Genomic DNA, 144,179 nt, shown 5'->3' with positions numbered 1-144,179 from the left:
AGGGCAGATATTGAGGCAGATTACCGCTAGTGCCCGGACTGGGATCTACCAAGCAACTACTGTCTGGGGCTAGTGTTGAATCAATGGAGTTATTCTCAGCACCTTGGGCCAATGCTCATCCCAATCAAGCCATTGGCCAGAGAAGGGGAAGAGGGAGAGAAAGGGGAGGGGGAAAAGAAGCAGATGATTACTTCTCATGTGTGCCCTGACTAAGGACCAAACCCAGGACATCCACATGCCAGGTCGCCATTCTATCTACTGCCAACCAGCTAGTGCCTAATTATTATTATTAATATTTATTTGTAGTACTCTTTTATTCTTTAGAGGCATTATTTTCATGGATTTTTTACTCAAATTTATGGTTCAAATGACAACTGGATCAAAATTATTTCTCTCCCATTCCCCATTCTAGAGCTCTCAATACAGAAAGTGAGTATAGGTCAATCTCAGGATGAACTGGAGCTGAAAAAAATGAATTTATTGACCAACTGTCCTTATTTCAGAAAAAAAAAACTACAGTGTTAATTATGTTGTGTTGGGCAGAAAGCAACAAATCATGCACAAACTGGCTTAAGCTAGAGCAAACAAATTCATTCAAACAGCAGATGTCCAACAGTAGGGTGGGCTTCAGGGTCAGTTGATTCCGAGATTTAATGATGCCATGTTCCTAGATTCTTTCCATCTCTCCCCTCTGTGCTCCATAACATTAGCCTCATTCTAAGTCTGGTTCCTCTTGTGTTCATATGGTGGCTGCCAATGGCAATCAGGACACATGTCTTCTTTCCCAGCCAGTAAGGGAGAGAAAGAGGCCAGATACCCATGAAAGATTCCTTATCGGTATTTCCAGTAGCCTCTCCTTCTGACTCAGGGGCCTCGTTATGTACACCTGTAAAGGAGGATAATGTTACCATAGTTTGCTTAGACCCATCAGCTGGTGAGGAATGGATGTTGGAGTCAGTCACTATGGCAACTATAAGGATTATATGAAGAGGCTTTCAGATGGTGCCGGGACTTTCCTACTTGGATGTTCCTTGAATGTTAACAAATGGGGCTGTTCTGTTGTATTGCTATACAACAAAGGCTCCAAACGTAGTGGCTTGAAGACACAATTATTTTATGATAGCTCACAATTTATAGGTCATGAACTCCTGCAGAGCTCAGTTAAGAGCTACTTCAGCTTCACATGGCTTTGCGTGGGATCACTCAGTGGTTTTCAGCTGGCAGCTAGGCTGGTCTGAAGGTCCCTAGGATGTCCTCTTTCACATGATTGGCACTGTGGAGACAGCTGGGGCTGGGCTCAGCTGGGCACCTCTTCCTCTCTGTGTAGTGCCAGGGCCTCTCCATATGGTCTCCCCAACAGAGGAGCTGAACCTCTCACATGGTGGGTCAGTTTGCTGTTCGGCTGTAAGGGATAGAGAAATTGTGAAATAAAAGATGGTTGCAAATTATTTAAAGTGTTATCTTCAGTATGTGTAATAAACATAAAGAATTGGCAGGCAACTCTTTTTATAATTTTTTTTTTGTATCTTTCCGAAGTTGGAAACGGGGAGGCAAACAGATTCCCGCATGCGCCTGACCGGGATCCACCTGGCATGCCCACCAGGAGGCGATGCTCTGCCGATCTGGGGGGTTGCTGTGTTGCAACCAGGGCCATTCTAGCGCCTGAGGCAGAGGCCACAGAGCCATCCTCAGTGCCCGGGCCAACCTTGCTCTAATGGAGCCTTGGCTGAGGGAGGGGAAGAGAGAGACAGAGAGGAAGGAGAGGGGGAGGGGTGGAGAAGCAGATGGGCACTTCTCCTGTGTGCCCTGGCTGGGAATCAAACCTGGGACTTATGCACACCAGGCTGATGCTCTACCACTGAGCCAACCGCCCAGGGCTTTCTTTTTATAATTTAAGAGTACTGTATTTCCTTACAAGCAAAGAATTTTAGCAAATTTTACAGGTGTCAACCATTCCTTGTTTAAGTAGGACACATCAAATCTAGCATTATGGGAGTTTTATTTGGAAACAAACTTTTGACTATTAATACAAATGTCAAGATACCATACAAATCATCCACAGGAACTTTTTCATCTTTTTATAAAATTGTTCACAAACATTTCTATATAATCCAACATACAACAAAGAAATGGTATTTCTTTTTTCTTCAATTTGTATACAATGGAAAAATAAGTATATATATTATAAATTTTAACTAATAGACACTAGGTAGGCTGACAGTTTAAGTCTATAGGTAAGAAGTTGTCTAATAAAATAATCAAAATTTATTTAGCATCAGTCATTTTCATAACCAAGTACAGTTATTATTCTGATTAATAAAGTTGCTGCCATCAGGCTTCTGGCATGTACTCACACCACTGCTCAGTTGTAGTGCTGCTTCCCATCTTGGCTCTTCACAGTTATGAACATAGAAAACTATTGCAAAGTAGGGGCAAACATTTGCAAAAAACAAAATCACCAGCTTTTTATAAGCATGAATGTGTATGATGGAATTTCCTTCCTAGTAACACATTTTTAAACCACCAAGAAATCACCAGAGGCCCTAGTCAGGTAGTTCGGTTGGCAGAGCGTCATCCTGATACACCAAGGTTGCAGGTTTGATCCCTGGTTGGGGCACATATGGGAAGCAACCAGCAAATGCACAACTAAGTGGAACAACAAATAACTGCTTCTCTCTCTCTCTCTCTCTCTCTCTCTCTCTCTCTCTCTTCCCCTCCTCTCAATCTCTCTAAAATCAATTTAAAAAAACAAACAAAAAAGAGCATTACATTCTGCACACTGCTCTGAATAGATGCCAGGGACTGTTGTTACCTTTCCTCCCTGTCTCACAGTCCTCTGATATTAAATGACCACAAAGCAAAGGGTTCATAATACTTACATGGAGGAATTTCCCTTTCGAATTGCTCACAATGAACAAAAATTCAAATTCCCTCACGCTGTTGCAGTTTCAAAGTTTCAGTGTTAGTTTTTTTTTTTTTTTTTTTTGGTTTTTTTTTCAGTGTTGGTTTTTACACACCTTCCTCCTGACCCTGTTTGTAAGGAACTAAAACATTACATCTGGTGAACAGCAGAGATTTCACTACACCTCAAATGCAGAACACATATAAAGCAGAGGCATGTTGGCTTTTAAAACAAAAACAGATTTTTAATAAAAGATGCAGTACTCTTCCAGTTCTTCTCTAGTCTTAGAAAAACTTCCCAGAGTACTGTTTCCCACTGTTCCACGGCAAACACTACGCATTCTGCACCTGGTCCTGTGTTCCTATAATGGTACTGATCTGATCTTTGAACCTCCTAAAAGCTCATCAGTTTGGAGGGCTCCTCGTATCTATTGCAGAGTCCCAAGTTATATCAGCACTGACACCAACCACTGACCATACAGCTTTTAATAATAGATATGTTTTTCTCTCCATGCCCACTAAATAGATGCATCCGTTTTGTTTGAAGCGGTGCTGCTTTGTCACTAGCGGCAGTGCCTGTGTCACTGGCTAGTCCTGTATGGTGTGAGCCGTGGGGCTCTCTTTCCTTCTCATCACCCCTGCTTGGTCTAGCATCACACCACCCGCTGTATTCCAGTAGCCTCTGCTCTGACTTTCCCGCCTTCAGTCTCACCCCCTTCCACTCGTTCTCAGTATGGTTTTCCAGTGTGATTTTTCTGAAACCGCTCAGACCATTCCTTGCCTAAAGTCAGTATTAGGTTTGCTTTCAACAACCAGATAAAATTCATACTCTTCAGTAAGACTTACGAGTTTTTCCTATCCTGGACCAAATTCCCAAATTATCACTGGAATAGAAGTTCCAAGAGGGCAGGGATTTTATCTCTTGTTCACTGCCTTGTCCCTAGCACAGAGAGCAGGCCTGGCACAGAGTAGGTGCCTAATAAGTACTTGTGGAAGGAAGGGAAGAAGGAGGAAGAGAGGGATGGAGGAGGGAAGGAAGAAAAGAAAGAAGTTCGTTTCTACAGCACCCTGTACTTCACCTATCATAATTTCCTTTCTAGTTTAATGTCAGTCTTTCTCAGTCGATGATAAGGCCCAGGGGAGCAATGAACACACCATATTCGCTATCCTAGCACAGTGCCTGGAGCAACGTAGGCGCCCCCAAATTTTTCTAAAGTAAATGAATTAATAATGTGGTAAGTGCTTAAGGCACATACACAGAAGGGTGAAAGACTCAAGGAAACGGCAGTTGACTCTCCAGAGTTTAGGGTGGCAACGGGAAGGGGGCAGGATGGATCCGAGTCCTCGGCGGTGATGCCCATGGCTTGTGCCTCTGGGCGCAGCCTCATGGGAGTCTGGGAGACTCATTCCCTTTTGGATGTGTATGGCTCTAGAAGTCAAGTCTTTTTCTTGGCCTTGATATCCCTTTTGTTTAACCAGTTTTCTTATTTGACTCAGGTAACCAACCCTGCTGGGTTTTTTCCAAGAGAGGGAGTCTTTTGAAGTGATGCATGAACTGCCTTGTCTCAGCCTTCTGGAATGTGACCTCATTCCTTCCCCAGGTCGGTCCCCTTGTTAAACAGCCTGCCCAGTCTTGCTCTATCAGGCAGCCTGCCAGGCATGCCCTTAGCATAGGAGTCCCAGTTCAGGGGCCAGGGCAGCCTTTACTGCTTAAGAGCGTGGACTTCAGAGTCCATAGACCAGGGTTTGGATTCTGAATCCATCACTGACTGCTGTGTGATTTCAGGCAAGTTAGTTACTAATCTGTCTGAGCCTTGACTTTACCATCTCTAAAGTAGACATAGTAATAATGCCTAATTCATTACATATTTGTGAGGATTAAATTAGATTATCCATGAGCCGTACCACAGAAAGTTCAGTAAATGCTGAGTGTTATTTATTTACTCAAGGACTTCTCTTGTCCTTCAGCAGGTCATGAATTCCTCTGGGATGGAGCAGGGGTGGCGGGAGGAGGGGAACTAGCATGTGTCGAGCACCTGCAATAACCAAGCACTGTGCTAGCATTTCTGAGTTACCTCTCCCAACCCGCACGACCACCTCATGCTGTCATGTGTAACATTAGCCTCATTTTCCAGTGGAAGGAATGCAGATTGTATTGTAGACAAATCTGGATTGGAATCCAGGATCTGAAACTCACTTTCTTAGCCAAGTGATGCTTAGTAAATATGAGCTTCTTCATTCCCAAGGGGACCAGTGATTGAGTGCAGGGCTTGGCTGCAGTAAGGGAGAACATGGGGACACGCCAGGCTCCCGAGGGCACCGGGATTCTGGAGGACCACACTCCTCTACCTTACCAGAGGATGGGCTTGCTATAAACAGCTGAGTGGACTTCCCCGTAGGAATGGCAAAAAGACGCAAATGGCTGGCAGCTTTCATTCCTGGCCTTTCTGGCCGCAGGGAATGGGCGGGGATGGTGACACAGCAAGATAAAGTTCACCCAGCAGTTCGGAAGGTTTGCACACCTGGGTTTAGCTCTGGCTCTGCCACCTACCAGCCATGTGACTTTGACAAGTCTTCCAATTCTCTCTGGGTCTCAATTCTCTATTCAAAATGGGGATAATATCACATGCTCTGGTTATCTATTGTTGCATGACAAACCGTCCCAACACAGTGGCTTACAATAGTGGTTACCTCTCAGGGTTCTGTGCTGACAGGGCTCAGTGGGGTGGCTCCTGCTTGGGGTGTCTTGTAGCTACTGTCAGGTGGTGGCTGGGGCTGGAGTCATCTGAAGGCTCAATAAGGCTGCACGTCCAAAGTGGCTTTTTCATTCACAAGTCAGGTACCTGGATTGGAAGGCCTGGAAGAGCGGGGGCTGGTTAGGTGCCTCCGTCACCACTTGGCCCATCCACTTGACTAGCTCGAACTTCACAGCATGATTGATAGTCTTAGGGTAGTCTCACACCTTCCCCCAGAGAAAGCTGCCATGTGACCAAAGTGGAAACAGACAGATTGCTTCTGACCTGGCCTTAGAAGTTCTTCTGTGTCCCTTCTGCTGCATTCCATTGGTTATAAGTGAGACACATAGCCAGCCCAGGTTCAAGGAAAAGAGACTGGAGGAGCATCAAAGATTTGCAGCCATCTTCAACCCACCACGCCACACTCCCCTGTATCACAGAGGACTGCTGGGAAGATGGAGAAAGGTGCAATGCACAAAAGCCTTAGTATGAATCATTAAAGGGACAGGAGGCTACTGTTCCAAATTCATCCCTTCCTCTCTGCCCTAAATCCGGCCCTCATCCTTTCTACCCTACTCTCGCCTCCAGACCATCATTCCTATACCTCTCTGTCAAATAGATCCTTCACAAATGCCTGCCTCAGTGAGCTTCCTAAATCAAAAATGTATCTATATCTGTTCCTAGTGAAAAACTATCATTAGTGCCCAAAGCCCTTCATGATGTGACTCTCACTTACTGTGCAGCCCTGGCTGGCCTCATACTGCCGACACCCCAGCTATATGATTCTGTTCTACCTTTTATTCTACACCAGTGGTGGTCAACCTGGTCCCTACTGCCCACTAGTGGGCGTTCCAGCTTTCATGGTGGGCGGTAGTAGAGCAACCAAAGTAGAAATAAAAAGATAGATTTAACTATAGTACGTTGTTTTATAAAGATTTATTCTGAAACTTAGCAAAAATCAGACATAAAGTACTTGGTACGTAATTATTATTATATGCTTTAACTTGCTGTAACTCTGCTTTATAAATTTTATAAAGTAAAGTTACTTCTCTACTTTATAAATCACCATTACTGTGGAACCGGTGGGTGGTTAGAAAATTTTACTACTAACAGAGATACAAAAGTGGGCGGTAGGTATAAAAAGGTTGACTACCCCTGGTCTACACCATTCTTTTTCCACTCTTCACTTCTGCCCCAAACTCCCACCTTTCTGGTAACCCATCCTCATACTATATTTCTAGATTTCCTTCAAACATCACCTTCTCTAGGAAGCCTGTCCCAACTCTTCCCTCCCACTACTGCATCACATACCTGCTGAATTCAAGTGCCCCTTCTGTATGCTCACTGCAAAATTGTCTCCTTGCCATTCCCCCAGCAGGCCAAACACATTTCTGACTCAGGGTCTTTGCACATACTGTGCCCTCTGCCTGGGATGCTCATTTTCTAAATATTCACTAAGTAACTGGTTTTCTTAGTTCATTCAGATCTCTGTTCAAGTCTCATTTCCTCAGAAAAGCCTGCCATGACCAGCCTATCTGAAGTAGCACTCCTCTGCACTGTCCATCCCTGTCACTTGCTTTTCCCCTCTCAAAGCTCTTATTATCTGTCACAGGGTCTTGGCACCACTGTGCTAAGGCCAGTACACAGTAGTTTGCAAGAGCCAACTGTGAGTATCATTCCCAAATCAATGTTCAGTGATGCTACATGTTGATAGCTTGAGATTAGCCATGGGGAGAATACTTACATCAATGTAGTAGTAAATTATGGTATTCTCTCTCTCTCTTTCTTTTTTTCCTGAAGAACCTGTTGTTAAACGCTTACCTGCACACTACTGTGTACGTGTATTTGTGCATTATCTTCCCCACTAGATTGTAATTTCCATAAAGGCAGGGAAATTAATAATACTGTATTCCCAGTATCTAGTGCATGCCTGACACCAAGAGCATGCTCAATAATATTTGTTGAATGAATGAACCAATGTCCAAAGCAACCAATGAATAACAATCATACAAAAGTGTCAGTTGAGGCTTTTGAAAGTAAAAATTGAATCTTTTGTTTTTCAACTCTCTCATCCACCACAGAGCCTGGCCCATAGAAGCTCAGGGAATGTTGATAAACCAATTTAATGCAGTCTGTAAAAGCTTGTATCCAGTTCAAATCCAGATGCACCCTGATGAGCATAAAGAAACAAACAACAAAAGAAAACTGGACTGGACTAGATGACTCCCCCGGTAGTTTTCATTACGTGCTGTAGGGCCAGTGGCCGCTGCAGTCGTGGCCATGCAGGTTCTCCTTGGATTTGGGCAGATGGTAAAGAAACAGTGGGGCCAAAAAATGGTGAACCATTCCGTTTATTAAAGTCATGCACCAGTGGTCGAGCAAACAGGCAGGGAAGACCATTCCCCTCTCACTCAGGGCTCCCAAAACCCTGACACACTCTCTGGTTCCTCCTGGAATCAAAGGCCCCCACAAACCTCAGTGGGCTCCCAAAGCCCCCTCATCTCCGGTTCCACATTCGCACTCCTTCTTCTCCCTCTTCTCTGCAAACATGGCTTCTTTTTGCCTCTTCTCCTTCTTCTCTGAGAAACAGGCTGGGGGCAATCAAAATCCCTCCCCCAGCAAACATTAGCAAAAACGATGGCCCCTCCCGAGCAGGAATGCAATGCGCAATTTGCAATCAACTGCCCTGCTCTGAGGACAAATTCATTTGCCCAACACGTGCCAAAGACAGAAACTTGCAGTAGCACAGGCAAGAGCCCAGATTTGTAAACCTAGTGCATCTAGGCTTGCTATTTGATCTTAGGGAAGTCAATTCCCTTCCCCAACCTGGCCCTTAGTTTTCCATTGACACAATGAAGCAACTGGGAATAGACAATGGGGTCCCTTCTAACTCAGTGACTGTGGTTGAGTTTGCGTCTGGAGCTGCCCAAAGCAGGACTGCTCTAAAGTAGGGTAGGTGTGGGCAGAAGGTAACTCATCAGGCAGAACCAGCCTCCTGTAGGTGCAAGAGTCAGGGTGTTCCCAGTGCCCCAAAGCTGAGAGATGGCTGAGAGCTCCGGAGCCCAGAACACAGCCAGCTGTGGGAAAGGCCCTTTTCTCCTTCTCATGTCCCTGCCCCTGCCTAGAAACCAAGGCCTGTGGTCTCCATCCTAGCCCCTCCCATCTGCGTCTGCCCATGGTGCTGGCGCCTGACTTAAGGCTTCCTGAAAATCACTAGTGCTTTGGCTGCTTTGCCTGCATGAGCTGGACGTGGATGGGAAGGTGCCTTCCACAGGGCGGAGCAGGGGGACTCCGGACACCTTAGTAACCTCGGCTTGCCAGTAACAAACAGGTCTGCTGAGTTGGTCAGCCAGCACCTTGTTTCCTGTTGTTATTTTGCTACATGGAGGTGTTCCTGGCATTTGAAGGAAGCCTGTCTGGCTAGCAGAAGCTAGCACTTCCTTACTGAGTACCAAGTACTGCTCTAAGCTAAGGGTCAGCAAACTACAAACCGGTGGGCCAAATCCTGTTTTTATAATGGTCTGTGAGCTAAGAATGCTTTTTACACTTTAAAATAATTCTAATGCTATAAGTACCTCTATAATATCCTTGAATTTTGCTCCTTAGTCCACAAGGCCAAAAATAATTCCTATCTAGCCTTTTACATAATGTTTGCTAATCTCTGTGCAAAGATTTCTAACATGAATGGACTAATCCTCACTTATGAAATAGGTTACTATTATTATTCCCTTTTTACAGATGAGAAAAACGTAGACACAGAGAAGTTATTGAAGGTCAAGTAGTTGGTAAATGGTGAAGTCAGAATTTGAACCCAGGCACCTGGTTTTTTGGGTTTCTTCTTAAAACCAAACTGCTTAATGTTTTCACTAACTGGCTGTGTGATCCTGAAGAAGTCATTGTACTTCTCCATTAAATGAGGTGAAGACATTGACCTGCATCAGATATTCTAAATTGGGGGCGGGAGTGCCCTTGAAAGAGTAAACTTCAGGGAATCAGGCTATCTCCACTGGAAACTGTACAGAGTCTGGTGTTTGTTCACGGCTGCACTTATGTGAGGAGAGACGCTATCACTTTCCTCTGAAAGGGATTCCATGACTCAAAACAGACGAGAACTACTGGACGAGTTTCCTGGGAAGGTCATCGTCTTCAGCTTTAACATTCTTTGGTGTTATCGATTTGGGTTGCCATTTTGTCCCTTAAATGTTCTCTCTTTAGGATGTCTTTTCTGTCCAACTGTTATTTTAGTTGTCTTTTTTATGCAAATACTATTCATTGGGTTGTGTTGTTTCTCACCAATACCTGTCGACACCCCTCCCCAAGTTTGACAGACTCTTTGAAAAAAAATGAGAAAAAAGAGAAATGTTTCAGAGCAAGTTAGCAGGTTTTTCTAAGGATGCATTCTGGAACTGTAGGTGAATAATCCATGTTAGTGAAAGGAACAAGAATTCTGGTTTAGAATTCTTTATTGTAATTATTTATATTTTTCTATGTTATTTATTTAACAAATATGTATTGAGCCCCTACTAGGTGACCATTGTTATGTGGACTGGGAGCTCCTTGGAGTCAGAGGTTAGGGACTATTAGCCTTTCATGCCCTCAACCTAGTATGGGGCACGCACATGGTCGGCCCTCAGTAAGGGTTCAGAATGAATGACATCGGGCTGGCTGAATAGATGGTGGATGATGTACAAGAAATCAGCAGTGTGGGTGGGAAAGGAAGGGCAGGGTGCTGAGCAGGTTAGTTTTGTTGGTTCCTAGTTGATTTTTTCTTCAGTTTTTAAATTTATTGGGTTGACATGGTTTGCCAAACCATACATGCAGGTTTCAAGTATGCCACTCAATGTAACACCAGCGCCCCATTCTTGGAGGGGCTCTGGAGGGCAGTCCTAATTTGCCCATTAGTCATGGTTTGAAAGGGTAAAACTGAACTTCAGCTGACAGGGCCAGGACTTCCTACATGAATCCAAAGAAATGAGTCCAATTTCTTGCATCCCACTTAAGCCAAAGGAACAATAGGGGCTTTCTGGCCCTTTGTCTTAGACCCCAACATCCCAGAATTAGGAACAATGAAACTCTTCTCTTGTGCCCACTCATTCTCCTTGGACTTCCGGACTTTTCCTCTCCCCCCACTCCTCGTTGCTCCTACTCCCATCCCCACTGAGAGTCTAGTGACTCACCACTGCTGAGAGTAGGAGTGGAGTCCAAGCCCCCAAGCACAATGGGCACCTGGCCCGACGGGACCGAAGACATCTCAAGATGAACAGCTGCAGAGGCAGGGAGAAACTAAAGGCAATCCACAGCAAAGGGCAGGCCCGGGGTACTTGTGCCCCTGGGCAGGGCAGCACCAGAGCTAAGAAAAGCATCTGCTACTGGGAAAACTGGGAGTTTCAGTCCTGCTCTCCAGCTTTGGACAAGCCACTAACCTACACTAGGCAGGCTGGCCTTTCTTCATCCGCACTGTATTGGTCATCCTTTGTCTGTTCCTCTAAAAGAGTGGGCTCCACCAAGGCATCACACAGAAAAACTGTAAGTTGTTACATAAAACTGAATCCCTGTCATTACTTGTATTCAGATGAGAGATGATTCCGATGCTCTGATTCAGCAGATAGAAAAGAAAAAAAAGCTGGGAATAGTTTGAACGTGTACTCTAGTGAACTTGGACAAAAGCGTGGTGGAGCTGAAAACATTTGGGCTCAGGAAATTAATATGCTCTGTGGCCACGTGGTGCACCAGAAAGAGCATGATCTCAGCACGAGACAAAAACAACAACAACATAAATTCTGGCTCTCCCATTTACTGTCTGTGTTTTCTTGGGAAAGTGCCCTTTTGCCTGAGTTTCCTTATTTATAAAGTGAGAATAACAGAACCTACTTCATTTAGATGCTGCAAGAATGGAGATAACACATATTGAGCAACTGGCCCATGATGGGCTCTCAATAAATGGTACATATCATAAATATTACCCAGAAATCATCTGTTCCTCAAAAAGAGAAAATTAGTGGCCGGTAAGGGACGGATTGGGTTACACCTCCCTTTTTGGCAAGAGAGCAGATTGGCGAGGGAACAAACTCATGTTTCACAACTTCCGGGGATCCTTTTCTGGCATCTCCCAGGACTGCCTGGTCACATAACGTCATTTGTTGAACTGAGCCACTGGTGGAAACAATGCCCAACCCAGGGTGTGAGGTTGGCACTGAAGGAAGAATGAAGAGGAAGGACGTTTCACCCTAAGAAAGGCAAAGGAAGAGGCAGGAAGGGAGAGGAGGAGAAATGCCAAACCAGAGAACTTGCTTCAAATAAATGCTGGAGGAACCATGGAGGGCAGGTGGAAATCACTTCCTCTTTTTTAAAATTCAATTATTGATTTTAGAGAGAGAAGAAGGGAGAGAGAGAAAGACAGAAACATTGATCTATTCCTGTCTGTGCCCTAACGGGGGATCGAACCCATAACCTTTATGTATTGGGATGACGTTCTTTTTCTTTTCTTTTCTTTTCTTTTTTTTCTGAAGCTGGAAACGGGAAGAGACAGACAGACTCCCGCATGCGCCCGACTGGGATCCACCCGGCACGCCCACCAGGGGGCGTTGCTCTGCCGAGACCAGAGCCACTCTAGCGCCTGGGGCAGAGGCCAAGGAACCATCCCCAGCGCCCGGGCCATCTTTGCTCCAAAGGAGCCCTGGCTGCGGGAGGGGAAGAGAGAGACAGAGAGGAAGGGGGGGGGGGGGTGGAGAAGCAAATGGGCGCTTCTCCTATGTGCCCTGGCCGGGAATCGAACCTGGTTCTCCCGCATGCCAGGCCGACGCTCTACCGCTGAGCCAACCGGCCAGGGCCAGGGATGACGTTCTAACGGCGCTGTCTGGCCAGCGGAAAAAAAATCACTTACTCTTGATCACTCCAAGAATGGCTACTCAGATCATTCTGTGGAAATTACAGGACACAGAATTTTACTAAATATTATGATGACTGTCTCACAAAGCTGCTTGTGGCCAATCAGGTTGTCATGTGGGGAAGGACGAATGTTTCATCATTCTAGGTACCAAGTCTGGATTGGAAAAGGGATTCTTCTATCTGGTGGGAAACTGAAATTAGGGTCCTCTAAGATCCTTTTCAATATTTTTAAGGAGCATGACTTGAACCACCAGGACTGCCCAGAAAGGCAGGCTAGTTTAGAGGTGGTAGTGGCACAACTGAGACTTCTCACAACCTGCCTCACCTCCAGAACAGCTGGAAGTGCTTAGAAACGGCAAACACCTCCACACCCCTCCACAGGCATCACATGTCACCGGGCCAGCTCTGGGAAAGAAAGAGCCATCACTCACAAAGGTGGGGTTCGAGAACTATGGCTGCCTGCAGTGTGTTGTAACAAGATTCCCCGGTCTCTCCTCATTTGTTGCCAAATCTCTCCCAGAAACTGATGGGCTCAAGAGCCAGTGAGATTAACAACAAGGTAACTACAAAGTTATTAGGTGTTTTATTGGCTTTTCCCTAAGCATAAAGCCCTTGGGAAAGAAGCCACCTACCCCTACAGGAAGGGACCAAAGCGAGAGGGTGCAGTTCCTGACAAGGAAATCAAGACAAGAAGATCATGAACAGGAGACACAGAAGTGAAACCATGACACACACTTTTCAGGTGATATTGCTGTCACTTTTCAAATCCTGAGGAACTACAAAAACCAAGTGGAGCCAAAGACGTCATAGCCAACCTCTGCTGAAAACCTGAGTCGGCCCCACCCAGATAAGTAAGCACAAACAGAAAAACTGTTGTCTTCCCCAAAAGTGAAAAGATCAGAGATTCCATTTCCTTAGGCAGCCTGGACTCAAGCCACGTCTGGTTTACCATCCCAACGTCTTCGACCTACTCTGGTTATTTAAGACTCTTCAGCAAGAGACTGACCAACCTGTTATGGAAAACTGTAAATGTTTATGTCATCACAACATGGTTTCAAATACCCCCTCCACTGACTCTTAGCTGTGTGTGTGACATTAAGCCTCAGCTTCCCCATCAGGTGAAGGGGGACACGCGGAATTATTCTGTAGAGTTGCTGGGAAGTTATACGGAATTTATTAAGTGCCTGGCAGTGTTGCTAATCAATAAGTGGCAGTTTATGTTAAGAACAGAAACTATAGAAATGGAAAAAGAAAGACAAGTAGAAGCAAAAACAGAAACTTGACCCAAGCACTTCCTGCAAAACTTAATTGGAAAGATGGACTTGATTAAAATTTTTTATCATAAATATTTTAATAATAGCAAATAAGAAAATACACAGAGTGTACCCAACACCTGGCTCTCTTGAGTTTTAATATTTTACAATACTTGCATCACATTTTAAAAGAAATAAAACATGGAAAATAGAGTTGTGTACCCCTTATCTCTTCTATTCTCCATACCCTGTTCCCTAGACCTGTGCTGACTTCTCATTCTTTCTGTGGTCTGTTTCTTGGGGCCTCCATCCTCCACCCTGAGTTCACAATTATGGCAGCCTACTTCTCTGCATTTTCTGCATTCTAGCTGAAGGATCACCTGCTTCCTCCAGGGCCTCCACCTCCCTGTGAGGAGAGAGACCCTGACTGCCCACTGTCTCAGCGGTTGCTCCTTATAGAGGCTGACGCTAACCACGGTCAATCCAGACAACAGAGTGGAGGCTCTTCCCACATGGTCCAGGCAACTTCATGGACATTCCACCATTGAATCCCCACAATGTCTCTAAGAGGTAACCATTGCCTCTGTTCTCCAAAAAAGGAAAAAAGTAAAGGACCTGCCCACAGCCTGGCAGCACATAATTCAAACTGTTTCATTGTTGCAGGAAAGCAGACAACCGGCACCACTTTCACTCCAATGCAGTGAGAACTGGTGGCTTATGGCATAAATCCTACGGCAGAAGTGAGGTGTGTGATCACTCCTGTGCCCTACACATGAGGTGAGGCACTAACCTCTTCACCCCTTCAATCCTCTTCCATTTGTGTTAGTTTACATGTACATTTGCAGTCAGGAGACCTGGATTCTAGACCTGGCCTCACTAGTCATAAACATGTGACCATGAGCAAGTCCTTCCCTTCTTCTCTCAAGGCCTCTGTTTCCACATCTGTAGAATAGAAATAATAATATCTTCCCTGCCTATTGCCCAGGGGTGTTGTAGGGATTTCAGCAGATAATAGGAGTAGAAATATTAAAGCACTATCTGCATCTAGATATTCCTACATCTTGGGGGTCGGGGTGTTGAGGGCTCTCGGGCAGCTCCCCTCCCAAATGCCCAGAGCCTTGGACCTGAACTTTAGCAAGACCCGCAGTCACCAGCATTGTGCAGTAATCTTTCATGATCTCAAAGCATCCTCACATTCCTGAGATCGCTGATAATAATAGCTAATATTAATTCTAACTTAGTATATGCCAAACACTGTGTCAAGTGTTTTCTATTCGTTATCGTGAACCATTAAAATAATTATGGGTGGCATTTTTTTTTTACTAATCAAACACAGTTTTATTTTTGTTTTTCGTTTTTGTAAATAACACCCTTAAATATAAAGTGATGTGTTGCTATCAGTCTTATACCAAAGGAAATCAAATCAGATAATCACCAGTTCAGAAAACAGAGCACAAAAATAGATGAAGTATAAAGTTCAATGGGGGAAAAGCATATTCTTAACAACAAGATGGAATGTCACCCCTTTTACAGACGTTAGGGAAATGTAGTCATCACTGCCCCCATTTTATAATTAAGCAAACTGAGAAAGGTGAAGTAACATGCTCAAACCCACACAGCCAATGAATGAATGAATGAATGATATAAAACCAGAACCTAAGGCAAAGTCCCATTGGATCCAATGTCAATTTTCCTTCAACCACACTACACTGCTTCTCTCCAGAATCCCCACCTGCTCTTAGCCTCATCAGACCACATCCTTCCTCCCCTGCAGCCACAGGCTGATAAAACTTTTAGGTTATGCAGAAAAGCAAAAATAACTCTCAGGGTATGATTATCCAGGCTCCCTTGAAATTAGGTGTTTGGAGGGAGGTGGAGTGGGGATAGAGGTTTGTGGGTGGGGTGAGAGATGAGAATCAGACAAGAAGTATTGAAAAGGTCAACAAGAACACTCCTAGGAAAAGTATATTGATACTGCAACATTCTGGGCATAACTCAATGTTAATTAACCCAATAAACATTACTGAGTGCCTAATATGTGCTGGTGTTAGTGCTCAGATGGGGTTCCTGCCCTTGACATACACTTGATAAGTCCGAGTTCATGGAATGCTTTCATCAAATATGTAAAAATTAAAATTAAAAAAATAAAAGGACATAAAGCTAACAGTGATATTTTGCACACGTAGGCAGGAACCAAATGAAGGGGGAGAGAGAATCAGAGCTGAGACTGTTCTTATTTAATAAACTCATTCTGGTGTCTGTGTACCCATCTGGGAAAGCCTGGCAGAACTACAGAACTTAAGAAAGTGATGGGGTGGGGTGGTCACCTTTGGTTCACTCCATCTTCCACAGAGCTTACTGAGGACAGTATCCTCTTATCCGCTTCCTCCAATCACTTGACATGAATGGAAAAAGGCAGAGGTCTGGAGAACTCAAGAGGACTAGCCCGAGAAGGCGCAGCCATTGGGGGCTGTCTAAGTAATGGAGAGACGACATTGTGTATATGCTTCAGTCCTGAGAATCCTTCCCTATCAGCTTTCCTCTTGTTAGTCTGGGACCCAATGGAATATCAAGCAGGTAGCTTTCCCAGTTATAGCGGATTGCAGCTACCTAGTCAATAGCTGGAAAAGTGAGAAAATAGGATAGATATTTTAAAAAATAAAAATGCAACCTAACATTTTTACAGTGTTTTACAGTTTACAAAACTTTTGACCTCTACTATCTCATCTATTTAGATTTGATTCTTAGAGTGACCTATGACATAGAGAGAAGCTATTATTTCAATTTTAGATGAGAAGACAGAAGTCCAGATAAGTTCGTGTTGCCATCCTGGTATGTTATAGGAATTAGGGAAGTATAGAAAAGGAACATGCCCCTGAGTGCAATAGGGAGGACATATCAGAGAAGGCTTTCTGGAGGTGGCCCAAGGGCTGAGAAGAATAATACATACAGTTATGTACTAAATAGATAATGAAGGGGAGAATCCAGGTAGACAATTTTACAAAGGCTTGAAAACATGAGGAAGACTGGAGAAGCTGGCAGAAGAAAGATGAAGATGATGATGATTATGATGGTGACCATGACAGCAGTTAACACTTACCTATGCTTACTCAATGCAGACACTGTTAGAGCAGATACTCTTCTAAGCAGGTTCTGCATTAATTCTCGCACCTACATTGTTAGGTCGGTTCTTTTATGTGAAGCCAGTGGCCGAGGCCACCATCACAGCTGCCTGGCCCATGCAGGTTCGCATTGGATTCGGACAGTCGGTAATGACGAAGCCAAGAACTGGTGGGTCATCATCTTTAATCCTAACTTGTACCCAGCGGGCAAGTAAAAACACACACTGGGCTCCAAAACCCACTCATTCAGTGCTCACAAAGCCACTGACTTATCTGAGTTTCCTAGAATCAAAGGTTTCTAGCTCACCAGACTTATTCACCTCTGTTCCCCATCTCCTTCCTTCTCCCTGCACAAACTGCACAAACTTCTCACTCAGCACTCCACCATCTTACCTACTTCTCCTGGCCTCCTCCATGTGGCCTTTCTAAGCTCCCTGCTCTAATATTAATCTCAGGAACCAAGAGCACAAGCTCCCAGTCTGCCTCCATTTTATAGTGCAGAAATCAAAACCTTTAATCAATATACAGATAAAGAAGTCTCTGACACAAAGTCACTTATCTGAAGCATAATGGGATTGTACCACCCCACATCAAAAAGGGTGGGAAACAGTCCTAAAATCAAGCCCCAGGCTACAAGGATCCTGCCTGCCCACAGCCTGCCCCTAACACACATTAATATCACCTGGGCTACGGGCTTCCATGTAGGCAGCACCATCTTTAACAAAGTGAGCATAATATATTTTATCTGCCCAACATTTTATCATCCCGTTTTTACAGATGAGGCAACTAAAGCACAGAGAAGTTAAGTAGCTTGTGCAAGGTCATACATGATTTCATGTGCTAGCTTGAGAAATAGGAAGTTTATTCTAGAAGCCAAGAGCACTTTCCACTCTGTGACTGTAGGGTTCTCAGCAGAGGAGATAGGGACAGATCTGAGATCTAGAAAGCATGCTCTGGGAGTTGGAAAAGGAAAAAAAAATTGGAACCTGACGAGGCTAAGAACCTGAACAGAGACAGTAGAAGTAGAGAGTAGAGAAGTATTCTCTAGAACACCTGATGCTTGTTGGTAAGAAATTAACTCCCCGCATCCCATGCCTTTGCTTTCTCTACCTGCAAAGGAAGAATAATATATTTTTGCCTACCTGCTTCAGGAATTGCTTGAAAATTAATGGGGTAGAGAGACCTGGCTGGCTTTCATGTGCTAAACAACACCCTTGTACCACTGCTGGTGTTCTTTAAATTCTGAACATATAAATTGTGCTTTGAGAGAGGAGCTGGAAATAATTATAGCTTGTTAATTATTGTTAATCATACCCAAGCTTTCAAAAAAGAGAGGGCAACCCCTCCATCCCTGAAAGCAGCTGCCCAGTGTCAGACAAGCTCTTTCCCACAGGCTCCATTCTTTTATTATTTGCAGCGGTTCAGTTACTTACGTGGGTCACACAAAAAGAAAAGCAACGACTTGCTATTTTAGAATCAAATGTACAAAGAACTCTTATAAATCTTGCTGGTTCTTTTTAAGAATTTGTTCCTTTTCATCTCCCTATATTAAGTACATGCATAAATATTGTGTTTGTCTGTGAAGAAGGTGGGGGGAGGGTTAAGAGAACTTTTTATACATTGGACACCAGGACACCTGGGTTTTAACCATGATCCGAGGATAACAGAACTGCTCCCTACCCGTTCTCCAGATCTGCGCAACTCCATTTCCTAAACACTTAAGATTTCCTAACAGCCAGGCAGAGTACCAAAGACCCCTTCCAGGAATCTGAGAAAATTAGTGGCTGGGCCACTTTAAATTTCCAAGCCTTAACTGCATCACCTAATGGGTCTGATACATGGTCCATACCTGTCAGGGCTGAGGTGAGGATGAGATAGTATTTGTGAACGGTACACTATATAAATGCGTGCGATTAGAGAATGCACTGCTAGGAGTTGGGAAAGGGAGAGAGAGAGAGCGGGAGAGAGATAAAAGTGGGACAGTCCTGCGATACTTTTCAATGAAATTCCTGAGAATTCCAGCTCAGGAGAGGAGCCAGGACGCCCAAGGTGCTCGGGTAGAAGCCGCGCCAAGGGCGGGCCCCGGCCCAGGTGGGGCGGGACAGACCAGGGGCGGGTCCCGGGCAGCCCTCAGGTGAGTATCGGTTTTCCTCTGTCCGGCTTTCGGTCCCGAAAAGGCGGGGGCAGCCTCCGCTCCTCTGATCCTATCGCGGGCGGCGCAGGTCGGGCTGTGCCTTCTGTAGGACGGGGACCGGGGGGTGCAGGATGTGTCATCCAAATACCAGCGGGTGAGTTGGCGGCGGAACCAGCCCGGCAGGTCCGGCGAACTATAAGAGCAGGAGGGAGCGGCCGGCAGCAGACGCTCGGAGACTGACCCAGACCTCGGAGCCGGAGTCCCGCAGAGCCCCAGCGCCCCGTCCGCCCGCGTCCGGTCCGCGTCCCGTCCGCGCACCTCGGCCCCACCATGGCTCGGGGCCCGGGCCTCGCGCTGCCGTCGCTGCCAAGGCCTCTGCTTCTGCTGCTGCTGCTCCTGGCGGCGGCGACCCGCCAGGCGGCCTCACAGGGCAACTGTACGTGCCCCACCAATAAGATGACCGTGTGCAGCCGGGATGGCCCGGGCGGCCGCTGCCAGTGCCGCGCCCTCGGCTCCGGCGTCGAGGTCGACTGTTCCACGCTGACCTCCAAGTGCCTGCTGCTCAAGGCGCGCATGACCGCCACCAAAAGCGGCCGCAAGCTGGTGCGCCCCAGCGAGCACGCGCTCGTGGACAACGACGGCCTCTACGACCCCGACTGCGACCGCGAGGGCCGCTTCAAGGCGCGCCAGTGCAACCAGACGGCGGAGTGCTGGTGCGTCAACTCGGTGGGCGTGCGCCGCACCGACAAGGGCGACCGCAGCCTGCGCTGCGGCGAGCTGGTGCGCACCCGCCACATCCTCATCGACCTGCGCCACCGCCCGGCCGCCCGCGCCTTCAACCACTCGGACCTGGACGCCGAGCTGCGGCGGCTCTTCCTCGAGCGCTACCGGCTGCCCCCCCGGTTCGTGGAGGCGGTGCACTACGAGCGGCCCACCATCCAGATCGAGCTGCGGCAGGACGCGGCGCAGAAGGCCCCCGGCGACGTGGACATCGCCGACGCCGCCTACTACTTCGAGAGGGACGTCAAGGGCGAGTCGCTGTTCCTCGGCCGCAGCGGCCTCGACGTGAACGTGCGCGGCGAGCCCCTGCAGGTGGAGCGGACGCTCATCTACTACCTGGACGAGAAGCCGCCCGAGTTCTCCATGAAGCGCCTCACGGGCGGCCTCATCGCCGTCATCGTGGTGGTTGTGCTGGCCCTGGTCGCTGGCGTGACCGTCCTGGTGATCACTAACCGGAGGAGGTCCGGGAAGTACAGGAAGGTGGAGATCAAGGAACTGGGGGAGTTGAGAAAGGCGCCGAGCTTGTAGGTACAGGCGGGGTAGGGACGGGGTGGGGGACGGGGTTCTAGCAAGTTTCCCAGACCAAAGGGACTCATGCCTCTTGATTCCGGGTCTCTCCACACCCCACCAGTTTAATAGATCTTGATCTCAGTCACTTTTCTTTGTGACTTTCTGCCTTGCAGGAAGCATTTCTAAAATTCCTTCCCGTTCGGTCCAACAAGAAACCTGACTCGAAGAGTTAACAAAAGTCTGGCACAGGGTTATGTATGCGAGTCCTGTGTCTGTATGACTACCCAGCATCTTGACAAGTGACGCCATTGATACTGAAGACTTAAATGCGTTTAGATGGGAAACAGCGCTTTTACTGGCTTGGGTCTCAGTTACTCGGTTCACTCCACTTGGCTCGTGGCCTTCCTAATGAGGAGCTCACTAACGCGGCGGGTATCTATCCGCATTTACCGCCGTTTGCATTACCAGCCGCAGAGGCGCGGCTGTTTCAGCTGCCTGAACACATTTTAGATGTCTATCTGTGAGGGCGGACTCGGCCGCCAAACTGAGCGTCTAGCCTTCAGCTCGCCCTTGTTACAGCTGGTATTAGTAATGTTTCTTTTTGTAAAATGTGTGTACATATATTATCTTTGATAATCTGTTGTGATTTTTTTTAAAAATACGAATTTAATAAAATATTGAAAAGGCACAAAAGATGGAGTTGGTGGAAACTTGCCCCAGATTTACATCATCGATTTGGTCTCTGTCTAATTTCCCACGACTCAGTTTTCTTATTTTAAATTCTGAAACAAGTGGGTATTTTATATTGCCACTCTGGTAAACAGCAGAGATACGCGAACAGGCTGGTGCCATTACTGGTTTTTCTAAATAAGATTATTTGGAAACGTACATCAGACTGCAGGAGGATGGGTCTGAGGGAGGAGGCTGGAACTAGATGCTGTTATTGGGAAAGGAAACCAGCCTTAATTTATTTCTAAACAAGAATTCTTAAGTGGAGAAGGAAACCTGTTTTGTTTCAGGAGCTGTATCTCTTTTGAACTCTTGCCCTATTCGTAAGTAGGTGGTACTATTCCCATTTAGCCCTTGGTAATTTACCTAATCCCAAAGTTTTGTGGCTCAGAGAGGTTAAATGACTTTCCTACATGGTTATTGCCAGTCTGTAGAGAGCCCAATACCAGGGGGCGCTGTGTGTGTGTGTGTGTGTGTGTGTGTGTGTGTGTGTGTGTGTGCGCGCGCGCGCGCATGCATGTACGCTGTGGCTGTTTTCCTATTTTGCCAGTTATGTGCTTTAAAAATGTTTACTTCCTATTAGCTGTAAAAACTAGCAATTTGTCTCCTTTTACTTTCCTCCTTGTTTTCAGTCTTTCACATTCATTTATGTGAAGCTAAGCCTGCTAGGTCTCTGTGGGTTAGCCTACATGTAAACAAGTTCCCACAATTACTGGGCAATTACTGCAACTCTGGGCATGTAACAAAGGAGGGAGGGGTTGATATGTCCAAAAGCAAATTGCTAGATCCAGGACTTGAGTTTCTTGTCCTGGAATTGGTCTTATGTTTCTCCTCTCACCGCTGTTTGTGTCTGTGGTCTCTGTTTACCCCTCAAGACTGAAATACCAGTTAAGTATTTGGGGGGGGGGGGGGGGGAGTGGCTCTTGGCCACTGCCTTCACAGCTTGGGGCTGTGTGGGCTGGTGGAGTGGATACTTTATTGCCAGAGATCTCTAAGTCTTGTAGGTTTGTAGCCTCCAAACGTTCTCTCAGGCTTCAATAGGACTTAACAAGGGGTGAGGGTGGAGGTGGACTGGCTTCCCCCCAGTGGGAAGGATGGCTGAAGGACCCAAGGTTAGAATGGGAACTGTAACAGTGACAGTGAAGACTCACTCTCGCTCAGTTGGTGCTTTCTGCTCCTCTGAGTCACTGAAGTGCCTTAGCTGAAGGGATCTTGGCAATCACCTCTAACCAAACCCCTCATTTTGCAAAGGAAAGGCTGAGTGACTTCTCAAGTTTCCTGTTTCTCTGGCACAGCTGGAACTAGAGAGTCCCCGATTCCCAGTCCAGTACTCCTTTCACTGAATCAGGTGGCCATTGTTTCAAGAGCCACTTCAAAATATCTCTTGACTGCCTAGAAAATAAACAGATTAAGGTTTGAGTGAGAGGTTGAACAAAGGAAAAACCCTGAAGAAAAAGCCCATTCCTTCATCAGAATGTTGCTTCTGGATAAGTTCTAAATTTCTGGGTATGTTTGGGACTGTAAGTCCTTGCACTTGATTGCGTTTAATAGCACAAAGCTGCCTGACCTGTGGTGGCGCAGTGGATAAAGCATCGACCTGGAAATGCTGAGATCGCCGGTTCGAAATCCTGGGCTTGCCTGGTCAAGGCACATATGGGAGTTGATGCTTCCAGCTCCTCCCCCTTCTCTCTCTCTGTCTCTCTCTCCTCTCTCTCCCTCCTTTTCTTCTCTCTAAAAATAAATAAATAAATAAAAATTTAAAAAAAGAAAATAAAATTTTAAAAAAAGAAAAAAAAATAGCACAAAGCTCTCTCACAGTTGTCATCTTTGAGACATTGGCTTACTGGAAATAACCCAAGTGTTGATGAACTTGGGTTCAAATTCTGCTTCACTGGGCAAGTAAGTCACTTAACTCTCCTCAGTTTCCTCCCACACTGACTGAAACTGCAGGTCTCTTTCATTATTGCAAAGATCAAATGAGGTCATGAATGAGAATGCCTAGAACAATCTTTATCTTTGGTTTCCTAGCCCAGGTTGCTATCCCATGCACCAAGCAGGTTGAGACACCTTTCTTAGTCCCTTCTTCCAAGTTTCTGTTTGGAAACTCAGCTTGCTTCTTCTGGGGACAGGACTACCCAGAACTAACTATCTTCATGGGCTTAGCCTCCACCTCCAAGTTCTCCCATCAGAACTTTCATTCACTTCCTTGTGCTCCGGGTTAAGGCTGCCCTCAGAAGGAATGTGAGGAGCAGGTGTGACTGGCCAGCTGGTTACAGCTTGTCTTTTGAGCCCTGAGGCTCATCAGGTTTCCTTGTTTTGGTCACCCGGGCTTTCTCCACTCTAGCTATTTCCTGCTTATGTATTTTTGGCTTCACTATTTTCCAAATAGAATCACAGAATGTCAGATCTGGAAAAAGAATCATTTTAATCCAAGAATCTACCCTACAGATGAAGAATATAGAAAGAATGATTTACCCAAGTCAGGCAGCTAGGGGCAGAGCAACCCTAGAGCTCCAATTCCCTGTGTAGGGCCAGGAGCCGCAGTCGTGGCCATTCACATGCAGATTCTTATTGAATTTGGACAGAAGGTAAAGAAACAGCGAAGCCTAAAAATGGTGGGCCATTCCTTTATTAAAAGTCTGGCACTGGCCGAGGAGCAAACAGGCAGGGAAAACACTTCCCTTTCACTCAGGGCTCCCAAGGCCACTGACACATTCTCCGGTTCCTCCTAGAATCAAAGGCCTCACCAGTTCCAGTGGAGCTCACAAAGCCCCTTACCTCTGGTTCCCCATCTGCACACCTTCTCTTTCCCTGCCACATTTCTCCTTCAGCTCTCTGCATCCCCACCCACTCTCTGCAAACCTGGCTTCTTTCTGCCCCCTCTGCTCTCTTTTCAAAACTTTCTGGCAAAAACCTCTCCAGCAAACATTAGCAAAACAATGACCACACAGGAAGGCAATTTGCATTTCACAGACCACAATTATCAAGCACTGCCCAGCCAGCCCCCAATGCAAACTATAAGTGAGCAAACACAAAAATCATATTTTAGAAACTTACTTGACCAATAACCTGGTTTCTATTTTGTCTGATCTTTGTTATGCTTGTCTCCCTAGTTAGTCATTTGTTTAATTTTTTTTGGATCATTTCTGTTCTTAAATGTGGTTGTTCTTTAGCTTTTTTTATTTTTTATTTTAGAGAGGAGAGGAGAGGGGAAGAGAGAGAGAGAGAGAGAGAGAAGGGGGAGGAGCTGGGAGCATCAACTCCCATATGTGCCTTGACCAGGCAAGCCCAGGGTTTTTGAACCAGCAACCTCAGTGTTTCCAGGTTGACGCTTTATCCACTGCGCCACCACAGGTCAGGCATTCTTTAGCTTTTTAATATCACTTAAATGGGAGACATATGTTGGTTGAATGTAAATGTATGGGCTTTGGAGTTACCTGGCCTTTAGACTCCTGTTTTCTTATTTGTAAAATAGATAGAGGCTTAGCTAATATGCTTGACTTTGACTTTTAAAAATTAGATATAAGATATAAAAAAGATGAGTAGTATTTCTTAAATGATCACTCGTGTTAAGATGACAGGAAAGCCCCAAGAACCTTGGGGGAAAAATAACTACTAATAGTTGAACTCTTCCTTACAATATGAATAGTTCTACTCCACTTTTTAAAAAAAAAATTTTTTTAATTTTATTTATTTATTTTTTACAGAGACACAGAGTGAGTCAGAGAGAGGGATAGACAGGGACAGACAGACAGGAACGGAGAGAGATGAGAAGCATCAATCATTAGTTTTTCATTGCGTGTTGCAACACCTTAGTTGTTCATTGATTACTTTCTCAAATGTGCCTTGACCGTGGGCCTTCAGCAGACCGAGTAACCCCCTGCTGGAGCCAGGGACCTTGGGTCCAAGCTGGTGAGCTTTTGCTCAAACCAGATGAGCCCACGCTCAAGCTGGCGACCGCGGGGTTTCGAACCTGGGTCCTCTGCATCCCAGTCCGACGCTCTATCCACTGCGCCACCACCTGGTCAGGCTCTACTCCACTTTCTTTTTTTTTTTTAATTTTATTTTATTCATTTTTAGAGAGGAGAGAGAAAGGGAGAGAGAGAAGGTGGGGAGGAGCTGGAAGCATCAACTCCCATATGTGCCTTGACCAGGCAAGCCCAGGGTTTCGAACCGGCGACCTCAGCATTTCCAGGTCGACGCTTTATCCACTGCGCCACCACAGGTCAGGCCCTCTACTCCACTTTCTTAAGGAGACACTGCTTTACCTAGACTTCTTTTATGGGGACTGGAACAACAGTGGAAGCCACTATTTACAAAGGTGGAGCCACGGCCCACCTGGGACACTCACCTTTAACTGCAATGTGAGAAAGAAATAAATGTCTTTGTTTTCAAATTACATTATTATTGCATCTCTGTACTAGTCTTTTATTTTAGCATCCTCTTTTACCCTAACTAGGATGAGTGGCTATAGTATCCTTCTTATAACAGATGAAAAAAATTAAGACACTGAAAGTTAAATTACTTGCCTATAGCCACACATCTAATAAATAACACATTTGGGGTTAGAACCCAGGCAAACTGGCCCTCAAATCCATGTTTTTAACCAATGTGCTATACTGCCTCTTATCATTTGTAAATTTGTAAGCCAGAGTATGTTAGTTTTTACTTATTATAATAATACATATTTATTATCTGACAGTTCCCTGGGTCAGAAGTCCCGCACAAGTTTCATTGTCTGCAGGCTGCATTCCTTTCTGCAAGTGCAGACAATTGTATTTCCTGTTCATTCAGGTTGTCAGCAGAACTCAATTCCTTTTTAGCTGTGGGTCCAAGATCTCTAGTTTCTTACTGGCTGTAACTCAGGGCTTTCCCCAGTTTGTGGAGGTGGCCGACGTCCCTCTGTGGCATCACCCCTTTCTTTTACCTTTGAAGCTAGCAGTGGCGCATCAGGCCCTCATGTTGTATCTCTCTGACTGTTCTTCCATTGTCCCCTCTCCTTCTGGCCCCAGTTATGAGGACTCATGATTAGGAGGGGTTAATCTACGTAATACAGGAAAAGACGATCCTCTCTCAAGGCCTTTAACCTTAATCATATCTGCAAAACCCCTTCTGCCCTGTAAAGTAACATAGTCACAAATTTGGGGGATTAGGATGTGGGCATCTTTGGCAGGGAAGGGCGTGATTCTGTTTGCCACGCAGAAAATGCCCCCCCCCCCCCCATCCAGTCCAGGCTCTTAACCAGTTTGCTGTCCTGCCTCTGTAGAATTGTATGCTGGCATTAATTTTTGTGTGTAGTTACAGAAGAACGCTTTCTCCCATGGCCCTCTCTTCTATCCCTTTTGAATAAAGCCTTCCTAAGCAGGAAGATAGGCTCCTGGAAGAATTATTTCTGTATTGTATATAGGATTGAATAGGGTATCTGGTAACTAATAAGCTCTCAGGAAAGTGTATCAACTTGAACTAATACCAATGGCTGTCATCTATTAAGCCAGCGATTTTGAATTGGTGTGCTACAAGAATTTTTAAACATACAATACCTGACTATTTAGTCAGAGGCACAGAGCTCTTTCTCCTTAAATTGTCAAATAAAAAAAATCACACCCGCTAACACAACTATAGCCATCCAGTGTGACTACATCAAAATTATACCTATTTTTTTTGTCATATTGGCCAAAAATGTGTTTTCTTGGTGTACAGCAGAATTTTAGTAATTAGCTTATATGTGTCATAAGATGGAAAAGGTTGAAAATCACTGTATTAAGCATATAAGCTGGGCCAAACAATGTCCTACAAGTTTTATCCTGGTTACCTCATTGATTTCACCACAATCCCATGGACATGAAGCAGCATGTTCTGCTATTCTTGTACTGACGAGGAAACCAAGGCAGAAATAAATGACTTGCCAGAAATCACATAGCTAGCTGGTCAGGAGTACTGCTAGAATTGAAATCAGGACTGCCCTCCTCAGTCTGAGGTTTGACAGCTGCACTCCCGACACGGCAGGGCAAAGAGCCAGTGTCCACGCCACATAGTGATGCCGTAGGTGGGAGCCTTCTTCTCAGGAACCCGGATGGAATCCCTGAAAGGGCTGTGTGGGAAGCTAATGGATTTCTTTTACAATCAGTAGTGAATCCTGGTGGGCATCTTCTGGTTGTAATTTTCCTCCTGGGACCATTCTCTCTTACTGCTGCTAAATGCCATCAGAGGTTTCATTATTGCTTTTTATGAAAATCTAGGAAAGAATTGTTGGGAGGGTGGGGGCAGGTAGGAAATGACACTGAAAACAGGAGGGCTGTGTCTGCTGACACCTCAGGAAGCCATACATCCTTAATTTCAGTGGAAATTTTTTGCTGTGCAAGGAGGCCGAATCAAGATGGGTAAGAAGGAAACAAACAGTCCAGAATGACAGTTGGGCAGTGGTTTAACAAGAGACAGCTAAACTTACCAACACAGCATATCTGCTCTCTTTGGAAGAACAAAGACAGGAATCACTTTATAGATCATTTAACCCTTTAGAAGTCTGTGTCCTCATGGCCCTCACACTGGGTGCAGCTCGGTCACATTGGCAGTCCCTACTACGCTCAGTTCCCTGGGTAGCTGCTACTGTTGGAGGACTTATTTTGGCCAACCACATATTTTGATGAGAAGGACATTATTATATGCTATTGAAACACAATGTGCTATAAAAGGTACCAACTCAAGGTCAGCAAATGAAGCTTGCTGTCCCGGTTCTCTTTTGTTAGCTGTGTGAAATGGCAGTTCACATCCCTGATCCTCACATTTACATCATAAAATGGATCTATTACTACCTACTCACTCTCGTTCATAGCCCTTTTGTCTTCTGATCTCACCTGAGTAGGACTGACATAAGCTTGACCAAATGGCCAATTTGACCAGTGCTGGGTATAGCTGGAGTACAAATGTCCTGAAGGACTGTGGGTGGTTGCCCTGAACCAGTCACAAGCTGGATAACCTGTGTCCTTAAGGATGCTGAGGTTGATTATTCAGTCGATCTGTCAAATATTTTTTATCTTATTACATGCCAGATGTTGTGCTAGTTTGAGGAACATACTGCTCACAAAAATTAGGGGATATTTTATAGCTTCATATTCATTTTTAAATATCCCCTAATTTTTGTGAGCAATATATATATATATGTATATATATATGATGAATTAAATAGACATGATTTCTCAGGTGTTCATTTATCTTTATTTTCTTCTCTTGCTTGCCTGGCTGCTCAACAACCTTCTCAAAGAGAGAAATACTCTACTATGTGAGTTGTGGTGAGAGGCTACATGGTTCTGCTCCTGGATGGTGGGACATGAGCACGTGACCTGCTTCAGCCAATTGAACTGCCCTGCCTGGGACAGTGATCTAGAGTTCGTGAAGCCATACATCAGGCCACTTGATAAATTAGCCACAGCAGCATCAGCTTTGCCAATAGTGCAATGGCTAAGTGTCCAGTGGCAGCACCCCCAGAGGGGGCATTTTCATTAGTCTGTCCCATAGTTGGAGCTTGTCCATGTTCCTACTGCCCAGCCAGCCTTAATTCCTGATCATTTTCTGTATCTGGTTCTTTTACCTTCCCACTGATTCTGTGAGCTTATGCCAAATTCTCCAGTAAATTTCATTTATGCTGAGTTTAGCCAGAAACAGTTTCTGTTGCTTACAATTAGGAACCATCTGATAGAGTCCCTGCCTTTGAGGAACTAAAAGGCCAGGTGCCGAGACAGCTATTAAGTACATAATCATATAAGTAAGGACACAATTTAAAAATGAGGTAAGTATTCTAAAGAAAAAGAATATATCTGGGAGTTCTGACCTAGTCTTAGGGGAAGTCACATCCATAAGGAATTGATGCATGGTCTGGGATTCAAGGTATGAGTAGATGTTATTTATGCACAAAGAGAAGCACTTTAGTAAGAGGGAACAGCATGTGCAAAGGTCCTGAAGCAGAGTGAGTGTGGCTCATCTGAGGACTTGAGAGGAGAACAGTATGGCTGCAATGTGGATAGCCAGTTCAAGGGTGGTGCTGCATGAGGCATGAGAGATGGGCTGAGCAGGGACTATGGAAGGCCTTTCAAGCTTATTAAATATTTTGACCTTTGTGCAAATTAGCAAAGGGTGCAGACAAGCAGAAAAAGGCATCCTATCTGGTTGAACTTAACCCTGCAGTGTAGGGTTTGGCAAATGGGCTGGTGGGTACCTGTATGTGAAGAAGGGGGCCCCTTCCTCCCTGCTGGCTAAGCCTCACCCCATCCCAGTCAAGAGTATAGGGAAATCACTGAAAAAAGAATTTTTTTTCCTTTTTTGTTTTTTTAAACGAAATGACATAATCAGATTGTGTTTCAAAAGGATCACCCTGAATAGAGTGTGGAGAACAGACTGAAAAGGAGCAAGAGCGGAGGCAAGGGAACAGTAGAACCAGAAGGAGAATCTCCGGTGAGAGATAAAGGTGGTTTGGACTGAGGGCAGATGTGGAGGATAGCGACGGTGATGGAGAGAATCAGCTGCACTGGGGGATACTGAGGATACCAATCAATAGGACTTAGGTTGGATTCTATCTGGGGTGGGAAGGAAGAGGGAGCCGTTTCTTTTTATTCACCTTTTCATTCCCAAAGTCTAACACAATTCATGGAACACAGCAGGTGCCCAATTATTAATGCTGATTGACTGGTTGGATAGATGAATTGGGTATTGATGTCCCCCAGAACGGCTAGATCTGGCCTGGTTACTTAAAAAGGGCCAACTATGCCCCTTGCACATCTGGGATTAACTGTTCAAGAAGGTAGATACCATGTTGTTGTTTTTTTTAAATTCATTTTAGAGAGGAGAGGGAGAGACAGTGAGAGAGAGAGAGAGGAGAGCCAGAGAGGGAGAAGGGGGGGAGGAGCTGGAAGCATCAACTCCCATATGTGCCTTGACCAGGCAAGCCCAGGGTTTTGAACTGGCGACCTCAGCACTTCCAGGTCGACACTTTATCCCACTGCACCACCACAGGTCAGGCCAATGCCATGTTTTTTACCCATATCTCAGCACTTAAAATAATATTTGGGAATAAAGGAAGAAAAAGAAAGCTACTTAAAACTCCATGGAGGTTTCTTAAGGAAAAGCAGTATGTAACATATTTTGAATACTCTATGAGTGGAACTAACGCAAAAAAATAAGCAAGGAAAACACAGTGCAATATAATGTGCAAAAAGCACCTGAGCTGTGGTGGCGCGGTGGATAAAGCGTCTACTTGGAACGCTGAGGTTGCTGGTTCAGAACCCCAGGTTTGTGGGGTCAAGGCACCTACAGGAAGCAACTACTATGAGTTGCTGCTTCCCACTCCCCCATACCATCTCTCTCTAATTAAAATCAATAAAATAAAATCTTTAAATATATATACAAAAAGTTAATGGCTTTACTATATAAAGAACTGGACAAATTGATTAGAAAAACAATTATCGACTCTAAGCCTCAGCTAGGTATGTTTGTGTAAATTAGAAAGGACTCCCCACTCTGGGCAGATAAATTAGAAAAAGACCCTCCATTAGTTGGACCCAGTCTTACAGCACATACTTGGCAAGTACACAGGTAGGTGGGTAGGTACTTTTATAAGAAGAAACATGTCCTTCCTCTGGTGGGGTGCACGGGTAAATGACCGAAGTCAGGCTTGCTTTTGGTCACTGCACCCTCGGGACTTGGTGCACCACATACACCAAACAACCTCGTGAGGCAGCCCTGACTTCTGTGGAAAATGGACAAAAGTCACAGTAGGCAATTCCAGAAGAGGACCTAGAAATGATAGTAAACATCTTTTAAAAACATATATATTTAACATCACCATTAATCAAGTCAGTGCAAAGCAAAACAGGTGAAAACTTTTCCTCTGTGAAATGAATAAAATGTATTACTCAGGGCTGGTGAGGGGGGTGTTCATTGGTATAACCTTTCTGGAAAACCTGTTGACAATATCTTACAAGAACCTTAGAAGTATTTGTTTTCTTTGACTTTCTAATTCCATGTCAAGAAATTTATGTTAAGGAAATAAACAGTGATGCAAACAAAGGTTCAACTATAGCACATGCTTTCTGCAGCAATTTTATTATAGCAGAAGCTAGAAGTAATCTAAATATCTGAAAACAGGGGGATGGTTATACAGGCCCACAACTACCTGAGACATGGTGTGTTTTGGAATTCAGAACTTTCAGGTTTTAGAAGGATAATTTGGTACATATATTTTTTAGCCCCCTCAATAGGGTTTGTGGCAGCATCATCGAGACATCCAGTTTTCTAAGCATGAAACCTATTAACTGTCACATTGTTGCAGAACAGAAAGAGCTAACAGAGCCAAACACTACACAGAGAGAATTGCAGTGGAGAGATACTGGCTATTTTATTATGAAGGCGCCATCCTGGAGAACAGAAAGTTAGTGCTCAGAAGTGCAACACCCCAATGGTGTGTAGGTTACAGATTATATAGGGCAAAATCATAAGTCACCAATGATTAGGGATTCAGGGTCGTGCTGGGAGCTGATTTGTCGGAGGTGAAGTAAGGGTAATCAATCATTTCTTCAAGTTTTTTTTTTTTTAATTTTTATTAATTTTAATGGGGTGACATCAATAAATCAGGGTACATATATTCAAAGAAAACATGTCCAGGTTATCTTATCATTCAATTATGTTGCATACCCAGCACCCAAAGTCAGATTGTCCTCTGTCACCTTCTATCTAGTTTTCTTTGTGCCCCTTCCCCCTCCCCCTACCCCCCCTCCCCGTTACCACCACACTCTTGTCCATGTCTCTTGGTCTTCAAGTTTTGATGACAGCTCTGAGTCTGTCCCATTGTCCCTCTGTTGGGTCTCATGTCAAGGGGGTGGTTCCACCATAGGGCTCAGTAACTGAAACATAACTTAGGTCAAGATGTTATTTTAGCCTACCAGAGGTCCAGACAGTGTGACTGTTAGTCAGATCCAGCCACTGTTTTCTGCTGCCTTGGGGGTTGCTGATTATCTGGGGGAAAGGAGAAGTCTTTGAGGAATATATATAGAAAGATGATTTTGAGAGCTAAGAATTAAAACTAAATTTAATCAAAATCATAAAGACCCTTTGGTTTCAACACTGATTGGTTGACTAGACACAAATAGCCCTACGTCCCATTACGTCAGCTTTGCCATCAAATGAGTTAGCACCAGACTTTCAAAACAGCTTTTGGTTTTCAAAACATTTTGGATTTGTGCACAAGGGATTGCAGCTCTGTTATCAAAGATGGTGTAATACTTGAGGACTTTTTAATATGAGATAATGCTCACAATATACTGTTAGGTAAGGGGAATTAACAAAAATATGTAATGACCCACTCCGTTTCAAAAAAGAAAAATGAGAACAAATTTGTTATGTTAAGTATAAACTCTGCTGTTTTTAAATTCAAACTAATTACAACTGCTTTGATTTTCCTCTCTTCTTTGCTTTTTTTTTAATCTTCAGGTGGGATGGAATGACATTTATCAGTGTGGAAACCAATCATTACCACACTCAGTTCTTTTTTTTGTAACAGAGACAGAGTCAGAGAGAGGAATAGATAGGGACAGACAGACAGGAACGGAGAGAGATGAGAAGCATCAATCATCGGTTTTTCATTGCGACACCTTAGTTGTTCATTGATTGCTTTCTCATATGTGCCTTGAATGTGGGGCTACTGCAGACCAAGTAACCCCTTGCTTGAGCCAGCAACCTTGGGTCCAAGCTGGTGAGCCTTGCTCAAACCAGATGAGCCCTGTTCAAGCTGGCGACCTCGGGGTCTCGAACCTGGGTCCTCCACATCCCAGTCCAATGCTCTATCCACTGCGCCACCGCTTGGTCAGGCTAAATTGCTTTTTGAAGTGAGGTGGAAGCTGAGAAGTTGGGGAAAGGAAGAGGAGTGGGCAGGAAACAGTATTAGTTTCTGGGGCTGACATAACAAAGCACAACACATGTAGAGGCTTATAATAACAGAAAAGAATGTCTAGGTGTTCTGGAGACTAGACGTCCAAAATCAAGGTGTCTGCAGGGCCATGTTCCCTCTGAAGCCCCGGGGAAGAACCCTTCCTCACATCTTCTAGCAATCCTTGCCGTTTCTTGACCTGTTCAGCACAACTCCAGTCCATCTCCCCCACATGGCTCTTCCGTTTGTGTGTGTCTGTGTCCAAATTTCCCTCTTTTTATAAGGACACCAGTCATTGTGTTAGGACCCATGCTTAACTTTATTATATTTGCAAAGTCACTATTTCCAAATAAGGTCATGTTTATAGGTTCCGAGTGGACATGAGTTTTTTTTGGGGGGGAGGATCTATTCAACCTGTAAAAACCCCTAGTGTGACTTCAATAAGAAAAGGGAATTTTAATATCAAATTTATATTAAAGGCTATGTCTGCTGAATAAATGAATAAATGATGAATATGGAACTGTGATGTAAATTTCCTCCTTGCCTTTACCTTCAAATTTTCAATATAAATCGGCTATGCAAATGTGTTGTGTAGGTTGTATTGTTTGGTACAAATCAAGGGAAAGGCATTTTTACGTGTCTGTGGGATATAAAAGGGATCACCTGTGAGAAGTGAAGTCAAGAATCCCATCAGAGGAACCCTGAGAAGGTAAGGCCAGGAAATAAAGGAAATAAAGGTTGGGGTGTCCCGAGGGGGGGGGCAAGAGCCAGGATCTGAGTTGACACAAGGTTACAAACAGAGATAAAAGTCAAAGCTCCACCAGGGGGTGCACTGGGGCTTCCCATCGTCTCCAGCTGTGCTTTTTAGTATTTCCCAAATTTCCCAAATGACCATAATTTTCTTCAATAACAAGAGAAAAACAAGCTTAGTTAAAAAAGAAAAAGACAGTTCAAGGTGATGTATTCTTTAAACGTTAAGACCTTCAGAAAATACTTAAAGAACTAGCAAGTTGGGTTCTCTCTTTCTTAGTTTAATCATACTGCTAAATACTATTAAAGCAATAATCTTAATGCTCCATGAGTATAATTATCTACTTCAAATTATTTCCTTGAATTAGCCTGGGGAGTTTAAAAAGTTATTATAATTTCATCAAGAAATTCCTAGGTTAAAGCAATTACTAGCTTTTACGCTGAAAATTAATCATGACAGATGACCGTTGTCTATTGGCTGCACAAAAACACTGAAATTTGATCATAATTTATTTCTCACTATACCTTTGAAAAAAGATACAAAGCTGTGAATGAATGAACATCAGCTACCTGCTATGTTCCACCGTTATGCTAGAAAAGATACATACATATATGTTTATGCCATATATACATATGGCAATAAGAAGAAATTTTTTTTGCCCTCAAAGATCTCACATTTTAGCCTGACCAGGTGGTGGCACAGTGGATAGAGCGTCGGACTGGGACGCAGAGAACCCAGGTTCAAGACCTCGAGGTCGCCAGCTTGAGCGTAGGCTCATCTGGTTTGAGCAAGGCTCACCAGCTTGGACCCAAGGTCGCTGGCCTGAGCAAGGGGTTGCTTGGTCTACTATAGCCCCACGGTCAAGGCACATATGAAAAAGCAACCAATGAACAACTAAGGTGCCGCTATGAAGAATTGATGCTTCTCGTCCCTTCCTGTCTGTCTGTCCCTATCTGTCCCTCTCTCTGTCTCTCTTCGTCTCTGTCACACACACACACACACACACACACACACACACACATCTCACATTTTAGCTAAGTAGTGATGATAGTAGAGCAGAATAAAGATATGAAGGTAATTACAATACTGTAGGATAAATGTCATGATGAAGGAATACCGGGCTATGAGGACATCCAGTGCAGAGAACTGATGTGATCTGGGGTAGAAATGGGGATCAGTTTAAGGAAGATCTGCTTGGGAAAGGTATGTAGAGCTGAGAGCCAAGGATAAACAGGAATTTGTCAGTAGAAGAAAAGGAGGGAGGGGAAATTAATGGAGGAGGGAAGCAGATGTGTGAATATATATTGAGTGTATTAATAAGGACTATCTCAGTTGCAATCTAGCTCCAACTAGTCTCAGCAGAAGAAACTGGTTAACTCATGTGACTGGAAATGAAAGGGAAGTGTTAGCTTCAGGCATGGCTGGAGCCAAGGACTGCAAATAATGGCAGGTTTCTGTTTCTCTCTTCATATCTTTATTCTGCTCTTGTCTTGGCTTCATTATCTAGGCTAACTTTCTCCTCCTCGTGAGCAAGCTGCCACCAGCAGCTCCTGTCTCATAGTCTCCTAATTTAAGAGCCACGTAGAGCAATTCAGTCTTCTTCAAATTTCCACATATGATATTGGTTGGATTAGTCTATTGAGTCCATGGTTGACTAGTGTCCCCCAAATGCATATCACTTCAGATGGAACTTCAAAATTTAAGGGAATACTTTTTTTTTTTGTATTTTTCTGAAGCTGGAAACGAGAGACAGTCAGGCAGACTCCCGCATGCGCCCGGCACGCCCACCAGGGGGCGACGCTCTGCCCACCAGGGGGTGATGCTCTGCCCCTCCAGGGCGTCGCTCTGTCGCGACCAGAGCCACTCCAGCGCCTGGGGCAGAGGCCAAGGAGCCATCCCCAGCGCCCAGGCCATCTTTGCTCCAATGGAGCCTTGCTGCGGGAGGGGAAGAGAGAGACAGAGAGGAAGGAGAGGGGGAGAGGGGGAGAAGCAGATGGGCGCTTCTCCTGTGTGCCCTGGCCCCGAATCGAACCCGGGACCTCTGCACGCCAGGCCGACGCTCTACCACTGAGCCAACCGGCCAGGACCGGGAATACTTTCTTTGCAGACGTTAAGAAGTGAAGGAATTTGAGAGGCGATCATCCTGGATTTAGGGTGGTGCACTAATTCCAATGACTGGTGGCTTTATAAGAAGGGGACACACAGAAACAGAGGGAAGATGGTGGTATGAAGACAGAGGCAGAGATAGTAGTGACATATGTACAAGGCAAAGGGTTCATCAGTGGTTTGGTCCCGGGATTTGGAGCCAGGCTAACCTGGGTCTTACAATCACCACTTACAATCTCTTAGTAGAAATGACATAAGCAAAAAGTGCCACAGGTACCCAGAAGTGGGGTAGCTCACCAAGCTTGTTTCAGATGCATGCAAGACTTGCCAGTGTGGGTGGTCTTTGCCCTGTTTTGAAGAATGAATTTGCTGGGTGACAGTAGAAAAGGCATTGTAGCAGATGCCACAGACGCCCGCTCGTAGCTCCTTGAATGCCGGTGCCCAGCCCACATTTTTGCACATGCTGGTCCAACTTGCAACTGCCAGCATCTGAAACCCTTTGCTTGAGGTTTTTTCTTGGCCCACCGGAGTACATACATGAGGCTGGTAGTGCCAGAGAATTAATCACCCTTACGGCAGCCATCAACCAAAGACTAGCTGAAGTCGGTAGGTAAATGGCTCAGCGACTCCGCTCCTCAGCTGGGAAAACTCTGAGGTGTGGGTGTTCCACAGCCTCCCACCATTTATCAAAGGGACTCCACTCTATTTGCCCCTATGTGTAGCTAGTTTGTTAATGTGTTATTCATCGGCTTTCTTCCCTTCTCTGGCTCCCTTGTCTACTCCCCAACCAGTGCTTCCTGGGACCACCTTCCAAATAAATTACTTGCATTTGAATCCTTGTCTCAGGCTATTGTCCTGAGAGAGCCCCAAGTTTGACAGCATTCCACAGAGAAAGAATAGCATGTGCAAGAACATGGGGCGATGACCATGACAATCTCACAACACATTTAAGGGATTGTCCAAATTATTTGAGAAGCTGCTGCCTGGTCTATTGGTCTAATGAGTGAAGAATTACCTGGGGCTTAGAAGTAAATAGGTACTATGTATATTGCTGCTCTCCCCCTTTTGAGAGTTGATGGAATTCAGAAGATAGTAGGGGATTGTTAATCTTTCCTGGAATCCTCAGACCTACTTAGTGCCTGGCACAGTGTGTAAACTTCATAAGTATTTTTAAATTAATGAACTTGTTTATTGTATTGAAATTAGTGTGTTAAAAGTGTCCAGTGTTAGCTATATAAGGCATATTCAAACAATTTTGTTGAACAGAATTGAAGGACGCTGTGAAAAGCCAAAGAAAAGCCTTTATTTGAGCAGGCATTCTGCCACCTGGTGGTGATTTTGTGGAGGGGGATTTTTGCAGGCAATGGTTTTCTACTCGAGTTCATGGCGGGACTGGGGGGGGGGCTTTGGTTTTAGTTAGGGTTCAAGGTTGTAAATTGAGTTATTTATAACAGCAAAACAATGGAAATGGATAAAATGTCCATAAACAGAGGAATAATAATAAATTAACTGATGCAATAGCCTTTCCACAGAACACGTGTAGTGCTTAAAATGGATTAAGTTGATTTATACTCATTGATACAGAAATTCTCCAAGATCTGTTGTTCAAGTGATAAACTGGAAGTCACTATATATATATAATATTACATCATCATGTTAAACACCCCCCCCATATGCCTATATCTTTGGTTGTTTGAGAGGTAGTCTCAGTGACAAGATGATTTTTAAATCTCTTCCAAATCTGAAGATTTTGTAATACTAAGAAAGTAAAGTTTATAGTTCATTTAAAAATATATACTGCTTTGAACCATATAAGAGAACTGTAAAGTTTTATGGAAAGACATAGAAGAAGACCTGGATAAAATGGAGACACATGTCAGTTTCCTGGATTGGTAGATTCAGTATTGCAAAGATATAAATTTCCTCAGACATAATCTAAGTTTTAAAACAACAGCAATAAAAAAAAAATCAAAATCCGAATGCATTTTTGGTGGGGAGAACTTAGAAAATAGTTCTAAAGCCCTTCATGAAGGTCAAATGTGTAAGAAGAGCCAGAAAATGTTTGAAAATAAAATCAGTATCATCAAGTCAGAATAACTTGAATCAAGTACAAGTGCCAGACGGACAAAGTAACAAAAGAGAAAGTCCAGAAACAGATGTGGGTGTTTGTGAGAATTTAGTATATAACAACAGAGACACTTCAGTCAGGAAAGTTTGGGGTGTTCAATAAATTGTTGCTACGGCGGTTAGCTTGGCGGCCCTTCCTCTGGGAAGGGCGTATGCATGAGTCTTTTGTAAAAGTTCCATTGGCCCAATCATTCAGAAAATATTTTGATATATTTTTCTGTCCTAGCTTACACTGAAATAAATTCCTGGTAGATTAAAGATTTAAGAAAAAATCAAGTCACTGACTGCCTACTAAGAAAAAAATGGTAAATGTTTAATCTTGGGACTGAGACAGAATGTAAATATGTCAGTTTCAGAAACCACAATGAAAATTTGGATAGATCTGTCTATATCAAAAAATTTTGAATTATTTATACATGTATAATTAAATAAAGTTGAAAGACAAACATCAAGCTACATAAGCAACAGGCAATTATTAAATATATGACATTTTTTGCAAATCAATAGAATGAAAATAAATATCATAGAAAAATGGGTTAATAGCATGAACAGGCAATTTGCTAAAGAAGAAATTCAATATGTAAGAATGACAGTAAGAAACATTTCATTCTATCAAAATTTTAAATATTTGCCATAATTTTAACCTTGTATTTCAAGAAGATTATATATCAAAATGTTAACAGTGGTTATCTTTGGGTAGTTTTCTCTTTTTTGTTTACTTTTCTGTGCTATTAATATTTCACTTATGCAATAAAGAAATAATAGTTTGCAGCGAATCTTAGAAAAGTGCTCAGCTGGAATCTCTGGAGAGCTCATCTCTGGCAGGTGAGCAAGACTGTGACCAAACTGTGTCCTTCCCCTGGGGCCCAGCATGAGGTTAGATGAGCAATAGTGAATCATCTTGGTGGTCCCCAATTGACCAAGAAACTGGGCCTAGGTGGCTGCTGTTTAGACAAGAGGAATGAGACGGAGGCAGGGAGACCAGTCAGCAAGTTAGTGCAATAACAATCCACATGGTGATTTACAAAAACTACATGATGGAACTTGGTATGTCCACTCTCTCCAAGGGAAAAAAATGAAACGGAATGTCTGTGTGTGTTGATTGGGAAGAAGGGCTGGGATGGCAGAAGGAGAAAGGTAAGGAAGTCAAATGTGGTTGAAGCAGATGCTGAGACAATTTTTGTTGGAGTAGAATATGCAAATAAAGATGCTGCGATTGTCTATGTTGGGGTGATTTCAGATGCAAAACAGTCATTTCCAACATTTGAAACAGTCATTCCTTGCATATATTCAGAAAAAAATGAAAGGCCACCTCAGTCACAGTACCACCCACATATTGCAGCGTGGCAAGTATGTGACCCTCATCAAATCCTGTGGCCATCTCATCTGGCTCTCAGCCTGAATCGAGATCAGCAGGGAGCTTCTGGTCTGTCGAACCCCTGTCTGTATCTGGTTCTGAAACACGTCATGCCTCAGTTCTCGAGTTCGTGTCTGCTTTAATTCAGTGTTCAGCCTCTAGCACTTCCTCATGGAGGTATGCATGAAAGTTCTGTATCAAAGCAGCTTCCACTTCTGGAGTTGCCTTAGGTTGGGTTCCCTGGAAAAAGCCTGTGAGGTAAGTCTTTGTGGGAGGGTTGTTGAGGTGGGAGGCGTGGTCCTCAGGGACAACAACTACAAGGGAGAAAGGGAATGAGGAAAAGATGGAGACAAAGGAGGCTTCTCAGCCAATCCATAGACAGCTCTGGAGCTGGGATGTCCTCAATTGAAGTACAGGGGCCAGGCCTTTGTACCTCCCAGGTTAACTGAACATAGGATGCATGCTGTCCCTGGAGAGGAGGCATATTTTTGGATGAAGCAGGTGTTTTTAGCAGAGGGAAATTTCCAGAGAAGGAAGGCAGTGGAATTGCCCCACCGGCTGCAGAAGAGGGAAGTGGGCTTGCTGAAATGACTTATTATGTGGAGCCCGGAGACCAGACAGAGGGCTATGATCCACAGGAGGATCAAAGGACAGACCATATACAGGGACGATGGTGAGAGGAGTACCAGCATCACTAAGAAGTTTAGAGGCAGCTCTCCTCTGCAGGCCACTGATGATGGTAAGGGAAGCAGTCACAGGGCTGGGCTTGATAATATCCAGGGAGTCATAGACGTAATAGAAGCCAGGTGGTGGCTATAATTACCAGAAGTCTGGAGGCTGGAGGCTAGAGTCATTACTATAACACAGGGGTCGGGAACCTATGGCTCGCGAGCCAGATGTGGCTCTTTTGATGGCTGCATCTGGCTCGCAGACAAATCTTTAATAATAAAAAAATAACGTTAAAAATATAAAACATTCTCTTGTATTACAATCCATTCATTTCCTACCACTCATGTTTATGGTTGCGGGTGGCTGAAGCCAATCACAGCTGTCCTCCGGGACAACACCAAATTTTTATTGGGTAATGCCCAACGTACACGGGTTGTATGGCTCTCACAGAATTACATTTTAAAATATGTGGTGTTGCCTGACCAGGCGGTGGCGCAGTGGATAGAGCGTTGGACTGGGATGCCGAGGACCCAGGTTCGACACCCCGAGGTCGCCGGTTTGAACGTGGGCTCATCTGGTTTGAGCAAAAGCTCACCAGCTTGGACCCTAGGTCACTGGCTCGAGCAAGGGGTTACTCAGTCTGCTGAAGGCCCACGGTCAAGGCACATATAAGAGAGCAATGAATGAACAACTAAGGTGTCGCAACAAAAAACTGATGATTGATGCTCCTCATCTCTCTGTGTTCCTGTCTGTCTGTCCCTATCTATCCCTCTCTCTGACTCTCTCTCTGTCTCTGTAAAAAAAAAAAAAAAATGTGGTGGTCATGGCTCTCTCAGCCAAAAAGTTTCCCGACCCCTGCTATAACAGCTGGTGGGGTCAGAGGGAACCTAGGGGACTTGATCTTTAGGGGGTTGTGAAGGTATTCAATAGTACAAGGTGTCCCTAGGGGAAAAATAGATGGGTAGCCAACAGGGTGCTGCTTAGCATCTACAACCAGAAGAAGGCAAGAATGGAGGAACAGGAGTCTGAGAGTGGTTGCCTCAATAAAAAGACATGCTCCTTGCTCAGTTCTCAGATCCGAGTCAATTTTCAGACCCAGACCACAGAGAGCCCATCGACTTAAAAGGTCGCTGAGGTCCCTAGGAAGAAGGATCCAGAAACACTGAAACAAGTATTTACTGACATGATTATTTTGTGACCTATGATCATTTCCCCAGCTAACTGTATGTTGGGGAAAGAGAAATACCCAGACATTGCACAGGATCTGAAAGGATCTTGTTACCCAGAGAAACACAAAATATTGTCATGGGTCCTCTGTAAGGGTGGGGGCTTATAGAGGTCAGGTAATAAGCAGAGTGCTGGATAATAACCAGCTTACAATGGGTCCATGGGTCTACAAACTCACCCAGTGGTCATTTCCCCAGTCCCAGAGAATATATATTGGATATACATATATGGAATATATATTGGGTAGCTGGAGCAAGCTTCATATTAGGTCCTTGGTCTTCAGTTCTCAGGGTGGATGGACCAAGTGAAAGCCTCTGAAACTGTCCCTTCCCTATTAGCTCAAGATAATACATTGAAACTAAGATTTCATCCAAAGAATGAGGGTGATGATGGTGAAGATCAATGTCACCACTAATACCTAAAAGACACAGGAGTGGTCATCCTGTCACATCTATATCTAATTTGCCAGTCTGGCCCCTTCAGAAATCAGGGGAATGTCTGACAGACTACTGTAGACCAGACCTTACCACGTAGTATCTTTGATCACAGCCCTTGTGCCAGCTCTGTGATCTGTCGAAATACAGTCTACATGGACCTGGACAACCTGGACATCCTACAGAACATCACACCCATCTGTTACATTGATGCATTATGTTAATGACATACAAATAGCACATGGGAAACCTTTGTACTTCACATGTACTTCAAAGGGTGGGAGATAAAATTATGAAGATTCAGAGACTTGCCACTTTAATTTTCAGGGAACTAGCGCTCAGGGACCCAGGTAAGCAAGATAAAAGAAAAAAAAAATACTTATAAACACTTTAAAAGTGAAACCTAAAATTGTTCATACTGTTCATATCCTTTAAGACAGTGGTTCTCAAAGTGTGCACCCTAGAAGATTTCCAGGTGTGCCCTATGGTATTCCAGAGAAATACATGCCTGTTGGGAACCAAAAAATCAAGAGGGTTTTTGGAGTTTAGATTTTTGGGGGACAGAGGTGTGGGGAATTGGCTGTAAACTGACAGTCTGCCCAACCCTCACCTCACTTGCCTGATTAGATTGCAAAAGGCTGTTAAGCTGTGTTGCTGGATTGTTTACACTACCCCCCATGTTCCCTGGAAAGACTGGAGGAAAGTTTCTTCTATCCCTGGTTTGGTGTAAAGTTAAGATGATGTGTATGGTGGGGGTTTTCTGCACTCAACACAAGAGTAAAAAGAGAGGAATTCTTCAATGTATTGATGAGGAAATGAGAGTTTGCCTTTCAAATATATGCCCAAACATTAAAGAAATTGCTAGGACACATTAGGCTCATGTTTCTCATAAACACAAGAATGAAAAAACTTAACACATCCGTGCTGGGACCTGCCGAATTTACTAAATCTTGCTAAGAATGTATCTAGGTATATAAAAAGATAACTTTTTGTCGTTCTTTTATTTTTTAACCCCCCTTTTTTATGAATTCTAAAAAGCATAACTCAAAAAATGTAACATAAAAAGGTTTTTAATGTCAGAATAAGTTTAATTTTGTCGTATTTATTTTGCTTAATTACCATAAAAGCATGCTTGGACTTTATATATTTTTCTTTAATATTTGACTTAATTACTATAAAATATTTCTCATAAATTTGTATATAGTGCACCTACAATTATTTGTAGGATTTTAAATGCACCCAACTTCAAAAAGTTTGAGAACCACAGCTTTAAGATGTTTTCCATTGTGCATAGACTGTAAGTACAACAAACATGGAATAATATCACTATCTTAAGTCTTCTTTATTTACTTGTTTACTTGCTTATCATCTCTCTCTGTCTTCTCTGTGATATAACTCCATGAAAGTCGGGTCTTTAACTTGTTCTCTACTGTATCTCCGGCCACTCCAATGCACTTGGTGCTCCGTAAATATTTTTTGATGGAATGAACGAAGCATATTATATATTGTTTTTAGCCTGCTATTTTCAACTCACTTCCAGATGCTTCCGGTTATATTTCATCTTTTTTATCACGTACCTCTTCAGAAGTCAAGTGAAAGCAGAGTTCTCACATTCCAGGAATTACTATCAGTGCAACGTCAGAACCAAGAAAGCTTAGTCTTTTGGAAGCTGAGTCTCTCTCCTGTTGGCTAGCACTGCCTTAGAATCTACAGGGGACACAACCTTGCCTGGATCATTCTTTATATATTTATACCACTTAGCTCAGCTAAGACAGGTTCCAAGGACAACCTACTGAGTCTGTTACCAACCAGGCAAACAGCCCAGCCCACTGTCACGTCCCTCTTCTGGCCACCTGGTGGCGCTAGAACGCCACAGTCCGCACAGGGCCCCAGTACCCGCTGGGAGGACGACTCCGGGCTGGGGCGTTGACTACGTGGAATGGGTGGAGTAAAAGGCGCCCAGACCCGAGCAGAGGGCAGGAAGTGCGGAGGCGGGGCTTGTGGGGTGGGGTGTGCGCTTGCGCAGGGGTCAGGTCGGAGGAGCCGTCTTCACTGTCGCCAGTGCTGGGGTCTGTCCTGGTGGGGATGCCTTTGCCCTACCTTTCTGAGTTGGCCTGGCCCACGGGTGGGACGTGCGAGGGGCGCTGGGGCGGCGGGGGGAGGGCCCGTGCGGACCCGGCGGGGTTGGGGTGGTGAGGACTGGAGTGGGGGCGGGGGGGGGGGGGGGACGAGGGGCGCCCGCGCGGGCGTGGGATGAGCCGGGCGTGCGGCGTCGGGGGACAGGAGCGAGTGGGAAAGGAATATGTGGGGAGAAAGGCCATTCTTCCCCCTCCTTCCTCTCGGTGTGAGATGCAGGTGCTCCGGGGTGCTGCCCGGGCACCGCGGGAGTTGCAGATTGGCAGGTGGCTGTGTTTAGGGGGAAGACGGCCGCCCCTCCCGCCGGCCTTGCCTTCTCACCAGCGGCTCCTCGTTGGAAAGGTTGGTTCTCATCGACGCAGCCTCGTGGGGCTCGCCGACACCTTCGCCTGCGGGAACCGTGCTGGCCCTCGCTTGCTTTTACCTCCACTCCTCAAGTAGAGAAAGAAAAGTTTTCCTGCTTCCACCTGCCAATGAAAAATAGTTGCCTGTCTAAACAGTTCTAAATAAGTTTGTCTACGATCATCACACTTTTTCGATTTAAATGTCACTTGCCTGTGTACAATGGAGCAACAGTGTCATTTGTGCCATGCGGTCCTCCGTGAAGTTTTAGAATCAGTTTCTCGGAACCCTCCCTGGAAGGGTTTGGGTTCCTATCCGCTGTGCTCAGCCTTGGTGAAAGGGTGCCTTCTCACATTGGGAAGCTGAAGCTCCAAGCCTTCCAATTTATTACTTTTTTCAAAGCCTTCCATCATATATGTACTTTGCTTGAATGATTATTTTAAAGTACATGCCCTATTTTTGCCAATCTGACAGCTGTTTCCATAGAAACTAGAGAAGAAACAGTCATTTTCAGCAGAGTTGTTAAAACTGTCTTCCAGGCTTCAGCTGTGAGTACCAGTGAGTGCTGCACTTGCTCATTCCAAGATGGTACTTAAAGAATTAAGGATCTGAAATGTTCTTAGAGGCTAACAATCCAAATTGTTTAATTTCCCCACATCATTAATTTAGTAATCCTAGAAGTCTGCCAGCTATGTTTGTTGACCTTCTTCAGTTTTTTGAAGTGGATGTGTCAGCCCTGAGTTTTTTCTTTTGCTCTTATAGTCTAGAGATGGGCTTCCTGAAAATGTATAAATAGAGTTCTCTCCCATTCTTTCTTTACACTGTCTTAAGGATAAACCAAGGATTATGAACAATGGGGCACGATTTCTGTCCTCAGTGACACTTGATTGTCAGTGATGTAAATTTTATATATATATTCTATACATATAACGTTATACCTTCTGGGTTCGTAGAATACTTTTTTAAAATTTCACAGAAGTCGAGAGAGATGAGCAGGAGTTTGGCATATGAACAGTGCTAAGCAGTGTAAATAGATGTGCATAGTCACAGAGAGGAGAGCTTTTCTTTCCTGAGAAGTGTAAGTAAATCAATGGCTCTGGAGCTCAGGAAGGAGTGAAGGAGGGACGGGGAAGGTGCCTGGAGAAATAAGTAGGAGGCCTGGTCTACTAGACTGAAGTTTATTGAAAGCAGTGGGAACCAATGGAAATTACAAAAATAGTTGCCTCCTTTGGTTTGAAGGCTACAAAAGTTATAATACATGCTGTAAAAATTTAAACAGCACAGAAATTTGCCACCCAAAATAAACACTGAATAGTTTGGTGTATGTTTTCAGATTTATTTATATTTGCATATGCTACCATATTTTAATGTTATTTTTGCAGATTGGGTAGAGGTTTTGGTCTGTTTTGTTTTCTGTGGTATCCCTAGCATCTAGAATGGTATGTGGTATGGCATGTATATGCACTAATGAAATATTTAATGAATGAATGAAGAACATAAGAGATCAAAAACTGAGTGGGTTCTGGGTGTTTGTTAGGTCAAGGTGGTTTAAAATTTTTTTTTTAGTTGGGTGCCAACATTTTTAAATTGATAACTTTCACATAAAATCTGAATTTTTGTCTTTCCTTGAGAATAATGAAACATTTGGCAACACAAAGCCCTAATTCTATTATACTTGTTAGATTCCTTTATATGGGCATGAATCTGCATTTACATCAGTATGGCTTTACTGATATTCACCTTCATTGCCTAATGCCCTATATATTGAAACCATTGCTTTATTTATTCTGTGTCTTTAGTTGTTTTACATGGGAAGGTAAGTCTGGTCCCATTTACTCCATCTTGACGCCAATCAGAAGGGCCAGGGTCATCTGTGAAAGGAATAAATTTGTATTTTAAAAATGAATCTTACAGGTTAGGGTTATAAGCATCACATACTTCTTCCCACCTCCCCCCAGCTGAAAACACTTTACTACTGCTTTTATGTACTACATTTCTTACTCTCCAAATAATTTAGCATTAAAATATAGATTTCCCCAAATAAAAAATGAAAAGAAGAAGACAATTCAGGTTTTTAAAGTACATGTTTAAGAGTAAGAAAAAGGTAAGTAAAGCCTCTTCAGGTTGTATTGCTCAAAGGCATTGCTGTAGAGGTGAGAAACCCAGCTAGTTTAGCATGAGACGTGTTCAAGGAAGAACAGCCGACGCATCTGTTTTCTAAGTGTTGTGTTTCCAGTTTGGTAAATAAGTATTTTCCAGTGAAATTTATAGTTTATTTTTTGTGTGTGTTCCAGATAATCAAGCAAAAGAAAGATGAGCTTCCTCTGTGGCTTGCAGTCTGCTACCAGAAACTGTGTTTTCTTCCAAGTTAATTTACTGACCAACTGGAGAAAATATAACATGCTAGCTGTAACTTCACTGAACTGTCATCAAATACAAATTAACCATATAGTAAATAAGTGTCAGGGCCCTGAAGTAAATCACTGTGACAGGTTGACTTCTCTGCCTGGAAACTTTCATTTCTGCAGGACTAAAAGCAACAGAAGAACAGGGTGCCTCTCGAGTATCAAAAGTAAGGACGTTTGGATGATTACTGGAAACTGTACTGTACCAAGTGACTCTTTTTCGAGACAGAAACTGATAGAAGCGGTTACAGTGGTTCCTGCTCTTTCAGTATTGCATCCGCTCAGCTGTTTTCCTGTTCGAGACGTCAGGAGTTTCCACACTTCTCCACGGTTTCAAGCTGCTCCCATTCCTCTCTTGCTGATGATTCTGAAACCAGTGCAGAAACTACTTGCGATCATTGTTGGCAGGTAAAATGCTTTTAGAAAAATAAACTTGTATTAAAGGATATTTTTAAAACTACATTTTGAAAGAAAATTTGTTAAATTTTCCTCCCAAATTTAGCTCAAAATTAAGTTTCTAAACATTCTACTCAGTTTTGTTATGTATGATGATTTAAAAATCTTGAAATACTTGACTGCATATGACTTTTAAAAATTATTATATAGTATGGATACTTTGTAAAAGAATGACTTTATATATCAGTATATATGATTGTAAAAAGAATTAGAAATATTTATAATTCAGGTATAAGAACAGTACTTTACAAACATTCCTTTTTCAGTGTATGGAATTTGAGGCAATGGATCATGAAACTGAAAAATTTGCTTATTAAGGATGAGCTTTTACACTTGAAACTAATACAAATCGAATGTAAACTGTAATTGAAAAATAAAATTTAAAATTCTTTTCAAAAACTTTTTAAAAATAAAATGAAGGAATTAATCTTAAAAAAAAAAAAAAGAAGAGGCTTACTCCTAACCAGGTTAACTCTTAAACCATTTATATTTATTTATTTTTCTATTTTATTTTAAACGTTTAGTGTTTTCTCTTGGTAGTCCTTTATAATAATTATTTTTTCAGCAAATAGTACTTTAATTTAACTCCCTCCCCCAGTAATTAATCCAGTTTTCTCTTATTCACTCCATGAAGATTAAAGAAAGGTAAAGTTAAGCTTATCACCTCATAAAGCTTTCTTTTATTTGATAACAGTGATAAACTTCTAGCTTTCTTCCTCCGTACCAACCTAGTTTTCTTTTTATCAAAATTGAGAACTTGTACTTTAATGTATTGTGGTTTTATTTTATTTATTTGAGAGAGAGACAGACAGGGACAGACAGACAGGAAGGGAGAGAGATGAGAAGCATCAACTTGTAGTTTTGGCACCTTAGTTGTTCATTGATTGCTTCTCATATGTGCCTTGACCAGGGGGCCCCAGCTGAACCTGTGACCCCTTGCTCAAGCCAGCCACTTTGGGTTCAAGCCAGCGACCATGGGGGTCATGTCGGTGATCTCATGCTCAAGCCAGCAACTGTGAGCCTTGGCTCATGCCAAATGAGCCCACACTCAAGCCAGTGACCTCAGGGTTTCAAATCTGGGTCCTCAGCGTCCCAGGTTGATGCTCTATCCAATGTGCCATTGCCTGGTCAGGCTAAATGTATTTTTTATGATTTGGCATTGACATGCAGAAAATACACAGCTAGATTAGCTCTTATTTAAATAACAACTGTCGCCCTGGCCGGTTGGCTCAGCGGTAGAGCTTCGGCCTAGCGTGCGGAGGACCCGGGTTCGATTCCCGGCCAGGGCACACAGGAGAAGCGCCCATTTGCTTCTCCACCCCTCCGCCGTGCCTTCCTCTCTGTCTCTCTCTTCCCCTCCCGCAGCCAGGGTTCCATTGGAGCAGAGATGGCCCGGGCGCTGGGGATGGCTCTGTGGCCTCTGCCTCAGGCAGTAGAGTGCCTCTGGTCGCAATATGGTGACGCCCAGGATGGGCAGAGCGTCGCCCCCTGGTGGGCAGAGCGTCGCCCCATGGTGGGCGTGCAGGGTGGATCCCGGTCGGGCGCATGCAGGAGTCTGTGTCTGTCTGATTGTCTCTCCCTGTTTCCAGCTTCAGAAAAATGCAAAAAAAAAAAAAAAAAAAAAAAAAAAAAAAAATTAAATAACAACTGTCAATGGAAACCAGAACGAGGCAATAAAGCAGTAAGAACAGATTTGATTAAGGAGTATTGTGGTAGAAAAGAGACCTCAGTATAGAACCATAATCAGTTCCAAATACAGCATGAACAAGTAGGGATTTATAGCCAAGAAACAGGGTAGGGGGCAGTGGATGGAAAATTAGAGGACATATTGGGAGTAAAGGGAGATTTTGCCCGAACAGACATAAGAGAATTCCTGCTGAAGGCAGGTGACCGTGGTCAGGTATACCATGGGGGCTGGGGAAGGATGAGGATACCAGTTTCGATATCAAGGGTGTTCAGATATGGAGGATGGGGGATTCCGGCCAAATGAATTTAGTGGGATTCTTGCTAAAATTGGACAATGGAGAGCCTGAAAGTCAAGAGCTAGTTGCAAAAGAGTTCAGGAGAACCTGAATAGAGTTTGCTGGAGAAAAGAATCTTAGTCACAGATCAGCCCAGGTTTTTGGACCCGTAGCTCTTGTTTGTCCTTTTAAATTATTTATTTATTTTTAATTTTTTTTTTTAATTGTTGCTGTTGTCATTCACCTAAAAATTTTTCTTAGAGTATGTTTGTGTTTATAAATTTAAACAAATAATAACTCATATAAAGTTTTAAATAGAAAATAAGTATGTCATAAGTTGGTTTAATCTTTTTGGGTTGACAGGCATTAGAGGCATTTTTAGGTATGACCACAAAATTAAGATAACTTAAAGAAGTTTTTTTATAAAAGAATTTGGTCAAGAGAATGATGTGTACATTTTAAATGTTTGTTGTGATTTTACAGATGAACTCACAAGGTAAATTTCTTGTCCCAGTCTTGAAAACATTGCTTGTCATCAGAATGTCTCTGGTCCCTGCTAAGCAGCAGAGTATTGTTGCCTGGTGGAAATTGGAAGTCTCCACATGTTATCTATAAAATCTCTCATTTCCTCATTTTCTTTGCTTATGCTCCTGATATTACGTCTCCTTTATCATGTTCTAGAGTGGATGGAGGTTCTGCTACTGAACAGTATTTATTTCTTAAATCAGGGCCGAGGTAGTTTCCCTTGCACTTTGCTGAAGCACTGGCCGACTGTGCCAGATGTCTGATGAGCAGGGGAGGTGCTGGTTAAGGCATAGATTTGTTGTATCGTACACCCTCACATGTTTATTTGGGCAGTTCGTTCCCTATTAAGTGGTTAAGTGTTCAGACACTGGGATCACACTGCCCCCATTGCTTGGTTTTCCTCTTACTACCTCTGTGACCTTGGACAAATTCTTTAACTTCCCTATGTCTCCCTTTTCTCTTCTGTAACAGGGTTATTATGAAGATTAAAGGAGATGACATATGTATACTGATTAGAAGAGTACTTTGCATGTAGTAAACAGTAAATGTTAATTAGTGGTAGTAAAATAGCTTCTCATTTAATGTTTACCTTTAAGTAACTGAAGAAAAGTAAAATGAGTTTGATAGGCTTGAAGAGTTGTGTTTTCTTTTTTATAATTTAGCTAAGAATTTTATCAATTTTTGAAAAAAAACAGCTATCCAGAGAAATATATCATAAATTCAACTAAATGCATGAGCATTTAGATTTGGTTGTATGTGCTGATACTTTCTTCAGCACTTTGAAATGTTCTTTTTGCTCTAGGGGCATAAGGAAATGGTGGCGTGCACTTCCTCCCAACAAGAAGGAACTGTTTAAAGAAAGTGTAAGGAATAATAAATGGAAATTTTTCCTGGGTCTGAGTAGCTTCGGATTGCTCTTTGTAGTGTTTTATTTTACTCACCTAGAAGTGAGTCCAATCACAGGAAGGACCAAGTTACTACTGTTGGGGAAAGAACACTTCAGTCTTTTATCAGAACTGGAATATGAAGCAGTAAGTAGTAAGAATTGTTCTTAATTAGATTGCTTAATGTAATACTTAAAGCAGGGACATTTCTTCAGTGTGAAAGATGTACTACTTTTAAATTTTAGTCTTTAATAAGAAATTAACATTTTTTTCTCCAAAAGGCTCAGACTTTTCATACTTAGTATTCCTGTTGATTATGCTCACCCAGCTAACTCCTTTGTATTACATGCCATCCTAAATGCCACTTTTTAGGAAAGCCTTCCTTGATTATCCAAACTGTTTTAGGCAGGGTGGCTACATTGGGCTCAAGGGATATCCTTTTTATTGACTGAATGTAGGATCAGCTCTTTTGCAATTGTGCCCAATGCTTGGCTTTATCTTGGGATTCTTTTTCATATTTTATCTTTGCATACTGTGCTTTTCCTTTAAAGCGCTTATCACATGGGTAACATAATTATTTACATAATTATTTATGTGGTGATCTGTCTCCTTTGTTAGTCTAAGCTCTGTGGGAGCAGAAGCCTTGTCTGTTTTGTTTATTTTATTTGTAGTACAGCGCACAAAGTAGTGCTTAGTGCGTTTTCTGGTCCATAGTTGGACTTTTTGTACCTTGAAAGTAGAGTTAGAGGGTTTTTTTGTAACATCAATTTTTTATATAATCGCTTAATTTATTATATATAAAATTTATTATATTTTTGAATGCAAAATAAAGTTGAAGTTTAGGAGCCTTAAGTCTTTGGAGAGTATAACTGAGGTAAACACTCTGTACCACGCGTGAGCTCCTTGAAGACACCATCTCTCTATCTCCAGTACATAGCACATACATAGTATGTGCTTAGTCAATGTTTGTTGAAGCCTCAGACTCACTTGATAGGTTTGTAAAGGTTAAATCTTTGTATATTTTAATCCAATTGAGTTTCTGAGTTTGTCAGTGGAAAGTTACTGTTAAAAAGAGAAATAACAATGGATTTTCACTAGAATATCTGTAACAACCTTTCTAATAGAGTTTATACAGAGATTTGAGATGTTTCTTAGAATAAGACAGAAGCACGTTTGAGGAAAGTGTTCTGGAAAGATTGAGACTGACCAACTTCTACCATTCCATCATTAAGAAACTTTACAAATTATATATATATCCATACTTGTAGTCTCTCCTTTTTTCTTATTTTTAACCTACAAATATAACACCTAATCGATATGAAAATTCAAACATGTTATTATAAAGCCATTACGAAGTATTGTATTTACAGTACTTCTGCCATTTATGGTTTCAAACTACCCATGGGTTTGTTACCTGTGGTCACTTGTGGTCCTAAAATATTAAATGGAAAATTCCAAAACTAAACAATTCATAAGTTTTAAGTTGCATGCTGTTTTGAGTTTCTCAATTCATCTTATCTTGTAGGCATTGTGTCATCTCACACCAGTGTGTCATCTCACACCAGTGTGTCATCTCACACCAGTGTATCATCTCACACCATTACAAGAAGAAGGATATTAGAAGATATTAGGATATGTTTTGAGAGAGCCACATACACATACCTTTTATTACTGTCACAGTATTTGTTATACTTGTTGTACTTTGTTATTAGTTATTAATCTCTTACTGTGTCTAATTTATAAATTCCACTTTATTACAGGTATGTGTGTATAGGAATAAACATAGTATATATGGGGTTCGGTACTATGCTGTTCAGGCATCCACTGACCTTAGAATGTGTCTCCCACAGATAAGGGGGACTACTGTACATATAATCTTGCTTGTTTTATCAGTTTCAGAAGGGTTAATATAATGGTTATAACAGTGTTTTTTTGTTGTTGTTTGTTACCGACAGTTTACATTGTGACGTGCACTTTTTAAAAATGCTAATTGATATAAAAACTTACAAGTTCATATTCTACAAAATCACCTATTTTTAATGCATCTCAAGAGAGAAGCTAACAAACTTGATTTATATGCTAAAGAAATTAAATTTTTAATGGAAACTAAAGTAATACTTTCAGAACATCCTTATTCTCAGTACACTTGAAAGGGTCTTTCATGAATATTGTTTCAGAAAAAGTATCTGTATAGTGACTAGTCTTAATCAACATAATATAGAGAAAATGATAAGTCTAGTGGTTCTAAAATTTCAGTAATTTCTTTTTTAATCTGTGTGAATAAATGCTTAAAATTAGTGAAATTTATTTCTGGTAGAAGTTTAACTTTCTTATGAAGTATAAGGTATTTTTCTATTCAGTTCATTATGAAAGTAATTTTCTTTTGTATTTTACTTTCTTATAGGAAATCTTTATGTTCTCTAGGCAATGTTTTGTTTTCTAAAATACTTACTGAGGTAGAAATAAGATGTAAGCATTCTATTATTTATAGGCTAATAAAAAAAGATGAATGAAATTTTTATTTGACCTAATTTATATGAAAAGTCTTTTTAGAATTTATTTAGTTTGTGAGAAACTACATTGCCTTTGTATGAATAATTCAAATTTAAGTGTTTAATATATACAAATTTTTACACAATTAAAAGTAAAATGTTCAATCACGAAGCAATATAAACATTTTGTGGACCTAAAAACTCATATAAAATAAAGACTAATTTTCTTTTTAATCTTTAAGTGTATGGAACAATTTAAAAATGATATGCTAACTAAGACAGATGCCCAATACCTGGCAGTTAAAGAAGTGTTTTATCATTTAACTGAATGCAATAAAGATATTCCAGGGATCTCTGAGATCAATTGGATTGTTCATGTGGTGGATTCCCCAGATATAAATGCCTTTGTGCTTCCAGTAAGTAAATGTTCTCAAACCTAATTTTCAGTTGTTAAATTTAACATTCCCTTTTCTTTTATGGTGTTCTAATTGCTTACATTATTTTCTTTATGGTGCAGAATGGACATGTGTTTGTCTTCACTGGGCTCTTAAATAGTGTGTCTGATATTCATCAACTTTCCTTCCTTCTGGGCCATGAAATAGCACATGCAGTACTTGAGCATGCTGTAAGTACTTCAAATGAGTTTTCGGTTGTTGAAATACTGCTTTGCAGTTAGCAAGTTAAATCTTCTAAAGAGCTGAATCTTTTCAGTTTTCTTTATTTTTTTATTTTTTGGATGGAGTTTTGGTTTTCAGTAATTGTTTCATTCTCTAACCTGAAGAAATATGATTGGCTAATTTTGGGAGTTTTTATGGTCTTTAGTGTTTGGTACTGAATAAGTAGTGTTTCTCTACAATACTATTTTTATCACCTGTCTCTTTTGCTAAAAAGTAATTATTCTCAACCTCTAATTATTTTAAATTATATTTAAAATTTTTTATAATAATTAACATACTTGTAATCTAGTCAGAAAATTAATTGTAGGAAAGTGATATTACTGTTTAAGTGGGTAAGTCAGTTTTCTTGCTTTTTTATTCATTCTCTGAGTATAGCTTGGAGCATCTTTGAAAATGTCTAGAATGATATGCCATATATAGTTAATTAATCAGAGTAATAATGATACCTTGCCTTTTTTTTTTTAATTCAAGTGAGAGGAGGGAAAATAGAGAGATAGACTCCCACATACGCCCCAACCGGGATCCACCCGGTGACACCCATGTGGGGCTAATGCTTGCAACCAAGCTATTTTTAGCACCTGTAGTGGAGGCTCTAAGGAGCCATCTTAAGTGCCCAGGCCAGCACGCTCAAATCAATTGAACCACGGCTGTGGGAGGGTAAGAGAGAGAGAGAGTAAGGTAGAAGGGAGAGAGGGAGAGGAGAAGCAGATGGCTACTTTTCCTCCTGTATACCCTGATTGGGAATCGAACCTGGGACTTCCACATACTGGGTGGACATTCTATCATAGAGCTAACCGGCCAGGGCTAATACCTTGCCATTTTACATTTATTGAGCTTTTTTTTTTTTTTTTTTTGTATTTTTCTGAAGTTGGAAACAGGGAGGCAGTCAGACTCCCACATGTGCCCGACCGGGATCCACCCGGCATGCCCACCAGGGGGCGATGCTCTGCCCATCTGGGGCGTCACTCTGTTGTGACCAGAGCCATTCTAGTGCCTGAGGCAGAGGTCATGGAGCCATCCTCAGCGCCCGGACCAACTTTGCTCCAATGGAGCCTTGGCTGCGGGAGGGGAAGAGAGAGACAGAGAGGAAGGAGAGGGGGAGGGGTGGAGAAGCAGATGGGCTCTTCTCCTGTGTGCCCTGGCCGGGAATTGAACCCGGGACTCCCGCACGGCAGGCCGACGCTCTACCACTGAGCCAACCGGCCAGGGCCTTTATTGAGCTTTTTAATATGTACTTTCTCATTCATATTTTAATGCCTTCCTCGTGAGGTATGTATTTAATATCTCTATATTGTATATGAGGAAACAGGTATCTAAAAGGGCTCTCAGTTACATGCCTAATGTGACGAAGTGGCAGAATTGGGACTTTGACCTAGGTCTTCTGTCGGCAAGTCCAACATTGCTTCCCTTTACCAGTTACCTAGTTGTAGGCAGCAAGTCCTTTTAGAATAGATCTTAGATTTTAGATTGATTTATGCTCCTCTGAGTACACATCTGTTTGACTTGATATGAGCCTATAAAAATAACGTATTTGTTTACTCATATTTTATTTTTATTCATTAAAAATATGCATGGATCTTTTTTTAAATTAAATTTATTGGGGTGACATTGATGAATAAAATTATACAGGTTTCAGGTGTAAAATTCTATAATATATCATCTATATTGCCTGGCTTTTTTAATCCATTCATTTATTGATGTACAGCATGAGGAATATAGTCAATAATATTGTAATAACTGCTTGGTGACCGGGTTATACTAGACTTATGGTGATCATATCATAAAGTGTATAAATGTTGAATCACTGCTGTACATTTGAAACTAACATAATATTGTATGCCAACTATACTTTAATAATAAAAATAATTTAAAATATGCATGGGTCTTTTGTCCACATAATTAGAGAGTGGTATATTTTCTTTAATTGAAAATATGAAGGTAAATGGTAAAAGGATTGTGAAATGCTATATTAGAAATGCAAGTAATATTAACTTTAAATGGAAATGGTAATGTTATTAATTCCTTTAAAAGTCATCTCAAATTCTCTCTATTCCTTAGAGTATTGATAATATGAGGTGGACCAGAGTTGTGCTTTTCTGAAATAGCAGTAGTAAAAATTTTCATTTTTTTTGAGTTGTAACAAAATTTAAAAACAATTTCTTTAAACAAATATATACAAGAATAAATCTGAGCAGTTGAAATATATTTTATCTTTAAAGAAAAGGCTTCAGTATTGCAAAATCAGTCAATTTGGGCCATTTTTAGCATTTAATCAGTGTTAATATTTAGTACATTTGTTTTTCTGGCATCTTGTTCAATGACGCATTCAGCTTATTGTTATCTCTGTCAGTGCAAGAACAGTAATTATATGAGACATAAAAAGTAATTAATAGGCTTCAAAATAGAAAATAGTTATTAATATATTCTGGCAGAGGTCTTAGACATTATCAACACTATGTTTTCTCTTTTAGGAGTCTCCATTTGGATTTGATGGAGGCTTTATGTTGTTTTCTTTATTTCACAAATACACAGAGATTTTGCTGTCTAATAGCAATTATATTATTCAGTAATTAATAACAAGGATTTTTCTGTTCTATAATGACTCCGTCATTTGGAATTTTACTCTTTCATGCCAAAGTAATTTCATAATTGTTTTTCATCGTTCTTATAATGAAACAAAGAATGCTTTGTGAGGGCAGATTATTTTATAAAAAAAAGTACAATATTCTAGATGGTTATTTTTAGCTGTCATCCATGTTTCATACACTGAAATAAGGATTTCTGTATTATCAGTATTAGCATTACATTGACATTTATAATCCACTTTAATAATGAACAATGAACCCTGTGCATTAGTATATTTATTTATTTTTTAAATTTGTATTTATTGATTTGAGAGAGATAGCAAGGAAAGGAGAGACAGAGAGAGAGACAAGGATTTGTTTTTCCACTTATCTATGCATTCAGTGATGATGCTTGTATGTGCCTAGACTGGAGGTTGAACTCGCAATCTTGGCACGTCAGGATAATGCTCTAAACCAACTGCGCTACCCGGCCAGGGTTAATCTTACATTTAGATATTACTATTAAAAACAATTATTTTAAGTAAAACTTTTAAATTATTGCTATAAGTAAATACAAAAATTCATAGAACCCAATTTCCGGGTGAGAAATACTAGAATTATAAAATTGCAAACTCATAAAATGAACCATACTGCATATATTAGGCCATGACGACCAAAAGATTTTTATTCAAAATAAACTTCTGATTACTTTCTGAACTGTTCCTTGTTTTAAATGCTTTATATGTTAGGTAGTGTTTAGTCTTTGTTTAAAAGTATAATGAACACATTTGTTTGATTTAAAAAAAATTAACAAACATTAAAAACTAAAACTTCCCTGGGTTTGATTCTTTGTTCTTTTACTAATAGCTTTGTGAATTTAGGCAACTGTTTTAACCTATCTGCCTCCATCTTAGTTTCTTTATAAAATAGAGATACTTGTACCTATTTCACAAGATTGCTGTGCTTGTTTAATATAAGAAACTGGAGATCAATGAACTTGTCATTGTATCTGAGTGATGGTAAGTGGCTCAGTAAATGTTAATTGAATGAATAAATATGTAGTCAGCAAGGGATGGGGCAGATTGGGAAAGGATAAAGCATGCAGAAGAAAAAACTTAACGATCTTAGTTTGTGAAGGTCAGTTAAACATAAGTAATTATTTAATATGATTATACACAATGAACTAGGAAATATAAGTATGTACTGTCTCCATTTATTAAATGTAATTTTCATTATTTTGATTATTCTCAGGCAGAAAAGGCCAGTGTGGTTCATCTGGTGGATTTCCTAGGTCTGATTTTTCTCACAATGATTTGGGCCATTTGTCCTCGAGATAGTTTGGCAATTTTGGGCCAGTGGTTACAGACTAAATTGCAGGAGGTAAGGCTGATACAATAAGTTGAATTTGTAGTGGCTGATGGTGAGAATATTTTAGTATTACTGTACAGCAACAAATGCCAGAGATGTTTTCACATATTATCATGAAATATGGGTACTAATTTAGTGTTTTATGTTTTCTCATTTTTACAGGAATATTCTTAACCCTTTTGAGTAGTGAATTTTTGTCATGCTTGCTGACCCTCAGGAGTGAGTATTTTTCAAAAAATGAAATTAGTTCCAGTTACAGTTTTATTAACTTAAAATCATGTTTGTTTGATAACCAACTTATGGAAACTAGAAGAACATACATTTGCCTTTTTTAATGTTGCCTTACACATTTTTAAAATAAAAATTTTTGTATGATTGTACTCTGGATGGTCAGTAGGCACGAGGATGTACATGAACGTTCGTACTACTCAAAGGGTTAATAATGAGTATTTGATTCAAATTAGAAAATGCTACACCTCTCAGATGATGGAGTTAAATGGGTTAGAAGGGCTTAGCAACTTTTGGCTAACATGTATTTATTTGGGGGGGCAGGATTACTGGATTTACAGAGACAACCATTCATAAACCCTTGCTTTTCTTCTGTTGCATTACCTTCAACTTTCCATTTTCGTTTCTTGTGTTAATTGTGGTGTACTCACTGGATGACTCTCCCTTTCCCCAAATCTTTGTGTTTTGATAGGGAACTCTTAAAATCTGTAAACTTTTATGGGAACAAGGTTGGCCGAGCTACTTTACCACCCCCACTTCCTAACTCTTATACTAAGATTGCATAGAAAATACTGAAAGGACAGTCTTACTAGGTGTTTGTTAACTTTTGTTTTTAGTACTTATGTATAATGGTAATTATTTCATAAAATTTATTGAGTCTCATTTTGTTCCAAATACTGCACTACTGAAGTGGCGTCTGCAGTCTTGATAATTACTCTGTTAACTGTGATTAATTATTTTATTTTACATCTTTTTTCCCAATTATTTCATCTTGTCCTGGAAGATTTGGTTATTTAGGAACAATCTGTTATTTGTTTATTTAATGATTTGTGGAGCACCCATCAGAGTGCCATCTGGGTGCTGTGTTAATGTGCAAAATTCTTTGAGACAAATAGCTTTTGAAATTAGATAACTAAGTCTTTTATTCAGTGTTACCATATCATTTGGCTTCATTTATATTGGAATAAATGTTCTTAAGAGATAAACAAGGAGTGGTTATTGTTTAGGTTATAGGATCTCATTTTGAATTTTATTTCTGTTATGATATGCTAGAAATCAAAGGAGTTAATGTAGTTTTTTCTCTATCAGTAGACAGCTTTTCTATAATGGAATTACAGAATTTGGCCTTAAGAAAGATAACTTGTAGCTTTTTTTCTTTTTTTGTAAATATTTGATGAATCCTTCTACTTCAGTATAATTATTTAATAACTAAACTGAAAATAAAGTAGGGATTACTTCTGTTTAAACTCTTTTTTCCTAGATCTAGGGTCCCCCCAAATTTTGATGACAAGAAAGTATTTCTTTCTAAAAAGCCTTATTTGTTATGATTGGAGAGCAGAGGGGAATGTGTATAGTGAAGTCATTAAGGAAGGGGAATTGCTGCCATTTATCTGCCAGAGGAAGGAAAAGAACAACAAAGAAATGCAGGCCCTCACTTAACCCTTTCGGAGCCTTACTGATGGGCAAACAAGTTTGTAATAAGTGTTTTTTTAGGTTTGCTCACCATGTGTGTATAGACTGTGAAAGGCTGTGGGTGCTGCCCTCAGGGCAGCAGATTGTAAATCGCAGACCACCTTCCTGCTTGGGAGCAGCCTTTGTTTGCTAATGTTTGCTGGAGAAGGGTTTTTCCCCCCAGCCTGTTTTGCTGGAGAGTGCAGAGAGAGCTGAGGGGCTTGGGTGCCCAGAGATTTCGCCTGGGTCTGTTTGGCTGAGCCCTGCTAAGGCTGATGGGGGCCTGTGAGTCTGGGTGAGTCAGAATGCTGAAGCGCTTGGGAGCCCTGTTTGCTCATCCGCCGCCGTTGTGAGACTTTAATAAATGGAATGTCCCACCATTCTCTGGATCCACTATTCTTTTCCTGTATGCACGAATCCAATGGGAACCTGCATGGCCATGGTGGTGCCCTCTGGTCTTCTACCTGGTGTAGTTGGTAGGATTCAGATCAGATTGGTATGGAGCTGCCGACACACCTGAGGAGTGGGGTAAAGGACTGGTCGTTGCTCCTCAGTGTATGGTTCCCCATGGCTGTTCTTTGGGGGACCGTTGGCTGGCTGTTTTTTACAACCCTATGAGAGGAAACCTAGAGCTCTGTGCAAGAGGTTACCTGAGGTCAAAACCTCCACAAAGAGCTGCAGATCCGAAAACTGCAGGATTGGTGCTTGGACTGGAAAGGTCTCTGGAGAAGGAGGCTGAATGGGTTCACGAGTTGCATTTTGCCTTGGAAATTGAACATTGGCAGCAGCAGTTGTTGGAGGAGCAACTGCAGGTTCAGCTTCAGGCTGAGAGCTGGCAGCCACAGGGGCTGAAGACGGAGCTGTGCCAGCAGAGTGGCTCTGAATCAGCAGGAGCAGGCATTTCCAGCTCCTCTTCTGAGGATGAGGAGGCTCAGGCTGAAGCTGCCGTCCGCACACTCAGAGCTTGGCCAGTGGTCGTCCAGAAGGTAAAAACCCAGCAGCAAAGAGTATATACTGAGACCGTGGTAGGCTTGCTGCGATTGTGGGACATAGGGGTGGATGGCGTCATGCTTTCCAGAGTGGAGACGGAGAGGTTGGCCGCTTTTTCCACGTGCTCCTCCTTGGGGCAGTGTCTTCAGGGCTGCTGTGACGGCAGGGTTGAGGGGGAGGCCTGAGATCCTATGTGAACCTAGTTCCCTGTAATGGACCTTTACCTTGGTGATTTGCACAGACAGCTGGGCTATCATGGACTGACTCTTGGACTGCAACCAGAGGGGGCACCGGCTCCCTTGTTGGATGGACATGCCACTTTTGGACGGTATGAGAGACTCTGAGGGGGAGGGCCCAGCTCTGGTGGAGGCTCTTGTGCACTGGAAAGCTGCACTTGTCCAGTTGGAGAGAGACACCAAGGACACTTTAAGGTTTTCATGGACATAGCCCAGGAATATACAGGCCCTCCCTCTACTGTGGAGTAGGGGGCTAGAGATGGGCCTACAGTTTGCACCTTGGACAGAGTGCTCAGGGAGACATTCTGAAGGGCACCACTGTAATTATTCTAATTGTATAACTTGTGCTGTTGCTGTAGTCTTTTTATAAATGTACCTCATTCCTCACACAGGGATACTTGTGGTGTAGATTGTGAAGCAAGCAATCCTAAAGGGGTGGAATGATAGGGAAACAAGTTTGTAACAAGTGTTTCTCAGGTTTGCTCGCTTGTATTGTATAGTCTATGGAAGGCTGCGGTGCTTGTGCTCAGGGTGACAGATTGCAAATTGCAGACTGCCATCCTGCTTGGAAGGGGCCATTGTTTGCTTTTGTTTGCTGTTAGAGGGGTTTTTTGGCCCCAGCCTGTTTTGGGCTGGAGAGTTCAGAGAGAGAGAGAGAGAGAGAGAGCGAGCGAGCTGAGGGGCTTGGGAGCCCTGCTGAGGCTGGTGGGGGCCTGTGCGTTTGGCTGAGTCCGGAGTGCTGAGGGGCTTGGGAGCCCTAAGAGAAAGGGAAGCGGTCTTCCCTGCCTGTTTGCTCATCCGCCGTTACGAGACGTTAATAAATGGAATGGCCCACCATCTTCCGGCTCCACTGTTCCCTTACCATCTGCCAGAATTCAATGAGAACCTGCATGGCCATGGCAGCGGCCACTGGCCTTACACCTATATTTGTAATCTTAAAGATTTGTATATGATGTAGCAGCCATTATAGAGCACTACCAGGCAAGGTTTTGAGAACTGTTAGTAATGATTATAGTACTTAACGTTTATGGAGTGCTTACCATATGTTAGGCATAATCTATAGTATAAATACTATAGATTATGTACAGGGGATAAGAATACAGAGGGACCTGTGTTTGAATTTAGGCTTATCTGGACCTAAACTCAATAGAACCTGGGCAGATTACTTCACCTATATAGATCTCAGTTTCTTGATTTGTGAATTGGGATAATAATACTGGCTAACTCAAAGCATTGTTGTGAAATGATACATTTCAAGCAGGATTTCTTAATGTAAGCACTATTTGGGTGATTTTTTTTTTCTTAATGATTTTATTTACTGATTTTAGAGAGAGGAGAGGGAAAGGCTGAGGGGGGTGTGGTTATTGGAGCAGGAAGCATCAACTTATAGTTGTTTCTCATATGTGCCTTGACTGAGCAAGCCTGGGGTTTCAAACTGGAAACCTCAGTGTTCCAAGTCAACGCTTTATCCACTGCGCCACCACAGGTCAGGCTAGATAATTCTTTTTTTTTGATGGAGACAGAGAGAGAGAGTCAGAGAGAGAGACAGATAGGGACAGACAGAAAGGGAGAGAGTGAGAAGTATCAGTTCTTCGTTGCAGCTCCTTACTTGTTTATTGACTGCTTTCTCATATGTGCCTTGGCCCTGGGGGGCTACAACAGAGCAAGTGACCTCTTGTTCAAGCCAGTGACGTTAGGCTCAAGCCAGCAACCTTGGGCTTCAAGCCAGCAACCTTTCGGCTCAAGCTAGCAATCACGGGGTCATGACTATGATCCCACGCTCAAACCAGCAACCCCGCACTCAAGCTGGTGAGCCTGCACTCAAGCTGGTTGAGCCTGTGCTCAAGTCAGCGACCTCCGGGTTTTGAACCTGGGTCCTCTGCATCCCAGTCCGAAGCTTTATCCACTGCCCCACTGTCAGGCTAGATAATTCTTTATGGAGAGTTGTCCTGTACATTGCAGAATGTTTAGTGGCCGCTAACCTTCTAGCTGCATTTAAGCCTCTGGCGTCTACCCACTAGATGCTAGTAGTACACTCTCTTCTCACCACCCCAACCCTGCTCACCCTGATCATCAAAACTGTCTTCAGATATTTCCAAATGTCTCCAGGTGACATAGTCACATCTCTTTGAGAACCACTGATTTAAAGCATTTAGCACAGTACCTGGGACAAAGTAAGGACTCAAGAAATAGTAGCTGCTATTATTGTTTGCTTGTTTTATCCTCTCTGTAACATGTGGTGCTACTAGGCTAAGATGTGTCCCAGTGAACAATTAAAAAGTGTCAGCATTTGAACTTGAACATAAGTTTGGCTACTTTGAAGCCAATGTTTTTGATTAGTTATATTATCAGTAGACCTGAAGGGACACCTGTAGAGGAGTTAAGGCAGGGGTCTCAAACTCGCGGGCCGCATACGGCCCGCTGAACAATTTTGTGTGGCCCACAGACTAATCCACAAAGTTCAAAATATTTTGGATAAAATTAAGTAAGCCTAGGGGCCTACTTGTATTTTTCATTTCTCTAGCATCCTAGCTAGATATTAGCTTAGTTAACAGCAGTTGTGATGCGAACTACAGTTTCTGGTCGTTTTGTGACACTGAGTAAACTGCATGTACGATTGTGCTTGTTGTACTGATTTTTTTTTTTGTTTTCAACTGCAGTGGGAAAAGTGTTGCGTAACAGTTGCCTTTTGTAGACCTAGTGCAGCCCGCCGAACGGCTGTGATCTTGCTCTGCGGCCCACATGCTGAGTTGAGTTTGAGACCCCTGAGTTAAGGAGAGTGAAGACACTATATAATATAGTTTAGCAACCTAACACTAAGACATTATTGAGAAAGAAGGAAGTTATATTTAATGGTCATGTACTGTGGATCAGAGTGATTATATTATTTCTAGCTATCACTGACATGTACCTCTGAAAAATTGCTTCCCCATTAATAGCTTTTTTTCTCAAAAGTCCTGCCTATTGATTCATCGTCTACAAAGTTTTAGTACTTACTGAAAATTAGAATTTAACTGGAAAGCTTTCACATAAATATAAGTAATTAGAAAAATTAAACTTACAATATCTATTTGCATTTTTAAATTGAGGTTGGAAGTAAATTTCATTTTCCTAACTAATCAATACTTAGAAAAAAAAGAAATTAAAATAGTTTATCAAAGAATGAACATTCTGCTATCTGGTTAATTTCCAACTGAAATATATAAATCCTCTAGTAGTATCACTGGCTATTGTATAGCTATATTTTTTCAATTTTCTTTTAAAACAGCATGATCAGAATGTTCCTTGGCAATAATTAAAGACTGCATCAATAAGCTTTCTAAGGGATTCTTCTACATAGTAGGTAGAGAGTATAAATGGAAAAATAAAAGGACTCTATATGATACAGTAGACTTTCCAGAAGTTTTTAGGCATAATATTTTTTAAATTCTTAATATGTTTAAAAATTATTAATCTCTGGTGGAGGAAATAAAGGCTGCACTGTATGTTTTATACCATGGTGTTCTTTAAATGTTAATAATGGAGAGTATAAAAACTTGATTCTAGATACCCCATGAAATTAAGTAAAAAAAAAAATCTCCTTTTGTAATGAAATAACCTTAATGGAGCTTTTCTTTCCTATTTCTTTTTAGTATTTGTTTAGTAGGCCATACAGTAGAACGTTAGAGGCCGAAGCTGACAAGGTTGGACTGCAGCTTGCCGCAAAGGTAAGGTGTTCAGAAGTTTAGATACAGTGTCTTCCACACAGTAAAGGATAAATGTGCATTGTCTTGATGAAGTTTGGCATGAACAGAGAAGGAGAACTGGATTGCACACAATTTTTCATTAATACCATTTTAAATCTGTGCCCTCTGGACTAATGCTCTCTTTGACTCCTCTCCTTTGTGTCACAGATCTAAGGAGGGTTTTTTTTTGGTGTAAGATGATGAGTCGCTGTTTTTCCAGACTGGAACAGAGGTTTATCTTATTGCAGCTATGATCCTGGATGAGCAAACTGAATTCTTACCATTAAAGCGGAGGATAGAAGAGCAGGCTTATTACACCATGTCTTTTAGATTATTTTGTTATAGCAGATGGCTTATTTTTGCTAGCTACAGAAAGTTGCTCTAGGTGTTTGCCCTGATTGCTTTGGTCATGTCTGCTTAACAGGGCACTTTCTTCCTGGCTGCTATTTTTAATTATCTGTGATAACTGAGTATTATTAGTATTTAACATTAGAAGTTTAACTGGAGTTTAAAAATGAATGAAAACAGTGGCACTTCACATATTAAATTAGAATTGTATTTCATTCTTTGTTGAGTTTTCAGTAGTTATTAAGAGTCCTAACTATTATAAATGACTATTATTTGAACTCATTACGAGTTTTATTTAATTTTTTAAATCAAGACATTAATCATTCACAGAGGCAAAAGTGGTTTTTTGAATGTTACGTAAGTAGAATCAAGACAATTAGCAGACTGCATAGATGAAGAGGTTCCCAAATAATGGCCCACAGATTGGCTCTAGCATGACTTTTCTAATACTAATGTATTAGAGTTTATGAAATTTTCCTTTTAAGTCAGTGTGTTCTGGTTAAGAAATCTTTGCCCATCTCAGTAAATTGTTCCTGTTTTATTTCCAAAAAGCTTGATTGTTTTATTATCTTTTTTATATATAATATGAGGAAGAGGTCAAGATAATTGCTTTTCTATATGGATATCTAATGAACCTAGCACTGTTTATTGAAGTGATATTTTTCTCCACTAAACGTCAGTTTTATTGTCATAAACTTGGGAGGCTATATGGAAGTTTGTTTCTGAACTCTCTCCTAGTCCATTGGCCTCCTATTTATTTTTGAGCCAATATGATATCATCACGGTAACTTTGTAGTAAGTCTTGATCTCTGAGAGTTTCTGTCCTCCAGTGGTGTTCTGCAAGATTGACTTGCTATTTTTAGTCTTTCGTTCTTCCATATAAATTTCATAATCAGTTTATCAAATTACATAGCTTTACAAAAATATGCCTAGGATTTAATTGGAGTTCTGTGCATTAAATATAGATCAGTTTGGGGGACAGTTGACTAATGTTACCAATATTGAGTCTTCCAATTCTTGAATGATATATTTATCCATTTATTTAGATGTTTTATAATTTCAGTGATATTTTGAGATTTTTTTGTGTGTATAAGACTTACACATCTTTTGTTAGATTTATTGCTAAGTTTTTTTTAACATTTTGTGATGTTTTAAGCAATGTCATTTAAAAATAAATTTGCGTATATATAGAAATATACAGTTTGTTTTTATAATTGACCTTATATCCAGAAATCTTGCTAACTTCACTTAATTATAATAGTGTGTAGTTCTTTAAGATTTTACATATACACAGTTACCTTGTCTGTAAATGACAGCTTTATTTCTTACTTCCAATCTATATTATTTTTTACCTTATTGCAGTGGCCAGAAACTTCAGTACAGTGTTGATTGTGGGCATATTTGGTTTTCTGGTTATCAAGAGAGGTTTGCTAGTCTCTCATTATGGTTGTCAATTTTTCTTTCTCCTTTTAGTTCTATTGATTTAAAACATTTTTAGCCTGACCAGGCAGTGGAACAGTGGATAGAGCATCAGACTGGGATGCGAAGGACCCAGGCTCAAGACCCTGAGGTCGCCAGCTTGAGCGCGGGCTCATCTGGTTTCAGCAAGGCTCACCAGCTTAAGCCCAAGGTCGCTGGCTCGAGCAAGGGGTCACTGAGTCTGCTGTAGCCCCATGGTCAAGGCACATATGAGAAAGCAATCAATGAACAACTAAGGTGCTGCAATGAAGAATTGATGCTTCTTATCTTTCTCCGTTCCTGTCTGTCTGTCCCTATCTGTCCCTCTCTCTGACTGTCTCTGTCACACACACACAAAAAAAAAATTAAAAATTTTTATTTTTAAAAATTAAAAACTTTTTTCATTGACTTAGAGAGAGAGAGAGGGAGGGAGAGGAGGGGGGGAGAGAGAGAGAGAAAGAGAGAGAGAAGCATTAACTCGTTCCACTTAGTTCCACTTAGTGTACTCATTGGTTGCTTCTTGTTTGTACCCTGACTGGGAATCAAACCCCCAACCTTGGTGGATCAGGACAGCACTTCATCTACTGGCCAGGGCCTAGTTCTATTAATTTTTGCTTTGTATATATCAGTGCTATTTTTAGCATATACATCTAGGATTTTTAGATCTTACTAGTAGATTGATCCTTTTATCAAGCTAAAATCTTTATTTCTACTAATGCTTCTTGCCTAAAGTCCACTTTTTCCTTTATTTATATTGTTATGATAGCTTTCTTTTGTTTAGTGCTTACATGGTACATCTTTTCTATTCTTTTATTTTTAAGCTTTCTCTTAATGTGTATGTCTCTTAGAAGTAGTACATAGCTGTTTTTATTTTTTATCTTTGCCCCTTTTTGGATCCGTTTAGTCCATTTACATTTTTAATTTGCATTTCTTGATGACTGATGATTTAGAACAGGGGTCCCCAAACTTTTTACACAGGGGGCCAGTTCACTGTCCCTCAGACCGTTGGAGGGCCAGACTATAAAAAAACTATGAACAAATCCCTATGCACACTGCACATACCTTATTTTAAAGTGAAAAAACGGGAACAAACACAATATTTAAAATAAAGTACAAGTAAATTTAAATCAACAAACTGACCAGTATTTCAATGGGAACTATGCTCCTCTCACTAACCACCAATGAAAGAGATGCTTCTTCCGGAAGTGCGGTGGGGCCGGATAAATGGCCTCAGGGGGCCGCATGCGGCCCGTGGGCCGTAGTTTGAGGACCCCTGATTTAGAACATATTTTCATGTGGTGTACTGGCTATTCATGTATTCAGATACATTTTGAAACTGGTTGTTTGTCTTATTCTTACATTGTGTGAGGTTTTTTTTAATACATATGCTAGATACAGGTCCTTTGTCAAATATGTTTTGTAAATATGTTCTTTCATTCTGTGGCTTGCTTTATTATGTTTTTAATGGTGTGTTTTGAAGAATAAAATTTAAAATTTTTTATGAAATCAAATTTTGTACTTTGGGTTTAATTTACTTTTTTTTTCTCTAGCTTTCTAAGGTGGAAGCTTAGATCATTGGCCATAAATTTCCCACTCTGCATCATTTTAGCTGTACACAGATTTCAATATGTTGTATTTTCATTATCAGTTGTCAGAATATTTTCTAATATTCTTTGTTTCTTGTTTTATCTATGCTTTATTCAGAAGTGAGTGATTTAGTATACAGCTTTGGGGTTTTCCCAGTGTTTTATTGTTTATTTCTATTTCCTTTGTGGTTAGAGAATATACTTGTAATGTCTTAATCTTTTCAAATCTATTGGGACTTGTTTTATGGTGCATCATCTGGTCTACCTTGGTGACTTTTCATCATTTTAAAAAAAATGTGTATTCTGTATTTGTTGAATGTATATTTTATAAATATCAATTAGGTTAAGGTAGTTTATAGTGTCACTCAATTCTGAATTCTGATTTTCTTTTGTCTACTGGTGATTTAGAGAGGAGTATTGAAAATTTTAAGTATAATTGTAGATGTGCCTATTTTTCCTTTTAATTGGTTGTTTATGTTTCATTAATTTTGAAGTTGTATATTAGGTACATACACATGTGGGATTTTTTCTATTATTGAATTGATTGATTATTGTGAACTATCCTTTTGTCTCTAGTAAAGACTCTTTGAAGTGTTTTCTGTTTGACAGTATTTTTACATTAATATAGTCACTTCCGCTTTTTTATGTGTATGGTTCACTTGGTATATCTTTTTCTACCTGTTTACTTTCAAACTATTTGAGTGTCTGTATTGAAATGTATCTCTTATAGATGGTATAAATGGCATCTTGCTTTTTTATTCAGTTTGACAATCTCTGCCTTTAGCTTGGTGTATATAGTCCATTTATATTTAATGTAATTATTGATATGGATGCATATTGCTAGTTGCTTTTTTTGTGTGTATTTTTCTGAAGTTGGAAATGGGGAGGCAGTCAGACAAATTCCTGCATGCGCCCGACCAGGATCCACCCGGCATGCCCACCGGGGGTGATGCTCTGCCCATTTGAGGCATTGCTCTGTCACGACCAGAGCCATTCTAGTGCCTGAGGCAGAAGCCATGGAGCCATCCTCAGCGCCCGGGCCAACTTTGCTCCAATGGAGCCTCGGCTGCGGGAGAGAAGGAGGGGGGGAGGGGTGGAGAAGAAGATGAGCGCTTCTCCTGTGTGCCCTGGCTGGGAATCGAACCCGAGACTCCTGCACGCCAGGCCAACGCTCTACCACTGAGCCAACCGGCCAGGGCCGCTAGTTGCTTTTTATTTGTATTCCTATTTTTTGTTTCTCTATTTTTTTTTCTGCTTTCTTTTGAGTTAATCAGATATTTTTTGGTATTTCATTTTATCTCCCTCATTGACTTTCTAGATATAACTTTTGGCATTATTTTTAATGGTTCCTTTTGGCATTACAATATGAACCTTTAATCACCCAAATATGCTTAAGGTTGATAGTGACTAATACCTGGTAAAATAGAAGAACCCTGCAATAGAATATATGATAGCACCATGACACTGTTGAAATCTTGGCTCAATTTTTTGGCCACTTTTTGTTAAGAAAGTGCCCTGTGCAGCTCAAGAATCCATAGATGCATAATAAATGGACATCAAGAGTTTTCTCTTTTGTCTTTCAAATCTTGACTTGTCAAATTTGCCTGCGTTGTCAAGCCTAACTTCTAAGTTTTGGCTCTCTAACTCTGTAAGACATCTAGAAGCTTCTCTCTGGTCACTTCTTTCTGCTCAGATTTCTTTTAATTTTTACTCATATTCCCAGCCTCTTGCTGTTCACTGCTTAACATTTAATAGACCCAGTGATTCTACTTTTGAGAATTTGTCCAGAGAAACCCCGAATACTAATTTGAAAGTATAAGTGCACTACTATGTTCACTGCAGCATTATTTACAATAGCTAAGCAATGGAAGCAGCTCAGGTGCCTGTCAATAGATAAGTGGATAAAGAGCTGTGGAACAAATATACAATGGAATATGACTCAGCCATAAAAAGAATGAAATTTATCATTTGCAACAGCATGGATAGACCTAGAAGGTATTAATTCTAATTGAAATAAGTCAGAGAAAGACAAATACCATATGATCTCACTTATATGTGTAATCTGAAGAACAAAATAAAAAAAAATTGAAGTAGAGCCTTAGATAACTGAGAGAGAACTGGTAGCTACTAGAGGCAAGGGAGGCTGGGAGACTGGGTGAAAGAGGTGAAGAGACTAAGAAGCACACATTGGTAGCTACCAAATAGTCGCAGGAAAGACAGTAATATTATGATAATTATGTGTGCTGCCCTTTGGGGTACTAGAAATATCGAGGGAAACAGTATTTAAAGTATATGATTGTCTAACCACTAAACTTTTACCTGAAACCACTACGTAATAAAAAAAAATTAATAGATTTACTGAAGGGCAGGGTGACACACAGATCCGACCACCTTGGGCAGCTTTTTTATTACCTTTGAACATCTGTTATTTATATTTTATCTAGATTTTCTAATTGTTTTTATAGGAATATTTTTATGTTACAAGCGACTCCATCACTGCTAGAAGAGGAAGTTTCTAACAATCTTTTTAATTGCTACCTAATCTTCTCTAATATGGATAATTCATTTAATTATGTACCTATTAACATTTAAGTTATTTTAAGTTTTTTTATTATAGAAATTCTGAAATAGGCATCCTTATACACATATCCTTGTGTTCTTTGGGCTTTCATAGCTATAGGGTAGGATTGCTGGCATTTTCATTTTTATTTTTAAAAGTAACTTAGTTATTTCAAAATGTTGATAGCATGTCTTTCCAATGACATATTAGAATTAGAATGCCCTTCTTTTTTATGCCTATATTGGCACTGTTTTTATTTTCTTTAATTTTTGTTACTTTGGACAAAAACTGGGATCTCATTACTTTCAAACATTTGCATTTCATTGTCTAGTAGGCAAGTTGAGCATATTGTTTCATTTTTATTGGCTACTTTATTTCTTCTTTTGCAGATTGCCTTTTATTATGTTTTTGCTAGATAGATTTTTATAAATGCATATTCTAGGCTCCACCTTGAAATTCTGAATCAGTAGTTAGATGGTGAAGCCCTGAATCGGAATATGTTTAGGAACTGCCAGTGAGGCTGGTATCCAGGCAGATTTGGGAATTACTACTTTGAATATTTACTGCATGAGTAATCCAGTGCCAATTTTCTGTTTTTTTGGGTGACTTGGTAAGTTAAATTTTCTTTTTTATTTAAAAAGTAAGAATGAAGCTAGAGAAGTTAGTAAAGAAATATTAGTATTTCTTTGGTTATTTATAATAGGCAAGGCATTTTTTAAAAAAGAGTATATCTGAATAGATAAAATTATGATTTATTTTTTTTTTTTTACAGTGACAGAGAGAGTCAGAGAGAGGGATAGATAGGGACAGACAGACAGGAACGGAGAGAGATGAGAAGCATCAATCTTTAGTTTTTCGTTGTGACACTTTAGTTGCTCATTGATTGCTTTCTCATATGTGCCTTGACCGTGGGCCTTCAGCAGACCAAGTAACCCCTTGCTCAAGCCAGCGACCTTGGGTCCAAGCTGGTGAGCTTTGCTCAAACCAGATGAGCCCGTGCTCAAGCTGGCCACCTCGGGGTCTCGAACCTGGGTCCTCTGCATCCCAGTCTGGTGCTCTATCCACTGCACCACCACCCGGTCAGGCATGATTTCATTTCTTAAGCCAACTAAATATTGTGTTGTGGACTAGGTGACCTTTTTGCTAGTTGTGATATTATTGTTTCTTTAGTTCAAAGGAGAAAATATTTCTACAGATGTTAAGTCATGAGTACATATGATACAGGTGATACCTTTGTTACAGAGTACTTAGGATATAAAAATACCATCTATGAATATAAGTATATCCTGTCAAAAGGGAGAAACAGTATAAAAGTCTTAAATAGTTATACTTCCATTTATTCTGTGATATCACCTTTTTAGGTAATAACATCATTTTCTGCCTGTTAATATTTATTATATGCCAGTAATGCACTTATTATTTTATCTACATTGCCTAACCTAATCTTTATAGAAACTCCATGAAGTAGTTATTATTATGAGCATTATCTTTGTTTTACAGACAAAGGAACTGGAGCCCAGATAGGTTAAGTACTTTCTTGTTGATAGGTAAAGAAAAATGGTAAAGCCATGATTCACACCCTAATGGGTATGATGTCAAGGTTCATGCTCCAGTTTGTTTCAGCCCCTAGTCCTCTACCATAATTACATTTCTCAATATCAACTTTGTCTAACTCTGTTGTCATATTCCACATTTCCTTTTCCCCCCATATTTTAATTCTTTTTTCAAGTTAAATTTATTGGGGTGACATTGGTTAATAAAATTATATAGGTTTCAAGTGAAAATTCTGTGATACATCTTTGGTGTATTGCATTTTGTGCCCACCACCCAAAGTCAAATCTTCTTACTTGCTGTATGGTTGACTCCCTTACCCGTTATTACCCCTCAACCACTACCTCTGGTAACCACCATACTGTTATCTGTTTTTATTTTTTTCTTCTTGTTTGTTCACTTGTTGCTTTCAGTTTTATATCCCACATATGATTGAAATCATATGGTTCTTGATTCTCTTCTGTCTGACTTGTTTCTCTTACCATGATACTCTCAGGATCCATCAATGTTGTCTCAAATGGCAGTATTTCATCTTTTCTTATGGCTGCGTAGTATTATATATGTACTACGTCTTCTTTATCATTAAAAATGGGCCTGACCTGTGGTGGTGCAGTGGATAAAGCGTCCACTTGGAAATGTTGAGGTTGCCGGTTCGAAACCCTGGGCTTGCCTGGTCAGGGCACATGTGGGAGTTGATGCTTTCAGCTCCTCCCCTCATCTCTATCTGTCTCTCCTCTCTCTCTCTCTGTCTCTCCCTCTCCTCTCTAAAATGAATAAATAAATAAAAATTTTTTAAAAAAAAAAGGACAGAGGACCTGGACAGACATTTCTCCTATACAGATGGCCAACAGATGTATGAGAAGATGCTCAACTTCACTAGTTATTAGGGAAATGCAAATCAAAACTACAATGAGATACCACTGCACATCTGTTAGAATGGCTATTGTCAACAAGACGTGTATTGGAGAGGCTGTGGAGAAAAAGGAATCCTCATTCACTGCTGGTGGGAATTTAAACTGGTATAGTCACTATGGAAAATATAATAATATGGCAGTTCCTCAAAAAAATTAAGAATAGAGTTACCATATGACCCAACAATCCCTCTTCTTGGTGTCTATCAGGAAAATTTGAAAACATTTTTTTTGCCAAGATATATGTACCCCTACGTTCATTGCAGAATTATTCTCAGTGGCCAAGACGTGGAAACAACCGAAGTGTCCTTGGGTAGGGGATTGAATAAAGATGATGTGGCACATTTGCTTTCTACTTTTATCTTGTTCTTTCTATTAGTAGCATTTCAGACTATTAACTATACTTCCTTTTTAAAAATGTGTATTTGTTTGTGTAGCTACACATTTCATTGTAGTATAGAAAATCATTTAGTATTACAATGGGAAATAACAGCCTTTCCTGCCCCCTTCCTTGGGCCCAGCAGTGCAAATCGCCTTAAATTCTTTTAGCTATTTACCTCTGTAATTCCATGTAATATGTTTATTTTGTAATTTTTTGACTCATTAGGTTTTGACATTATTGGTTTCTTGTTATGGAAGATTTAGTCTTTTATCACCGGACTGATTTTATGTGCTTGTTTGCCACCTGTATTCCTCCTTGGTTAAGTATCTGTTCAAATATTTTAACGTATTCTAGTTGCATTATTTGTTGTTTTACTATTGACTTTAGAGTGTTATTTAGATATTCTGGATACCATCATTTGTTGGATATGTGATTTGAAAGTAGTTTTTCTTCATCTGTGTCTCATCTTTTCTTGTCCTAACAGGGTTTTTATTTTTTGCAGAGCACACGGCTTTAGTTTTGATGAAATCCAGGGAACCTCTACACCAATTTCTGGGGCAAGCTTGTTTCTGGCATTTTATCTCACAAATTCCAGCCACTCCTACAGTCCTAAACTCCTGTCTCTTAACTCCTTAGCTCAGCTAGTCTCACCTTGCTCTGCTCATTAAAGGTTCCACCTCCCACTGCTGTGGTCAGGAAACTCCTGGGCAGAGAGCAGTGGCAAATCTGGGGATCACCTTAGGTGTCTCTCTTTCTCTTACCGATTACATTCTTGTCCTACCTGTTGTCCACTATCTGAAAATGTTTATTTCATGTGTCTCCAGTTTTATAGATATTTTTGGTGGGAGGACAAATCCCATAATAGTTATTCTCTCGTGGATGGAACTATAAATCCCCAAATTTGTGATTCATGATTGTCCATATTTTATAAGAAGGCACTAAACTTTTTAGAAGTTCTCTATCCGTAGGCTGGGGTAGTACACTTCACTGTAAGATTATAGGGCAGTGAGGTAGCTCTTTTTTTGGGAAACCTCCACATGGAATACACATAGGCCTTTTCTCTGTGGCTGTTCACGTTTCTTTGCAGAAGAATTCTGTCAAACTGGCTGTCCCTGTTTGGGGGGAGGGAGATGGGATTTTCTCCATTCATTGTGGAGTCTTTGCTTAATTTGCTGCTTGAACCTTAAACCTCATCCCTACTTTTCTGGGTACCAACTACTGAAACACCCTAAAGTTCCCATAGTGCAGGGTATCAGTTGGCTACCAAAGAAGCAATATTATAATATCGTGATAATGAGTGAGCTCGGGAACTGGACTGCCTCAGTTTGAGAATCTGCTTTGCCATACTAGCTGGGTGATTTTGAGCAAGTGATTTATCCTTTTTGTACCTTGATTTTTTTCCATCTGTTGGATAGGAACAATAACAGGACCTATATCATAGAGTTGATACAATTAAGAGCACTAATCTCCTAATCATGTATGTTCAAATGTCAGCCTGTTATTTCCTCTTTATATTGTACAAGTATCTCAAACCTAATAAATTTAATGTTAAACCTTTGATTTCCCCTTACATCTATTTCTTTTCTAGTTTTCCTTTATCCAATAAATATAGCACCTTATATTCAGTTGTTTTGGGAAAAAACCTAGAGTTCCTTAATACTTCACTTTTTTTTATTATTTACATATGATTGCTAGTTCTGTCTATAAACTATGTCCATTTCTACTATTAGCATCTTTTACCTAGACTTCTGCATTAGCCTCATTATAGCTTTCACTGATTATATTTATACTGCACCGTGCCACAAATAAGTGGGTCTACTAAACCAGGATTGCCCCTTTCTCAAGGCAAGACTTAAGCTAATATTGGCTAGCATGTACCATCAGATTTTTCAGTTTCTGGGCTGACTTATCCCCTAATTTTGACTGATAACTTTTTTTTTTAATTAATTAATTTATTTTTGTATTTTTCTGAAGTTGGAAACGGGGAGGCAGTCAGACAGACTCTGCATGCACCCGTCCGGGATCTACCCGGCATGCCCACCAGGGGGCGATGCTCTGCCCATCTGGGACGTTGCTCTGTTGTAACCAGAGCCACTCTAGCGCCTGAGGCAGAGGCCACAGAGCCATTCTCAGCGCCTGGGCCAACTTTGCTCCAGTGGAGCCTTGGCTGCGGGAGGGGAAGAGAGAGACAGAGAGGAAGGAGGGGGGGAAGGGTGGAGAAGCAGCTGGGCGCTTCTCCTGTGTGCCCTGGCCGGGAATCGAACCCGGGATTCCTGCACGCCAGGCCGACGCTCTACCACTGAGCCAACTGGCCAGGGCCTTGACTGATAACTTTTATTTTTTATTTTTTTCTTATTTTTTTTTCTTTCATTTTTCTGAAGCTGGAAACAGGGAGAGACAGTCAGACAGACTCCCACATGCGCCCGACCGGGATCCACCCGGCACGCCCACCAGGGGCGATGCTCTGCCCACCAGGGGGCGATGCTCTGCCCATCCTGGGCGTCGCCATGTTGCGACCAGAGCCACTCTAGCGCCTGAGGCAGAGGCCACAGAGCCATCTCCAGCGCCCGGGCCATCTTTGCTCCAATGGAGCCTTGGCTGCGGGAGGGGAAGAGAGAGACAGAGAGGAAAGCGCGGCGGAGGGGTGGAGAAGCAAATGGGCGCTTCTCCTGTGTGCCCTGGCCGGGAATTGAACCCGGGTCCTCCGCACACTAGGCCGACGCTCTACCGCTGAGCCAACCGGCCAGGGCTAACTTTTAAAAATGTATTTGTGAATATGATCAGAAGTCAGATTTTTTTGCCCAGGTGCCACTCTCTTTAAATTGATGTACATAACTCTGCTCTGACCTGTTATGTTGGTTTTTATTTATTAACTCACTATTTATTTATTTGTTCATTTATTTTTTTGAGAGTAGGGGATATAGAGAAACAGACTCCCACATGTGCCCTGACCGGATCCACCTAGCAAGCCCCATCTTAGGCCAGTGCTTGAATCAACAGAGCTATCCTCAGCACCCAGGGCCAGTGCTTGAACCAATCAAGCCACTGGCTGTGGGAGGGGAAGAGAGAGAGAAGGGGGAGAAAAAGGAAGAGAAGCAGATGGTTGCTTCTCATGCATGCCCTGACTGGGAACCGAACCCAGAACCGAACTGCGGGCAGATGCTCTATCCACTGAGCAAATGGCCAGGGCCTAATTCACCATATACTGAATATGTGCTTATCATGTTACAGGATATAGGGATGCATAGCACCTTTATGGAGGTCAGAATCTGAGTAAGAAATAGACATTTAATAAATAATTTTTACAGTTTTAAGTATTATGATATATATATATATATCATATATATGAGATCAGGAAAACTTAGTCTAGGGATTAGATTGAGGAAGAAATTTTTTGAAATGAAAATGTGAAAGCTAAGTAATAATTATTCTGGTGAATGATGCAGGATAGATAGCATGTTTCAAGGCAAGAGAAATGATGGCATAGTCCAGGGGTTGAAAATTCTGTCTGATTGCAGTATAGGTAGAGTCAAGAGCACCAGTGTAGGAAACAAAAGTGAAAGTAGGCAGAGAAGTCTTTGTTAGCAGTTTTTAAAGCATTTTATACTGTATCTTGCATAGTGGTTAAGACCTTGGACCCCAGAGTCAGACCTATATCTGAACTTGTCTCTTCTTGACTGTAGAAAAATCAATCTCTTAAGTCTATTTTTTACTCTGAAAAAATGGGAATAATGATAGTACTAACCTTAATGGATTATTTTGAGTATTCTGGACTTGATCCTTATTTGTGGCTTTTATCTTTTTTTGGACATTAATGTGTCAGACTCCCTTGAATTCTTGCCATTTAGTGTTCAGATCACATAACACAATTCTCTTATTCCTTCCTGTCCTCATTAGACTGGCCTCCTTTGGACCATGCCTGAGAAGGAGAGAACATGCTGACTTGAGGATGCACGCGCCCTGTGCCCTTGATCGTTTTCGCAGTTACCATTATTGCCATAAGTTAATAAGTTGGCATTCTGATTTTATGTCAGTCTTGTGAGCTTGGTTAATGGGAACTGTTCTGAGGAGATGGATCTATTGGCCATGTGCTGTCCCGTTAGATTTATGAGCTTTTACGGCCAACGGCTAAACAATATGGAAAATTCATTAAACTCAAGTTGCTCTTGAGGCAGGCAGCTTGCCTTCCTCAGAGTGCTCTCTGCTTCTGTTTGACTATTGGCTGTGAGTTTACTTTATATATTTACAGTTTTATAGTTGTTTAAATTTTTTATTTATAAGCTATTTATCATTATATAAATTTAAAATGACTAATGTAGAGTTAATTAAAGCTGGTAGGACTGAGGTATGACTTAAGCATAGAATAATAACCAGCTGTCCAGTAAGCAGCAGACGAAAAGATGTCCTGTGAAATATTTGATTTTGTTGTATTTATGTATTCATTTGTTGCTGTACAGAGACTTTGGCACTTTACAGTCATTTACAGAAATGACTTTTATTTGAACTTATAAACAACTAAATCATTTTTATTTTCTAGTATTATTTTCTTAACTATGAAAAGAAAACATTTTTTTTTAGTGGCTCTAAACTGGGGGGGGGAGTGGCCTCTTATATAATTGTATATATAATTGTTTTTGGTTGTCAGTGACTGGGGAGATGGCAGACATGGAGGATAGGGGAGGCCTGTTAAATATCCTCTAGTGGCCTGGAAAGCCCTCAGAGGAGGAATTGTCCAGCCCTAAAGTTTGTGAGTGGTTCTGTGGAGAGGCTGTCAGTTGTTTTATTCTGGTAAGCTAAATAACTATGCAGCTAGCACCATCTAGTGAGGCAAACAGGTAATGAGCAAAACATACTTTCATAGAAATCAGAGAAAACTCAAAATTCTAAACTTTCTGTAAAATAATAGATTTTAGAACCATAGACTTTTGAATTAGAAAGGAAAATTGGAGATGATATAACCCACCTTCTCCTTTTACAGATAAAGAAATTGGGCTGCAAAGAGGTGAAGTGATTTGTCCAATAGCATATACGTAGTCAGTAGTGGGAGACTGGGCTAGAGTCCAGGTCTTGTAGTTTGTCAGGCTGTGAAGCTGAGCCTTTGTCATAACACTGTCATTGGGTTCTGTTTGGGTTAATAGATTAGGTTCTTTGTTTAGTGGTTCATTTACATGCCTTAACTTTTTGTCTTCATAACAATCCTGTGATGTGTAGGTACTATTATTATCCTCATTTTGCAGATGAAACTGAGGGCTAGATTAATTAACTTGTCAAAGGTCTCAAAGATACTAAGTTTTTTTCTTCCCAGGATAAAGGTTCATTCATTTCTGATATGGAACTTGCTAATATATTTGAACCCACTAGGAACAGTTTTGGTCTTCTGTAGTATTGTTCCTAAGAAGACCGTTTTTATGTCTGTTTTGATATCTTTTAAATCTTATCTTAAAATAGCTTCAGTGCCTTCTTTTACCTCTGGTAGTCCAACTACCCTTCTGCCACAGTTCTTTCTAGTATTATCTTAGGTGATTCTTACCTTCCATATGTGTGTGTGGAATATAGGAGAAGATTCCAGAATGACTGGGACAAGTGTAGGAGATCAGTGGCATTCCAAAAAAAATTGAGAACTGCTAAGTCAGAATTTACCTTTTAGAGAAGGTGATAGGTGGCAGGAGTTTTGTTGAAGAGTCTGCAAATAGAAAGCTAAATTCAGAGACACTTTTCATCTTTGAAACTCTAATGAAAATTTTGGCTGTGGGTAGGGTGTATTAAGTCTTGCTCTATGTATATATTTTTCTCTAGCATTGTTTTGACATAATATTCTTATAGTTCACACTATAATAATAGCTCTTATACTACCATACTCTTATGAATATCATAACCTAGTGGGTTTCTAATTGAGTAGTAGCAAATTCTTTGTCATTTAAGCATTTAAGATGCCTCTTAATTCATATGCATGCATATTGGTATTATAGACTGACTTCAACTAGACCCTTCTTCAGTGGTAAATTTATGACATCATCACTTATCATCAAACCTAGCATCCTGCATCCTGCAATAACCTAGGACTCTTGTTTTTCACCAGGGACAGGAAGAGTAGAAATAGTACCCACTATATTCTGGATTCTGAGCTGGCTACTTCAGAAGGGTTACCACATTTAATCCTAATGATCTGCTTTAATTTCATTTTTATAGATGAACTTGAGATTTTTGACTTATTGACCCAAGGTTACAAATTCTTTGTGGGTTCAAATTGTGGCTCTGAACCTTTGGCAAATTACTTGACTTCTGAGATCCTTGGTTTCTTCATCTGATCTGTAAAATGAGCGTAATAATGGTACTTACTTCATCATAAGTTGTTACGATGATTAAATGAATGAATATAATGAGTTAATATTTATAATATGCAGAACAATACCTGACACATATATGTTATTATGAATTAAACAAAATAGATAACTGGTATTTTGAACCCAGGTATTTCTGTTTCTAAAACCTGTGCTCTTCCTATTGTCACAGTGTACTGCCTCAGAGAGTATTCCAGGGCCATTGTATTGCACATTTTCCTATGTTTCTTTGGCTGGCTGTGGCCATTCTGTTTTAAGAAGGAATATTGTCTAGAAAGTGGCCTGTCCTTACTTTCTTTATATACCTCCAGATACTAGTTACACACAAGTTCCTTAATTTTCAAAATTTTTTTATGGAGGCAAGTGAGTTAGGCCTATGGGCTGAATATTTACTTAAAATATATTACCATTTTGATCTGTAATTTTCACTTTCTTTTTTTAAACTGTAGTAAGAACATTTAACCTGTGTAATACAGGTTGTATATCAGATTTCTATAATTTATTCATCTCACATAAGTGAAACTTTATACCTTTTGAATAGCAAGTCCCCAGTTTCCCCTACCCCGAGGCCCTGCAGCCACCATTCTCCACTCTGCTTCTCTGAGTTTGACTGCTTTACATACCTCATCTAGGTGGACGTAGGCTTTATTTGTCCTTTTGTGACTGGCTTATTTCACTTAGCATAATGTTCTCAAAGTTTGTTTATATTGTTGCTTATGGCAGGATTTCCTTCTTTTTAAAGGCTGAATAATACTCTCTTGTGTGTATACAGTATACCATGTTTCTTTTTCCATTTTTCCATTGATGGACATTTAAGTTTCCACATCTGGTTATGGTGAATAATACTGTAATAATAATAGTGCTAATATCTCTTTGAGATACTGCTTTTAATTATTTTGGATAAAAACCCCTAAGTGGGCTTGCTGGATCATATAAAAGTTTAATTTTAATATTTTTAGGAACCTCCTTACTATTTTCTATAAGAGCTGCACCATTTTGCATTCCCACTGACAGTGTACAGGGTTCTAATTTCTTCACATCATCACCGACAGTCATGCTTTGTTTTTTTGTAATAGCCATAATAACAGATGTCAGGTGACTTTGATTTGCATTACCTGATGATTAATGATATTCAGAGTTTTTTATATACCTGTTGACCATTTGTATGTCTTATTTGGAAAAATGTCTATTCAAGTTCTTTGCCTATTTTTAATCAAGTTATTTGTTTTTTTGCTCTTGAGTTGTAGGAGTTTCTTATATTTTTTTTAATGCTAAAATCTTATCTGATATATAGGATTACAAATACTATATTTTCTCCCATTCTGTAGGTTGCTTTTTTACTGTTGTTTTTTTTTTTTACTGTGCAGAAGCTTTCTAGTTTGATGTAGTTCCACATGTCTGTTTTTGCTTTTATTGCCATCTAAGAAATTCTTGCCAAGACCAGTGTCATGAAACTTTCTCCCTATATTTTCTAAAAGTGTTACTACAGTTTCAACTCTTACATTTAAGTTTTTACTCCATTCTGAGTTGCTTATTTTTTTGGTGTAAGATAAAGGTCCAATTTCATCCTTTTAAATGTGTATATCCAGTTTTCCTGCCACCATTTGTTGAAGAGACTGTCCTTTCCCCATTGTATATTCTTGACACCCTTGTTGAAGATTGACTGGATATGCATGAGTCTATTTCTGGGTTCTTTGTCTGTTCGGTTAGTCAATGTGTTTGTCTTTATATCAGTACCGTTCTGTTTTAATTATTATAGCTTTGTAATATATATTAAAATAAAAAAGTGTGATGCCTTCTCCTTTGTTCTTTTTTCTTAAGGTTGTTTTGACTGCTCAAGGCTTGTTGTGGTCCTGTATGATTGTAGGATTTTTTCTATTTCTTAAAAAAAATGTCATTGGGTTTTAAGAGGGTTCATATTGAATCTGTAGATAGCTTTGAATACTAGGGGACATTTTTTATAACAGACCCATCAGAGTTTTTGGAGGGCCTCTCAAACCTTCATGAGGTCCAAACTCCTGTCTTTGTTCTTAGTGGTCCTCAGGCATCTAAAGTATGCTGTGTCCTGTCAGTACTCTGAGGTAGGTGAGATGGCAGCCAGTCCCTCAGTTTCCAGAAAGCTTACAATGTTAGACATGTGGTTCACCTGCTTCCCTCCCCAAGGAGGAGAAGCTAGGATCTGGGATTTTTATCCCCACTTGCTCTGTGTTAAGCTGGGGGAAGGGGCTACTGTGACTGCCGGGTGCTAGTTCAGACTGCCATCTTTATTTCACTGGTTCCCAGGTGTGTAATGTGTGCTGCATCTTATTAGTAGACTGGGGAAGGTAAGACAGAAGCCAGTTCCTTAGGCAGACCTGGAAAAGTTGGAATGCTGGATGTATGGTCCAACTCATTTGCTACCCATGGAGAAGTTGGAAACTGGGGTTTCCTACAAATTGTATGACTCTGTTGAAAGGGTAGGGATTATGGCAAGGGATTGTCTTGAATTTTTCTCCTGGCTTTGTTGTGTCTGGTTTTACATTTGCCCAGGATGCGGAAGTATCTGAACTAAGTTTCCTAATTAATTATATATGAAATTTGTCTGTGTATCATTTTTAAATAGCTGTGTTTATCATTTTGCTGATGTTACCATGTCACTTATTTTTTTAAAAGCTTTTATTTATTTGTTTGTGTTTTGGTGACAGATACAGAGACAGGGACAGATAGGGACAGACAGGAAGGGAGAGAGATGAGAAGCATCAATTCTTCATTGCAGCCTCTTAGTTGTTCACTGATTGCTTTCTCATATGTGCCTTGACTGGGGGGCTTCAGCAGAGTGAATGACCCCTTGCTCAAGCCAGCAACCCTGGGCTCAAGCTGGTGAGCCTTGCTCAAACCAAATGAGCCCACCCGCGCTCAAGCTGGCAACCTCTGGGTCTTGAACCTGGGTCTTCCACATCGCAGTCCGATGCTCTACCCCCTGCGCCACCACCTGGTCAGACCCATGTCTCTTATTTTTTATAAATTGGGAAAAATACTTCTTTTGAAAACAAAATTGCCTGATATTGATGGATCTTTGAATCGGATTTTGAAAGTACAGACTGCAACACCTTTATCTTACTATTAAGGCACATATCTCCAATCCTTTGGAATAATTTAAGTTTGGAATATTTTGCAGTCTGTTTGGGATAATTAATTTCTTCTATTTCTGTATCTCAAATATTGCTTTAAAGATTACCATCAACCATGATTCTTAGAGATTGGGAAATATTTTATTTCTCTTGTGATTAACACTTTTAGTCTGAAAAATACTGGAAAAAATGCTGTGGTCTGTGTAGCAAATAAACCTCATAGTAGATAATTCCTATATTTGTTAAGTCAATTGAAATGTTTATCTTCCAGTTTTCATATGTATATATATTTTTATTTGTGAGAGGAGGGAAGGCAGAGAGACAGACTACTGGGTACACCCTGACAGGGAGCCACCTGGCAAGCCTACTAGAGGGCAATGTTCTGCCCATCTGGGGCATTGCTCCATTGCACAGCAACCAAGCTCTTCCTAGGGCCTGAGGTGAAGACCATGGAACCATCCTCAGTGCCTGGGGCTAACTCACACCAGTTGAGCCATGGCTGCAGGAGGGGTGGAGAGAGAGAGAGAGAGAGAGAAGTGAGAGGAGGAGGGGTAGAGACGCAGATGGGTGCCTCTCCTGTATGCCCTGACTGGGAATCAAACCCAGGACATCCACATGCTGGGCCAATGCTCTACCACTGAGCCAACTGGCCAGGGCCAGATTGTTTTAACTGTTAGGTGGGTTGTGCTTTTTAAAATGGTAGCTTGTGATTTTAGTTGAACTTCAAATTATTTTATATTTTATCATTATTTTAGAAGAATATCTTGCTTATTTATTTCAGTCTATATTTATATTATAAATATGTTGACTTGCTATTGAAAGACATTTCTGTGAGTGTTTAGAATTTAGCATCAAATAATTATTTCTGTATTATATATGTATATATACACATAAATACATATGTATAACATATTTTATACATAAACATATTACACATATTCACATATATAGATACATATTTATATAAACATGAATCATTTATTATGAATATTTGTATATTCCTATTTATACACATATATACATGTAAATCCATGTTTGTGCAATAGAGCAAAGTACCTTGGATTCTTTTTTCTTCTTTTCTGAAGTGAGAAGTGGGGAGGCAGAGAGACAGACTCCCACATGCACCTGACCTTGATCCACCTGGCATGCCTACCAGGGGGCGATGCTCTGCCCATCTGGGCCATAGCAACCAGAGCTATTCTAGCACCTGAGGCGGAGGCCATGGGGCCATCCTCAGTGCCCGGGGCCAACTTTGCTCCAAGGGAGCCTTGGCTGCAGAAGGGAAAGAGAGAGGTAGAAAGGGGAAGGGGAAGGGGAGGGGTGGAGAAACAGAGGGGTACTTCTCCTGTGTGCCCTGGCCAGAAATCAAACCCAGGCCTTCCATACACCAGGCTGACGCTCTACCACTGAGCCAACCAGCCAGGGCCTTGGATTCTTTTTAACTTAGAGTTGTCAAAGGTCTTAAAAGAATTGTATTGTGATTCTAAAAATATGGTGGAGTAGGAAGCACCAGAAATCTGTCTTCCCACCGAGACAGCAATCAGACCGGCAGAATATGTCTGATGTAACTGTTTTGAAACTCTGGAGTCTGTTAAAGGCTTGCAAGTTCCAGGGGAAGTCTAGGATGATGAATTTTGCTTAGTTTCAGTTAAGTTAAACCCTCAACACGGTAGCAGCTACCTATTCCCCACTCCTAGTAAATGGCAGACAGTTCTGTATGTGTTCCTGGAAGAGCTTGCACACATCTTTGGTAGCCAGGGTGAACAAAAAGAACACTGTCCTCTCAATATCAGGGATCTGTGTTTTGGTCACTGAATATTGCTTTTAATCATAGAGGTACAGTCAAAGTATTGGGGAGCCATTGTTCTTTCACCTTCCTCCATTATTTCAAGTCTCTCTCCCTCTGGCTGTAGTGACTTCTAGGGTACTTATAGGTCCAATGCCTTCCCCTTTATTTTTTTACTTTTCATTTTTCCTTTTGGAAGTCAGACATTACTGATTACTAAAATCAGAAATGAAAGTGAATATTACTTCTGATTCTGTAGCAATAAAGAGGAATATAACATAGTATTATGAACAATTGTACACCCCCAAAATTGGACAACCTAGATGAAATGGACAGATTTCTAGAAATAAAAGCTAACGGTGCAGCCACTGTGGAAAGGTGTGTAGTTTCCTCAAAAAATTAGAAATGGAACTACCTTATGACCCAGTGATTCCATGTCTGGGAATATATCTGAAGAAACCAAAAACACTGATTCAAGAGAATATGTGCATTCCTGTGTTCATTGCAGCATTATTTGCAATAGGTAAGATATGGAAGCAGCACAAGTACTCATCGATAAATGAGTGGATTAAAAAGCTGTGGTTCATTTACACAATGGAATACTACTCAGCTGTAAAAAAGGAGGAAATCTTATCTTTTGCAACAGCATGGATGGACCTGGAGAGTATTATGCTAAGTAAAACAAGCCAGTCATTTATATGTAGAATCTAAAGAACAAAACAGACAAACAACTTAGAAAAGACTCAGATACAGAGAACTGATAGATGTCAGAGAGGACGGGAGTTGGGGGGCTGGGTAAAATAGGTGAAGGGATTAAGCAAAAATGCCAGACAAACTCAAAGACACCAGGGAAACTCATGATTACCAGAGGGAAGGGGTAAGGGTGGGGGCAGGTAAAATGGGGAAGGGTGGCTAAATGGTGACGGAAGGAGACTGGACTTGGGGTGGTGAACACACAATACAATATATAAGTGATGTAGAATTGTACACTTGGAACTTACATAATTTTATTAACCAGTGTCACCCCAATAAATTCAATAATTTTTTTAAAAGCCTACCAAAACTAAATCACAAAGAAATATAACTGAATGATCTATAACTAGTATGAAGATTGAATTATTAATAAAAAAAATCTTTCAGCAAAGAAGAGTCCTGGATCTGACAGTATCACTTTTGAATTCTACCAAGCATTTAAAGAAAGAGTAGTACCAGTTCTCAAACTTTTCTTAAAGACTGAAAAGGAGAGGATACTTCCTAACTCATTCTATGAGGCCAGCATAACCTAATATCAATGCCAGACAAGGACACTGCAAGAAAAGAAAACTACGTATGAATATCTGATTACCCTAGTGATAGAGATTAAGAATAAAATTTTTAGTTTATTAACAGATTAAATTTTGAAATATTTTCATGTGGCCCTGGCCGATTGGCTCAGTGGCTAGAGCATTGGCCCATTGTATGGACGTCCAGGGTTTGATTCCCAGACAGAGCACACAAGAGAAGCAACCATCTGCTTCTCCCCTCTCCCCCTTCTTCTCCCCTGTCTTTTCTTCATCTTCTGCAGCCAGTGGCTCAGTTGGTTCGAGTGTCAGCTCTGGCCACCAGGATAGCTCAGTTGGTCTGAGCGAGTCAGCCTCAGGTACTAAACATAGCTTAGTTGATTCGAGCGTTGGCCCAGATGGGGTTTCTGGGTGGATCCCGGCTGGGGTACATGTGGGAGTCCTGTACTCTCACTTAAAATAATATATTATTACAAAAACAAAAATATTTAACTTGGAAGATTTTTTTGCCCTGATATACTATGTTCTTAATATCTATCATAGTGAAAAGAATGGGTTATCTTTGGGAGTGGTGTTATTGTAAATATTAAGTAAGAGTTGGGGCCAGTGGGGAGGGTAGGCATTCTTTATTTATTTATTTTTTGAGTTCTATAATACCATATTTGAATTTTCTTTTAAACAATGAGTATATTCTTCGTTTATTAAAAGATAGAAAATAGTTTTAAAACATGTAATGACATAAAGGTAAAGTAAAAAATGTCCTCATAATTAAACTCATTTTGTGCTTTTATTAATTTTGGTTTTAGGCGTGTGTGGACGTCAGAGCCAGTTCAGTGTTTTGGCAGCAGATGGAACTTGCAGATATCCTTTCTGGTCATCCCAAGGTGCCAGAGTGGTTATCCACACACCCTTCTCATGGAAACCGAGTTGAACACTTGGATAGACTCATTCCTGAGGTGAGCTAACACTGTGTAAGGCAAGACATTATTTTTACTGTATTATTTATTTATTTATTTATTTATTTATTTATTTTTTTTTTTTTTTCCATTTTTCTGAAGCTGGAAACAGGGAGAGACAGTCAGACAGACTCCCGCATGCGCCCGACCGGGATCCACCCGGCACGCCCACCATGGGGCGACACTCTGCCCACCTGGGGGCGATGCTCTGCCCATCCTGGGCGTCGCCATGTTGCGACCAGAGCCACTCTAGCGCCTGGGGCAGAGGCCAAGGAGCCATCCCCAGCGCCCGGGCCATCTTTGCTCCAATGGAGCCTTGGCTGCGGGAGGGGAAGTGAGAGACAGAGAGGAAAGCGCGGCGGAGGGGTGGAGAAGCAAATGGGCGCTTCTCCTGTGTGCCCTGGCCGGGAATCGAACCCGGGTCCTCCGCACGCTAGGCCGACGCTCTATCACTGAGCCAACCGGCCAGGGCTATTTATTTATTTTTAAGATTTCATTTATTGATTTTAGAGAGACGATAGAGAGAGAGAAAGGTCAGAAGGAGGAACAGGAAGTATCAACTTGTAGTAGTTGCTTCTTGTATGTGCCTTGACCAGGGAAGACCAGGGTTTTGAAACAGTGACCACAGTGTGTCAGGCGGACACTTTATCCACTGCGCCACCACAGCTCAGGCACTGTATCATTTATTTTTGATGCTGTTACTTCCTGTGCTGAGAGAGAGTTCTAGCTTGTCACTGTTTGATCACTATGATTATGGATTATCAGTTTTCAAAGAATTTGACTGAAAAGTAAAGTCCTGCTTGTCTGCAAGTCTTGGGGAATAAATTGCTGTGTAGAGTTGCCTCTTTTTGATGGTGAAAGTTTAAGCTTTTTAGTATCATACCTTTTAATTTTATCTGATTTGGTGAAAGTCTAAAACAAAAGGCTTATTTTTTTGAAGTATTGGTCATAATTTAATCTTTTCTAGGTGATTTAAGTTTATTGTTAAAAAAAACCCCACAGAACTCCAGTTAATGACTTCTGCAAAATTTTTGGGTGAAATGGGTATTAATTCCCATAATGATGCTGGAATTTTCTTAGGAAAAAAATCCCTTGATATTAGTTTGCTTTCTAGTTGTTTATTTCTTTATAGAAAAAAGCACGTGTGGTTCTTATTTGTAGAATTCATTAGTGAATAAAGCTAAAGCAGCTTTTTCCCAAATTTTTTTATTTGTAAACATCATTTAAAATGTTTTCTGTGGTATCCACATCAGTACAAGGTGGTTGTCAGCCATCTCCACACCAGGCTACATGCTCTTTTCTGTCCCACTATGTAGTCAGTAAGACTTTAAATTAGCTTAATGAATCCTGAGTATCTATTATAAGAAATATATACTGGTAGATACTAGAGATAAAGAGAGAACTAAGACATGGGTTTTGATATTTTCAGGGTGCTAACCTAAGTACAAAGTGATTATTACTACAACAAGGAGTATGACTTATAAGAAAAATAGAAATATAGTGGTATGCAATTTGAAGGAATAGACTGCATCTAGTTTGGGATAAGAAACTACTACAAGATTCATTCATTCATTCATTCATGTGATTGATACTGAAATCCACTGGTAGTCTACCATTCTGTATTCTGTTGCTGGGATCAAAAGTCTCTGCTTTTTGGGGGTTAACATTCAGTATGTTAAGCAGTGATAAACACATGGGGAAAGCTAAAGCAGGTTAAAACTAAAACTTGGAAGTAGAGAAGGCATATTGGCCTATGTTCATTTGTCAAAGAAGGCCTCTGTGAACAGAATCTGGAAAGAAGTGTTTTGTTTTGTTTTTACAGAGACAGAGATAGGGACAGACAGACAGGAACGGAGAGATGAGAAGCATCAATCATTAGTTTTTCGTTGCACATTGCGACATCTTAGTTGTTCATTGATTGCTTTCTCATATGTGACTTGACCGCGGGCCTTCAGCAGACCGTAGAATAGTCTTCTAAACCATTGTAAGGATTTGACTTTTATTCCAAGCGCTACAAGAGGCTAGCGGAGGGTTTTGAACTGAGGAGTGACTTGATTACTTGCTCTGACTCTTGTGATGACTCATGTGTTTTATAGTGCTTATGGGGGCAGGGGGCTCCTGTGTAGAGAGTGGACTGTAGGGGGCATGTATCATGTCAGGGAGGCTGTTTAGGAGGCTCTCGCTGTAATCCTGTTAAGAGATTATAGAGGCAGAAGAGAAGGGAAGAAGAAGTGGTCATATTTTGGATATATTTTAAAAGGAATGATGACAAGACTTGTTGATAGTCTAGGCATACTTTGTGCCTTTTGTGAGCATTGGGGCCAGCCAGATATGGATTCTTAAGAACTATCCTAGATATATTTTATTTATATTCTTAATTTGAAGAAAAAGCATTTGAGAACAAAATAGCAGTGACGTTTTCTTGACACACTGTGTAGTAGTCATTCATCTTATTATTTTTATTTTTATTTTTTTGGTATTTTTCCAGAATTAGAAGCGGGGAGGCAGTCAGACAGACTCCTGCATGGGCCCTACCAGGAGCCATCCAGCATGCCCACCAGGGGGCGATGCTTGGCCCATCTGGGCGTTGCTCCATTGCAGTGGGAGCCACTCTAGTGCCTGAGGCAGAGGCCATGAAGCCATCCTCAGTGCCCAGGCCAACTTTGCTCCAGTGGAGCCTTGGCTGTGGGAGGGGAAGAGAGAGACAGAGAGAAAGGAGAGGGGGAAGGGTGGAGAAGCATATGGGTGCCTCTCCTGTGTGCCCTGACCGGGAATTGAACTCAGGACTTCCACATGCCAGGCTGATACTCTACTGCTGAGCCAACCGGCCAGGGCTAGTCATTCATCTTAAACGCACAACATTGGACTGGGTCAATATGTTGTTTCATCAGTAACTGATTGTGCTGAAGATCCCTGAATCTAAGAGTGTCTTAATGCAACCCATAACCCTGGGAACTTCCATCACCTCAAGAGGCTTAGCCTATCTCTAACACTGTAGTTACCATGTAGTTTTCTCTTGAAATTCCTTTTCTTTTTATTTTTGCTCAGTGAAATTCTAAAAATATGTGGTTTATTTAAATTGATAATGAATTTTAGCCAACTTTCATCTGAGTTGTCATTTCATCATCAAAGATAACTAAGGATCTTCAAGATGAAAATGTGTTTTAGAGAAGTCTTTAAAATAGTGAATTGATTGGTGAGTATGAAGAATAATGATTAGAGAAATACATTTGTTATTTGAGCACCAATAATGAAGAAAAACATTGGGAGATTTTTTTTCTAAAAATAAACTATCTTAGTTCAGGAACTTATTGGAAACCTTATATAATTTTTATATTTCTCCCCCAAGAGACTAAATTCAATTTGAAAGTAATAAAACTCTACTATAATATTGGGAATAATTCAGTGGTTGAAGTGAAACTTATAGTTAGTGTAAAAGTATATTGTTAATTAGAATACATGGTCATAATTCAGAGATTGGAATTCCCTACTATCATTTCTAATTTCTATAATGGAAGGAAGCAAATCCTCAGGCAGTATATAGAATTATGTGAGTCTAGATACTGTTAAAGACTACATTTTTTGTTTGATTTTATTTAAGATTTTTTCTACTTAAGTTAGTACAATAGATTCTACCTAATGCTCCTGTTCTTTGAAATTTCTGACAGTATGCCCGAAGTGATGTACATCTCAAAGGCAGTTGAGAATACAGCACCAGAGCACAAAACTCAGGCCAGAGATGAGGATTTCAGAGTCACCCCCCAATAAAGGGGTATCTGAAGTGGGAAGAACGGATCAGTTTATTTAGGAAGTAAGCAGAGAAAAAGATCCTGGACAGAGTTAACAGTATAAGTGGTTCCTACATTTAATTGGTAGAAGGAAGACAAAGCCTGTAGTGGATCAGATTCATAGGAGAAGAAAAGATCAAGAAAACCAGGAAAGTAAAACTCTTTGGTTCTATGAGAACACAAATTTTGGTAATTTTGATTTTTAAAAATATAACTTACTGAAGGTTACACCTTTTTATTTTTTATTAGATTCCTTGAACATCATCACAGAAATGTCTTATTTTTTACTATAGCATATCAACATTTAAAACGTAAGATGCTTTAAAACTATGTGTTTAATAACTATTTCTTGGTCATCAATTACGTGCCAGATTGTAGATGCTGTGAACAAAATAGACAAAAACCCTGCACTTATGAAGCTGTTTTTGCAGTAAAGACAGACAGTAAATAGAATAAATTAGTACTATATAGCATAAGTCACCAATATATCATAATATATTAGCTAGCAGTAAGTATTAGGGAGGAAAACAAAGGAGGAAGAACAGCGTATTAGCTTGAACTGCCATCACAAAATACTGTAGACTGGTGGAGTAAGCAATGGGGAATTCACTTGTTCATAGTTTTAAAGACTAGCAACCCAGTGTTAAGATTCTGGCCCATTTATTTTCTGGTGAAATCTATTTTCCTGGCTAGTAGATAGATGGCTACCTTCTTGCTGTGTCCTTACATGGTGGAGAGAGTAATAGCACACTGGTGAGAAGAGGGGAGATAGACACTCCCATAAACACCCCGACTAGGATCCCCTGGGCAATCTAGGTCTAGGGCAGATGCTCAAACCAATTGAGCCTCTGTCTGCAAGAGGGCAAGAGAGAAAGAAGGGGGAGAGGGAGGGTAAGAGAAGCAGATGGTTTATTCTCAGTTATGCCCTGACGGGGAATTGAACCTGGGACGTCTGCAGGCCAAAGCAATAGGCCAGGGCCTCTTCCTCTTCTTATGAGGGCAGTAATCCCATCATGAGGGCCCCAACCTCATCGCCTCCTCTAAGCCTAATCATCCCCAAAGGCTCCATCTCCAAATACATTGGGGGTGAGGTTTTTATCATATGAATCTGTGGGGAAAACACAGTCCATAGCAAATATGTAATGTATGAACAGAGGTGATAGAAGTGCTGGAATAGCTGTTTGGAAAGGGGTCGATCAGAGAAAGTTTCATTGAGAAGTTGGTATTTGAATAAAGACTTGAAATAAGTGAAAGAGTCTTTCCCTGGGGTTGGGAGTAGGGGTAAGAGTCTTCCACGCAGAGGAACTACTATAGTAAGTACATGCTCTGAGGCAGGTGTGAGCCTGGTGTAGTTGAGGAACAGCAAGGGAGCCAATCTGGCTGGAATGGAGTGAGCGGGGAGGGGAGTGCAGGCCTGTAGCCTCTGTAAAGACTTCAGTTTTTGTTCAGAGACAGGACACCAGTGGAGGGTCCTCAGCAGCGGCCTAGAAGAGTAGCATGATTTGACTTACAAAGGATATGATCCACAGCTTCTACAAAGTAGTACAATCATATAATTTTGGAGTATTTTAGTATAGTATATTATTATAGTTAGATAATAGACTAGTTCATTTTTTGTTTTTTTTTTAATCAAGAAAATGCCCCCAGAGTAGAAAATACATTCTTGCTGTTTTTTATGTGAATTCTGTGATAAAGCATGTGTAAATATCTAGTTAGATATAATACTGTGATCCACTAGCATTTAAAATAGATAAATATAGGGTTGTAGTAATGATATTATTTGTAGTTAATAAGATGATAACCTATAATTTTATTTACTTGAAATAATCAGTTGAATTTGGGAAAAACATATCCCACATATTTTGGTTACCATAACAACTTGGGTGAAAAATTGAAGAACAGATGTTATATCAACCTGTTGATGTTTAATGGTATGACAGTTTTAAAATTATAGTTCCACTGTTCAGAATTTAAATTTGACTCTAAGTTGTCCTTGAAAGGATACCTTTTTAAACGTACTTTCTACAAGGATTGTTATTAAATATGAATAGAAGTGAATAAGGGAAATTGTATGATAACCCAGGGTAAAAATGTACTTCATTGAAAGATTTATTTTACAACCAAAGGCATGTAGACTGAATTTTTTATTTTCTACTTCTCTTACCAGCTCTCTGCCATCGTTTGCTTGGTGGTGGGAGGGGGGGGGGGTGGATGGAGAGAGATAAAATATGAGGAAAAACATTGAATTTGGACTTAGTTGTTTGGGTTATGTTATTATCATCATAATTTTGAGTATGATTTATTTTCTAATGTTTTTAAAACTATCAATGTAAGCTTTATTTGTAGACTGATTTTTAAATCTTGATGTTCAAATTTGCTATATTCAGTTTTATGATACCAGAATCACTCAGTGGCAAGCTATAAATACATTCATTTTATTCTCATTTGTTTTGAATTCTTTAAACTTTCAAGGAGCTGGGGGTTTGAACTGATATGTAAATCATTTTTATGCACTTATAATTGGCCAGTGTAAACACATAAATCATTAATATACATCCTATAAGTAGAAAATATGAGGGTGTTAACATTGAAGTGAAATGTCATTGTTGGCCAGTGTACACAAACATATACTGTTCACCTTACAGAATTTCATTTTGCCTGACATGGAGAGTGTTGAGAAAAAGGCAAATATCATAGCAGCTACTGTAATTGAATTGGCCTCTGAATCACATAAAGCCAGGAAGCCTGACAGTAATATTGTCTAAAACCATAAAAAAATCTTATGGTACATATTATATGTATCTAGCTGAGGCGGAAATGATTGGCCTGTTAGAAAAAAATTGCTTTTAGGTGGAAAGGGAGAAAAAATCATATTTTTGGGAAAACATTTGAAAAATGGAAGTGATATTTTTGTTGTTGTTGTTATAATGTCTTGGTTCCTGTTTTCATAGGAAACCTTTAATCTCATCTTGAAACTTCTCTGGCATTAGTTTTTTTCCTTTTTATAAATTTCATTATTATAACTTAGTTTTATAAATAAGTAATTACAGTTTTACTTGATGTATGGTGCCTAGAAGAATCCTGATGTGTATGAGTAGTTGTTTCATAAATACTTTAGTTATTACTGGGAATAAATATAGCCACTGGGACTTAATACATCAATCTTATATGTTAGGAGTGGTTGATTATACAATTTTATCTGAAAATGTTTTATTATTTTACCATTTCAGAGGACAATTGATACATCAATTTTTGAGTTCATAATTTGTGAGTTTATAAATAGGTATAAAACTGATCCATTCACAAGGCAATGATCAATTGTATTCCACAAGATAGTTACTTTCTATTTCCATTGACAAGTATCATTTGCATTGTTATCAGTTTTCTACAACTTAATTTTTTTTAATTTTTAATTTTTTTATTTTTTAGTGAGAGGAAGGGACTCAGAGCGATAGACTCTCGCATGCGCCCCATGGGGGATCCACCAGGCAAGCCCACTAGGGGGTGATATGCTGCCCATCTGGGGCTGTTGCTCCGCAGCAACGAGTTGTTTTTTTTCTTTTTTTAATTTAGTGCCTGAGGCTGAGGCCATGGAGCCATCCTTAGCACCCAAGGCCAACTCACTGGAACCAGTTGAGCCATGACTGGGAGGGGAAGAGAGAGGGGGTGGGTGGAGAAGCAGATGGTTGCTTCTGTGTGCCCTGACCAGGATTTGAACTTGGGACATCCACACGCAGGCCGAGGCTCTACCACTGAGCCAACCAGCCAGGACTTTTCTATAATTTACAGAGTCGTAAAGTAGGTCTAAAACCATGAAAAGTGGCGATAACAGTCAAGGATGCACTTGACAAGACACCCAGTGATCTTTTTGCCCATATCAAAGTCTTTCACAGTTTTCTATTTTTGCTTTCTATTGTCATTTATTTGCTTTTCAAGTAGACACCACATCAAACTATCTTGTCTAATATATAAACAGAAGTTTTTGTTTTGTTATTTTTAAGCAACCACATAGGCATTATCCTTGTTGTCTTCCTTTCTTTCTCTTAAAGTGGTAACCTACTATATGCATTAATTTTCATTAAGTCTGTTTCTAGTGAGTTTTAGGATTGAGGTATTGATGCTAAAATATTAGGCTTTTTAAAAAGTATATGCATTCCTTAGAAATCAAGGGAAAGATTTGGAAATAGAGGGGGTGTAAAGGGACTGGTTTCATTTTTCACTAGAAACATTTAAACCTCTCATGAGCTGTTTAGAACCAAAGATATAGATGTAAAATCAAGGATGAAATCACAGAAATGCAAAAACGATAGAGAAGGGAGGACAGAGAGGAAAAGGGTATTTTTCTTTTGAGATAAATTGTTTTAATTTAACTTTTTATTATAATTTTTTAAAAACACCTGTAAAGGTAGAGATAATTTGAATAATTTAAGGAACCCCCATTTTTCAATCACATTCAGTTATATAAACCTATTTGTACACTTCTTCTTTTTTTTTAACCCAGAAGTATTTTAGTGCAGATCCCAGCTATAAGAACTTTCCCTCCTAATTAGCTCAATATGCATTTTAGAAAGTATCATTTTCTTCTATTATTATATCTAAGAAAATTAATAGTAATTTATTCATAAAATTAAAGATTCTATCCATATTCAAATTTCTGTCTCAAAATATAGTTTTACAGTCAGCGTGTTCAGATCACGATCCGTCAGAACCCATCCGCTACATTTGGTTGCTATGCCCCTTCAGTCTCTGACTTAGAACAGTGTGCCCCACCCTTGTTTTGCTTGTTTTTAAACATGTCATTAACTTGTTGAATAAATCTAGTCCCACATTCTAGATTTATCTGATTGTTTTTGTGGTGTCCTCTAACTTGTTTTTTTATAAGTAGAAGTTATATAGTGGCAAGAATATTTTATAAGTGGTACAACTATGCTCCATATTGCTTCACATCAGATTCTCTTAACTCTGGCTGCTCCCCACTGAGTGATGCCACACGCAGTTAGGGGGGTTTGGGTGGTGGTGGCCTAACGTCTCCTAGGGAAATGTGGTGTTCCCTGTGGTGGCCAGGAGGTGATAGTAAGGTGATGATTTAGCACTCTGCAAAAATCAGTTCTTCAGAAACCTCAATCCAGTCCGACTTGGGAACTCCTCTCTCTCAAAGCGTTAACCTTAATGTGTTTTCTGTATAGAACTACGAAAAAGGAAATCAGACCAGTCAAATTAACACTAATGGAATGAAAGACATTGTAGCCCAATTTTTCTCCTATTCAAGAGTAGATTTAAGAGGTAGGTAAGAGAGATTTTTAAAAAATCAGAATAATGAGTGCATAAGGCTGGTAAGAAAAGGAAAGATGATTATCAGTAATTGTATTTAAAAAACTTATTTAGAGTCTGAGTGTCTTTAATAACACCATAAGGACCCTCATCTAAATCAAATACTACAATTACAACGAAAAAGCAAAGCCACAGAAATGATCATATTCCCCCAGTGAGATAAGCTTCAAAGAGTAGAAAAGTCTAAGAAACAAAAACAAAACAAATCTCAAATCTCTGGTCTAACTGAAAAATTTTACTCCATTGGAGAGGACAGAATAGGTCACAAGAACTACAGAAGCAATGCCACCTGAGGCTGGCACGATAAGGGTGATTTAATTACATCGAAAGTGACAGAAGAAGAAAGAATGACTTTAGAAATATAAGCTACATCCACTTCAGAAACTTGCCAATCTTGTGAATGCAGCAGAGAAGCTGTAAAACGTTCTGTGGAGGCTGTATAGAGCAGCCTTGTTGGCCCAGGGCAAAGACACATTAGTGCTAGCGTTAGAGGATCACAGCACAGCCAGATTATGACACTGAGGGCTAAAAAAAAATGACTAAAAAATGGAAGAACATTGAAAAGACACAAGGAAATCCAGGGTGCATATAACAGTGGTAAAGACCAGTACATTCATTCATGTCTTCGTTTCTTTGACTATGGTTTCTATACCACATATTTGATTTAAGTAATATTTCTTAAGACTGGTTTTTAGAAGAATTCCAGAGCATCATGCATGAGAAGCCCTGAAGTGTTGTTGCCTAAATATCTCTGTTTATTAAGTGTTTAGTATTCATTGCAAAGACAGGCTCTTAGAAGGTGCCAAGGTATAAAAATAATATTTAAAGATATGTAACAGTAAGAATGACTTCAGACCTTGCTTTTCAGACTTTGGAGAAGTGTAAGAGTTTAGGGGGAAAGAAACAACAAAATAAATAAAAAGCAATGGAGCTAACACACTTTGGTATAGTTATCTAGCCAAACCAACCAGCTTTGTTTCTTTTAAGATGTCAAATCCTTAGTAAGTGAAATGCATAAACAATGTCAGTGGAGTACTTAGCAGCAGTGCTCTTCCGTAATCCAATGCCCTCTGAGAATTCGGTAAAATATATAGTTTGTATATATAGACTTTTGACTATAGCTTGCACCCTACTATTCTTAGGAAACAAAAGTTCAAGTAAGGAATTAAAAAAATACTTGAATGACTAGTACAAAAATATTTAACCAACATAAGAGACTGTTAGGTAATAGATGTATAGTTTCTTTTCAAATGCCCCTGTATCTTTTCCAAAAGTACTGGTCATATAATTTGGACAAAAACGTATAATTAATATAAAATGTTATGGTTCAAATTGTCAGGATATAGTACATTAAAATTAATATAGCAAATTAAAATATGAGGAGTCACATGAAAATTAAAATTGTGTATGTATAAGATGAGAAATACATAAACAATAACAGCATGCCTTAAAGTCAAGAAATTTTGTGATATATAGTTACATGTTTATGGGTTACTATGAAACCTATATATAAAGAAAATTGAATGCCTCTATTAGTAAGAAAGAAAAAGGGAAAAGAAATAAAAGACTTGTGATATGCCCGGTAATATGACTTGTAATATGTCTGGACAAGGAGACTACAATTAATAAAACTAAACAAAAGTAAGCAAAATTACAATAGTTGAATCTTTGAGAGATTAAGCCAAAGTGAAAATCATTGGATCAGCTAGTTAGAGAATAAAATGTAAATAGGATCAGAAGAGCTACAATAATTAACGTACAGGAAAACCAAAATATTTGAGAGAATGTTATTTTTAGTTACATGATGTTAATTAATAGTTGTGGTCAAAATAAGTGAAATGTGTGCATTCATGAGTGTGCATGTATGTGAGAATTGCCAAAGCGGATGCAGCTAGCAGTAGAATTGTAACTAGAATGAACCTCCTCAGATTAAGTTTTGAAGAAAGAGATGCGGTGAATTAAATCAAGTAAACAAAAACCGTGTACAGTATTAGAAAGCCAAAGAGTTATAACAGATTTCAAAAGAAAAGAGCATCTAGCACTGATGGGGATTTACTTTGGAGAATTTTTTCAAAAGTTCAAGGAACAGTCATTCAGTAAATAATTAGTTCTAGCTTCAAAATATACAAAAGGGACATTGTTAATTATCTGCTTCATTTTTGAGCATTTGATTTCATTTTGACAATTTTGTAAGAACAACATGTTTAAGAGAGTTTATGGACTGGGATCATAAACCAGCAAAACAATACAATACTACTTCACAATAATCATTTACTATATGCAAGTAAATTATCCTCAGATGCGTGGATAGCATAGCAAAAAAGCACTCTTTTAAGGAGAAAATGGAGGTCTCATCCTGATTCTTCTCTTTCCTTTTCCTAGTTACTAGAAAATCTTGTCAGCTGCCTTTACAAGGCATTGGGAGTCTGTTCTCTGCTGCTCTAGTAAAAGTCACCATCATCTCTCCCTTAGATTACTCACTACAGGCATCTGATGTTTTAATCCTCTTGGTTTCTTTTGTTTTTTTTTTGTTTTGTGTTTTTTTTTGTATTTTCCTGAAGTGAGAAGCCAGGAGGCAGAGAGACAGACTCCCACATGTGCCTGACTGGGATCCACCCGGCATGCCCACTAGGGGACGATGCTTTGCCCATCTGGGGCGTTGCTCTATTGCAACTGGAGCCATTCTAGTGCCTGAGGCGAGGCCATGGAGCCATCCTCAGGTTCCAGACCAACTTTGCTCCAATGGAGCCTTGGCTGTGGGAGGGGAAGAGAGAGAGAGAAGGGAGAGAAGGAAGGGTGGAGAAACAGATGGTCACTTCTCCTGTGTGCCCTGGCTGGGAATCAAACCTGGGACTTCCACATGCCAGGCTGACGCTCTATTGCTGAGCCAACTAGCTAGGGCCTCTTCTTGTTTTGTTTTTTACTTCAACCCTAGCAATCCATTTTCTTTCTTTTTTTTTTTAAAGGAGTTACAGTGTTCTTTAAAAAGGGGTAATTTGAATAACAAAAGGAATAACAAGAAAAAATAGGAAAAAAATTTCATGAGTTCATAATTATTTAAGCAAACTCACTGGTCACCACTGGATATTGCTAGGGTACCAACTCCTTATTTTTTTTCCTTTTTATTGAATTTATTGGGGTGACATTGGTTAACACAATTATACAGGTTTCAGGTGCATAATTCTACAACGCATCATCTGTATACTGTATTATGTGTTTACCACCCAAGTCGAGGTCCTTCCATCACCATCTATACCCCTTTACCCTCCACTCTCCTCACCCGCTCTCCCCATCCCACAATCTGTTTTCAGTACACTAGCCCAGTGATGTTCAACTTTTTTTCATCTTATGGCACACATAAACTTATTACTAAAATTCTGCAACACACCAAAAATATATTTTTTGCCGACCTGACAAAAAGAATAGGTACAATTTTTACTCATTCACACCAAATGGCTTTTGTTGTGCTGGCTATTGTCATTTTTTTATTTGAAAATCTAGGAGAAAAGAGGTCAGTGCCCCTGACTCAATAGTCAGGCATTTCATATTTTAAAAAATCCTTGCAGCACACCAGTTGAAACTCGCTGCACTGGCCAGTCTTTTTAATATCACTTTCCTGCTTAAAAACCTTTCAGTAGGTTCTCATCTAATTTAGAATAAAATCCAAACTTTTTAAATCCTATAATTTGGCCACTGCCTACTTCTCCAACTTTTTCACATGTCCTTCTCCCCAAGGTTGTCTTTGGTTCCGGATATTTCTCCTCTAGTTTGTTTTCTCCCTGCACCAGCTCTACTTGCTGATGGCACTGCCTGGAACATTTTCCCCTCAGCTCATTACACAGAGGTCATCTCCCTTTGAAGGCTGTCTCTGATCCCCAATCTCAAATAGCCTCTCTTCCATGAAGTTGTTGTCTAATATAGTTCACAGCTTAATTTCTTCATCTACTTTACTTAAATTATTTTGTTGACTTGTTTATGGTCTGTCTCTTTCCCGATAATGTAACGCCCCTGCTTACTGCTGTATCCTTAATGCCTGACAGTTTCTAGAATGCTTAGAGAATATTTGTTAAATAATTGTGTGATGTGTAAGAATAGGAAAGATGTAATGTAATGTTGAGTTAAAAGGAGGAAATTGGGCAATGTAATTGAATAGTAGTTCTGCTTTCTTATGGAAATTTGGCATGTAGCAAATTAATAGTTGGTATCAGGAAAGGATACTCTTAGGAAGTACTATAAAAGTGGTAGCCTTTTTTTTTATCTTATTTTTATTAATTTTAATGCAGTGATATTGATAAATCAGGGTACATATGTTCCGAGAAAACATCTCCAGATTATTTTGACCTTTGATTATGCTGCATACCCCTCACTCAAAGTCAAATCATCCTCCCTCACCTTCTATCTGGTTTCCTTTGTGCCTTTTCCCTCCCGCCACTCCCTCCCTCTCCTTCCTCGCCCCTTCCCCACCCCTCTACCCCACTCCCTGTTACCATCACATTCTTGTCCATGTCTCTGAGTCTCATTTTTATGTCCCATCTATGCATTGGTTCATATAGTTCTTAGTTTTTTTCTGATTTACTTATTTCACTCCGTATAATGTTATCAAGGTCCATCCATGTTATTGTAAATGATCCAATGTCATAATTTCTTATGGCTGAGTAGTATTCCATAGTATATATGTACCAAAGCTTTTTAATCCACTCGTCCTCTGATGGACACTTGTGCTGTTTCCAGATCTTCGCTATTGTGAACAATGCTGCTATAAACATGGGGGTGCATTTCTCCTTCTGGAACCATTCTATGGTGTCCTTGGGGTATATTCCTAAAAGTGAGATAGCTGGGTCAAAAGGCAGTTTGATTTTCAATTTTTTGAGGAATCTCCATACTGTTTTCCACAGAGGCTGCACCAGTCTGCATTCCCACCAGCAATGCAGGAGGGTTCCCTTTTCTCCACATCCTCGCCAGCACTTATTCTGTGTTGTTTTGTTGATGAGCGCCATTCTAACCGGTGTGAGGTGATATCTCATTGTGGTTTTAATTTGCATTTCTCTAATGATTAATGATGTTGAGCATTTTTTCATATGCCTATTGGCCATCTGTATATCCTCTTTGGAGAAGTGTCTATTCATTTCTTTTGCCCATTTTTTGATTAGATTGTTTGTCTTTCTGGTGTTGAGATTTACAAGTTCTTTATAAATTTTGGTTATTAACCCCTTATCAGACATACTGTCAAATATGTTTTCCCATTGTGTAGTTTGTCTTTTTATTCTGTTCTTATTGTCTTTGGCCATGCAAAAGCTTTTTAGTTTGATATAGTCCCATTTGTTTATCCTGTCTTTTATTTCCCTTGCCCGTGGAGATAAATCAGCAAATATATCGCTGTGAGAGATGTCGGAGAGCTTACTGCCTATGTTTTCTTCTAAGATGCTTATGGTTTCATGCCTTACATTTAAGTCTTTTATCCATTTTGAGTTGATTTTTGTGAATGGTGTAAGTTGGTGGTCTAGTTTCATTTTTTTGCAGGTTGCTGTCCAATTTTCCCAACACCATTTGTTGAAGAGGCTGTCTTTACTCCATTGTATTTCCTTACCTCCTTTTGCAAATATCAGTTGTCCATAGAGCTGTGGGTTTATTTCTGGGTTCTCTGTTCTGTTCCATTGATCTATGTGCCTGTTCTTAATGCCAGTACCAGGCTGTTTTGAGTACAATGGCCTTGTAGTATAGCTTAATATCAGGAAGTGTGATACCTCCCCCTTTATTCTTCTTTTTTAAGATTGCTGAGGCTATTCGTGTTCTCTTTTGGTTCCATATAAATTTTTGGAATATGTGATCTATATCTTTAAAGTATGTCACTGGTATTTTAATTGGTATTGCATTGAATTTATAAATTACTTTGGGTAATATAGACATTTTAATGATGTTTATTCTTCCTAACCATGAACATGGTATATGCTTCCACTTGTTTGTATCTTCCTTGATTTCTTTTATCAATGTTTTATAATTTTCCAAGTATAAGTCTTTAGTCTTCTTGGTTAAATATACTCCTAGGTACTTTATTTTTTTGGTTGTAATAGTGAAGGGGATTGTTTCCTTAATTTCTCTTTCTGATTGTTCATTTTTGGTGTATAAAAATGCCTCTGATTTCTGTGTATTAATTTTATATCCTGCCACCTTGCTGAATTCATTTATCAGGTCCAGTAGTTTTTTGACTGAGACTTTAGGATTTTCTATATAAAAAAATATCATATCATCTGCAAATAATGATAGCTTTACTTCTTCTTTTCCAACTTGAATGTCTTGTATTTCTTCTTCTTGTCTGATTGCTATGGCTAGGACTTCCAGGACTATGTTGAATAAGAGTGGTGAAAGGGGGCACCCCTGCCTTGTTCCTGATCTTAAGGGGATTGCTTTTAATTTTTTCCCATTGAGTATGATGTTGGCTGTGGGTTTGTCATAGATGGCTTTTATCATGTTGAGGTCTGTTCCCTGTATTCCCACTTTGCTGAGAGTTTTGATCATAAATGGGTGCTGGATTTTATCAAATGCTTTTTCTGCATCTATTGAAATTATCATGTGGTTTTTCTCCTTCCTTTCATTTATGTGATGAATAACATTGATAGATTTGCGAATATTGTACCAGCCTTGCCTCCCCAGAATAAATCCCACTTGATCATGGTGTACGATTTTTTCCATATATTGTTGGATACGGTTTGCTAATATTTTGTTGAGGATTTTAGCATCTATATTCATCAGGGATATTGGCCTATAATTTTCTTTCTTTGTGTTGTCTTTGCCTGGTTTTGGAATCAGAATTATACTCGCTTCATAAAAGGAGCTTGGAAGTCTTCCTTCCTCTTGAATTTTTTGAAATAGCTTGAGAAAGATAGGAGTTAGGTCTTCTTTAAATAGTTGGTAGAATTCACTTGTGAGGCCATCTGGCCCAGGACTTTTCTTTGTTGGGAGTTTTTTGATAACTGTTTTGATCTCATTTGGTGTAATCGGTCTGTTTAGGTTTTCGATTCTTCCAGACTGATTTTTGGAAGATTGTATGTTTCAAGGAATTTGTCCATTTCATCTAGGTTGTCTAGTTTTTTGGCATACAGTTCTTCATAGTATTTTCTTACAATCCTTTGTATTTCTGTTGTGTCAGTTATTTCTCCCCTCTCATTTCTAATTTTATTTATTTGAGTCCTCTCTCTCTTTTTCTTGGTGAGTCTAGTTAAAGGTTCATCAATCTTGTTTACCTTTTCAAAAAACCAGCTCCTAGTTTCATTGATCCTATGTATTGTTTCTTTAGTCTCTATGTCATTTATTTCTGCTCTGATCTTTATTATTTCCTTCCTTCTACTACATTTGGGCTTTACTTGCTGTTCTTTTTCTAGTTCTTTTAGATGCAGGGTTAAGTTGCTTATTTGAGCTTTTTCTACCTTCTTAAAGTGTGCCTGTAGTGCTATGAACTTCCCTCTCAGTACTTCTTTTGCTGTGTCTCATAAATTTTGAATTGTTGTATGCTCGTTATCATTCGTTTCTAGGAATTTTTTTATTTCTTCTTTGATCTCATTCTTAATCCATTCATTATTTAACAACCTGCTATTTAGTTTCCATGTGTTTGAGAATTTTTGAGCTTTTCTGTTGTGGTTGATTTCTAGTTTCATGCCATTGTGATCAGAGAAAGTGTTTGATATGATTTCAATCTTCTTAAATTTGTTGAGACCACTTATGTGCCCTAACATGTGGTCTATCCTAGAGAATGTACCATGAGCACTTGAAAAGAATGTATATTCTGCTGCTTTAGGGTGAAAGGTTCTGTAGATATCTATTAAATTGAGTTGATCTAGTGCAGGGGTCTCAAACTCAACTCAGCATGTGGGCTGCAGAGCAAGATGCTAGAGAAATGAAAAATACAAGTAGGCCCCTAGGCTTACTTAATTTTATCCAAAATATTTTGAACTTCGTGGATTAGTCTGCGGGCCGCACAAAATTGTTCGGCAGGTCGCATGCGGCCTGTGGGCCGCGAGTTTGAGACCCCTGATCTAGTGTGTCCTTTAAGTCTGCTGTTTCTTTGTTAATTTTCTTTCTTGAGGATCTATCTAGTGATGTTAGTGGGGTATTAAAATCCCCTACTATTATAGTGTTGCTGTTGATTTTGCTCTTTATATCCATCAAAGTCTGCTTTATATATTTAGGTGCTCCTATATTAGGTGCGTATATATTTATAATAGTTATATCTTCCTGTTGGATTGCTCCCTTTATCATTATGTACTGGCCTTCTTTATCTCTTACTATATTCTTTGTTGTAAAGTCCATTTTGTCTGATATAAGTATTGCTACCCCAGCTTTTTTTTTCATTTCCATTTGCATGAAATGTTTTTTTCCATCCTTTTACCTTCAACCTATGTGCATCCTTTGTTTTAAGGTGTGTCTCTTGTAGACAGCATATGTACGGGTTCTGTTTTCTTATCCATGCAGCTACCCTATGTCTTTTGATCGGATCATTTAATCCTTTTACATTTAAGGTTATTATTGACATGTAGTTGTTTATTGCCATTTTATTCTTTAAAGCTGTATTCTTCTTTTGCTATATTCTTTTCCCACTTTGATCTGTTTACACCATGCCCCTTAACATTTCCTGCAGCATTGGTTTGGTTGTAATGAATTCCTTGAGTTTTTTTTGTCTGGGAAACTTTTTATTTCTCCTTCAATTTTAAATGATAGCCTTGCTGGATAAAATAGTCTTGGTGGTAGGTTCTTGTTCTGCATTACTTTGAATATTTCTTGCCATTCCCTTCTGGCTTCAAGTGTTTCTGTTGAGAAGTCGGATGTCATCCTTATGGGGGCTCCTTTGTAGGTGATAGCCTTTTTTTCTCTCACAGCTTTTAATATTTTCTCTTTATCACTTAGCTTTGGTATTTTAATTATGATGTGTCTTGGTGTAGGTTTCTTTGGGTTTCTTTTTAGTGGAGTTCTCTGTGCTTCTTGAATTTGTGAGAGTTTCTCCTGCATTAATTTAGGGAAGTTTTCAGCTATGATATGATTGAACAAAGCCTCTATCCCTTGTTCTTTCTCTTCTTCTTCAGGAACCCCTATGATGCGGATGTTATTTCTTTTTATGTTGTCACAGAGCTCTCTAAGAGTTTCCACAGACTTTTTGAGTCTCTTTTATTTTTTCTTCTCTGCTTTCATGCCTTCATTCCAGTTGTCCTCCAACTCGCTGATTCGATCCTCAGCTATATCCATCCTGTTTTTAATTCCTTCCATTGTGGTCTTCATTTCTGATATTGTATTTGTCATCTCCAACTGATTCTTTTTTAATATTTCAATATCCTTTTTTATACTTGCTATTTCTTTATTTAGGTGTTCGTGATGACCATCCATTGTTGTTCTAAGATCCCTAAGCATCCTTAACAATCATTATTTTAAACTCTGCATCTGGAAGTTTGATTATTTCCATATCACTCAGTTCATCTGAAGGTCTCTCTTGTGGTTTCAATTGGATTGTACTTCTTTGTCTTCTCATTGTGCCTACCCAGGGTGTTTTCTTTGTAGAGCTGGTTGAGTCTAGGCTTGGTGTTGTCTGCCTCTAGTTTTTACTTGTGTTGTTTCTAAGTCTGCTTGGGTTGGCATCAGCTATTATTTGTAATCCACTTTAGGATTTGGGCCGCTTTGAAGTCTTGATTTGTTTGTTTTCTTAACAGGTGATTGTCTTGTTTGCTGATCTCAGCAGGGGGCTTATTTGAAACTGTATCCAGGAATGCGGTGGGTGTTACCTGAGGCTCTGAAGTCCTCTTCTGCCAGTTAATCTCTCTGGGGGCGGTTGCTTTCTCAGCTTCAGTAGGGGGAGGTGTATCTCAGATCTCCAAGGAGACCTGAGTTACTGCCCTTCCTCCCCACTTCTTGTTTTCAGCTGTGTCTTGTTGCGCTGATTGGAGCTGGAGAGATGTCTGTGTCTCTGTGACCAGGTTCGTTGTGGCTTCTTCTTTGCTCCTTGATTTTTGAAAGCTGTTCTTGTAGTCCAGATTTGGTTTTTCATGCTGATTGTTCATAAATTAGTTTATAATCCAGTTCGGTGGTGTGAGCTGGGAGTCTGTGCGTCTGTTTACTCCGCTGCCATCTTTGGGTCCCTCCAAAAATGGTAGTCTTGAGAGTCTTGGGTTTTAATTCTGACCCAGCCTCCCAACTTTGAGGAAGTTACCTAACCTAAGCTTCATTTTGCTTCCCTGTCGAATTGAGATAGCACTGTCTCCTGGGTGTATTATTTATGAATTTGTGCATTTGTGATGGCAAAGTCCTACCTCCTTCTTTCTTTCTCTCCTCTCCCCATAAGACACTTTAATGATAAGTATTCTACATCAGGACCAACATTTTTCAGAAGTGGTTCCCATGATAACACCAGTTTAGATAACATTTGTAAAATACCTGGCACAGAGCAAGGCACATTGGAAATACACAGTGAATACTAGTTCTTTTCACTCTGGTTGAAATCCCTAGGCTGGCTAAGTCCATGTTTAATTACACATCTTCCTTGGTATTCTTAGAACTGTATATTCTTGTTATTGGAGTACATTCCTGCTTTCTCTTAGACCGTAAACTCTTGAGTGTTTCCCTGTGACATTTGTCATAATGATTTATTCGTAGCTTGTGTTCTATAATGCTTGTTTAAATTCAGCGTACATTTAAGTGCTTGTTGTATGTGGTACATGAAGTTAAACACAGAAAACAAAGTAAAGGAAATGGAAAGGCATATTCTAGCTGTACAGTGGGAAAATGTTGCTCACTTTTAAAGAGATTAAAGTATTAAGATGAATTTGAATTTATGAAAATAAAAGATGTTGACACCCTGAAATGTAATAAAATAAATATGGAAAATAATGTTAGAAAAGCAGGAAAAATATTTTTCCAATGTGTTTGGTAAAATCTTTCTATGCAAATAGATGAAGATTTCACAGAAATATATTTGTCTGTAACAGGATTCTGTTTGATATTTGGAGGAGAGAAGTAGTTCACACATGAGGAAATATTGACAAAAACCCTTTATGAAGAATGTATAGTTTTTCTAGCAATTAATGTAGCTCGGCTATCTCTAAAGTACATTTATTTCATAAGAGAGTTACTTAAGAAATGTATAATGTGGGGCAAAAACAAACACACATTAACACAAAATCATGTAATGCAAATGCATTAAAAATAAAAACAAGAAAAGCAGATTCTAATCCCTTTATTCAGAGCCTTTTTAGTTCCATGCCAGCTTTTTTAAAATAGACTTTATTTAAAAAAAATTTTTTTTTTTTTTGTGGCAGAGACAGAGAGAGGGACAGATAGGGACAGACAGACAGGAAGGGAGAGAGATGAGAAACATCAATTCTTTGTTGCGACTCCTTAGTTGTTCATTGATTGCTTTCTCATATGTGCCTTGACCAGGGGGCTACAGCAGACCGAGTAACCCCTTGCTTGAGCCAGTGACCTTGGGCTCAAGCTGGTGAGCTTTGCTCAAACCCGATGAGCCCTCACTCAAGCTGGCGACCTCGGGGTCTCGAACCTGGGTCCTCTGCATCTCAATCCGACTCTCTACCCACTGTGCCACCGCCTGGTCAGGCTAAGTAGACTTTATCTTTAAGAGCAGTGTTAGTGTCACAGCAAAATTCAGTGGAAGTTAGAGATTTTCCTTGTACCTCTTGCCTCCACGTAGACACAGTCTCCCCCACTGTGGAAACACAGCACTGTAGTGATACATCTGTTACAGTGAAGAACCTGCAGGGCCCATCATTATCACTCAGAGTCCACAGTGTACATTAGGGTTCATTCTTCGTGTTGCAGATTCTATGAGTTTTGACTAATGTATAATAATATGTACTCACCATTATAGTATTATATAGAATAGTTTCATTGCCCTAAAAATACTCTATGCTCTGCCTATTCATGCCTCTGTCCCCCATAAGCCCCGGCAATGACTGATCATTTTTTACTGTCTCCACAGTTTTGCCTTTTCCAGAATGTCATGTAGTTGGAATCATATGTATAAAGCCTCTCGAGATTTGCTTTTCTTTTTCCCCATTTAAGGTTTCTCCCTACCTTTTTATGGCTTGATAGTTCATTTCTTCTTAGTTCTGAATAATATTCCATTGTTTGGATGCAATACAACTTATCCATTCACCTACTGAAGGACATCTTGGTGGCTTCCAAGGTTTGGTAATTATGAATAAAACTGCTCTAAACCTTCGCTAAGCAGCTTTTTGTTCCCTGCCAGTCACTTAACCTCTCTGGAGCTCAGTTCTCTCATTTGTAAATTTAGCTGGTGAGTACTAGGATTGTGAGGTTTAAAATTATGTGGTTATATGGATAAGAATCATGAAATGCTGTGTTTTACAAATTATGAATAACTAAGGTATCCCTGTACGCTGAAGACATTGTAAGTTGGTAAAGCCTTTCTGGCAGAAAGCGGTTTGGTCCTACATAACAAAAATTATCATCTGTTCTTATTCTTTGAGCAGATCATTCTATTTTGGAGGTGTACTTCAAGTAAACCCAAGTGGGGCTTAAAACAACATCTTTTATTTAAATAAAGATTTTCATAGAGTATTTTGTAAAAGCCAAGCAAAACTATTTAAAACAAGCCCTGGCCGGATAGCTCAGTTGGTCACAGCATTGTCCCAAAGCACAGAGGTTGCCAGTTCGATCCCCAGTCAGAGCACATACAGGGACAGATTGATCTTCCTATCTCTGTCTCTTTGTCTCTTTCTTCCCCTGTCACTAAATTCAATAGATTAAAAATTTAAAAAACGATATAAACAATTCAAATGCCCAATACTAGGGAAATGCAAAGTAATTTGCATGAGGGCGGGGATCATGACTGACTATTTTGACCAATGTGTCCCTAGCACTTGATTCACTGTGATGTTCTTAATATTTGTTGACAGTGAAAAGATTGGAAAGAGAACTTGAGGGAAAGAGAAGAGCTTTTACTGAATATGAAGGATTATAGGAGATGACATTCTGTTCTTCCCTTTGCTGCTTTGAGTCTCTCACTGCTAAACTCAGCTGTGCCAGCTGTCACCTGCTGGACCCCACCCTTGTCCCCCCATTGGTACCAGTTAAGGCCTAGGCATGTGATATAGCAGCCATGACAGAGCAGCTTCTCACTTGAAAAAAAAATGTCAATGTGGTTATGAAGGGGTTAAAGCAAGAGTAGACTGTGTGTCCCAACTTTGCTAGGACAGTCTCAGTTTATGGCTCATGACTCCAGATCTTTATAGCATCTCTTATATTATTCCTTTCATATTTCCTATCATTCTACATAACATGCTTATATTGCTACTTCCGGACTTTTCAGTTTTAGACATTATATATTTACTTTTCCCCTAAGTGGATGAGAATTAAGCTTTCCCTCGTCACTGTCACATCCTGTGTGTCCACACATGTGTCCAGCTCTCCTTCTTTCCACTATGGTTAAAAAGTGATTTTGGTTAGATCAAAATTTAATGTTCTAAAAATTATAAACACTAGTCACAGCTGAGCCACGTAGTATTCTGTGATTACTTTTACTTGTTTTGGGGGTTTTTTATTTTTCTTGGAGTTAAAAATTGTCATGATTTTTATTTGTTTAGAGTCTTTGCTTTTCTAGGTTATTAGCCTCAGTTCCACTACAGGTGGTCCTGGTTATGCAGATCTTCTTTCAGTATGTTCAGGCGTCTATTTTCTATTTTATTTATTTTTCTTGAAAAATTTCTGAATCTTTAGATCTTTTCTAATCTGAACAGTTGTTCTTAGTATTGGCTGAAGTTTGAAACCAAAGAGATCTTGTTTATTCCCAGTAGGACATTGGGCGGTCATTGAAGATACAGTTGTTGTTTTTTTTCAAATATATTATGTGAACAAATCATGAAAATGTAACTATGAAATTGTCTATGGTTCTCTTTTATGTATTGTAATTAAGATACCTTTTATTTAAAAAAATACAGAATGAATTCTTTTATTATTTTGCATAAAGCATATTAAGAATTGTTGGGATAATATTAATAAATTTATATATATCCTTTTTTTTGTATTCTGTTGTATTCTTTCTTTATAGGCTCTTGAAATCAGAGAGATCTGTAATTGCCCACCACTTTCTGGACCAGACCCTCGATTACTGTTCAAATTCACCATGAAGCATCTTCTTGAAGAATCAGAGAAGGAGGACCTAAATGTTACTGTTAAGAAACAGAAAGTGGATATTCTTCCCACTCAAAAACAGAAGCAAATACCTTTAACATACATAGTTGAGAAGAGAACTGACAGTTGAGTTGAAATATATGAGACACGGGATACATGAAGGACACAACAGTCTTTTACATTTGTATGTTACTTTTTTAAAAAAATGTTCAACATGAAAAAAACCAAGTTGATGTTCATAGTTAAATCATGTATATTACAGATATTACCTAAATTCTTCTAGGTATTTTTTAATGAAATATTGATGTATTTTGATCATTTTAAAATCTTCAATGAGAGAAATGTCACAGAATAAACTTGTATTACACATTTTACCCTGTTTCAACCCTCGTTTTTGATTTGGAAGGCAGACTTCTAGCGGATGAGAAATCAGAATGTGTGGTAATCGTCATTGTAGAGGGGGTTCCAGCTGAGCCTACACTGGGTTTCAGAGTCTGGGTGGTTATGGTGAACTGGGAAAATGACCGTCTAAAGCATCTGTTTACAGAAATTGGTTGGCATTGGGTGGCTGATTTGGAATAAGGAAGCTTGGAGAGAATTTCCTGATCCTTACTATGGACAATGAGGGAGAACGGCAATAGGCAGAAGCTGAAGAAGCTGTTTTTCACAGGAAAGCACAAGTAATTCTCTTTGTGGTCCAAATGGCAACGTGAGAAGCAAAATGGGGAGAGACAGTCACTTCCGTGTGGGTGCAGCATGCTTCTGGTGCCCTGAAGTCTTAACAGAAAGTCATGCCATTTTGGCTCCTAGATGAATTACCATTTGGAAATCTCAGGTTCTCAAGAGAAGCACCCCCCTGTTGAGGGTTACACCAGGAGAGGCAGAGGATGGTTCTGCCCCTAAGTGGATCTCCCTGAGCAGGGAACATCAACCAGGGGCTCGGAGAAGTTGAGGAAGAAGTGCAAGATACATCCCTCGTGGTGCCTAGAAATTGTTATATAAATGTGGAAATAAGTTTTTTAAAATGTATTATTTATATAATATTTTTTATACTTCCAAACCGAAGTCTAGTTATGTTGAGGCTATATTTCTAAGAGAAATAGTTTTTTGAAACACATTATATTTGTTTCTTAGATCATGAAAGGGGAAAGAAACTATGTTTTGTTGAGTATCTGCTATGAACTGAGCCCATTTATTCCACAAGTATGTTTTATTATTCTCATATTACAATGAGAAACGGGCTAAACAAGGTTAAATAATACACCCCATGTCTCTCAGCCAGAAGGAACAAAGCTAGGTCTGACTGCCTCTAGTTCTATAACTTGCAGATTTCTAAAAAGCAGTCTAGCAAAAGATGAAGCAAATTATCCTCAGTTGTTTGTTAGCTTCCTCATGTATGGCTTCAATGCAGGTAAAAATCTCATAATTAGAAAACCAGAGATCACTTACATTTCTAATTTTCTCTCTCTGCAGGATGATTTCCCGGGTCTTCCTCTCAGACCCTCCGATCAAACTTTACTTGAAAAGCCCAGGCTAGGCAGGAAAGGAGAGGGGAAGCTCTTCCCTGCCCTTGGAAAGCCTGTGACTGCTCATTTGGGATATGTCCTGACACTGTTATATTCTCTTAGACAAAATAGTTACTTAGTTGTTAAGAAGACAAGTTCAGACCCTATTTATGTTTTTCAGGACTTACTGTAGATTGATGATAAGGAATTTCTTGACCCCATAAGACAATACTTATAAGGAAGAGGTTCAAATGAACTGGTCTCTATATAGTTGTTCTTTACACGGCTAGTGATTAGGCTTCTATCAGAGGCACTCCATGACACATACAGACATTTGGAGAATGTTACCTAGAGGTAAACACATTATTTTCCTAGAGGAAAATACACCATTAGATTTCCTAAGAAAACAGTTCAGTGGAGACCCCTAGAGTCTTTTTCTTCCATCATTTTATCACATCTAATTGTATTGTTCAGACTTCTAGGAGACATTCAGGTTGACATCATGTCAGAAAGAGAAAATAACAGATATTACTTTTATAGTGCATATGAAAGAGATACTTTAAAAACTCAAGGAATCAATAAATGTAAAAGAATTGTAATATTTTAGCACATGATTTAAGGAGAAATCAAATAGCAATTAGAATGTAATACACATGCATATATTTTAAGCTATATATGAGAATGACATCTATATGTTCTGCACTTAGTTGCATAACTTAGTGCTTTTCATGTGTTCCTAGGATGTGGGTGTTTTCTGGTTAGCTCAGTTTTTAGGAGCATGATGCCAGTAAGGCAAAAGTTCAATCTAATATCTCTTATAATACAGATAGTTGTAAGAGTGTCCTTTAAAACCAAGCTCAAAGAGAACATGTATATTTACGGCTATGTCCCTAATGCCTAACACTTTTGGGCACATTATAGGCATCAATCAATATTTTATTGATACTGTAAACTCAACATCGATCATCAAAGAATCAAAAAAAGGAGGAGAAACACTCATACTCTGAAATTTCTGCCTCTTGGTATCTATGGGACCCTGAGCAAGTCATTAAAACTCTTTAACCTTCATTTCATCATTTGTGAAATGGGGATAATAAATCCTACCTCATAGGATTGATCATATGTTATGATTAAGGGAAATGATGTACTTATTAGCACAATGTCTAGAAGGCCAAACACTAAAAATAGTAACAATTTATCAAATGCTTACTTTGTACCAAGCTCTGTGCTAAGCACTTTCAAGCACTATTGAACCTTACTGCAACCCTGTATATGATAGCTATTATATTGTTCCCCATTATAGATCAGGAAAATGAAGTTTAGAGGCTTAATGAGACTTGCTCAAGGTTATATGTTCTATTTCTTAAGAATATTTTACTTGCAAGAACAGAAAGAAAAAAATGCAACTCAAACTCAAGAAAATTTATTGCCTCATCTAACAGAAAAGCCTGGATGTACACTAGCTTCAGACACAGTTCAGTCTAGGGCAGGGGTCCCCAAACTATGGCCCGCGCGCTCTGAGGCCATTTATCCGGCCCCCAGCCGCACACCCGGAAGGGGCACCTCTTTCATTGGTGGTCAGTGAGAGGATCATAGTTCCCATTGAAATACTGGTCAGTTTATTGATTTAAATTTACTTGTTCTCTATTTTAAATATTGTATTCGTTCCCATTTTGTTTTTTTATTTAAAAATAAGATATGTGTAGTGTGCATAGGGATTTGTTCATAGTTTTTTTATAGTCCAGCCCTCCAACGGTCTGAGGGACAGTGAACTGGCCCCCTGTCCCCTGTGTAAAAAGTTTGGGGACTCCTGGTCTAGGGAATCATACTGTCAGAGCAATGGCTCTTTTTCTTGGCAACTTTTCTCAGCTCTGGCTTTTCACTATTTCCTAATGATATCAAGATGGTTGCCGGCAGTTCCCAGGGTTATGTGGTTCATTCACATCCATGTGGGAAGAGTGACTCACCTCACAAGTATTGAAACAAAGCCTTCAGCTCTAAAGGGCACAGAAGCAATCACCAGGATAGGGGATGGCATTCTTTTGGCCTGGAGCCCCTTGAAAAAGAATGACCATCTCTCAGCCAGTGAAGTTCCACCAGGTCATATCAACTCGCCATCACCCTACTGACTCTATAAAATACCTCCCCAGCGGAAGAATCCGTGTGACTTCTCTGGCCCGTTTTGCGGACCAGAGAACCTCGTCCGGGATGCGCTCTACTAAATAAAGCTTTTACTATTCCACACTTCGTGGCTATGCCCTTCTTTCTTCCTCGGCAGGAAAATACCTTATAGTGGGTACAGTCAGCACCTCCCAAGTAGAGCAGCCAAGACATGGTGGGCAACATGCAACCACAGGGTCTGCTAAGTAAGTGAAACAAAATCTCATTACCATTTATCCTCTTTGAGCAGGCAAAGAAACACAGCAATTCCTTGAAGAGTTGATCTGAAACGATGTTTCATCTGAGGAAAAACAGTGTAGCCGAAGTTTTACATTGCCATGATAGTAAATCGGCATTAGTCTATGTGCTTTACCACTTAGAAGAAGATACCCCATCGCCCCACCCCAACCTGAATTATCTTGTATCTTCGAAATCTACATACGAGGTTGGAAGGACAAGCGGTGTTTTTGACTCCTAGCGGAGAAAACTAGAGCTTGGCCATTGGGTAAGTTATCCCAGTGTGCACTTCAAGTAAATGGCGGACCTGGGACTGGATGGAGAGGATTCATTGACCTGTCACACGGTGCTCTTTCTGCAATACCGCCTTCTTTGGACAGGGAAGTACTGCCTCCACCTTTTCGCTGGAAACCGACGTGCAAAGATACTAAGCAGCTGTGCGCCCTGCGCTGCTCAGTACCTGAGGGCGGACTTGTGATCCGGATCCTCCTCTTCTGCCTCCCTTGTCTGTGCTCATCATCCACTCACTGCCACTGCAGCTGGCAAATGAAGGGTTCATTTTCATTTGCCCCTCATTTGTAAACAGCAGGGCCAGTTTACCCTGGGTTCCCTAATTTAAAAGAACGCATTTTAATACTCTGACAGGCAGTAAAACTTTCCATTTAAATAGGTTCATCTACATGAAGGATAAAATTCCCGTTTATCATCTCTTAATGTGTTTTTATTAGGCCCTCCAGTTCCTTAATCTGTGGTGAGAGATATCTCTTTGTGACTGGAAAGAAAACCCTATTGGTGTTCTACCTTTACAGTTTGACCCATATTCCCATCAGAAAACCAGTAGTCCTCACAGGTAGGCCAGTGGCTCCCAGCCTTTTAACCCCCAAGGACGCTTTTTACATTACCCAGCTCTGTGCAGGGACTTCTCCCCCGTAACATTTTCTCTGCCTTGAAGGTTTGAGTAGACATAACTGGGTGCTCAGAACCATGCTCTCTGGCTGTGCTGGCTGTGCACGGGGTGTGAGGCAGTGTGGTCCTGTTTGCGGCTCTCAGAATTTCTATGATATCCTCAAAGACCAATCAGGACCTCTGATCACCATGTGATCTCGGATGTTACCAAAATGCCAGGCAAAAGAAAAATTTGTGATTTTAATTAGTCTGGGTAGCCTCATTATGTGAGAGAAAACAATTTTTAGGCTCTTTGAACTGTTAAGCATAACTGGCAGGTTCCCAAACCATCTTTACAGACCATTAGGGGCCTGGGTCCAAAATCAGGTCTGCTTTTTCTTCTCTTTGGAATATAAAAGAAAATAAAATGTGCATGTATTAATTTTGACCAATAGATCAAAGTGTAACCATATTTTTGTAGGTTGGGAATGATAGATGGTCTACCTAAGGGTTCGGTGACGCTATATTAAAGGATATATTTTTTTTAAGTAACTTATTTGGGCACAGAAAAAAAACAGCTTGAATATAATTTTTTCCCATACCTCTTCCCCTCTGACATTATGGTAGCCGTGGGAGAACCAGGGGCAGCGTGACCCGCCTTCTTTTCTTTGGGAACAGGGGATACTGACTTCTGCCTGCTACTTCCCAGGATTATTATGGGTTTTAAGGAATGTGCATATGTTTCATCCAACATCCAACCTGCTGTACCCCCGCTGTTTATCTTCCAGTCTAGCACTGTCTTCATCTGGCCTGTAAGATTATTAGTTATGAGAGGTCATTTCCAAATGGATGACCACTTGCCTGATCTGATACAACCCGGAACTGGGATGATCTGCTCTTACTCAAGTGCGAGAACAAGGGACACTTATTGGTAGCTTGTTTTATTTTCATCTGATTTATCAGTGTGTGTGTGTTTAACCTAGTGTCCCCGATTTTCATCTATTTCTACATTTTGATACTTAAATCTAGAGAGATAAGGTCAACTTTCCCTGGAATGGCCAGCCCATTATCCAGATGATGGACTTGGAAAATTGGAACTAATGCTTGTTGAGCCCTACTAAGGATGAGATACCACCACTTTTTTCTCCTTTTAATCCTCACAGCAGCTCCTCAAGGCATAGTTTTTTCTAAATGGGTAAGGATGTAAAAAACTTCTTACCCATTTATAGGTAAGGAAGTGGAAGCTCACAGGACGGTGTAACTTGGCTGAGGTCATGCGGGTAGCCCAGAAACTCAACTTGGTTTGTAAGACTCAAAAGCTTTTACTGAACTGAGACTCAACTTTCTCTCACACGCAGGAAATGAGAGCAGTTGTCAGGGCAGCATGGGAAACATTTATTTGGGGTCCTTCCTCTGTTCTAGTGCCCAAGGCTTTTCTTCTGCTCTGTAGTCACTGAACCTTTCTATGATCATGTCTCCAAATGCCACTTTGTTGACACTCATCTCTTGCAATGAGCCCACCAGTTAACTGAAAGGTGTTTATGATGAAGGCCCAGAACCTTCAGGAACACAAATTGGCACGTAGTAAGTGCTCAGTGAATTCAAGTTCAATGAGTGCATGAATGTGTATATATGAATGAATACAAACAAGCAAGCAATAGGAGTTATATGAATGCCTGAGACAGTCTTTGGGTGAACTTTATAATATATAATAAAGGGAAAGTCTTACCTGTACAACCAGGGGTATTTCTGTATCACTTTCTCCTACTACCCAGCTCTACCCACAACTACTCTATGGCAAGGTATAGAAAAATCCCACCAATTCTGCATCTTCCAATCACTCACTCACTAACCCTCTTTGCTTTATTTTATTCATAGTACTTATCTACATCTGAAATCAAGATTATTTGCTGCTGTGGCTATTCAAAGTCATTCGGGTCACCATCTTCGATCTGAGCTCATCACAATGACCTAACTCCTCCTTTTGTGGGAACTAGCTTAGGAAACAATAGAAGATTTGAGGCCTAAAGGTTCAGACCCTGCCTTCTTCAGCAGCTGTGAGATAGCTCCTGTCACTGCCTCTCCGAACCTCAGCTCATCCTCACCTGCAGGTTGTGGAGATGGAAGCTCCTTCCACGTCGCACTTGAGGCCCGCCATTGGCCTCACAGCTTTTTGAGGGAGTTCTGTCAGTCATCATTTTTTTATTCTTGACCTAAAGCACCGCTCCATACATGTTTCTTAAATCAACATAAAGAACCGTCACTAACCTTACTTTTTAATTTGGCAGGCAAATTCCTCGCAGTATCAGTCTCCAAGGTTCTATCAAACAGGCTAATTTTCTTTCTACATTCACCCTTAAGAGCTCAGCCTCTGCAGTCAGACCTGGGTTTGAGGCTGGCTCTTCCTGGGTAAGTTAGTTTACTCTGTGAGTCTGTTTTCTTCCTGAAAATGGAGTTAATAACAGTTGATTCACATGTGTGACGACCAAATGTGCGCCCACTGCTCAGCCACTTCCTAACATACAGGATATCCACATCTGAGTGGGTGTCCACCCAGCATGGCCATTGCTGGGTGGCGGGGTGATGGAGGGTGTGGGTGATAAATGGTGATAGGCGGAGACTTGACTTGGGGGTGAACACAGTGTACAGAGATGTGTTGTAGAATTGGGCACCTGAAACCTGTATAATTATGTTAACTCCTGTTGTCCCAATAAATTTAAATAAAAAATAAAAATAAAAGCATCTGAAAACAACCAGTAAAAAAAAAAAAAAGAGTGAAGGTCAGGAGTACTGGAGGGGCACCCCACACCCCCTGCCCACCTCAGCTCACCGGAGGCAGCGGAGGGAGGGGCAGTGCTCCTCACTTTGCTGCTTTCTGCTCTTCCGAGGGATCTCTGGCACCACAGGAGTTCCCCTCAGCCACAGAAGGGGCACCCCAGAAGTGCAGGAGGGTCAATTCCACCAATGTGTTCCCCGACCAGTGAGTGGAAGAGTCAGTAGGGAAATGTCTCATCCTCCTGAGATGATTCTAGGGTGTGTCCCACAGTTTGTCAGAAGGTCCTCGTGGGTCCACTCCACTGCCCACAGTTTTAGTGTACTGAGGCTTACTGTGTTGGCTTTTCTGTCCTCTCTCTGTCCACTTCTTCCTGTGTGCCCCCTGAGAGCACAGCCAAATCAGCCACCGTGTGCCTACCTGCCTTTCCTGGTGCCTGTCTCAGGGCCTGCTCTGGGGAAACCAGACTGTGAAGTTAGCTATCAAATGTTATTATTGAATCCCCTAACAGCCCCACTTAACAGATGAAGAGCCTGAAGTTCAGAGTGGTGAAGTAACTGTCTCGTGGCTCTTCAGCAGAGTTCTAATAACCTTTAACCCTCTGGGTCATTTCGAGGAAGTAATAAGTCAACTCTCAACTACAAACAAGCTTTGTAAACGGTAGTATTGGGCACACATTGCTTATTGTGCCTTTGTAATTCCACCTCTTTTAATGATGGTGACCCGGAAAGTGATCCTCTGATGCCCAGAGCAGCAATAAACATGCCCAAGTACAATAGCTAATTATTCTTTCTCAGGCCACAGAATCAGTCCCTAGAGTAGCCTCACAGTTTGAACCTATTATCTGTGATTCATGGGCTCTGGGTCCGGAGTGATCCTCACAGCCACGCGTACAGTGGGAGATTTGACATGGAAATCATAGTTGAAGCATAAAGCCGTATTTACACACACATGACAGCTCATCCAGGAGGGCTGAATTTAACAGACAGACAAATTACCCAGGAATGCTTAATGGCCTTGTCCGGACACAGGAATCTGTCAGGAGTCAAAACATGAAAGAAACACAGGCTGGGAAGACAAACCAGGCGCGGGGGTGCCTAGTTAGCTGCGCCCAGATGGACCCTGCCGAGGTCCTCAGGTCACCTCGTTCCGGGATGCAATCACTAACGACAAGATGGGTAGTAGCCAGAGCAGTGATACGGGCCGCTGTCTGTGCCTGAGACCTCACAAGCCAGGCCCAGAGCAGTGATACGGGCCGCTGTCTGTGCCTGAGACCTCACAAGCCAGGCCCAGAGCAGAGATACGGGCCGCTGTCTGTGCCTGAGACCTCACAAGCCAGGCCCAGAGCAGTGATACGGGCCGCTGTCTGTGCCTGAGACCTCACAAGCCAGGCCCAGAGCAGTGATACGGGCCGCTGTCTGTGCCTGAGACCTCACAAGCCAGGCCCTGAACACACTGACCGTGCGTGAGCTGATGTGACACCCACCACAGCTCCGGGAAGCGGATATGAGTGTCCCACTTTAGATATGAATGAAGAAATTGGAGCCCAGAGAGCCTGAGTGACTGACCCATACCTCCCAGTCTGGACTACTTCACCCTTTTCAGCCTGTAGATCCCAGATTAATTAACCCTCTGGGGTTGGTGGGTCTTTGTAGGTTGGCTCTTTGGTTGGCTGGTTGGTGTATGATGCATGAAAATACAGTGTGACATGGAGACATGTCATTCAGGTCCGATAGCCCTTAGATAAATAACCCTGCTTTCCCAGGACTAATTTCACTCCTACCAAATATTCGGTAATATCGGCCCCACGGAACACCTCTGTGAAGGTGGTGGGCTTATGTGGTACCTGGCACCCGGCAACTGAGCACTACGTGCTATTTCTCTTTCCCTCTCAGCCGTGTGGCTCATACCCCACTTACTTCCAAAGATGATTTACAAAAGCAAAGTGGGCCTAAATCTGAAGGGAGATACACTTCTTGTCAGGTCTCAAATTATTTAGGAGATTATTTTGTACAGCAGAAAATGCCAACAGACAAGTATAAGGTGGATTTTTCAACAACATCTTTTGTTTTCTATTCAAAATGGCATTAAGAAATAATCAGGCATTACCTGCCCCGGTTTCTCTGCCCTCTGCTGGTGAAGTCTCTCACTGAACTGGTTCACCCCCAGCCCTCTGACACGTGGAGGGCGGACAGAGATCCACTGGCCACTGTATCCGCCGTGGAGGGAACTGCCTCTTCCCCTTCTGACCCAAGATAGATGCTGATAAGGTGTTGATTCAGGCTAAGTATCTAAGTGATACTTAAGAAAAGTAATAATGACAAAAATAAAATAAAAACAAAGAAAGAAAAATTAAAGTTATGTGAGGGCCAAGTATAGCCAAGGACATGAGGGGACTGCTTCTTGGGAGAAGATGGTATGGTGAAGATGGATAACGCAGAAAGACTGAGGCTAATGATCACAAAAGTGGTATGCTGCACACCTCTGGGGGCGCCACCCACCCGGAATACCATGTGAGTAACACCCCACAGAGCTATGCAGCAAGAGTGCCCTGCCCAACGGGGTAAATCATGATCATCTCCATCATTCATGGCAACGTTATCCCCTTAAACCAGTGATTGGTCTAGGTGTAGGCATGTGAGCAGATCTGGACAATAAGAAATAAAAGGAAGTCTAATATTTTCCAAGGATGACAAATATTTTCCTCCCTGATAAGAGCTCACAGAAAAGGATTAAAATTTTTCTTTATAACTCTTCTCTTCCTGCTTTGCAAGTGTTATGTTAAAATATGATGCTTGTTGCTGCTGTGGCCTTCTACTTAACTTGAGGTAAAGCCAGAAGAACGATGGGAATGCCAACCCAGAGCCAGCCCTCCCAACACCTGTTGCTGAGCCGACACTGGCACGGCCTCCCGTGAAACTTTTTGTGACATGAGATAATTAAATATCTTTATTGTTTATGCTGTATTAGCTGAAAGTTTTCATACTTGCACCCCAAATAACTTTTACTGTTAAAATGTGGTTGGTTCCATTTTACAAATGAATGAAATAACTTCCCCAGGGTCTCACAGCTAGTAAGTAGAAGGGCCATGCTTCAAACGAGGGCTGCCTGCTACTTACTCTGCCTGGGGCCAAGTCTGAGGTCTAGGGAAGTGCATTACGGGACAGTATGCTGACAGTCAGGTAGGGAGAGCTCTCAACAGTGGACCGCTCCACTGGGTACGGGGCTCTGGGTCACTGAAAATGTTCAAGCAGACAAAGCCCCGTCCATCCGTAGGGTTTGTTATAAGGAGAAAGAGTTAGGCTCAGAGTAGGCAGAAGTGAGGAAGGTGGGCTACGAGGGAGAGGTAGATGTTTCTTAAATGTATTCTGGGCTGGACCCAAATAGACTCAAAGGCTCAGTGAAAAAGCTGACAACCTTGGCTAGCCAGGTTTTTACGCTGAGACTGTGTCGTGCTCAAGCACTGGGTCTCCTCCTGGAGCACTGAGGGTGGTGGGGCGTGACCGGGAAAGGTCAGGTCGGGTCTACGTTAGTTAGCGTCTGGCTCTGCTGCTTCTCACCCTCAGTGTTCCCCTTCTGCAAATGGCAAGAGTGGACTCATTGTACTTTACAGGGCCACTGTGAAGATTAAATGATTATATATGTCCACAAACATTTATTGAAGACCTGCTCTAGGCCTAGCCTTCTGCTGAATCCTGATGTCTGTAAGTTGTAAAGAGCTTCCGTAATTTAAAATGTTAAATATTATTCTTTATTTTTAAAAATTGTCCAACTGCTTTTCCCTTTCTACTCCACCAAAGGAATAACAGAAAAGGACCTCATTCATCTATTTTGAAATAAATTGAGCCCTTATCCAGGAAAATAGAAGAAATGACTCCAGTGGACAGAGTTTCCAGCAAGACAAATCCCCCAGTGGTCCCTTTCTGCCACCGCTCAATAATGGTGTTTGCTATAAATCAGAGAGCTTCTTTATCAAGTACCGTGGAAGCGCTTGGGACCGATTTAGCCCTAGAGTGAGATTAATCACAAATGCTGCTTTAGAAAGAGTGATGGTCGTGAATAAGAAGATTCAGTGGAGATCATTTCGAGTCATCCTGATTGCTGTAGGTAGCTGGAGTTTGCAGAACCGGGGCTTTAAGTTTTTAAACCTTTCTCAGTTTGAGAAAAATGACTGCATCCAAGAATGGGTTCTATGCCCCTGACAGTGGCCTCAAGGGATAGGGGAAGGGACTAATGTTTTTTAAAGCAACAACTCTGTGTGCTAGACACTGTGCTCATGTCATTGCTTTTAATCCCCACCACAGCTCCATGGGATAGGTCTGGTTGTCCTCATTTACAATGAGGAAAGCGAGACCTTCAGCAGCAAAATGACTTGCAAAGATGACCAAGTGGTAGAGGTGAGAATGAAAGGCAGGTCTGCATGACTCCAGAGCCTTGCCAAGGAGCCCCTTGGGAACTGGACCATAGACCCCTGGCTGCAGAGCTCAAGGTGGTCACCAAGGGGCAAATGGTAGGGCTCACTGAAACTACAGTGAGGTCCGAAACAGTCCTTTTGGACCCAGCTTTAATGACAATGTTCTACAATTATCTTCTCAAATCTCTCACTTTTTTTTTTAATGAAGTAGAGGCTAAATGAGCAAATGAAAGTCCCTCAGGCAGAGTAAGAATCTGCCTACACTCTGCTCATGCACAGTGTGGCAGCCATGGGAAGTGTGGACCCATTCATGGAGGAGCCTCCTCCCCCAGAGAACCCACTGTGGGGAGCATGGTTGACTAATTCTCTGTCTGCCACCCCTGCAGATCCACTGTGACTGCTCCCAGCCAGTGACTGAGCACAGAAAGGGTGTCTGAACTGGGCTGCGCTGGGCCCTTCCTGTCTCTCATGAGGTACCTCTCTCTTATGGACAACCTCTGCTTGGAGACTCCTATTGGCCTAGCTGAGACTTTCTTAGAATTGCACTATAGTCAGAAACTCTGTCAGCTTAGTCTTGCTTCCTTCCCACTCTCCTTTTCTACATGTCAGACCTGAATTATGGTTTGAAGGCTCTCCCTGCCTACTCTTGCCCTGCCTCCCCAGTGGTGATATTTAGCCAGTTCGTACTGGTTCAGTAGAACCGATACCTAATTTTGAGTTTGGCGAACCGGTTGTTAAAATGGCACTTATAATCAGGGTTCTCTCTAAGGTGGGCGCCTGGGCAGCCGCCCAATGTGGAAATCACAGATTTACATTCCTTACTCTTTTTAACATTCATCTGCGCAACAGCGTATTCTAAGTGCTCATAGTAATGTTCATTCTGTCCATAGATGAAAAAAATTGCAAGTGAGGATGCCAATCAAGAAGCAATATGGAAATACTTTAAATAACAGTTTTACTGTTTTTGTCATTATTTTTATTGTATTATTTGTATTATTTTTTATTTTTTGTATTATTATTTTATTTAGACAATTAAATTTAACAAGGTGACGTTGGTCAACCAGAGTACATAGATTTAGAGAAAACATCTCCACATCATTTGGACAGTCAATTATGCTGGATTGAGCAAGGGGTCACTCGCTCTGCTGTAGCCCCCCAGTCAAGGCACATAGGAGAAAGCAATCAATGAACAGCTAAGGCACCACAACGAAAAACTGATGCTTCTCATCTCTCTCCCTTCCTGTCTGTCTTTCCCTGTCTGTCCCTCTCTCCATCTCTCTCTGTCTCTGTCATAAATGTCAGGTATTATTTAATATTTTTCACTAATATTTTAAACTCTTCTTATAACAATCTAGTCTTGTGTACCTCTTTTATTGTTCTTCTTTAAGTATTAAATGCATGAAATAATAAACTACCTTTCGGTATATTGTTTTATTAATACTTAAAATGGTCATTAGGGCAAAGAACTTGTTAAATTATTTGAATTCCTCCACTGTGCCTCTCCCATCACTCACACGACTTTTTGGCACATCTAATTCCAATTTGGTGCCTGTTTCCTGGAGGATTCTAACAACCCCTGGAGGATTTCCTCAACCCAAGTGTCTACCACCAAGAAAACAGATCAGTACTGTGATATTGTCATGCAACAGAATAATAACTAGAGAGCAGCAAAAATGAGTGAACTAGAAATTTAGGCATCAACATGGAGATATCTCAAAAATATAATATTAAACAAAGCAAAAAAGGTTGGGGAGTGATACATATAGGATATAGCATTAATACAAAATTTGAAGATGTAAAACAAAGCAACACATCATTGGTAGGTATGTACATATGGAATAACAGTATGAAAACAGACTAGGGAGTTATAAGAACCAAGTTCAGGACTGACGTTTAGGACTAGGGAGAAGGGAGGAGGATGCAGTCAAGTTTTGGTACCGGCTTATCTATTGTACCCATTTTTTTTATGCCTGAGTTATTTAATAATAAAACATTACATGCCCAACAAATTGCAGCTTTTGAAAGAGTATTAAAATGATTTGAAAGCAGCTTTGTTGTGGAAAATCTTGGACCTGTCTTGTCACACGCATATAGCAGAGTCTTAGTCTGTTGTGGCTTTTTCAGCGCTGAGGAGCAATTTCTGATTTTGATGCTTGTTTCTACTTTTTCTCTCTGACTGACCCTCACTCGACCAGAAGCTCTAAGAGAAAAAATTCTCGACTCCTTGTTCCCGCACTCCCAGTGGCTATGACCATAGCAGAGCAATGTATGTTTAAGTTCTTAACAATCAGTCAATGAGAAAGCTGGGGGCTGGCAAGAGAGAAGGTGGCCAGAGCAGACGGCAGAGCATAAGTAACCCTCTTTTTAACATGGTCAGGAAGGCAGAGCTGCTGCCTGTCTGAGCAGCTGGGCACGGGGGTGATGGGGCCACAGTGGGGTGCTGGCGGGGGCCAGGTCAGAGGGTCCGACGTATTTGAGTTCCTACTACTGTGCCAGCCACTTTGACAGCCCCCAAGCTGGTCCCCATTTGGCTGCAGCTACCCAGAGGAGGGCCCTTTTCTTATTTGAAAAAGGTGCTGGTCAGCTAATAGCAGCCCTGCCAATGAACAGGGCTTAGAATGTGTGCAAAAGCCTAGTAGAGCACTTCACATTGTGTTAGCTCATTCTTCCAGAAACTTCTGGAAAGGAAAGTCTTGGATGAACCCTCCTAAATCTGTTTCTGCTTCTTTACCATGAGAGGTTGGGTTCATGATCCTCTCAGGTCCACTGCTGCCCTGATACCTAAAGATTTAAGGGAGATGGATCATGCTAAGGTGTGAGGGCCAGAGTGACCCCACGTGGAGTTCAGGACTACCCACACTGTCTCCTGGGCTAGGGTGATCCCTGCCCATCACCCTGGTCAGTTTCCTCCTCTTCCGCCTTCATATATATTACTCTCTTTAATTCTCACAACAATCTAGCGATATTGATATTATTATTTCATCTTATAGATGAGGAAAATGAAATTCAGAGAAGTTAAATAACTTGGCCAAGACCACACAGCTAGTAAAAGGCAGAGTTCAGATGTGAATACAAATCTAGAAAGCAGAACTCTTACCTATTTTCTTTACATTGCTTGTCATTTTTCTCTGCATGCATGTTTCATCACTCCATTTAAAATTAAGAACCTCAGGCCCAGGAGATATAATTCCACTTCATTCTAGTCCCTCATGTGTATAGTAGGTGCTGTCTAAATGCTGTCTGAGTAAAAACCAACATGCTCGAGATGCAATCACATCATATGTCAAACCCCAGAAAAGCCTTATGCAATACAGGCCTCATGCATGCACGACAGCACAAAAACGGATACCTTCTGTGCATACACACGATGCAGCTGGTGTGACACCTTGAAGGAGACATCTCTGGTTAAAAAACCCCCTCTCTTGCCGATGCCTGCCTGGCAGCTGTGGATTTGTTATCTAGCTGCTCTGCTCCCACTGTGCTCCTCCCTGTTCTCTCCTGCCCACAGCCCAGGCTCTGTACCCCCGCTCCTTTAGTATTGACTCTGCCTTGATCCCTCTGGCTGTGAACTCAGCTTCTCCCAAAGAAACCTTCCTGTCTCTTTCTAGCTTTGGGACACTTCCCCAGAACCTCCCAGACCAGACTGCACTGATGTCCTGTGGGCAGACCCCTGGTCTGCCTGTCTCAGATCCCTGGCCACTACTAAAAGGCATGGCAAGTGTGTGTGTGTGTGGACAGACTCATATATGTTTGTGGATTTACATAGGAGGGTCTACCTCCATGTATGTTCACTGGACCAATAGCCGAGACACAGACGTGCATTTGTGCCCATGGGGGCAGACACAGTATCCACGTGTGAACCCGCTCATGCCAAGTGTGTCAGGTGCATAGGTACATGGACACAGATTCTTAAGTGTGCATGTGACCTTACACATTTCAGACTGAGTTCATAGGGCACATACCTCTTGGTATGTGGATATCAGTGCATGCAAACACGTCATATGCCCTCATGTGGAGACACCCACGTGCATGCAAAGACAAGGAAGGCAGCAGCCTTGACCTCTTCCTCCCCAGGGACGGTTCCACTACAGCTCATGGCCTTTTTTAAGACACAGGTTCACACCTTCTCCTTGGGGCCCACTCTCCTTTGTCAAGTTGTCCAAGCCCAGGAACAGAGCTGGAGCTTGTGGTCTGGGAATCCCCAGGTGCTCACACCAGGACCCGTCACCTTCACTCTCAGCCCTTCCTCTCACCAGGAGCTCTCTGCTCTCAGCAGGGAAGGAGCTAAGGCTCAAGGTAATTAAATCTCTCTTTTCACTTCAGCAACACTGATCTGCACAAGAGACACACTCTGACTTCAAAAGAACGAAGCTTTTAACTTCCCTGCTGGAAAGGGAATCCAGATGTGTTTCATGTGTGAGTTACAAGAGCACAACATACTCTCTCATCTTCAGAGCATGCTATAGCTTATGAAGCACTTGGTGCCATTTTATTTTAGTCTCACAGTAAGTCGATGAGTTAGGTGGTATATGAATTAGCCCATTTTACAGATAAGGTAACTGAGGCTAAAGCATCAACAATAGTAGCTGTCACTGACTTCCTATTAAATGTCAGATGCTGTTCTAAATACTTTGTATGTTTTAATTTAAAAAAATCCTTACAATTGTCTGTCTTCATCCTATTTTACAGGTGAGGAAACTGAAGCACAATAAGGTCATATTAACAGCCTGAGCTTATATTACATACTTAGTAAGTTGTCTTACTTCATTGGATGCCATATAAAGTCAAAGGGACTTGATATAGGGTATTCATCTTTGGGGTAAAAATATAAAGCAATGACTCCCTATATTCTGATCACCAAAGACCACTTACATGATTTTTTTACATCAGAGACTTTATACCCTTGAAAGATTTTATTCAATACAAACATTGTAAGAAATAGCCTGTCTAATACATTTTTATAAAGCTTTTTGAAGTTTTGAGACTGGCTTAGGGATAACCTGAGCCTCCGAAATGTTGCTACCGACTGAGATGCCTTGGGGTCTAGGGGATCAGGCAGGAAACACTGAATATATGGAAGAGAATTTGGTTAAGGTACATCCTCAGATTTAGACCTGGTCTAAATCCAGGCTCTGCCTTACGCCTTCTGTGTCCTTGGGCAAGAAACATACCTGTTTGAGCCTCAGTGTGAGATGGAGACACTTGCACCTGTAACTGGAGCATCAAGGGTGCAGCAGGGTGATAATGGACATCCCACAACACCTCTGGGTGAAGAGAGGCTTATTTGTAATTGTCAGAGAAACATGACACTGCTGGCAGGAGGAGTACATGAAATCGGTTACGTAAATCGTGAACTATATATGTCAAAGTTCTGTTTGTCCTGAGACAGAGGGGAAATCAGCACATTTCTCATCAAGATAGACAATAAAAACAGAGAGAAACCAGGAGCACTTTGGAATAACTCATTCGCAGAGAGAGCTCATTCTCTTTGTCGCTGCTCTGGTGGGATACCCACTGGATCGCCATAGTTTATCTCAGTGTTTGCCTGTCTCTGTCGCCCTTGACATCTACCTTCTGACTCTTCTGTAGAGGTTTAGCTGGGGGTTGGTTGTGATTTTGTCTTTGGTTACTGAGCTTACGTAAAAACGACTTCAGAACAAATCCTGCTTTCTCCTGGGTGATCCCTGAGGAGCTCTGTCTCTCCAAAGCCTCCATCTCTTCTGTCTCTACCTTTGCTCTCTCCTTTCTTACCCATTTGGCCTTTTTCATGCTTGGAATTGTTTCAAGAGAAAGAGCACAGATCTCAGCCATGTTAGGAGAAACAACTGGTCTCTAAATCAATGCTTTTTAATCATAAGATTATTAGCATTGGGAATTTTGAACATCTAGTACCAATTATGCCCATTTCTTTGTTTGCAAAGTATTAGTTACTTCCTTATTAATGTGTTTTAAAAAGCATGAGATAAAAATATACAATAATTAAAAATAATTTATTAATGAGACAAAAATTCTTGCTCACACTAAAGTATGATTTTTTAAAAAAACCTTCGTTTAATGTTTTCTGAAATAGTTATTTCAAGGTCTAGTCTGAAGTTCAATTTATATTAGAAGTGGAATTTAATCATGTCTTCCCTGTAAGGGACTACCAGCAGCTGCTTGTATCAGAGAAAATGTCAGCGAATGGCAAACCCTTGTCTTTCTGAAAAACAATTGCATATCCCGTTCTTGATTTAGACAACTGTTTTTAAGTATCAGCTGTGGGATAACCAGTGAACCTCTATTTGGTACAGAAGGTTTTCGTCACCTCCACCCAATTCTAGTATTTCAGATAACACACTCTGTGATCCACTTAACTGTGCACATGTCAACTACCATAAACCGTGAATGTTGAAACCCAAAAGCTGAACGAGGGCTCCACGGTTAGCCTTTCTGCATTGTGGGACACTTAGAGTTTCCTCAGGATTTCTCACAGGGATAAATGACAAATAGGTCTAGCAGGACCACGAATGTCCATCTGCATATTACATCTTACCCAACCTTAATATTTTACTTATTTAAAATTTAAGGAGATCAGTAGAGGGCTGCCATATCCCCTCTACCCCCTCAGCTTGCATGAATCATGATGTGTGCTGTCTGGGTAAGTCTACCTCCTTTAGGAGCCCTCTCAGCCAGAGAACAGTTAAATTCAGGACTAGGGACAGTTATACACGTGGGAGGGCACCATATTTTAATAATCTGCCTTTGACACCCATCTGATAGCATAATTATGAGAAACACATCTTTATTCCCCTTCTCTGATGTTCAACCTGAAGCCAAATGAAGGAAAGGAGATGGATTTAGAGGAGACATTCTGGCCAGAAATAAAACAATGTACATTTGGAAGTGTTTCTGAGTAGGCGTTTCTCGTGCCTTCCTCCCAAAACACCATGCCCCAATTAGAAGAAAATGTTTATGCACGGTAAGCTCACATCCTATTATAGTACTTGATGATGTGCCCTTCCTTCACTGTCCACAAATATGCAATATATACTCCTGATATGTCCCACCAGTGCCAATTTCTTCATCTGAGAAGGTCAAGCCTTCTGCTACCCTCTTAGATGACCTGACTCAAATTTCTGGATGGTGAAGTAGCATTTACATGCCTAGACTCTATGTCTTTAATGCTGGTTGATTCATCCATACACTTTGCTCCAAGGGAGCTCTGGGCACTTCGCCCAGGTCAGGCTGTGGTAGTTTAAATGTATGTCCACAGATTCTTGGTGCTCCTTCTTCCAAGATGTGGAGCTCGATTTCTCTCTCAGTCCAGTGTGGGCTGGATTTAGTGACTTACTTTTAACACATAGAATATGGCAAAAGTAATGGTATGTCATTTGTAAGCTTAGATGATATGAAGACTGGATTTTCTCTCTTGCTTGCTCCCTCCCCCCCTTGGGCCAGTTGTCCTGGGCAAACCAGCTTCCATGTCAGATGGACATTCAGGGACCCTTGTGCAGAGACCCATGCGATAAGGATCCAAGCTGACCAGCCAATACCCAGAGAAAAACCAAGGCCTTCTGCCAACAACCTGAGGTCTAAGTCCTCCTGCAAATTGATTCTCCTGCTCCAGTCGAGCCTTCAGCTCATGCAGCCCCAGCCAACAGCGTGACTGCAACCTCGTAAGAACCTGAGCCAGAGCCACCAGCTAACCTCTACCAGATTCATGATCCTCAGACACTATGCAGGAAGAAATGTTTGTTTTCTTAAGCCACTAACTTTTCCACTTAAGTAATTTGTTACATAGCAATAGATAAATTATATAATTTTCAAAATCGTGGGCCTACTCTCCATTTGCCTCACTGATTCTAATTTTTTCTTTTTCAGCTTTCCAAAACAAATAATTTCTGAATTTATTTCCTATTTCTGGAAAATCACTATTGTTACTTCTTTTATTTAGAGCTCAGCTTCTTTGTTCAATACAGCACCATATGTTGAACATTTACCCCAATCCAGGGTTGTGCACACACACATTATCTTGTCATGCATCTCTATAAGAATATGAAGTGACCATGTGATTATCACCACATGGTAAACACAAAGTTTAAAAAAAAAAGTGGGCCACATTCATGCTTATACTCTGATAGGTCATATGCAAGCCACATGCCCTAAACCACTTTGCCATTCTACCTGTAGCTTTGATTCTGGTTCCTGTCACTTACTTATAGGTTTTGAAGTAAGGCAAACCTGGGTTAAAATCCTGGCTTCACAACTGGCCAAGTGATCACTGTTCTCTCATGTCTAAAATAAGGAAAACAGCACCCAACTCAAAAGGTTAAATGAGGGTTAGATGCAAGAATAAGTACGGAGTATTTGCCTGCCCCACTAGACCCGTGCTGGTGGACGTGTTTCTGTCTATCCAATACGGTAGCCACATGTGGTTTCTGAGCACTTGAAATGTGTCTAGTACAAATAAGGATCTGAATTTGTTATTGTATTTAATTTAGATCAAATTAAATGTCAGTAGCCACCATATTGGACAGCATGGCACCAGACTGTGAAGTCCAGAAAGGCGGTCGCAGTCATGCCTGTTTGGCTTCCCATGGAATAGTCAGCACTTAACACAGTGCCTGACACAAGAGTCGCCTGCATTAATTGTAGAATGAATGATGTATGAATGAATGAGTGATTTATTGTGGGTATTCAATAAGTAGGACCTGTCAGCGGGGCAGAGCATTGATGTTTAGCAGATCCCTCCTGCCCATGTGGTTCTTGCCTTCTCCCTCTTGTCAACAGCAGCCAATTATGCTTTCCTGCAGAAATGTCATTTGAGCCAAGAATTGGACAGAGACTAGATTTCAGGTGACTGAGGGGACACACAGAGAGAAGCCCCTTACATCTCTAATGGGCCACAGAGGACAGCAAGCCCCCTCTTCATCCTTCCCAGGTTGACTAGAAAGTTTGTCTGCAACAGAGATGGTTAAATTAATGATGAGGCTCAGTGACAGGGAGGCCAGAGCAGCCCCCTAAATGTCACCTTCATTATTTTTCAAGCCAATACGACGAACTGCCTTCCCAGGCAGTTTCCATGTTATTATTGTTCTGCCTCAGGGCGGAGGGATCTTTCCCCCTAATCCCTACAACATGAGTGGTGTAAGTTCAGCGAGGGCAGGAGACGAGATGGCACAGGCCGCTTTAATAGGGGTCTGGCTGTCACCGAGCAGGAGCTGTTGTGCAGACAGGAGGAGGTGGTGGGCGAGGGTGGCCTGGCGGGGCTTCCTCCCTGGCTACCTCCCTGCAATGTGGCGTCTGCGGCTTTCCTCCCTGCCGCTTCCTTAGGTCGACATTCTTGTCTACACACAGAGTGAGGCTTGGCCAGGAGCAGTGAGGTCCGGCCTGGGTGTCCGGAGGTGCAGGTGGGAGTGCAGGCTCTGACACCGCTGGTGCAGGAAGTCTCCGGCCATTCACTTTCCATCCCTGACCTCAACTTCTACTCTGCAGAACGGGAGGATCTGGACCTGGCACTTCTTAAGACCTCTTGACCCGCAATAAGCTTGCACCGTGGCTAAGAGGAGGGCTTTGCGGTTACCTAACCACAGGCTGCATCCTGGTGCTGCTCCCTCTTAGCTGTTACTTAGCCTCTTTGAGACAATAGTAATAGAACCTCACAGGGGGAGGTGAGGGTTAAATGAGATAATGCAGTCAGGTGACCTCAACCCTGGCTGCAGATTAGAATCACCAGGGGTGCTTTTAAAAAATGACCATGCCCTCCACCTCACTCCCAGAGATGTTTACTTAATTGTGCTGAGGTATAAGTGCTGTGATTTAAAAAAAAAACAAAACAACAAGCTTCTTAAGTGCTTCTGAATCATACTTAAGGCCTAATTGGGGGGGGGGGGAGGCGGGTGAGGGTTTATATATAGCAGGAACTTCTTAAGTATTTAATGATTCAATGGATATCTTTCAGATCATTTGTGTCACTATCTTTCCCCAAACTTGGCTGGGGAGGGGGGCCCTAGTTACATAAACCAAACAACAGCGCCAGGCCTGTAAAATCCTAATCCCCACTGATCTCTCCTCCCTTCTCCCTCTTCCATCACCCCTCGCCCTTCTCAGTGCTGATTCCTCCATTGCTGTGGTTCTCCTATGCCTGCTCGGCTCTGGACCTTTCTCATTGCACTCCAGGGCGCCTGTTAGATTACCTTCCCACTTCCAGTATTCCTTCTCAGGTGAGTCAGTAAAACATCATGATTATATGCATAGTCTCTGGTGCCGCAGTGTCTGGGTTCTGATCCCAGCTAAGCCATTTACCAGCTGTATAGTTTGGGTGATTTTCTTCACCTCTCTGTGCTCAGTGCCCTCATCTGCTAACTGGGACACAAAGATGCCAATTTTTGTTTGAAAACAGTTCTCTCCTATTTGACCCTCTTACAGTGTTACCCTGAATTGGGGGAAGAAAAGAAAATTGAAATATAAAAGTATTGAGAACAATGCTGAATGCGTTCCATATGTTGGACAAATGAGTTTGTAGAATTTGTGTTTTTGAATTTGCTCACTTTTAGTGTTAAAAAATGGCACTGGGCAGCACCAGGTCTGTGATCTGTGAAAAGGCAAATTACCTTCTTGCTTGTGAAGGGCCGTTGTCTTGCTAATGTTTGCTGGAGGAGAGGTTTTTGCGCCAGAAAGTTTTTTTTATTGTGTTTACATGGATTCTAGTGTCTCACCAAAAGCATCCCCCCTCCCTCGTATTCCCCTCAACATCTCCCGGCCCTGGCCGGTTGGCTCAATGGTAGAGTGTCGGCCTGGCGTGCAGGAGTCACGGGTTTGATTCCCAGCCAGGGCACACAGGAGAAGTGCCTATCTGCTTCTCCACCCCTCCCCCCCTTCCTCTCTGTCTCTCTCTTCCCCTCCCGCAGCCAAGGCTCCACTGGAGCAAAGTTGGCCCAGGCGCTGAGGATGGCTCCATGGCCTCTGCCTCAGGCGCTAGAATGGCTCTGGTTGCAACAGAGCAACACCCCGGATGGGCAGAGCATCGCCCCCTGGTGGGCATGCTGGGTGGATCCCAGTCGGGCGCATGCGGGAGTCTGTCTGCCTGCCTTCCAATTTCCAACTTCAGAAAAATACAATAACAACAACAAAAAACATCTCCCTTACCCCCCTTCCAACAGCTTCCTCCCCCCTTCCCTTCAGGTTTAATTCCATTCCTCAGTTCATATTGTTCCTGGGATTCCTCAAATGAGTGAGGCCATATGATATTTTTCTTTCTCTGCCTGGCTTATTTCACTCATCATAATAGTTTCCAGGTCCATCCATATTGTTGCAAAATGTAATATTTCCTTCTTTTCCATGGCCCCATAATATTCCATTGTATATATGTACTACAGCTTTTTAATCCACTTGTCCTCTGACGGACACTTGGGCTGTTCCCAGGTCTTTGCTATTGTGAACAATGCTGCCATAAACATGGGGGTGTATTTCTTTTTTTCAGTTGGTGATATGGTGTCTTTGGGATATATTCCTATAAGTGGGATAGCTGGGTCAAAGGGCAGTTTCATTTTTAATTTTTTGAGGACTCTTCATACTGTTTTCCATAGTGGCTGCACCAGTCTGCATTCCCACCAGCAGTGCAGGAGGGTTCCCCTTTCTCCACATCCTCGCCAGCAGCTATTGTGTGTTGTTTTGTTGATGAGTGCCATTCTGACTGGTGTGAGGTGGTATCTCATTGTGGTTTTAATTTGCATTTCTCTAATGATTAGTGATGTTGAATATTTTTTCATTTGTCTACTGGCCATCTGTATGTCCTCTCTGGAGAAGTGTCTATTCATTTCTTGTGCCCATTTTTGATTGGATTATTTGTCTTCCTGGTGTTGAGTTTTACAAGTTCTTTATAAATTTTGGTTATTAACCCCTTATCAGATGTATTGTCAAATATGTACTCCCATTGTGTGGTTTGTCTTTTTATTCTGTTCATATTATCTTTAGCTGCACAAAAGCTTTTTAGTTTGATATAGTCACATTTTTTTATCCTGTCTTTTATTTCACTTGCCTGTGGAGATAAATCAGCAAATATATTGCTGCGAGAGATGTCGGACAGCTTACTGCCTATGTTTTCTTCTAAGATGCTTATGGTTTCACGACTTACATTTAAGTCTTTTATCCATTTTGAATTTATTTTTGTGCATGGTATAAGTTGATGGTCAAGTTTCTTTTTTTTTGCAGGTAGCTGTCCAATTTTCCCAACACCATTTGTTAAAAAGACTATCTTTACTCCATTGTATGCTCTTACTTCCTTTATCAAATATCAGTTGTCCATAAAGTTGTGGGTTTATTTCTGAGTTCTCTGTTCTGTTCCATTGATCTATATGCCTGTTCTTATGCCAGTACCTGTTTTGAGTACAATGGCTTTATAGTATAACTTGATATCAGGTAGTGTGATACCTCCCACTTTATTCTTCTTTTTCAAGATTGCTGAGGCTATTCGTGTTCTTTTTTGGTTTCATATAAATTTTTGGAATATGTGTTCTATATTTTTGAAGTATGTCACTGGTATTTTAATTGGTATTGCATTGAATTTATAAATTGCTTTGGGTAACATAGACATTTTAATGATGTTTATTCTCCCTAACCATGAACATGGTATATGCTTCCACTTGTTTGTGTCTTCCTTGATTTCTTTTATCAATGTTTTATAATTTTCTGAGTACAAGTCTTTAACCTCCTTGGTTAAATTTACTCCTAGGTACTTTATTATTTTTGTTGCAATAGTGAAGGGGATTGTTTCTTTAATTACTCTTTCTGACATTTCATTGTTTGTGTATAAAAATGTCTCTGATTTCTGTGTATTAATTTTATATCCTGCCACCTTGCTGAATTCATTTATCAGATCTAGTAGTTTTTTGACTGAGACTTTAGGGTTTTTTATGTACAGTATCATATCATCTGCAAATAATGATAGTTTTACTTCTTCTTTTCCAATTTGGATGCCTTTTATTTCTTCTTCTTGTCTGATTGCTGTAGCTAGGACTTCCAGTACTATGTTAAGAGTACTGGATAAGAGTGGTGAAAGGGGGCACCCCTGCCTTGTTCCTGATTTTAGGGGGATTGCTTTTAGTTTTTGTCCATTAATTATGATATTGGCTGTGGGTTTGTCATAGATGGCTTTTATCATGTTGAGGTATGTTCCCTGTATTCCCACTTTGCTGAGAGTTTTGATCATAAGTGGGTGCTGAATTTTATCAAATGCTTTTTCTGCATCTATTGAAATTATCATGTGGTTTTTCTCCTTCCTTTTGTTTATGTGGTGAATCACATTGATTGATTTTCAAATATTGTACCAGCCTTGCCTCCCCAGAATAAATCCCACTTGATCATGATGTATCATTTTTTTTTTCATGTATTGCTGGATCCAGTTTGCTAATATTTTGTTGAGGATTTTAGCTTCTAAATTCATCAGGGATATTGGCCTATAATTTTCTTTCTTTGTGTTGTCTTTGCCTGGTTTTGGAATCAGAATTATGCTCACCTCATAAAAGAAACTTGAAAGTGTTCCTTCCTCTTGAATTTTTTGAAATAGCTTGAGAAGGATAGGAGTTAGTTCTTTGAATATTTGGTAGAATTCACCAGTGAAGCCATCAGGCCCAGGGCTTTTGTTTTTTGGGAGCTTTTTGCGAACTGTTTTGATCTCATTTGTTATAATTGGTCTGTTTAGGTTTTCTGATTCTTCCAGATTGACTTTTGGAAAATTATAAGTTTCAAGGAATTTGTCCATTTCACCTAGGTTGTTTAGTTTTTTGGCATACAGTTCTTCATAGTATTTTCTTACAGTATTTTGTATTTCTGTTGTGTCGGTTGTTATTTCTTTACTCTCATTTCTAATTTTATTTATTTGAGTCCTCTCTCTTTTTTTCTTGGTGAATCTGGTTAAAGGTTCATCAGTCTTGTTTACCTTTTCAAAGAACCAGTTCCTTGTTTCATTGATCCTTTGTACTCTTTCTTTAGCCTCTATATCATTTATTTCCGCTCTGATATTTATTATTTCCTTCCTTCTATTACCTCTGGACTTTTCTTGCTGTTCTTTTTCTAGTTCTTTTAGATGAAGGGTTAGGTTGTTTATTTGAGCTTTTTCAAACTTCTTAAGAAATACCTGTAGTGCTATGAACTTCCCTCTCAGGACTGCTTTTGCTGTGTCTCATAAATTTTGAGTTGTGTGTTCATTATCATTCATTTCTAGGAATTTTTTTATTTCTTCTTTGATTTCATTGTTAACCCATTCGTTATTTAATAACATGCTATTTAGTTTCCATGTGTTTGTGTATTTTTCAGTTTTTTTGTTGTGGTTGATTTCTAGTTTCATGCCATTGTGATCAGAGAAGATGCTTGATATGATTTCAATCTTCTTTAATTTATTGAGACTTGTTTTGTGTCCTAACATGTGGTCTATCCTAGAGAATGTACCATAGCACTTGAAAAGAATGTATATTCTGCTGCTTTAGAATGAAAGGTTCTAAAGATATCTATTAAATTGAGTTGATCTAGTGTGTTCTTTAAGTCTGCTGTTTCTTTGTTAATTTTCTTTCTTGAGGATCTATCTAGTAATATTAGTGGGGTATTGAAATCTCCTACTATTATAGTATTGCTGTTGATCTCACCCTTTATGTCCATCAAAGTCTGCTTTATATATTTAGGTGCTCCTATATTAAGTGTATAGATATTTATGATGGTTATATCTTCCTTTTGGATTGCTCCCTTTATCATTATATAATGACCTTCTTTATCTCTTACTATAATCTTTGTTTCAAAGTCCATTTTGTCTGATATAAGTATTGCTACTCCAGCTTTTTTTTCATTTCCATTTGCATGAAATATGTTTTTCCATCCTTTTACCTTTAGTCTATGTATATCTTTTGTTTTGAGGTGTGTCTCTTGTATGGGTCCTGTTTTCTTATCCATGCAGCTACTCTATCTTTTGATTGAATCATTTAATCCATTTACATTTAAGTTTATTATTGATATGTAGTTGTTTATTGCCATTTTGTTCTTTAAAGCTATATTTCTCTTTTGCTATATTCTTTTCCTCCTTTGTTCTGTTTATAACAGGCCCCTTAACATTTCTTGCAGCCTTGGTTTAGTTGTAATGAATTTCTTGAGTTTTTTTTTGTTTGGGAAACTTTTTATTTCTTCTTCGATTTTAAATGATAGCCTTGCTGGATAAAGTAGTCTTGGTTGTAGGTTCTTGTTCTGCATTACTTTGAATATTTCTTGCCATTCCCTTCTAGCCTCAAGTGTTTCTGTTGAGAAGTCAGATGTCATCCTTATGGGGACTCCTTTGTAGGTGATAGCCTTTTTTTTTCTAGTAGTTTTTAATATTTTCTCTTTATCTCTTCGCTTTGGTATTTTAATTATGATGTGTCTTAGTGTGGATTTCTTTGTGTTTCTCTTTAATGGAGTTTTCTGTGCTTCTTGAACTTGTATGACTTTGTCCTGCATCAATTTAGGGAAGTTTTCAGCTATGATTTGATTGAACAAGGTTTCTAACCTTGTTCTTTCTCTTCTTCTTCAGGAACTCCTATGATGCGGATGTTGTTTTTCTTTAAGTTTCCTCAGATTTTTTCATTCTCTTTTCTTTTTGATGCTCTGCTTCTGTGTTTTCATTTATTTTGTCTTCTGAATCACTGATTCAATCCTCTGCTTCATCCAGCCTGCTATTAATTGCTTCTGGTGTAGTCTTTTTTTTTTTTTAATTTTTTTTTAATTTTTTTTTTATTTATTCATTTTAGAGAGGAGAGGGAGAGAGAGAGGAGAAACAGAGAGAGAGAAGGGGGGGAGGATCTGGAAGCATCAACTCCCATATATGCCTTGACCAGGCAAGCCCAGGGTTTCGAACCGGCGACCTCAGCATTTCCAGGTCGACGCTTTATTCACTGAGCCACCACAGGTCAGGCCTAGTGTAGTCTTCATTTCAGATATTGTATTTGTCATTTCTGACTGGTTCTTCTTTAGTATTTCAATGTCCTTTTTAATACTTGTTATGTCTTTATTTATATGCTCACTGTGACCGTCCATTGTTGTTCGAATATCTTTCAGTATTCTAATAACCATTATTCTAAACTCTGCCTCTGGTAGTTTGCTTATATCCGTCTCACTCAGCTCTTTTTCTGAGGGTTCCTCTTGTTGAGTCGTTTGGATTGCACTTCTCTGTCTTCCCGTTTTATCTGTGTTGCCCTGGACTTCCCTAGTTGGGGCCTGGGGCAGGTGAGTGGGAGTCACTGCCTGTGACTGGTTCTTATCCAGTTTTTGGGAGCTACCAGGTTATCCAGATCTTGTGGCTGCCTCTGCTGGGTCCAGGTGCCATTGTAAATATCAGCTGCACTCCTAGCTTGCTTTTATCTACTTTTGCCTGGGAGAAATTACTTTAAAAGTTCAAGCTCCCCTAAAATTCACTTTCTATTGTCTTTTATTGCTGGCTACTTGTTGGGCTCAGTACTGTAATTCAGTGATTAGATACGGTATTAGATGTGGCCTCCTTCTTTGCTTCAGGTGTTTTCTATCTAGACATTTTAGCTCCCGTTTTGTGGTCTCTCTACCAGGCCACTGTCGCTGTTGCTGCCCAGGGCTTTTGGGTTCAGGTGCTGCTTGCTCCAGCTCACCCCCATGACCGCAGTTGCCCTGGTTGGGCTTGCACATGGCCTTGCGCCCATTTGGACCGCTTCCAGGACTGCCTCAGTTGGCTCAGATCTCAGCAGCTGCCTCCGGGGTCATGGGCGCCCTCTCGGATCTCTGCCGAGGTCACCCTGTGCTCACATTACTGCTGAGGGTGTGTCCGCACCTTGAGCAGCTTTGCGCGCCACCCCGGTTCCTGCAGTAGCCCGCGTGACTTCTGCCATCAATGGCAGACTCACTTCCGCACCTGTGCTTCCCCAATGGGGCTCCACCTCCACTCGGATCACTGCCAAGGGTGCACCCAGCCCTGGCTGGCTTGCATCCTGCTCAGCTCCCTGTGGATGCCAGGCGACTTCTGCCTTCGCTGGTGGGCTCATGCCTGCCGGCGTGTTACCCCTCTGTTGACTCTAGGGCCTCCGCATTCGCCTAGGGAGGGCCACTCAGGGAGCAGGGCTATATGTTAGCCCAGGCTTCCCCAGCGGCAATGGTGGCCCCGGGATCCGTGGGCCAGCTCGCTCGAACCTCCTCAGCTGCGCCTTGCTGCCTCCGGCCTGTCTGCCCCAGAAAAGTACTCAGCAGTGTGGTGGGTGGTATAGTTTAGACCTCTGCACATCCTATTTGTGTCCCTAACATGATGCCTGGCACTAAGCACCTTTGTTTTAGCTAGGGTAGGGGAACCTCTTGTGGACGGGGCACTTTCTCTCCTTTGCTGGTGATGCTGGTTCACTTTAAATCTGGGGAGTGACTCAGCCCAGGGTTAGGGTGTCCTGGAGCCCCGGGAAAGTGGCTGTGAGCAAGGTTCTTTGTGCAGTTCCTTTAATACAGAGTCTGGGTCTGAGAGTCCTGCCTCCTTCTCAAACCTTGTCCAGGCTTTTTTCTCAGCCAAATATAGTCAGTCAGCCCCTTCCCAGCTTTAGGGCTCTAGACTGGGATTCCGGATAAGGACCTGCAACTCACTGGACGGCCCTCCGCTTCATGAAAATTCCTCCCCGGCGCCACTCCCTGCTCCCCAGTACCAGGAGTGGGGTAGCCTTCTCCACATTTTCGCTCCTCCTACTAGACTCCATGTGGGTTCTTTGATGGTCTTTGGTTGTAGAATCCTTCTAGTTCAGTCCAAAATTTGTCTTTCATGATGAGTGTTCTCAGATTTAAGTTGTAATCCACCTTGGTTCTGGGAAGTGGGAGTTGGTGTGTCTGCCTACTCCATGGCCATCTTTGAACCCCCTGCACCAGAAAGTTTTAAAAATAGAAGGAGAAGGAGAGGAGAGAGAGAAGCCAAGTTGGCAGGGAAAGAGAAAGAAGGTATGCAGATGGGGAACCAGAAGTGAGAGGCTTTAGTGAGCTCTGCTGAGACTGGTGAGGCCTTTGATTCTAGGAGGAACCGGAGAAGATTTTCCTGATTGTGGAACCAGAGAATGCATCAGTGGCTTTGGGAGCCCTGAGTATTTGCTCATTGGCTGGTGCAAGACTTTAATAGAGGAATGGCACACCATTTTTTAGCTCCACTGTTTCTTTACTGTCTGTCTGAATCAGATGTGAACCTGCATGTGAATGGCCATGATGGTGACGGCCCTTGGACTTACACATAACTTATATCATTTTATCCCTATGAAAGTGAGGTAGATATGCCCATTTTGTAGATGACAAAAGTGAGACACAGAAAAGTTATGTAACCTGCCCAAAGTCATGCAAGCAAGTGGAGGCAGGCCAGGGTCCTGTCCAAGCCTGTTTGACTCCAGATCCATGCGGTGTGCCTCTGATGGAAAATGAGCCATCACTTTGGGGACATTTCTCTGCTTTGATTGCCCTCACGGCTCTGGGAGGGATGGTGGTGGCATAGAGGGCAGGAAGGAAGGAGGCACCCGCCCACTTGCTCAATCACAGCTTCTGAATCAATTGTCCATTGGGTGACAGATATCAAATTAGGGGGTAGATTTGTGGCTTTCTTTCTTTCTTTCTTTCTTTCTTTCTTTCTTTCTTTCTTTCTTTCTTTCTTTCTTTTTTTCTTTCTTTCTTTCTTTCTTTCTTTCTTTCTTTCTTTCTTTCTTTCTTTATGTTGGGCAGATAGAATATATTATGCTCACTTTGTTAAAGATGGCGCTGCCCACATGAAACCCTGTTGCCCAGGTGATATTAATGTATTTTGGGGATCCTTGTAGCCTGGGGCTTGGTTTTAGAACTAAGCCTTTCCCACCCTTTTTGATGTGGGGTGGTACAATCCCATCATGTCCCAGTTAACTGACTTTGTATTAGAGACTTCCCTATTTTGTATATTGGATTAAAGGTTTTGATTTCTACAGTATAAAATGGGGGCAGAATGGGAGCTTGCTCTCTTAGTTCCTGAGATTAACATTAGAGGAGAGAGTAGAGAGGAGAGCAGAGAAAGGCCACGTGGAGGAGGCCAGAAGAAGCGGCCAGAAGAAGCAGCCAAGATGGCGGAGTGTTGAGGGAGAAGCCAGTTTGTGCAGAGTTTGTGCAGGGAGAAGGAAGGAGATGGGGAACAGAGGTGAATAAGTCTGGTGAGCTAGAAACCTTTGATTCTAGGAAACTTGGATAAGTCAGTAGCTTTGTGAGCACTGAATGTGAGTGGGTTTTGGAGCCCAGTGTGTGTTTTTACTTGCCCACCAGGTGCAAGCTAGGATTTAAGATGATGGCCTACCAGTTTTTGGCTCCGTTGTTTCTTTACCGACTGTCCAAATCCAATGCGAACCTGCATGGGCCAGGCAGCTGTGATAGTGGTCTTGGCCACTGGCTATACTCTTTCTTTCTTTCTTTCTTTCTTTCTTTCTTTCTTTCTTTCTTTCTTTCTTTCTTTCTTTCTTTCTTCCTTCCTTCCTTCCTTCCTTCCTTCCTTCCTTCCTTCCTTCCTTCCTCTCTCTCTCTCTCTCTCTCTCTCTGTCTTTCTTTCTTTCTTTCTTTCTTTCTTTCTTTCTTTCTTTCTTTCTTTCTTTCTTTCTTTCTTTCTTTCTTTCTTTCTTTCTTTCTTTCTTTCTTTCTTTCTTTCTTTCTTTCTTTCTTTCTTTCTTTCTTTCTTTCTTTCTTGAATGACAGAGGGAATAAAACACTTGAGTTAGCAGCCAGAGATTTCCCAGCAAACTATAAAAAATTAAATATAATAGCATTTGTTCCTTCTTTTGTAGTAATGAAAGAGATAAACAGCCATTTCTCGAAGAGCTTGGAGTGAACTTGAGTGAGATAAATCAGCAGATACTAAGCTGTGCTACCTCACCCATACCCCCTGTAGGGCCAGGGGCCATCACCATGGCCATGCAGATTCACACTGGACTCAGGGAGACGGTTAAGGAACTGTGGAGCTGGAGAATGGTGGGCCATTCCGTTTATTAAAGTCTTGTAAAGGCAGATGAGCAAACAGGCAGGAAAGACCACTTCCCTTTTTCTCATTTCAAGACCCATAAACCCCCACCAGCCTCAGCACTCCCACCCAAACAGGCCAGGGGGGAAAAGCCTTTCTCCAGCAAACAGTTGCCCCTCCCAAGCAGGAAGGCAATCGGCAATTTGCAGTCTGCCACCCTGAGGGCAAGTGCCTGCAGCCTTTCACTCACCCCCCCCCCCCCACACACAGGCTGCCCTAGGCCAATGCAAAATATAAGCAAACAAACCTAAAGACACTTGTTTACCCAACACCCCCATTTCCTCTCTACTTCATTTTCTCTTGTACCAAGTCCCCCCAGCCAGTGCCTGCATGCCTCTGCTTGGGGCTTTCTCTGATGCACAGCCTGCTCTACCTGGGCTGTAATTGCAGGGTGTAAAGCCAGTAGCCACAGCCACCATCACAGCCACCTGGCCAATGCAGGTTCACATTTGATTCGGACAGACGGTAATGAAACAACGAAGCCAAGAATTGGTGGGCTATTAGCTCTAATCCTAGCTTTCACCTGGCGGGCAAGAAATACACACAGTGGGAAAACACTTCTCTTTCCATTCAAGGCTCCCAAAGCCACCGACTTATCTGAGTTTCCTAGAATCAAAGGTTTCTACCTCACCAGCCTTATTCACCTCTGTTCCCCATCTCCCTCTCTCTGCACAAACTCTGCACAAACTGGCTTCTCCTTCAGCACTCTGCCATCTTGGCTGCTTCACCTCTCCTCCACGTGGCCTTTCTCTGCTCTCCCTGCAATGCTAATTTCAGGAACCGAAGAGAGAGCAAGCCCCAGTCTACCCCATTTTATAGTGTAGAAATTAAAACCTTTAATTCAATATACAAACAAGGAAGTCTATGATACAAAAAGTCAACAAAAAAGACCACAAAGTCACTTATCTGAGGCATAATGGGATTCCTCATGAGAGTGCACCACTACCTATAAGGGTGTGGGACAAGCTTACTGTTGAAAAGATCTTAGTATTGGCCCTGGCCGGTTGGCTCAGCGGTAGAGCGTCGGCCTGGCATGCAGGGGACCCAGGTTCGATTCCTGGCCAGGGCACATAGGAGAAGCGCCCATTTGCTTCTCCGCCCCCCCCTCCTTCCTCTCCGTCTCTCTCTTCCCCTCCCGCAGCCGAGGCTCCATTGGAGCAAGGATGGCCCGGGCGCTGGGGATGGCTCCTTGGCCTCTGCCCCAGGCGCTAGAGTGGCTCTGGTCACGGCAGAGCGAAGCCCCGGAGGGGCAGAGCATCGCCCCCTGGTGGGCGTGCCGGGTGGATCCCGGTCAGGCGCATGCGGGAGTCTGTCTGTCTCTCCCCGTTTCCAGCTTCAGAAAAATACAAAAAAAAAAAAAGAAAAGAAAGAAAGAAAGAAAGAAAAGAAAAGATCTTAGTATTAAAAGGGTGGGAAAGCCTGACCAGGCGGTGGCACAGTGGATAGAGCGTTGGACTGGGATGCCGAAGACCAAGGTTTGAGACCTTGAGGTTGCCAGCTTGAGTGCGAGCTCATCAGGCTTGAGCAAAAAAAAAAAAAAAAAAAAAAAAAAAAAGCTCACTAGCTTAGACGCAAGGTCGCTGGCTCGAGCAAGGGGTTACTCGGTCTGCTGAAGGCCTGCGGTCAAGGCACATATGAGAAAGCAATCAATGAACAACTAAGGTGTTGCAATGAAAAACTGATGATTGATGCTTCTCATCTCTCTCCGTTCCTGTCTGTCTGTCCCTATCTATCCCTCTCTCTGACTCTCTCTCTCTGTCCCTGTAAAGAAAAAAAAAAAATAAATTAAAAAAAAAAAAGGGTGGGAAAGGCTTAGTCTTAAAACTAAGCCTTAGGCTATAATGACCCTGCCTGCTTACAGCCTGTCCCTCACACCCAATGCAAACTATAAATGAGCAAAGCTATATATCATATTTACAAACTTATTTGACCAACACAGGGAATCAAGGCCCTCTGAAGCCCTGGACCCATGACTGACAGGTGTATAATGATCCCAGGTCCCTTACCCCTCTGGAGGGGTAACTGAGATGTGTAGTCTATATTCCCAAGAGAATTGAGGTGGTCGTCATCAGTGGTAGCTGGGTTTTAATGCACCCTTTTATTGGCTGTCTTCCCTTTCCTCTCTCACAGTTCCCTACATGTGTTTTCGGGCATCCCCTTCAAATAAACTACTTGCCCTCAAATTTGCATCTCAGAGTCGCTTCTGCAGGAACCCCAATGCAGACCCTGCTCAGAATTGTGCTGGGGGGCTGGGGGTGGGTGGGTGAGTAAACATGGAGAAGATGTCTTTCTCTGAGGAGCTGAGATTAGTAAGGGAGAAGGGAGCACATGACGCAGCTGGGGTGGCACAGTCACTGCTGAGTGTGGCCCGCGGCATGAAAGCAGGCGGGTCTGCGCTGCATTTGAGGTGGCAGGGAAGGACAGGGATTTGAGTTCTCCAAAATAATTAAGTCTTTCTAGACAAGAAGAGTGTGTGACAGTATAGTTCCTGTCCTAGAAAGGAGGACAGCACTTTAGTGTCTCAGACTGGGACAGGCGGGTTGCTGTGTTTGGGAGCAGGCAGAACTGAGGAGGCTCAGAAAGGTCTGT

General features: G+C 41.0%; 2 protein-coding genes and 1 non-coding gene across 6 annotated transcripts; 2 read left to right on the top strand and 1 right to left on the bottom strand.

Annotated features, from left to right (window-relative positions):
• Window positions 1-19,063: 19,063 nt before the first annotated feature.
• On the top strand, window positions 19,064-21,016 carry TACSTD2 (tumor associated calcium signal transducer 2). Its single transcript, XM_066376401.1, has one exon. It carries the CDS (start codon window positions 19,364-19,366, stop codon window positions 20,339-20,341), a length of 978 nt encoding a protein of 325 aa, XP_066232498.1. The 5' UTR covers window positions 19,064-19,363; the 3' UTR covers window positions 20,342-21,016.
• A 22,633-nt stretch (window positions 21,017-43,649) lies between these two features.
• Window positions 43,650-109,973, top strand: OMA1 (OMA1 zinc metallopeptidase). 4 transcript variants are annotated; one of them, XM_066372182.1, is made up of 10 exons: window positions 43,650-43,706; window positions 43,993-44,115; window positions 46,410-46,928; window positions 50,265-50,493; window positions 53,081-53,254; window positions 53,356-53,463; window positions 57,331-57,459; window positions 63,986-64,060; window positions 86,198-86,347; window positions 109,529-109,973. In XM_066372182.1, exons 3-10 carry the CDS (start codon window positions 46,429-46,431, stop codon window positions 109,739-109,741), a joined length of 1,578 nt encoding a protein of 525 aa, XP_066228279.1. In that variant the 5' UTR covers window positions 43,650-43,706; window positions 43,993-44,115; window positions 46,410-46,428; the 3' UTR covers window positions 109,742-109,973. The 4 variants fall into 4 exon arrangements, with proteins under 4 accessions (XP_066228279.1, XP_066228280.1, XP_066228282.1 ...); XM_066372184.1 differs by having other exon boundaries at window positions 43,698-43,716; XM_066372183.1 differs by lacking the exon at window positions 43,993-44,115.
• TRNAG-GCC (transfer RNA glycine (anticodon GCC)) lies at window positions 54,650-54,725 on the bottom strand. Its single transcript has one exon. It is a non-coding gene; the product is annotated as a tRNA-Gly (tRNA).
• Window positions 109,974-144,179: the final 34,206 nt, after the last annotated feature.

Source organism: Saccopteryx leptura, chromosome 3 (assembly GCF_036850995.1).
Source record: "Saccopteryx leptura isolate mSacLep1 chromosome 3, mSacLep1_pri_phased_curated, whole genome shotgun sequence".
NCBI lineage: Eukaryota > Metazoa > Chordata > Mammalia > Chiroptera > Emballonuridae > Saccopteryx > Saccopteryx leptura.
The sequence above is the reverse complement of the archived record's forward strand: the minus strand, read 5'-3'. Positions and strand labels throughout refer to the sequence as shown.

Coding starts and splice junctions, on each gene's coding strand:
- TACSTD2 (XM_066376401.1), top strand. CDS start 19,364: ATGGCTCGGGGCCCGGGCCTCGCGCTGCCGTCGCTGCCAAGGCCTCTG.
- OMA1 (XM_066372183.1), top strand. CDS start 46,429: ATGAGCTTCCTCTGTGGCTTGCAGTCTGCTACCAGAAACTGTGTTTTC. Junction 57,460..63,985: donor TACAGACTAAATTGCAGGAG/GTAAGGCTGATA, acceptor ATTTCTTTTTAG/TATTTGTTTAGTAGGCCATA. Junction 86,348..109,528: donor TGGATAGACTCATTCCTGAG/GTGAGCTAACAC, acceptor CTTTCTTTATAG/GCTCTTGAAATCAGAGAGAT.